This window comes from Camelus ferus, chromosome 34 (genome assembly GCF_009834535.1).
Source record: "Camelus ferus isolate YT-003-E chromosome 34, BCGSAC_Cfer_1.0, whole genome shotgun sequence".
In the NCBI taxonomy this organism is placed as follows: Eukaryota; Metazoa; Chordata; class Mammalia; order Artiodactyla; family Camelidae; genus Camelus; species Camelus ferus.
Window position 1 is genome coordinate 4,097,992 of NC_045729.1, and position 144,179 is coordinate 4,242,170.

General features: G+C 40.4%; 2 protein-coding genes across 9 annotated transcripts in view; both read right to left on the bottom strand.

Annotated features, from left to right (window-relative positions):
- Nucleotides 1-3,722: 3,722 nt before the first annotated feature.
- Nucleotides 3,723-86,181, bottom strand: STK38L (serine/threonine kinase 38 like). Of its 2 annotated transcripts, none has more exons than XM_032473262.1 (15): nucleotides 86,063-86,181; nucleotides 66,069-66,165; nucleotides 25,212-25,356; nucleotides 23,648-23,699; nucleotides 19,417-19,539; nucleotides 19,091-19,174; nucleotides 16,268-16,391; nucleotides 14,222-14,376; nucleotides 13,751-13,853; nucleotides 13,504-13,565; nucleotides 11,554-11,671; nucleotides 11,017-11,140; nucleotides 9,942-10,037; nucleotides 7,551-7,642; nucleotides 3,723-7,446 (listed from the first exon to the last, which is right to left on the bottom strand). In XM_032473262.1, the coding sequence occupies exons 3-15, from the start codon at nucleotides 25,343-25,345 to the stop codon at nucleotides 7,319-7,321; spliced, it is 1,395 nt and encodes a 464-aa protein (XP_032329153.1). In that variant the 5' UTR covers nucleotides 25,346-25,356; nucleotides 66,069-66,165; nucleotides 86,063-86,181; the 3' UTR covers nucleotides 3,723-7,318. The 2 variants fall into 2 exon arrangements, with proteins under 2 accessions (XP_032329153.1, XP_032329152.1); XM_032473261.1 differs by lacking the exon at nucleotides 86,063-86,181 and adding an exon at nucleotides 71,250-71,398.
- An 8,283-nt stretch (nucleotides 86,182-94,464) lies between these two features.
- The window catches only part of MED21 (mediator complex subunit 21), a 77,309-nt gene continuing 27,594 nt past the window's right edge, over nucleotides 94,465-144,179 (bottom strand). For 4 of the 7 annotated variants that reach the window (XR_001367357.2, XR_004317053.1, XR_004317055.1 and 1 more), the window contains 2 exons: nucleotides 100,834-100,978; nucleotides 94,465-100,723 (listed from right to left, as the gene is read on the bottom strand). The gene's annotated coding sequence lies outside the window, so the exon portion shown is untranslated. Of the gene's footprint in view, nucleotides 100,724-100,833; nucleotides 100,979-101,470; nucleotides 101,574-144,179 lie in introns of all 7 variants that reach the window. The other 3 variants (XR_004317057.1, XR_004317056.1, XR_004317054.1) reach the window with 3 other exon arrangements.

The window sequence follows — 144,179 nt, forward strand, 5'->3', positions numbered from 1 at the left end:
CCTTACAAACATTTTCCTCTTTGTCATCTCATGTGAGCCTCCCAACAACTTTGTGAGGTGGTTGAACACTTACAATTCTTCTCAGTAGGCAAACAGCGGTTCAGAGATGAGTCTTTTGTCCACGATCTCTCCGTAGACGGCAGGAGCCAGATGGTAAAAGTCAGATCTCCTTCTTAGGAGTTCATCCGTGGTGTTGTTACACGCTTGCAGGTCGGTCATCGCAGTCCTCGTTTCTTAGGAACGATGATTCACTGCCACCAGAAGCCTGAAAGCAAGAGAGAGGAACCCAGAACCTACATAAGATAGCAGGAAATGTAAGGCACAAGGAGAAGTTAGACCCACAAGATTCCTTGGGGGCAAATCACTCTCATAGTTTAGTATGTATTCCCCCGATTGTTCAAGTTTAATTCTACTTGGTACTTCTTTACATTCTGGAGCTTTATTTCCTAAGACATGATTTTTTTTTTTTAAGAGTAGTTCTATTTATTATACCTCATAGGATAAGGTAGAGTCGCATAATATCTTGACAGATAGATAGTAAAGTAATTGCTCATTTCCAACTATTGGTCTTTTCGTTTTTCTCCTTGGGCAAAGTATAAGCAAATGCTTTGAAACATAACTTGCGGAGTGCATGGTATAGTTCCTTGGGGTCAGTGTGGTTTCCTTGCCAAAAGCCCAGGAATGGCTTTGCTCTTCACGAAGCATCACTGATCTTGGGGGAACTTGGTTTGTTCAGCAGTTTGCTTCACTGCCAAGTACTCAGGCGAGAGCAGTACTGGCTTTAGGAACCACTGCCTTGCACACCATCAATTCCACTTCTTGTCAACCTCCTGTGGGGACTGTAACAATGTAATTTAGGTTGGGGTTTCCTTGAAGGTCACTTAGACATTTCAGTTGGTTCAGGACAAAAAAAAAAAAAAAATCGACCTGCTTCAGAGGGTAGTTAAATTGAAGATACCATTTCAGTGATGCATAAAAGTAAGTAACAACTACCCATTAACTAGCTCCTAAGTGACTGAGGAAAATAATTAAATTACTAATATTTAAAACTACACTTTCTTCCTCAACACTCCCCCTCCCAACCCCAGCAGTCTATGGAGGGTGAACACTGGGTAAGATTCCTGGATGTGCGGAGCAGGCTGATGAGTAGGGGTGCAGTTAGGAGAAAGGGGTGGGGGGCCAATGTGTTTAGAGGGATAGATGGCCTATATAGTGTATTTCTGGAACGGGAAGGATCAGCTTGGGCTTGCCTGTAGACAGGAGAAGCAGAGAAGGTAACTGCAGGAGGGTGTACTCAGGAGAGAGAGGGAAGGAGGTGGTGGCAGCTGCCACAGGGAGTGGAAATTTGAGAGCTTTTAAAAGGGTATTTGGGGAGCTTCACTGTGTAACAGAAACTCAGTTACATTAGTTCCCCGGAAAATGACAACTTTACAAAATCTGCATTCCTTTTCAATAATTTTGGAGTTGCTTTGTTATTAAAAGTGAAAACATTTTGAAATTGGCCTTTAATGGAACGTAGGGCTGGCTGCCCACAAAATGCAGTTATTTAATTCATTTATTCATAAATGTTTATAGAGCACCTACACTGTGCCCAGCACGGCTGTCAGCACTGGCTTCCTTACATCACGTCCTGGGCATCCATTACTTCATTCATATAGACATTCTCACGACAATCGATGAAGCAGGTATATTTCAATCTAGAAGAGCCCAGTGTCCTTTGTCCTTTAGCTCAGTAGTTCCCCAAGTTGGATGTGCATGAGACTGTGCTTAAGTTCAGACCCATCCCAGAAATTCTGACTTACTAGGTCTGGGGCAAGACACACTAAATCCTAATTTCAAATAAGCACCCTAGTTGATTTTTGAAACAGTTGCTCTGAGTACTCTACAGGAAATATTGCTTCAACTTGTCAAAAATGAATTTTTCTTAAGCCTAGGTTGTTGCAGGGGATAAGTTGTGTATCTGTGTGTGTGTGTATTTCCACAAGCCAGAGGACAGAAGTAGCAATAAATTAAAATTGCAAGAAAAATTCAGGGAGAACAAAACTTAGGGCAAGATGGAATAGTTGTGCAGGCATCTCTTCATCTATGGAGTCATTGCCCTGGTCAATGGGCCAAGCGCCCATTATTTGTATAATGTCCAGAGACCCACTCTTACTCCTGGTTCTCTGAAGGGCAAGAAACCTGGGACCCCAGCGGCTGAGCCATGGTCTAGCACAGTGGTACTCAGTACTCCTGTTCTGGATAGGTCAAGAAAGATGTTTATGGACCAGCTTTCAGTTCACACATAGGCAATGGCAGAAACAACAAAAAAATCCAGGTGCAGTGGCTTCAGGTAAGAACCATTGCTATAAACCTGTGTGGCACCCTTTTAATAATTATCTCGGAGGTAACTCCAATTTGCTTCTGGTATCAGGTGCCCACGGGCTTTAGGCGAGCAGCAGCCTAGTACCAGGGAGGGAATCCTGATTAGTTTTAAACCAATCACCAGACCAGGTACTGTTGTAGGAATGGATGGATGACATAATCATGGCCAACAGAATGTGGGGGTTAACTTTACTTAGAATACTCCTGAGGGAGATTTTCCTTGCTCTTAAAAAAAAGAGGATGAACAACCAGTAGTTCCCCTTTTCTGTTGCATGAGGATTTGATCTTCAGAGCCCGTGGCCATCTCATCCCTCTGAGAAAACAAGACCAAGGACAAAGCCAACACTTGGAGGATGACAAAGCAGAAAAGTGCAAAGAACCGATGTTCTTGATGATGTTTTTGAGATGCTTAACTGACTCCTCTGGAAGGTTCCCATCTTGTGTCTTAGTGTTACTCATTTTCCTTATTGGTGAAGCTATTTTTACTCGCATCTTCTGATACTTTTTTTGGGGGGGAGTGGCAGTCAAAAGCACCCAAAGTGACAACTCTGTCACTAGCTTCCCATGTATTTTTCTGAGGTCTAGAAGCACATGAGGTAATTTGTCAATGAAACCTGCTCTATGATTTGGAGGAGTGGAAGGAGCACCGGACGTGGGTTCAAGAGCAATTTACTACCCGTACTGGGTAAGTCATGCTCAGCCTCGTGTGCATCACCTGTGAAATAAGTGATTCTGCTTATTTCAAAGAGTGGTAGTAAAAACCAAAATGAATAATGTAAGTGAAAGCATTTGTATATAAATGTAAGTTTTTTAATCACAAGATGCTTTTGGAAGATGACTGTCCAAGTTTGCTCCAAGGTCCAAATGTTGAGATTCAGTGTTTTCACCACCTTGTCTTGGCAACGGCATTCCTGATGTGACCTCAGTCAGGGAGCGGTGGGGAGCTCGTCTCGGGCGAGCAGGACTCCAGCTGGCTCCCGCTGAGCTCAGTAGGAAGAGACCCATGATGAGCCATCAGTGTCTTCCACAGGACAAGATGCCAGGGTACCTGAGCCCCGGGGACTTACATCACTAACTTCCACCTATTCTGAGGCCTTTTCAACTTAACTTTGAAGCATTTTCTCTTTCAGTTCTGCCTACTAATTGGTTTCAGCCTCATGTGCGAATTGTATATAAACCCATACAACTGTCCTGATTGTTTAAACATAACACAATTGAAATGAAATATTTATTTTGTTCTTGATGTGATCTTTCAGTGTGAAAGTTGGGTACATTTACAAAACCGCCTTTCTTGAATTTTGGATAACACCTATCTGAAAACTTTGAAGATAAAACCAAAAAAACCTCACCAACAGAAATATTATAAACATAGTTTTTATTCTTTTCTTACCTTCAATGAAAAAGGCCTCATGCCACCAAAACATTTTTTTGAAACTCAGTAACTGAACACAGAACTCCATAGCCTGATGGTTATTTTTCCAGACAACTGCTGAATAATTTATATTGCTTTTTAAAAAATAACTAAGATCTATTTTTATTACTTCAGTCCTTTTTAAAGCAGCAATATCTGCCTCACATTTTGTCCATAAAAATCTAAAATATCTTCAGTAGTCCCAAGTGTCTTGTATTTATATTTGTTCCAAGTGTGTTTCATTAAAATTTTCCAGAAATAAGTGCACTTCTACAGAGAACAGTAAAATTTAGATAAAGACAAGAGGAAATAATCATGGTTGTAGCAAAACAGTTACTTTGAACGTTCTGAATCTTAGCAATTCCAAGAGAGAACGTGCTTATTACCCAGGGACCTCTCTAAGGATTAAATCCCAATTCATTTGTTTGTAGATCACTGAAAGATGGATACGTATTTCTCCTACCAGAAGATACGGAATGATTGATTGTCTAAAGGTTTTCTACAATAAAACGCCAAAAATAAATGTACTTAAAAATATTTTAAGATTTACAGATTTACACAAAGATACGCAGGTGTTTAAAAAACAGAAAAAGTATGCCATTATAGAAATAAACGAGACCCTATCTTAAGCCTTAGCAACCAAAGACAGTTTTGAATATTCCACACGTGTTATTTTCCATTCAACTTATAGCTTATTAAATCAGCTATATGTTCCATTCAGAAAAGGTTGATGTATAAGAAATCCCCTATTTTCAGGCAGCATGCTGCTTCAACAAATTTAAAGATTTAAAGCTATGTTAATAAGAAAAGAATAAAAGAAAAATAACATAACTTGCTTTAATACAAAGGTTTTTTTTAATAAAAAAGTCAAAATCTACATTAAATCAGGAAATCAATAAATCTGAATTATACAAGCTTTCTATATACTTAGAAAAACCAAAAACACACAGTTTATAACAAAACTCTTTAATTCAAAATAGAGTCTAATTTAAAGAAAACGTCATTATGCTCAGTTGATTGGATAGGGTTTTGTCATTTAAATTAAATGGTTCACCTGAAGTACAGGAAGTATATTATAGAGAAAATTCAGTCTCAGGGGTGTTCTGCAAATTATCTAGCTAATTTGCATCATGAATCAAATTCTCAGCTTCCAAAGGGCAGACACGGTCCTTAATTGCTTTTAGATAGGCACTTAAGAAATGCTTTTGATGAGGAGGAAACCCCAAAGATTATGAATCACTCTGTTAACTCCAGGGAAAGATGAGACTCCAGACAAAGCAAACTTTCCATAACTGCCCTTCCATTGCCAAGCAACCATAACTATCCCCACGTTCTTCTTATTAATAAGAATAAGGAGATGGAAATAAAAAATGCTCTATTCTTATTCAATTAAAAGGTAAACCTAGCTAATTCAGCTCCTTTATATCAATCTCTCTCTAACTTGAATTAATGAAAATTTTTTTATACTAGAATAGTTACCATATTAGATGTTGCAATATGCTCGTAACTTAACCCATTCACTATCACACTAGCAAAACAGTCTTTTTTTTTTTTTTTTAAAGGTGGGGAATGAGAAAATCTCATAAAATAGAGCAGGTTTTTTAAAGATTTTAAAGATTTTTAAAAATTAGAGGCAGTTATAGTAAGAAAACCCAGAGTTAGTCAAATTGAGATAACCCCAGAATTATCATAGTTCTCTCTCCTAGATATGCAGCCACATGATCCAAACAAGAAAAATGGAGATGAGCTATTAGATGAACACATAATAAGTATCAAACAAACACTAGGGAGGGAGAGGAGGGAGGAGGAGGGCAGAGGGGAAGGGAAGGGAGAAAGGGAAGGATTGGAAGGGGAGAATGGGGCGGGGGCAACAAAACCTCAGGATGGCCTTACCGCAACCCTGTGGTGCTCCCTAGCAAGCAGCAACATTTATAAAAGCTTTTGTAGATTTGCATAATGATCCTATGCAATTCTTCCCCATTAAGAACATCTGTACAAATAAATGATCATTTTACATTTGGATCACAGACCATTCGTAATGGCTATAATTGTATCTTTAAAAAAAAAATTCTATCTTTAAAAAAAAAAAATGTTAGTAGACAAACATTAGGCCATTTTTTGATCAAGTGTTACTCCTCCACTAGTATTGATGAAACCAAAACCTCAGAGAGTCATTTTAAAATTAAAATGGTGAGCTAGAAAAGACTATTTTTTAGGGAAATATCCCCAAAATTTGATGCTGACATCATCTCCCTATCCTCTAATCATGACCCCCGGGGCCTGCATGTACTTCCTTAATTCCATTTACATTAACTACAGCGATGTAGCTAAACGCGAACTCTATTGCCCTTGAATGCGCAGGCCTCCATCAAAGGTCGGCCACGTCTGAAGACCGCGTTCGCACAGCACAGTGAGACTCTCCTCACTTGTGAACATCCACTCTGTTCAGGATCTTTGGTACATTTGGAGCATAGGAAAATAATGGCACAATAATACAAGTGCTATCAAAGGAAAGGTTTTCTTCGAAAGAAATCAAAGTTAACCAGCCATGATATGTAACAACTTTCTAGAAAAACCAAAGTAAATAGCTCTTTGTTCTCTACAAGTCCATTTACATGATCAGAAGTTTGACATTTAAAAAAATAGCTTAATAAAAATACGCTAGTTCTACAGGCAGCCTTCGTGGTCATTTCTTAAATTCAACTCACCAGAATCAAATTAAAATAATGCCATGTCCTCTGGTTAAAAAAGAAGTCCTTTTGTCACAAGAAAAGCAACTTTACACTTTATATAATACAGTACATTTCCCTATGAGTATACAACTACGTATATAAAGTCGTCAGTATTTCTGAATGCAAAGTGAATATATTAGTGGAGTGCTTGAGTGAAGGTGTCAAACTTCCTCCTTCTTATAAACTTGTCACTCCCTACTGTGGAGCTTGTGGAATAACATGATGATAAACTCTATTTTTTAAATAACCAGTGTATTTCCATTTTAAAACTTCTTAAAACCATTACAGAAATTGTCTTCATACATATTCTACAGGTGTCCCAACCCACAGGGCAAGTGTTCTAATACCAACTATGGAAGATGGCTTTTGTTTTATTGATTATCTAGACCCATAAGATTTGCAGTATAACAGCAATACTGCAGGGTTACCTACAGGTGAGCCTACGCCGCTTTAAATGATATGTTTCTCCTGAATTGATTAGAGGTGTTACAGTACAAAGCCACAGCACGCACAGGCAGAATGGACCCTACTACGCATGTAGGCAGTGCGGTTAGAAAGGGATGTACGCTTCTTTTATTCCAGTACCTTCATATAATAAAGTTAACAAAAATAATAAAATATTAAAAAAAAAAAAAAGCCAGCTGGCACTGCCAACCAATTCCTGTAGTAGTCTTAGAAATCCTAGTCCTGCAGAATTTCCCCTTGTAGTCAGAAGCACCGCCGTCAACTCAGTGTCTTGTCATCTACGCCAAGCAAGCCTGGTGATGCAGCTACCTGAGTTCTCTTGGTTGTGCGCGAAGGTGACCTGCATTCATAATTTCCCAGCTTTCATGTAGGTGGGGATAGAGCCACGCTGAGTCAACCCTTCAAACCTTTTGTAGGTATAATTGAGAAAAACCCAGTCTTTAGATTTGTAGTCCGGTTCTGTGCTGTTTGGCACTAGAGAGAGAGAAATGAACCCAGAGCAAAGGAATTTCATTAGTGAAAATGCCATCCTCTTCAGAGACTTTCAACCGTGTTAATCGTGTTGTACGTGGTCTTACCTGGTTGTAAAATATCAGATTCAGGAAAGTCATCAAAATTTGATGTGTCATCAATGCTTTTGATTTCTATAGGGATCGCTGCTGGCCTTTCCCTGGAAAGAGGGATTGAGTAAAAATGGTCAATTTTCTTGAGTTCGATTTTCCAAAACATAATTTCACGTGTAAATTCTGCATGCTGTTCTCTAGATATGAGAGGAGCCAAGGAAATTTATTGTAGATTGGAAAATACCTGTAGTTAAGTGGGATTTCAGAGTTAGGTCTAACTTTTTATTAAAATATTATCATTTACTTGGAACTTTTATTTCTTTGTACCAAGATTTTCTCATGCTGTTTTTTTTTTAAGTGAAAAAACAACAATCAATGAAGGGAAAAGTAGAACAGAAGAGATTTCATTTAAAAAAATGTATCATTATATAAAGTACCCTAGATATTGTGGGGACTGGACCCTAACTAGTTAATTCAGGTATAGAATTCTTCTAGTAGAGGATCTGTAAGTCAAAAGTCATTTGGGAAAACACGGGGCTCAGAGGGTGAAGGGACTACACATTTGCGATGAAATCTGAATCCAAAAATTTCTTAATCATATAAATTTTAAGGGAATTAGGGGCATTAGGTTCGAAAATAAGCCATGAAAATGCCTTCTTATCATGCTAAAAATAGTTAAAAGGTATCAATTTTTATTGCTTCTGTCTTTCCAACAAGTACTTATTGGATCTTTGAAGTGATAAGTTTATAAAATTATGCAAAATCAAGCATATATTTTCCCCCAAGTTACTCTAACCTATTTATATTTAATGTCCTAACTTAATAGATTTACATCAATTTAGTGAAAAGAAGCATAAACCCTGGTGCCCTGAGATCTAATCTCTTGTCATTAACTAGCAGAGTGACCTTTGTATGAGGGCACAGTGACCGTCCCCTCCTACAAAACCAGCAGGCTGGACCAGTGATCTCTAAGCATCCTTCCAACTGTAACAAGGCGGGAATCACAGTTCCGCTCAATGAGATGATGTCTGGACGGTATAATACAGTGTAGCAGCTAAGAGTCAGGACACCAGAATCAAACTGCCTGGGTCCAGCTCTAGTTAGTAGTTCTAGCTAGGTCATTCACTGGCTGAGACACTGGAGGCAAATTCCTTCTCTGTGACTTAGTTTCCTCATTTGTAACGTAGGGGTAATAACAGTACCTACTTTACAAGGTTTATTATGAGGTTAAGAAAAGTACAGAAAGTACTCAGAACAGTACTGGACACACAGTAAATCCTCCCCCTGCTCCCCAACAAGTGGTTATAATCAGACAGGATGCCTGGCACACTGCGGGAACTCCGGCAAAGATCTCCAGTGAAGTGACATGCCAGCTGTCTTGAAAGTGAGAAGGGGCGGGCTAGGTGGGGCAGAGGCAGGAACGGGGACACAGAGGAGATTTCCGTCACAGCGAATAGCAAGTGACAAAGCTCTGGGGCGGGAGAAGTGGGAAAGACCACACAAGATGCTCCTTGTACAGATGAGGCAAGAGCCACGCCCCACAGTCCCAAAATGCATTTAAGGATCCTTAGTTTTATTCTAAGAGGAAATGACCGATTAGATTTGTTCCTAAACCACTGCTCTGTGGAGAAGAGACCAAGACTATTGGAGGTAGTTTGGCTGCAAACGGAATCAAGGCCCGTGCTCACAACTAACTATAAGCAAAGTCTTAAAAGTTACTTGCATACTTAAGGGGGAGGGTGTAGTTCAGTGTTAGAGTGCGTGCCTAGCATGCATGAGGCCCTGGGTTCAATCCCCAGTACTGCCATTAAAAATGAATAAATAAATAAAAGTTACTTGCATTATTTAACTTTTTCCACAATGTTTAAAAGAGGGATTGTACACTCTTACAAATTAACAACGGAGACACCGTATGGTGTATTAGAGACAAAACTGAAGGGTTATAGTGTGAAATGTAAATATATCATTGTTGTGCTAACAGCCTTTATCATGTAACCCTGAATAGCGCAACCTGAACAGGTGCACAGACCTCTGGGGGAGAGATGGAAATGAGAGGTGTCTTGATTGTGGTGCATACATATACCAAAATTCATCAAACTGTGTATCTGCAATATGTGTAGTTTACTGTACACACATGACACCACGATAAAGTTGTTTAAAAAAATAAAAAATAAACAGGTGCATCATATGTGCTTTTTCCATAAAGTGGACATGAGATAAACTGAGCTATTTAGCTACAGTCACTATGCTCAGTCATTTATCTAATACAGAAAACACTGGCTTAATAACGTTATCACAGTGTTACTTCTTATATTTAATCTAGCAGAATCAGAGACAAATTTAATCACTAAGTCTAGTAAAAAAGCTTTCACTCAGACCTCTCCCGCTCAAAGCCTAAAAACATACCTGATGTGCCCCCAGTCTACACCCTCAAAAAAAGCATGCCCTTTTATTTCTTCTACTCCACTATTTCCAATTCTGTTTTCAGAATCAATACAAAACCTAGAAAATGGAAACAGAGAAATCATCATATGCCAATTATGTCTAAAGTACTCTTTGCATTATTTCAAATATTTTTTTACATTATTATATTTAAGTCTGTTTATGGTGGGAAAAGAACAGAAATCATCTTTAATTGCACTACTTAGACACAACTTCTTTGAAGCCATTTCCTTCTAGTCTTTCATTATAAGTTCAAAAATATTGTATTGATACAGTAATTACCATTTTAGTACTGTTTTTTTTCCACTTAATATACTGAGAACATGTCCCAAAGTCATTAAATATTTTTCTATTACTTCATTTCCTAAAATTTACACATGGAAACACCGTATTTAACCAGTCCACAATTGGTGAACATTAAGATGGTTTTCAATTTTTCATGAGTAAAAACAGTATCAAGATAACATATTGTATCTGTCTTTACACATATCTGATTATCTGCATAATCAAAATTCCTAGAAGTAGAATTACTGGGTCAAAGGTCATATATAGTTTAAAGATTTTTTTTTTTAAGAATATGCTGCTACTTGGCTGTTCCCATAGGTTGTTCCAATTTATATTTCTTCTAGCCATCTCACAACAGTACCAAAACACATCATCTTAGTTGAGAAAACAAATGGAATATTGCTTAGAGAAGGTTTTATATATGGACTTTTGTGATATGAACTACTACTAACAATTTATTTTCTCTTTCTCTTTAGGGGATAAAGTCACTGCATTCCAACAGGAGTGATCTTTGAAATAATATAAGACCTCTCCCCTCTTCTTAACTCTTACTTTTTTTTCTGCATACTCCCTTTTAAGAGGCTAAATTTTTTTTTTTTAAAACAAAACACCTTTTCTTTATTGACCCTTCTGATTTACAGATCAGTGACAGTCCTTCTCCTCCCACCACCAAGCTGAAATACGCAACCTAGTCTTCTTGGCACCTGTGAAGTTTTAAGATACAACAAACTCTTCTAGGGATTTAACCACTAACCTAAGAATTAAGTCCTTGGCTTTCTCAGATATAGGCACCTCTGGAGGAAATACCAGAGTTTCTTTCCAGTTCATCACTTTCCTATATGTTTCTTGAGGTGTTTCAGAGCAGAAGGGTGGATATCCTACGTATCAGAGAAAACAAAAGTTTCATTAGCTTTTATGATCAAATATGTTTTATCTACTATATATGGCCCTGAGTGCTCTACTAAGCAATAAAAAATACCACCAGTCATCAATGTATAATAAAATCGGTAATGAAGTCAATAAAATAAAGGATTTAAAGCACCGCCCCCTTTTTACCCAAAAGGCCATGCAGATACTTCTGATACGTGGGAGTTTAGTTAAATACCCCCTTCCTGAAGCACGGTCCCTAGAGAAGTTGTTGATATTTATCATCGTGTATTTAACTCTGGGGGAGGTCAGAACTCACTTTCAAGAGTTCAGATATTTTAGCCCATAATACCTACAATATGATCAATCAGCAGCACCCAGGGAATGTGCACAGTATGCACACAAATGAATTGATAAAACACACCTATTAGCATCTCGTACATAATTACTCCCAAAGACCACCAGTCACACAATTTGTTGTAACCAGTCTGCATGAAGACTTCTGGAGCGATGTAATCCGGTGTCCCAACGGTGGAATATGCCTGCAAAGGAACAGCTCGTCAGATCAGTGTTCTCAGTCTTTCTTTTTTGAAAGATCACAGTGTGACTCTACCGGAAAAACCAACATATACAGAAGCTAACCTTTTCTTTAATATTTGTGTTGCTTACCGTGTATAAGGCTTGGTGATAGGAACTGAGTCAGATAATCCATCGTTTAAGACATGATTTCTGTCCCCTAAAGAGCTCAACTAAGTTATTTACATATTTAGGCCTAAATCCATTCCAAAAATAAATAAACAAAGAGGTTGCACCCAGTAGGCCTGGCTTCCCCACTCACAACTAATGTGTTCTCAGGCCAAGTTATTCAACCCTTCTGAACCCCAGCTTCTGCCAACATAAAACTGGAATAATAATACCGGGTGGATATGGGGATGAAATAAGCAAAGGAATATGTCTGTAAACTATAACCTACAACATAACATCAGGTATTTTCATTATAAACTTATTTCCAGGGCACTGCTTATCCATTAGAAAGCAATGCAGTTTATCATTCTTAATTCATATAAAATCTTATAAAAACTTTCTTTAAGGCAATAGTTTTCAACTAAAGGTAGTACTCGAGAGGCCACTTGAAAATGTGTGACAGCAGATTTTGTGACTTCAGTGACCTGGGGGAGGACATGCCTGGCATTCAGTGGTCAGGGGACACAGGTTCTAAAGGACTTTCCTGCCCCAAATACCAAGAGTACCTCTATTTCTCCACTGGGAAACACTGATGTAAGTCATAGCGATGGTCATGAGAATAGTAAGACCTGTACATGAGCGATCAGCTGTGAATATTCTGTGATAGGGGCACAGAAAATTCCCACCACGGTTCTAAGCAGTATTCAGTTTTCCCTTTACAGGTACGAAATACTGCGATCCTTTTCTCAATTGTAAAATCTGATCTAAAAGTGACACATTTAAAAGTAGAAGGAAGACTCTGTCGTTACTGCATTGCTCAAAATATTTTCAAAACACTTTTAAAGACCCTGAAATGTTTTGCAAGCACAAGACGTTTGCAACTGCTTGGGCGAGTGAGAGAGTGAGCTCAGTAATGCAAAGGTCATTTTCTTTGCTTTGAGAGGATATCAGGCCACTGCCTTTGGCCTATTTACCTTCCTGAGGGAATGCTGAGTGAGTTTCAGTTTCCCTTCATCGCTTGGTCGGATTTAACAAATATTTAGAATGCTGATAGGTATGGTACGTTGTACAAGAAGTTAGGAAATTAAAGTCAAAAAGCACACGGCTAACCCTGACAATGTTCACGGACCTAGTGAACAGGATAAAAGGAAAGAGGAAAAGGGGCAAACAATTCTAGTACGTGCTAAGTAATGGAGGAGAAATCGTGTGGGGTTAAAAATAGTGTTGCTCCACATGAAAGGAGTCATTAAGTTTATCTGCGGTCAAGTCTGCTTTTCCAACTTCACTTTATCTGTTTTACTGTAACACTGTTACCACGCCAAACTTTCTGTCTGTCTATGAAGAAGTTCTCAGAAACACGCAACCACATTACGTATGCTGGTTGGTATTCGTTGTATCAGGACAGGTGTGGAAAATGGAGCCGCAGAAATCACAAGGCGTTTACTACAATCACACTCAGCTCGGTGAGTTTTACAGAAAGTGCTAATTACTAAGTGCTAAAAATCGCATTTTCCTTTACAGGCCAGGAAATGTACAGAGAAACTAAGAAAACTGCATGACCCCTGAGCAAGCTCTAACATTGCTATGAAGTAAGAACTAACCATTCTGAAGATCCCAATTATCAAGCAAAGACCAAATGAGATTTGAGGACCAAGGCACAAAGTTCTCTCTTCAAAACGTGGCTACTCACCAGTTGTCTCCTGTTCTTTTTCCACGTTTCTGCTTTCCTCTTTGAGTTCATGTTCTGGAATGCTAATTTCAACAAGACAGAAGAACTGTAATCACGAGGGAACAACTCTCCCCAAAAAAACAAATTCACACAGATGCACTGAAAATACAGTGGTTTAAGGGGTGAGGAGAGAGAGACAAGCTTCAGTTCCCAACGGTCCTGAATTAAACCAGCCGCACCACCTCCACTCGATAAAAATCAAACTTACAGAAGTCACTTGGGGGGTTGTGTGTAAGATTTCTGTAGAATTCAGTCCTATGAGCTTTCTTTAATCCCGTGCACAAACCAAAATCAGATAATTTCACATGACCCTAGAAAAACAACAACAAAAAACACTCAAATAAAATCAATACATTATGTTGACTTTGAGACAAAGTCTTATAATAAACTCTTCTAAATGCAATTATTGTAAAAATGCTTAGTTTAGAATTCATACAGGTGAAATGCAGATTAACTATCTGATGATGATGATTTTAAGAGGCAGACAACGGAAGACAAAGACAGCCAGTTTTCCCTTGACGCCATGTCACCTCAGAGTCCTCTCCTGTTGTGTCACTTTATGAAATAACGTAGGTGAGCAATGAGAGAAGCAGCAGTTGCCCGTTTCCAATCACAAAGTCAGCCCTATTACTGCATAAAATAATCAGCAACCTAACAGTTCACCGGCTTCTTCACGTGCCTTGGCATCCAACAAGAGGTTGTCTGGTTTAATGTCCCGATGGATGAAACCCAGCTGGTGGATCGCATCTATTGCCAGCACAGTCTCTGAGATGTAGAACTGTGTCTCCTCCTCCGTCAGAGTGTCCTTCTTCATTAGCAACGTCATCATGTCACCTAAGTAAAGGAAAACAGGCACCAGGGATAAGAAGTGCCTCATGGGGGGGGGGGAGGGGAAACACCTCGGAAAGATGTCTTTGTAATACACAACATTTGCCTGATTTTTGCATTTTATGATCCACCCAGTGTACTCTCAACCATCTCTAGGGCTAAATGTAGTTTTCTCTACTTTTTTTTTTTTCTTTTTCTTTTTCAAATGGAGGTACTGGGAATTGAACCCAGTACCTCGTGCATGCTTAGCATGCGCTCTACCAACTGAGCTATACTCCCACCCACTCTAGGGCCAAATTTTAAAAAGTGTTGTTGCATAGCAAAAGCTTTTCATGACATTTAATGATTTTTTTGGGGGGGGATGGGGGCGGTATTTAGGTTTGTTTGTTTGTTTGTTTATTTATTTACTTATTTTTGGAGGAGGTACTGGGGATTGAACCCAGGACCGCATGCACTCTACCACTTGAGCTATACCCTCCCCCTGTTGAAAGATTTTCATGTAGAAACTATGTGAAATCAAATCAGAACAGAGCTGGTGATGATGTCATATGTACCACTCAACATCCAGAATAAGTTGCTGAAGAAAACACATCAAGCTGTGAAAATGAATCAGTGTAAGCACACCTGGAAATGGGATATATTCTTTCAAATTCAAGTTCCAAAAAAAAAAAAACACTCAGAGCTCTTGGGGCCAGCAAAAATAGGCCATTGTCCCACTAAAAGGGTCACCTCTAGACATTCTTTTATTTTCAAGAAATTCTGTTCTTTTAAAGGGGCAAAGAATATACACTGGTGGACTTAACAACTCAGAACTGACAACTATTAATATTTTTCCATGATGCTTCAAGTCTTTAAAGACAAACCCCATGCAGAGTCTCTGCCCTGCTCTCCCATCCTGGGCCAGTTCCCTTTTTGCTGAGCAGCCATTATCACGGATTTGCTTTGGTGTGTATCCTTCCAGCTTAGTTTTGAAATATGTTTTCATACACGTGTATTAATCTGCAAATTTACGGCCTTTTGTATGTTTTTAAAAATCACATAAGTGACATCAACTATATATATACATAATTCCACAGCTTGCGTTATTATTCTTGTTTCTGAGGTCTTACTGTTGAAACAGATAAAGCTCCTGACTTTTCACTCTGTTAAAACATCTCATCACGTAATTATGCCACACTTTATTTATCCATTCTTCTGCTGATGGACATTTATCTTGCATTGGGTTTTTTTACCATCACGACACTGCTGCCATGAGCATCCTTTTACAGGCCGCCCGTGCGCCTGCGGGGGAGACTCCCCGGGGAACACAGCGGGCTGGGCTGCCGGGCTGCAGGACACACGCATTTTCAGCTTCACTTGGTGTCTATGAACTGCTCTCCATGAGAGCTGGGGATTCCGTTGCATGGATAAGAGGCCGGCTCCCCCCACAGCCTCATCAGACTTACTGTTTTTACTAGTCAGTTGGGTAAGAAGTGGAATCACTCCTGTTTTAATTTGCATTTCCCTGAATGCGGGTGAAGCTGAACATTTTCCTATATATTTGTAGACAAGTCAGAGTTTCTCTTCTGTTCACAGCCTACCATGTGCCCACTGGGTTGTCTGTCTTCTTCCTAAGTGACTCGTTATTCTTAACTCTAAACTTAGATAACAATCTTAATAATTATATACAGTAAAGACAGAATGGTAATATTTAAAATGTACCAACTTTATCGTTTCTTCATAAATAATCTGATTTGTGGTCAAAACTAGCATTATTATGCGAGCAACTATCAGAAAACCATGATTGACTGTAAAGCCTCAGAGCCAGGAATATAAAAGTGCACCTAATCAATACAATTATAATTGCATACAAGTATGTGCCTGTATTAGCCTGTCACTGCTGTCATATTTGATTTACCTCCAGGGAGAAATTCCATGATCAGATATAGGTTCCTCTTATCTTGAAAACTGTAAAACATCTTCACCACCCAGGCACCATCTGCTTCTACCAAAATATCTCTCTCTGCTCGGATATGGGCCACCTGGATGAATGTATTTTGAAATAAGAATTGTAACACATTATACAGTTTTCAAGCTTACTTCTTAACAATTATCAGTCCAGTTCCTTAACAGTCATAGAGGAAAGTGGGAGTTTTAGAAAAGATCTGAAACCTATATGCATGTTCGTATCCTCATTAAATATGGAATTCAGGAAATAGTTTATTTTAGCTGATAGCTTTAGGCTGGCAAGTTGGAACCACAGGAGGTATATTAGGGAAGCTGAGGCCTTCGAGGTAGAACAATGATTAGTCTGAAAAACCCTCTAACCAGGATCTCCACCTCGCCAAGGATCTTGGCTTTGTCATATAAACTTAGGGCCTTGGTCTGACTTTTAAATGTTAAAATTAGTAACCAATATCCTATAGATTAGTACAACAAAGTCAGGGTCCTCAGCAAACTATTTTTAACTGTTACTAGTCCAACAAAGGGCCTGACTTGGTCTTTAGCCATTAAGTTGTTTGTTTAAGAAATAAAAACATATATAATAATTCTATATTATTTTGTCATGATATAAACCGTTATAATATCTATGAACATGATCTACAGCAAATTATTGTACAATTTTTGGGAGTTTTGCTACTGACTTTTGTCAGACACATATTTACTAGAGCAACTATTACGTGAACACTTTGTAGACTGAAAAAATGAAAATTCAATGGTGACAAAAGCAGATTAATTTATATGGGGCGGGGGGGAAGCAACCAAAGTGTAAGACAGACTTGATGCTGGGCTCCAGGGAGATTTCTCCTGCAAAATATTCTAGATCAGGGCTGTCCAACAGAAATAGAACGCAAGCCCCGTACGTCATTTTAAGTATGTCATTTCATGCAAAAGGTAAAAAAGAAATGGGTGAAATTATTTTTAATACAGTTTCTGTGACCCCCATAGATCCAATCCAAAATGTTATCATTTCAATATGGAATCAATATAAAAATTATTGAGATGTTTTACATTTTTTTTTCCCACCAAGTCTTCAAAATTTGGTGGATATTTTCCATTCACAGCGTATCTCCATTCAGACCAGCTACGCTGAAGCGCCCAGTAGCCACGTGTGGCTGGTAATTGAAGATGCAGCTGGAACTAACTGCTGCCTTTTGTCCTTCCTCTAAAACCCCACCCGGGACTAATCCTGTATGGCTCAGTTAGAAGATTCCTGAGTCTTCCCACTGCATTCAGAGTAAGACCCGCACTCCACTTCTCGGCCTTCGGAGCTCTGTGAGATCTGGTCCCTGCTTCCCTCTCCCACTGAGTTCCAGCCACAGTGGCTTCCTCCTCTTCTCTGAGCACGCCAAGGTTCTTCCTGCCTCAGGTCCTCTGCATCTGCTCCCCGGATCTTTATTCTACTGGATGGTTAGATGTCACTCTCATTACTCAGTCCCTCATCGAATACGCCCTTCTCAAAGAACCTTCCCTCATCTAATTCTTCCTCCTAAAGCCAGGTCACCTGCATCACTTTATCCTTTTGTAAAATTCTTCTTCATAGTACTTGTCAATCATGACTATTTGAAGCAGCTGTCTGCCCATTTTCCACATGACTATAAATGAACAAGAATCAGGCTTGTCCTGGGAATCACTGTATTCCCAGAACCGTATCTGACATATCACAGGTACCTGATAAATACTTGTTGAATGAAGGGAGTAGAAATAAAGTAAAACAATGCAGTGAAAATTCAAGCGGGCCATATTTAAATAAAAATCAACATCATGCTACCGTAGTAACAAGTAAGCATTAAGTGGGACTAAAAGACTAAGCAAATAAAGCACCAGGTCCAGAGCGGTGCCCTCTCCCTCTTTACCCCACTGTTGAGTCCTTCATGAGCACATGTATTCAGCTGAGGCTTCTAAGGGCGTCCATCCAGACTGGAAAGGCAGGTGAGCACATAAAATAACACTATGGATGTTTTCAGATTTATGGCCATTCCATAAGCTGTATTAAGTTACAGGAGATACAGAGAGAGCCCAGAAGTATGAAACTGGAGTGGTTACAGATTTTGGAAGTAAGTAAACTCAGCAAATTCTCAGGAGCCTGGTTTGCTTACTGGATGTGTGACAGGATTAGGAGGGCTGAGAATGCATCTTTATTTTCACTCAAGTCAGAAAAGTAGGTATTTTCTTACGGACTGAATGTTTGTGACCCCCCTAAGGTTCCTATGGCGATGCCCCAACCTGCAGTGTGAATGAATGAATCCGGACACAGGGCCTCCAAGGAAGCAATCAAGGTTAATTAAGTGAGTCCGTAAGAGGGCGGTTCAGTGTCCTTGTAAGAAGAGAACCCAGGGGGCTCCCCCTCCGCCTCCCCCTGGGCACACACCGAGGAAAGGCTCTCTGGGACTCAGTGAGAAGACAGCCATCTGGAGCCAGGACAGAGCTCTCACCAGAAACCAAACCCTGCCCTGATCTTGGACTCCAGCCTCCAGAGCTGTGAGAAAGTAAGTTCCTGCTGTTTAAGCCCCCAGTCTGCGGTGTACTGTCATGGCAGCCCGAACAGATGTCTAAATTAGATTATCAGTTTGGGAGCAATTTTAACTGCAAGAATTGAGAAACAATGAAACAGGCTACCAAAAAAAAAAAAAAAAAGCATGGATTCTAACTAAGATGTGTCCGTTTTTTTTAAAAACCCTAATGCGTAACGTTTCCTCTCACACCGTCAGTTTGGTCACCTGTGTTAGAGAACTCGTACCTGCTCTTTTTCAAGCATGTCAGCTTTTCTCAGTATCTTCATTGCATAGATATGGCCTGTGTCTTTCTTCTGGACCAACCGCACCTGGAATGTAAAACTTAGTATCATCAATGTCAAGCAGCCACTCCTGCTTATTTAGGAGTGAAAGGTAGGCTCCTGTAATTTGCCATGGCTGGTATTTTCGAAATTCTACTAAAATTAAGCTATTTTAATACACATTTTAATACATTATACTGCTTTAACACAGATTAAACTATTTTAATACATCTTGTAAAGTGTGGCAAGATGGACACTGTTGGCAGCGGCAACTTAGGGAGGACGCGCACCTCTCCGAATGCTCCTCTTCCTATAACCTTCAGAGACTCAAAGTCATCCAGGCCCAGCCTGGTCCTCTTGAGCCTTAAGAACTCTGTTTCCTTGCGAGCATGTTGTGATCGGCGTAGCTTTTTCTATTAAAAAAAGGACAGTTTAAAAGGATGACTTTAAAATCGGACTGTTTCAAAGGAAGCCTATAGTATTAAAAGATGAGACACAGTATAATGGGGGTAAGGCATCTTAAATATTAGTGCTATAACTTGTTGGCCAAAGCTGAATGTTTATTCAGCCTGGAAAAAAAGAAAACCATCCAAAGATTTTTAAAATGTTTTAACAACTGATAAATCTTTATTCTTGGGTGGACTCCATTAAATATCTCATCTTAACTACTTCACATATTCTTTCATCTATACACTAACTTAATTCAAAAATAAAAATTAAACTTTAGAAAGTGCTAATAGTATTCTGATATTGATTTTACTCTAAGAAATCTATTTTGCTTCAATTCCCTAATTTCCAAGGTTGCCCTGTCATAACTACTGAGACTTATGACACCATAATAACACAAAAGCAGTATTTCTATACAGATTTATTTATGGTAGAATTTATTCTTGGACAAATTTTTTAATAAACTGCTTGAGACCTGGCACACAACTTCCTTGAAAATATAAAATTGTGACAAAAAATAATTACACAAGAATTCTTTAAAATATTCAAGAATTTCATAAGTCATTCTCCAAAGATCACATTATTATTAATTATCATTAATAAGAAACATCATGAACTGCCTGAAGCTTACACTCAGAATGGGCATTTATTTAATTGTTCTAAACCTCACTTCTCCCCTTACCTAACAAAATTCTGGTTTTTTGACATAGGATTATGTCAAACTACCTCTGCCTAGTAGAGGTCACATAGAATAGGTAACAAACAAAATCAGTGAAAAAAATTAAACTCCAGTTCATCTTCAGCTGAACCCTATCAAGCTCCCAGCGGTCCAGGTCTGAGGAGGAGACAAGTCTTAAACGGCTGAAACAGCTCAGAACCATTACTCCTAAATGCAGCTCAAGGTGTAACCACTGATTAGTCCCTTCCTAGCCCTGTGTACATCTGTTTTCAAAAGAGTAAGGTGAACTATTAATTAGAAATATGCAACTATGTAACACCCACGCAATGGGATTCTGATACTTCTGACAAAGTTAATCCAAGAGGATAAAAGTTAAGAAATTATGTCTAAACATCTTTAAATAGCTAAATGGAGTCACACACTCAGGCACATCAGTGGTAGAAACAGCAAAGATATTTTTGTTTAAAAATGCCTTTGGAATAATGTTGAAAAATGAATTACTAGTAAAATGAAAGAATCGCTCAAAAATGTAGCTTGTTTTAAACTGACTATAATAAAAAAGGCCACGTGGTGGCACTGTAGTACCGTCTTTCAAAGCAGTAAAGACCTTTAAAAAGTTACATAAATGATTAAATATGGGCATTTTGAAAGGCATTCTGGATTTCCAACTTTATGGATTATAAAACAGAGTACAGTTGAATGGATACTCAGAAACTTGTCTAATCTGAATGGAAAAGAAGATCTCATCACACAGTTTCATAAATTATGCTCAAAATCAACAGACAAGAGAGGCAAGCAAAAAAAAAAAGTTCGTTACTATCTGACAGGTTGTGTAATGCAGCAAGTGAACAACGTTCACGGAGTTTGAGGACAGCTACTTAATGGCCAAGAGGAAAATCACAGGTTATGGAATATTTAATCCCACAAAAAACAGAAATCACTTACGTTACTGCTACCTTACTTAAAAAACAAAAACAGAAACAAAAACAAAAACAAAAAAACTATATTCCATGATATTAAAGCCCATGTTGTGGTCCAGAGGAAGCTGAAGCCAGTTCACATTAAAAAAAAAAATCAATGATAAAAAGCATGTTGGTATATCTGCTCCCGACTTGTGAAGATTAAGTCGCCTTGAAAAATAAATAACATTTTGGTGGTAATCGCATTCTTTCCCCTCCAAAGACAACAACAAAAACCTGGGGACAGGCTTAACATTACATGGCTCTCTTGCAGCTTAAATTTGCCCACTTTGGTTTTCCATTACAGTAAATAATATTCTGCGTTTGGGATTTTTAAGTGAGATGAAACTAGACATACATTGTTTTCTTTTTTTCCCCTCATTCCTTTTCAAATGGGCATTCTGCAAACTCTCCATCTGCAGGGTGCTCAGCTTTTGTAACAGACAGTGGGCACAGAAGTTTTAGGACATGAAAGGGGTCAGCTCACAACTTCATCTCTGTCCGGATGCTTTTCACAGCCACATTACATATGGTTGGGTTTTCACAAGTAACTTTCACAGATTTCACAAATAACTTTCTGTTACCGGATGAATTAAGGATGAATATATTGTTATAAAACAATTTTACACTGAAAAGACTCACCCCACATAAAGATAGTTTCACCGAACTGTACACTGAATTGAGAGAGGATGTCTGTTTTATAGAACACGAAAGAGTCTAGGATCCAGCATGGGGCCTTACAATACGCGTTTGTGGAATTCAAATATCTCTACTGAAAATTTCAGGTGTTTTATAAATGGTTATTATGGGCCACGGAGCATTTTTAACGGTAAAAATCACCTTACATTTTCTGTAAGTTATTAGGAGGGTTAAAGAAAACAGCTGGAGATGAACTCAGTACTTCCTGGCATGGACACCAGGTGTTTGCCAGCTGGAAGCTCCAAGCTGCGTCCGACTCACAGACGCATGTGATTTGGCCAAGTTGTTTTTAAAACACTCTAATGACCTGTCAATATTTTAAAAAGCAGGTGATTTCATAAAAGCCCAGATTTCCCTTGGCCTCCCTTGGCCCACAGGGCGGCCCCTCTGGGTGGGCGGGACGCAGCTTCGTGACCAGTCCAGACCTGCCACGGCCCCAGTCACCCGGTGATGGGGATGCGGTGGCGATGATCAGGCTGGCGCTCTTGTCTTCTCTCAGCAAAGTGAAGAGCTGAGATAAATTTATCAAAAGATAAACTGTGATGAGCAAATACTTTACAACAAGGCAAAAAAAAAAATTCCATTTCTTTGTGGAGGTGAAAAAACATTCTCATGAGTTGACTATGCAAGGTATGTTAGATCAAAAGAGTATAACCTAAGATGTCACTACGAAACCAAGCTGGCCGGCTTCTCCCATTTACGTCACCTGCTCAGCCCTTGGGCATCTGTTTTTGTAGAGTTCATTATTAAAGTTCAATATCCTGCATAGATTCCTTATTTGGTAGATACCTCTTAGTGATAATGTAAATTCTACCTATTTCTTTAAGATTCAAATCAATTGTTAACTCCTCCTTGAAACCTTTTCTGATCCTCTGAATTAGGCGGGGAAAAAAATCTCTGTATTTTCAAAGTTCACCACATTCCATCACATATACATAGTTTTACCTGCGCGCGCGCACACACACACACACACACACACACACACACACAAGTAAAGTCTCCTTCTAGTCTGTGAGCTCCTCATGTCGAGATGCAGCGAAGCTGCAGGTGAAACTCACAGCACTTTAAGCTACTAGGTTAGTGACGCTGGACTAAAGAACTGGGGGGTTTTAAGAAATATTTAGGAAAAACTTTTAAGATTTGGCAATTGATTCATTCTTTTTGGAGCCCTTCTCACTCCTCACACCTAGAATATTGTAGATACTGTTCACTGAATATATGTTCTTGAGGGAGGGTATAGCTCAGTGGTAGAGCGCATGCTCAGTGTGCACGAGGTCCTGGGTTCAATTCCCAGGACTTCTATTAAAAAGTATATGTATTTTTTTTTCTTGGAATTTAAAAAAAGCTGCCTACTTTCAAAGATAGCCATCATAGCAAAAAAGTAAGGAGCCCACATTCAAATAGGAAATCCATGTTACCTAAGTTATAAAATTATCTTACACCAATAAGTGAAAAAGTCACGGGTTGCTTTTGTATTGCGGTTACAGTTTTTCCCCCTTTACTGAGATATAACTGACATACAATATTGTGTAAGTTTAAAATGTACAATGTGATGATTTAACACATGTATATATTATGGAATGATTACAACAATAAGGTTAGTTAACACGTCCATTACCTCACATTACTACTGGGTTTTTTTTGTAGTGAGAGCATTTAAAATTTACTCTCTCAGCAATTTGCAAGTGTAGAACACAGTATTGTTAATCCAGGCACAGTAATTACAGTTTACGTTACCTCTTCATCTGCTAATCCTTCTTCTTCCATAGCCACTTCTAATTTCTTCTGCCTTTTCAAAAGAAAAAATAATTTAAATTTTAAATATGTTTCTAAGTATTCCCATTTAAGAAATGTACATGTTGTATCTGTATTATCTCTAAGAACAATTTAATCCTTACTTACTTTCCTCCAAACTGATGATCTACTGCAGAAAAATATTTTAATTCTATTTTTAAAACACATAAGACATTATCATTATTGTTGATTTTTTTTGTAGAGTCATTTTTTGTTGAGATTTATCCATATATTTACATCTAGACCTCCTGATTGTGATCACCTTCCTTCTGCTTAAGTTGAAACTTTTGGAATTTCTGCTGATGGCGAACTCTTAGTTTATCTTGCCTCTCTGTTCCATTTTTCTCCTCTCTTCCTTTAGAAACTCTGATCAAAAATACGTTGGTTCTCCTCACTCTTCTCCACGCTTCTGAGCTCTCGTTCGTATTTCCTTACTCTAAGTTGACTCTGGAGCAGCTGGTTCAGTTTCATTTTCTAATTCTAATTCTCTCCTCAGCCCTGTCTAGTCTGCACTTAGACCTGCCCCTAAATTATGCCCAAAACCTGATTCTTCCCCTCGAGTCCTAGTTCACAAAGTTGGACTGGTAGTCGCCATGCTGCTACTGTCTTTCTCACTCGGTTCTCCTCTCTCTAGCTGTCATATCCTGATGTGAGCCTCCTTTCCACCAGCCTGGTCTACACTAGCCTTCCCTGTTTCTAACCCCTCCTCCCACAACCCATTCTGTACATCACAACTAAAAGAGTCTTCCAGAGAAACACCAGTGATCATTTAAATCTTCTGTTCAAAAGTCTTCAAGGCTCTTTACTACCAGAGAATAGCTCCATTAACCAAGCACCCCTGGCTCTCAAGAAATGGAAAATCCAGCCTGAGCTAAACTGGACAGCACCTGACCCAGCACTGAAGCTGGCTTCTTCTGTCTCCATGATCCTTCCTCCTGCTCCTTGACCTCTTCCTTCTCCCTTTGGAGTCCTGTTTAAATCTCACCACCACTTATGAAGCCTTCCCAGTTGCCTTAGTCAAAAACACTCTCTCCCTGCTGTGCCCTTAGCAAAGGATTCACTTTTCACTCTTTCGTGTAATATTTATGTGCGTGATCTCCCTGACTGTAAGCGTCCGGAAGGGCAAAATAACATGTCATTCATTTTTTTTTTTAATTCTCCCATTCCCAGTGATAAACACACAACACTGTAACTGTTTTTGGATTAAAGGCAGTCATTCACAAAGCATCCTGCTAAAAGAAAACATAAAGATATATCATAATTTCATGGTTAGAAACATTTTACTTAACACATCAACTGACATGTGGTATCAGTATATGGGTGCACAGAATGAGATGCTATTTTGTGAATATAAAGCAACTAACTAGGCACACTGTCAGCATAGGAAGCTTAAAAACAGCGTATCAGGATGCGTAATATTTATGTTATTAATGGGCATGTTTATTCCCCACTTGCAGCATAATATCTTCTTCAACTACACAAAAATTCTGACCAGCCTTTGCTATACCTGGTCTCTCTCTCTTCATGCTGTAAAATTAGGTTGCTGTAAAAATTCTCCAGCGTGAGCTTGGCCACAGTCACCCTTTCCCGGGTATGGTTGCTCATAGGAAAGGTGGTTGTGGTCCCTGCCGTCATTGCCATAGTAACAGAACCTAGAACAACAGACACACAAGTTACTCAGTAGAAAAAAAATCTTCCTATTCCTTTTAACAAACTCTAGAAATGGCTTAAGTTCTACCAGGCAAAACTGTACCCTAACAGTTAAGATACCTGAGTCGTTAACGTTGTAAGTGATATAATGTAAATATATTGTAAATATACATAAATATACATTTACATAATGTAAATGCTATAGTAAAGAAAGAGAAAGATGCACAACGCCCCCAAACAGAAATTAGCTTTGTGCTGGCGAAACCAGGGGCAACTTACAGCAAAGAAGCACCGGTGGCAGGCCGCACACAATACGGATACAATTATATACAAAATATCATATTCAACAAGCATTCAAAACAAGAAAAGTTCGATCTATTTTGTGGTTGTTTTATTGATTGCTAAACAAAATCCATAAAAGCTTGCTAACACTTGTGTCCTCAATAAACAGAAGTCTCCTAAGAGTTAATGAAGTTCAGTCGAAAGTAGTGGCTTCTACCATATAAAGTCTATAAATCCTGATGTGTTACATCAAACATGCACACAAGCATCAGCCTAAAGCAATTCTTATGGGTATACATTTTGGGGACAAAGTACTTTTAGAGGCAAGCCCCCTTTGGATGGAGCCCACGATGCCCTATTTCATCCTGTATCCTATGTCATTCCAAACAGCACTATGACAAGGTCTAGCATACCACTCCAGATGGTAAGGTCCATTTCATTTTCAAATGAAACTCAAATGCCTACAGGAACGAGGCAGGAAACACAAAAGTATGAATCAAGCCAGGTGACAACAGGGAAGCTTGATGGCTTTACCTGGACAGTGTTTGTCTACTTAAAGCCATCCAAGTGTCAAATTTTTTAAAACCCACTGGGCCAGCCAAACAAAATACTGGTTTAAAGAAGATAATGTGGACCATTAGACGAGATAAGGAATGTAGTAAGATGACTACTCCAGAGGGGGGCAGACTGAATTCTGGTGGAAGCTATTGATGGGCACTGACCCTAACAGACTTGCTTAGCACAGTCTGCAACTGGGCCAAAAAAAAAAAAAAAAAAAAAAAAAAGAACCTAGAATGGTTGCATACATTAAAGTGATTTTTGCTTCTCTGGATGGAGAACATAACAGACCATCCTAGAGAAGATGCAGCCTAGCAGGGTGACCATCCAATGTTGCATTCTCAGCTGAAAAGAGTCCCCCCAGATCTGCCATTTACTCTCCAACACCCACCTCTCCTTAATTACAGAAAGACTCAGACCCCTGGATGTGGGCCTGAACTGGACTAGACTCCAGGGATAATGGAATGAACCAAAGATCTCTCTTGTTCTTCACATCAAACAAGCCAAAAACAGGTGGAAAGTAAACAATTTAACGATGGCAAACTCCCAGCTGCACTGTTGCCACTTTACTGGGTTTATACCTCCACTTCCTGCTTGAGCCTCATTATGCCTAAAAGTGCATCTATTACTTTCACATCATAAACTTGTTCCTCTGCTGGCTACTCTAAATCTTTTTGTAGCAAGAAGCTGATCAACTTACTTGTTTAAAATTGTTCATGGCATGGATAGCAAGTCAAATTAACTTAGCAAGATAAGACCAACTCACACACCCAGACTGCTGGTACACACCAGGAACTTTATGATCGTTTATTTCATCAATTTCTCCTTTTTTTTTTTTCCCTGAAGATCAAGGACGGTGACACTCCCAGGTATGAATGCATTTCATCCTCACAACAGCCCGGCAAGGAAAGGAACTGAAGCTCAGAATAGTCACCCAGCTGTGAGCTGCGGGGTCCCACCCCACCCAAGTGCTATCTCCAACGTGCCTTTCGGCGTTATCTGCTGCCCTCCCTCACCACTCACTCTTCTCCAACATACTTGGCTCTCTCGTGCCTCCGAGCCCTCACATGACCCCTCCTGCCCTGTCATGTCCTACACTGGATTTGCAGGACTCCTGCCGATCCTTTACAGCCCAATTTAGCTGAAATCTTACAGTGGCGACTTCTCTGACATTCCCCATCGGATGAGACGTCAATCTACCAGAAGAGACCAAATCGCATTCATTCAAGTGTGTTCTCTAACTTTTGTAACAATATATCCCAGGAGCTGGTGCTGATCACACCATCTGCCCATCCCACTAAACTCGGAGCACCTCTGGGCAGGAACTTCTGATTCATCTTCAAGTGTTCACCCTGACAGCACCATATTGGACACACAGTAGGCATTCATGAATGAATGAGTCAACCTATCAAATGGGGGGTGGGGTGGGAGGAGAGTTGAAAGCATTGGCAAAAATGGCCTACAAAAGTTAGCCACTGTGGAAAAAGAAATATACTGAAACTTGGAGTCAGAAATTTAGAGATCTAATCCAGACCCTGCCGCTAACTGATCACATGGGCTTTGTCAGATCACCAGAACACTCTGAACTCAAGTCACTTTCCCCCAAGACAAAGATTATATTTGCTCTGCCTAGTTCACAGGCCGAGTCTAAGGTCATCTAACACAAATATAAGACATTTTTTCATGCACCTAGTTTAATTTTTTAGTATGTTAAATGCTTTAATAATAACGAGTGTTCTTTTTTAAACAATAATACAATTAAGCTCAAGAATTATCCTGGCCAAGTGGTTTCTCAGCACCAAGCTGTTGGTTTGGTACGCTATCGAAGTACGCTATACTGCCACGCCTCGTTCGGAAACCTCAGAATCACCGAGTTCGTGTTCTGTGTTTCAGGATCAGATGCAGAATAAGTCAAAGAAAGGAAAAGAAGAAAAGGGATGGTATATGGCAAACATCCCAAATCATGTTTGCTAATTGGCATTTGGGGATTTGATGGGAAGGTGGGAGCTGGGGAGGATGGACTGGAAGTTGAAGAATTCAAATCAATGCAGGAAATCCATGTTATACAAAGTTTCCTACTGCAAGACTTCCCAGCATCGTTTAATATGTTAATATATATCCTAAACTCTCAAAAGGGGGATGGGTATACAATTTGCCTAAGCCGCCTCCTTTAGGCACATCAAATCTAAGTTCATATAGGTAATGATCTTCAAACACTAGTAAAAAAAAAAAAGTGCCTGCTACTTTTTTTCAATATGGCGAGGGGGGAGCTTAGAAACTCTAACAGAGAGCAGGACCTAGGGATTTTAGAATGCTTTCTGATTTGTCCAGAGTATCTTTAGCTGACAGAGAATTTTCAAGTTGGTCTGCCAACTTCCAGGAGGAAAAAGGTCAAGACCCAACTAGAGTTGTCCAAGGTCTACATTTTCCTTTCAAAAAGCAAACGGTGAAAAAACTAACAAACAAAACCTTTTAAAATGCCTCTTGAAAGAAGCACAAAGAACTTACACATCAGTAATGCTTGTAGAAGTCAGAAAGAAAGATGAATGATGAACTGAGGGTGTGGCCTTGGAAGGCAGCTGACAGGCTGCCAAGAAGCCCTGCAGAACAGGCTGCTCTGCTCCATCTGCCAAGGAGCAAGGTCTGGCCTTCAGCTGCCAGTGTCCCAGGGCAATCCAATTCTGGAAGCCACGTTATCCTCACAAAATCCACGAGAGACTGACAGACAACACATAATGGCAATTTACTGATTTACACAGTAAGAAACTGAGGAACCTGAAACAGATACTTGCGTCTTCTGGCAAATGCATTCTGTTCTTGCAGGCGGAGCAGGATGTCAAGACTTAAGAAGATTGCTTGGTGGGCATGGAACCAAAACAAGAGAGCCGTTATTCAATTTAACTGTTTACTGGCATAGGATAAGGTGGAATCTTTAAAAAAATAATAATAAAAAAAAAGACTGATTGCTATCTTGCCTGGGACATCTCTGCCCACTGGAAAGTGGCTGGAGGAGTGGCCAATATTAAGCCTGGCTGCTGACTGGGCTTTACAGATGATGCAAAATTGGGGGGGGGGGGGCTAGCAGTGGGCAGAAATGTTACTGAGCAAAGCTTTGGGAGAAATTTTTATGAAACATAAAAACAATGTTAGGGAGTTGAAAACACTTGCAAACAATGGAAATGGTCTGCATTCACAGTACAGAAATCAATATGCAGTTGTTTTAGATAAAAATGTATGAATCTGGGTAGGGTATGGTCTTTATAAAAGAGGGGTAAACAGAAGATCAGGTTTCTACCCTATAAAGATGTAATGAGTTTATAACTCTGAAATCCAGAAGTCAGTATCAAGTAATGAAAAACAACTTCCAAACACTATGTAATTTAACCATGATCACTGGCTGTTCCTTCTATTCTCGTTACACATACATGCAAGTATGTCCACCTTGTTGAAAAACCACATCAGAGGAAAACCTCTGTCTTACTTATCTTTGGAATGAAGGTATCGCGCACATGGCAAAGTGCTGAGCACACAACAGGCATCCAGCAAATGATGGGGAGTAACCGACCTCAAATTTAATGGACTGTAAATTACATGTGTTTCGTATCTCATAATTTCCTTTGGATTGAAAAACCACAGAATCATTTAGTGTTATGTTAACCTTCAAAGAGACAAATCCTGCTTGAGAAATACAACTTGCAGAAAAAGCCGAAACTCTCACCCCTTAGTCTTGATTAAATAATATCTTTTAGAAATTAGCCCAAAAGAAAAAAAAAAAAACAAGAAAAAGTTACTGCTCTGTAATCAGACAAAAATAGGCTCTATAAAATTCAAATGAAACAAAACTGAGAACAGAAGTGACCAAATTATGACAGAGAATGATCTGGAAGATTGGCACTTATTATAATGGCAAATTTACTCCTTTAATGGATTTCACACTGTTCTTTGTCTTTTATTAAAGCCCTTTCTTTCGCTAGAAAAAGAACAGGATACAATTTGCAAGTCTAGAATTCCTGGACTGATAAAAACAACACGAGGTGCCCTTGAATTTCCTGTTCACGTGTTTTCTCCAGCCTCCCCTATTCATTAATGGAGACACTACCAAGAGTAGACTCCAGCATTCTTTCGTCTGTCAAGCCTGGGGAAAGGAGATAACAAATCTGGCACTCAGGCCATCTATAAATAGATGTGGTGTCTGCAACCATTTACCATCAAACTTCCAAAATAGGAAAACAGAGCCGCTTTACCTGACTCGTAAAACACACTATTTAACCAGTGATTTCACCTTAGTCTGCACATACTGCACTTCAGAGGAAAGCGTATCCTTAATGCCTTCAGCATCAAAGTTTCCTTAAATGCAACCACAGTGCCCTAGGCTACACCAGGTCCTCAGGTTGGACACAGTCTCTGCTGAGTCCCTGATGATAACAGGGCAGCCACAGCCTCTTTCCTCTCTGCGGCACAATCCGAAAGAGCAAGAAATTCATAATCAGGTGACACTTCAAGTCCCAGCACGAACTTTTACCAGCTGTATTATTTCCAACCAACATGCCTGCAGATACACACTGTCAGCACTGCACAGAGCACTGAGAGCTCGAAGGTGGATCAAACACAGTCTCTGCCCTTAGGGAGTTCACATCCTACAGGGACACAAAGAAGGGAAAAATCAGTTCTCCCAGGAAAAGTGTCATCAGAGATTTCAGAGAGGAGGAGACGCCTGGGCTGAATCCTGTTGGGGGGAGCGGTGGTGGGGTGAGTTCACAAGTTAGATGGATAGAGCAGAGCAGGAAGAAGTCTAAGAGCACGAAATAAACTGACACACGAATACAGAGAATGGCGTGGTGAAACAGCCAAAGATGAGGGTGGAAGGGCAGCTAGGGATCATACAGTTCCTCTTTCGCCATGCTAAGTGAAAAATCCTCCTGAGTATGAATGGGAGTCATTCAAGGCTTTTAATTAAGTGGAGAACTAGCAGCCAATAAAGAACTTTTACTGCGTGATCACCCAAGTACCAAAACTCTTCTAAAAAGCTTATGTTTTAATGCATGTAGTCCTCCCAGCCACCCCTGCAATTCTGACTGGCACTTCAGTTAGACGATGCCAGGACAGGGAGGAAGGCAAAAGGGCTGGGCGGAGATTAGACCGGAGGAGAGCACATCACGTTACCGGGGCTCAGCCAATAACAGCAGGGCTGCAAACTGGTGGCCTGCAGCCATATTTTGTTTGGCTTGTACCATGACTTAGAAATTGGAAAATTTCACATAAAAATCCAGACTTCTGGTTCCCCCTGAAAAATCCAATCTATCACACATGAGCACACATTCCTGCCTGGAAACAGAGGGCATCCTTGCCAGAGAAGCAGTCGACCCCTTGCAATCCTGCATCTAGCCAGAGTCCCCTTCCCTCAGGCCCAGCGCCCTGCACTGGTCTTACTACCTGCCTGCTCCCCATAAGCATTTGAGATTACAATCCTTGGTTAAGTACAGGGTAATGAGGGCCCAGTGTAAGACAGTAGCAGATGAGATTAAAAGAAGGGCTCAGATACTCAGCTGAAAAGACTGAAATCTATAATTACCTCTGGGTTTCAGAAAAGAAGTTCAAGGCTGATCCTGTCTAGTTATTTCACCAGACACGGGAGCCACGTCTCTAAAATGGATATAATTCTTGGGGAGGGATGGAAATGTTAGTTATCTTGATTGTGGTAGTGATTTCATTGGTGTAGACATCTATCAAAATTCATCAAATTGTAAATGTGAAATGTGTAGTTTACTGTACAGGAACCATACTACAATAAAGGTGTTTAAAAATAAAAATTAAAAATAAACAAAAATAAAACTAAAATAAGCAAAATAAAATGAAATGCAATAGATATAACCCATGCCAACCCTCAGAGCGGATGTGATGCCCCCAGGATGGCAGCGCACAGTGGCCTAGACACGCACGAGCTGTGTGACTTCAAGCAAGTTACTTAAACTTTCTGTGCTTCAGTTTTCTGTTGACTAAAATAAAGATAATAAAGATAATGATGGCCAACTTGTGTACATGCTTATTATGTTAATACAAGACTTATACGAATTATAAAAGTTAGTATTTCTAAAGGACTTCATGCCTAGCACAGAGAAATGGCATGTAAGTGTTTGGTAAATCAATACATAAATGAAAAAATATTTTTAAAACATTTCGTGGCTCACATTCAATGCACGAAAATGATTAGTTTTCTTCCCTTTCTTACCTAATTGTCCTGCCCGTTCTTTTTGCCTTGTTCCAAACTGCCTAGTAAGTTAGTTTGGAAATCTCTTCTCCACTGGATATTCCCTATGTCTTGTAGTCTTAAAACCTACTTGATTTGAAAATTTAGATTGCTTTTATGGAGAGAGAAGGGAAATGTATCAGAAAGTACTTATCAGGGTTTTTAAAATTTTTTTGAATTTTTATTTTTTTGAGTTTTTTCTAATTGTCTTTTGTTTTGGGGAGAGGTAATTAGGTTTGTTTATTTATTTTGGTGGAGGTACTGGGGATTGAACCTAGGACCTTGTGCATGCTAGGCATGTGCTCCACCACTGAGCTATACCCTCCCCCAACTTACTAGTTTTCTAAACAGAAAGGCTTGAAGTTAAAAGAAAAAAGAAAACTTTCAGTAGAAGTCTTACTAGAAGTCAGCGGTGATTTGGGGGGTATGACCCAGACAGGAGAAAGTGTTCCAAAGAACTAACCTCTCCTCTCCCAAGATGGAGTAATTCTCACGAGGCAACAGACATCCAATCTATTTATAATCCATTTACTGGGTTTCGTGCCAAGAGCTTTTGTTTTTGTTTTTAATTAGTTAACGTGCTGTGTGCCCTGTTCTCTAGTCCAGGGGAGCGAATTCATAGACAGACAGCTGTCCTCGCCGTCCGTGTGTCAGGAGCCTGGTGGTGATGGCACAGTTGTGCTGAGGCCAACGTTACTGTTTCTATTTTCAAAACTGTTTTAAAAAGAGACATTTTTCTCTGCTGATCAAATTACAGTTCAAAGGTTGAGCTCCCTAAAGCTTATCTGGCTACAGTAATTCTGTTCATAGCAGACTACTTAAGTATGTTGGTCCAAATAATTACCAAAAACCCTCTGCACGTTATTTTTCAAATTTGCAATGAGAAGGGAAAGTGTTTATGAAGCAAATGTAAACAATTAAACTAAGAGTTAAATTTGTAGTAATTTTATCTAAAAACTGGGCTGTTTACAGATCTTAGTGTTTAAGTACAGAAGTAACCCATTTTTCTCAAAAATATTTGGAAAGAAGCCACCCACTCTTAAATATACTTACATGATTATTTTTTTCTATTGCTCTGTCTCTGTCCAGTAATGGATTAGATTTTGCCTGCAAAAGTTGCTCAGCTGAATCTACCAAGTCACAGTTAAATTAAAAAAAACAAAAGCAAAAAACCAACTACCTCAGCTGAAATGCCGAACAACTTGAGATACTTGTAATTTAGCACCAGAACGGGGGGTGGGGAGAAACTTTTAGACAGTAGCAGGATCCCTAAAAGAGTTTTAAATCAATTTCTATTAATTAGTACACACGTAAGCACACACAGGAACATACTCGCCTTTATTAGACTAAAAGAGAAAAAAAATCACAATTTACAAGGCAGGAAGTGGGGGGCCACAGGGAGGTGGGGGAATGAGGGAGGACCAGAGTGAGGACTTCGAAGCTATTGGCAATGGAGAACTCCTCAGAGCTAAAACAAAACTGACAAGGGGAAAAAAAAAGAAAAACAAGAACTAATAGATTATGAACATAGAGATATACCTTTATTTTATTAATAATTTATTTATATAGAATTCATATATGGAGAAGTCATAGAATTTACAGACATGAATTTAGTAGCCTAAAGAAGTTCTTGGAGAGCGAGAGACTGTGAGAGGGAGAGATGACAGCGATTTGGAGAATTCTGGGCTACGAGATTTAAGCTGTGGCTCTGAATTGGGAAATGGAGGAGCAGGATGAACAAAGAAGGTACCAGGATACTTATGCACCCAAAGGAACTAGCCCACCCTTTGCCCTGTCAGTCATGTTCCCATCAACTTTCTTTCTTTTTTTTTTCAATTGTATTTATTGGGGGTGGGGGTAATTAGGTTTATTTATTTATTTAATGGAGGTACTGGGGATTGAACCCAGGACCTCGTGCATACTAAGCATGTGCTCTACAGCTGAGCTATACCCTCCCCCATCCCCATCTACTTTCAATGCCCAACAACATGAGTTTTCTATACCTTTCACTTCAATTATAAAGAATATGGATCAGTGAAAATAAGACAAACGATTTTTTAAATAAAGGGTTCAATGTAAAGTTTAAAATTTATGCTTTAAAAAGGTTAATTTTAAAGATACACATTTAGAAATGGAAAAATAATCCTGCTCACAAAAGTAGCAAGGAAGAAGAGACAGGGCTCAACATTCATAAAATGCCTAAGGATAATCTCGATCCAAAAAAACCAAAGTGTTGCCCTTTTTATGAAGAAATCTAATCACAGACTGTGGAAGGAACAGAAGAATCATTCAAGTAATGTGTTGGAACAATTGGTTATCCATTTGGGAAAAAAAGCAAGTCACATGTTCATTTCACTCCAAAAGGCAAAATAAATTTTAAATGGTTCAAAAGGGGGAACATAAAAACTATATTTAAAAAAAAAGGAAAAGAAAGAAAAAGAAAGGGAAGAGAAAGGAAAGGAAGGAAAGGAACAGGGGAAAAATTAAACTTCAAAAGATTACAAGAAAATGAGATGAATAACTTAAACGAAAATAAGATGAATGACTTAAAAATAAGATGAATAACTTAAAGGAGAAGGGTCTTAAAAGGCAATCATACTGAAAACAGCACTAGGTATCATTACACAAAAATTTGGAATATACACATACGGATGTCAAACAAGATGAAAAGACAGTACTTTAAAGGAAAACCTCAAAATAACAGTGTATTTAAAAGTATATTTTAAACCTTTGTGTTAAAAATACCTTATACCTATGTTAAAAATAACAAATTATATTTCTTAAAATATACATAAAGTTCATAACACAGCTTTCGAACATTCAAGCTGTAAAGGGACAATAAAACCCTAATAATAAATGGATAATACTGATTGCCAAATATATGAGTAGCTAACAAATTTATGAAAACTGTCCAATTTTACCAGTAAATCAAAGACAGAAAAACTTTAAAATAATGCAATATACTCCCTACATGAAAGTAGCCACAATTTTGTGGAAAACCTTCTTGGTGGGGTCCAGCCGACCATCGGACACTTTTATACACATCATCTGTGCTCATGTGTATGTTTTTTCTAGCTTTATTGAGATATAACTGACATTATAAGATTGTGAAACCTTAAGATGTACAACAGAATGATTTGATATATGTATATATTGTGAAGTGATTATCATAATATAGTTAACATATTCATAACCCCATATAGTTACAATTTTTGTGTGTCTACTGAGAACTTTTACAATCTATTCTCTTAGCAACTTGAAAGTATATAATACTTTCAAATACTTTCAACTTTCAAATAACAGTATAATACTGTTAAATATAGTCACCAGATTACATCCCGAGAACTTACTCATCTTAAAACTGGAAGTTTGTACACTGTGACCACCTTCACCTATTCCCCCTCCTCATTCTACCCTCACCTCCGGCACAATAAAACCACCAATCTGCTCTTTGCTTCTATGCGTTCCTCTGCCCATTTTGTAACTGGGTTGTTATTTTGCTACTGAGTTGTATGAGTTTCTTGTATATTTAGGATATTAACCCCTAGTTCTGGGCTTTTCTTTGTTGAGAGATTTTTGATTACTGATTCAATCTCCTTGTTCATTATTGGTCTGTTCAGATTCTCCGTTTCTTTGGGATTCAGCCTTAGTGGGCTATATGTTTCTAGGAATTTACTCCTAGGCTGTCCAATTTGTTGGCATGTAATTGTTCATAGTGGTCTCTTATGATCCTTTGTATTACTGTGGCATCAGAATAACATCTCCCCTTTCACTTACATTATTTATGAGTCCTCGCTTTTTTATTTTCTTGGTTAGTCTAGCTAAAGATTTCTCAATTTTGTTTTTTCAAAGAATCAACTTAGTTTTGTTAATCTTTTGTATGGCTTACCTATTCTCTATTTCATTCACTTCTGTTCTGATCTTTATTATTTCCTTTCTTCTACTAAGTTTAGGCTTAGTTTGTTCTTTTTCTAGTCCCTGTAGGTGTATAAAGTTAGGTTGTTGACTTGAAAGCTTTCTTTTTCCTTAAGGTATGCTTTGCTTTTATCACTGTAAACTTCCTTCTTAGAAGCTTTTGCTGCATCCCATAAGTTTTGGTATGTTTCATTTTCAGTTATTTCACATTTTAAAAATTTCTCTTTTGATTTCTTCTTTGACCCACTGGTTGTTCAGGACTGTGTTATTCAGTTTCATGTTTCTGTAAATTTTCTAGCCTTCCTCCTGTTACTGATTTCTAGTTTCATACCAGTGTGGGCAGACAAGATACTCGATATAATTTTTTTTTTTAATTTGTTGAGACTTGTCTTGTGGCCTAACACACGATCTCTCTTAGAAAATGTTCCTGTACACCTGAGACGAATGTGCATTCTGCTGCTACTGGAATGGAATGTTCTGTTTTTGTCTGTTAGATCTAGTTGGTCTAATTCAAATCTGTTGGTTCCTTATTGATCCTCTGTCGGAATGATCTATCCTTTATTGAAACGGGTATTAAAGTCCTCAACTATTATTGTATGGCTGTTCATTTCCCCTTTTCATTGTTAGTATTTGCTCTATTTGGTGCTCTGATGTTGGGTGAATAATTATTTACAATTATTCCATCTTCTTGATGGATTGACCCCTTTATCATTATATAATGACCTTCTTGTCACTTTTGACCATTTTTAGCTTAAAGTCTATTTTGTCTGATGTAAGTATAGCTCCCCCTGCTTTCTTTTGGTTACTAGTTGCTTGAAATGACTTTTTCCTTCCCTTCACTCTCAGTCTATGTATATCCTTAAAGCTAAAGTCTCCTGTAGGCAGCACATTATTGGATCTTGTTTTTTTTTAATCCATTCAGCCACTTTATGTCTTTTGATCTGAGAATTTAATCCATTTACTGCCATTTTGTTGTTTTCTGACTATTCTGTAGACCCTTTGTTCTTTTCTTCCTCTCCTGCTGTCTTGTTTTATGAATGATGACTTTTTGTGGCAGTATGCTTTGATTTCTGTATCATTATCTTTTGTGTACCTACCATAGAAGGTTTTTCCTGTGTGACTACCATGAGGCTTATATAAAACATCCTACCTTAAGCTGAGAACAACTTAACTTCAATAGCATATGGAAACCTTATACTTATACTCCTCCTCCCCTTTATAAGTTATTGGTATTACAGTTTATATCTTTTTAATATTGCATGTCCAATAACAAATTATTGTAATTCTGGTTATTTTTAATACATTTGCTTTTTAACTTTTAAACTAGAGTTATGAATTATATATCATCATTTCAATTTTAAAGACTCTGACTTATCTACCATTACCAGTAAGTTTTACACATTCATGTGTTTTTATGATGTTATTAAAAGCATCCTTATATTTCTGCTTGAAAAATATCCTTCAGGATTTCTTCTAAGTTAGGTGTAGGGGTAATAAAACCCCTCAGCTTTTGTCTGTTTGGGGAAATCTTTTTCTCTCCTTCATTTATGAAAAACAGCTTTATTGGGTATAGCATTCTTGGTTGAAAGCTTTTTCTTTCAATATTTTGAATATTATCATCCCACTCATAATCTTATGCAGCCTTCCTTGTACATAAGAAGTCAATTTTCTCTTGCTGCTTTCAAAACTCTCTTTTTCTTTGAATTTTGATAACGTAATTGTAATGTGTTTCAGTAGAGTCCTTTTTGGGTTCAACCTATTTGGAATCCACTGGGCTCCTTGAATCTGGATGTCCATTTCTTTCCCCACATTTGGAGAGTTTTCAGCAATTCCTTTCTCCTTCTCTTCTCCTTCTAGGATTTCAAATATTTGCATCTCTTAATTGTGGCCCATAAGTCTGTAGGTTTACTTTGCTCTTTTTCCTTCTTCTTTTTGCAACTCTGACTAAATAATTTCAGTGACCTATCTTATAGTTCATTCATTCTTTTTATGCTTGGTCAAGTTTGTTTTTGAAATCTCAACTGAATTTTTCAGTTCAGTCATTGTATTTTTCAGATCTAAGATTTCTGTCTGGGTTGTTTATTTGTTTGTTGATAGTTTCTATTTCTCTGCTGAACTTGCCCTTCTGTTCATGCAGTTTTTTCCTAATTTCATCTAGCTGTCTGTCCGTGTGTTCTTATAGTTCACTGAACTTCTTTAAGAGGATTATTATAAATTCTTTGTCAGACAGTTCCTAGATCTCCATTGCTTTAGGGTCAGTTGTCAGAGATTTAATAACTCCCTTTGGTACTGCCATGTTTACCTGATCCTTTGTGTTCCTTGATTTCTCGTGTTGGTATCTGCGCATTAAGGGAAATGGTCTCCCCCTCCAGTCTTTGTAGGTTTGCTTTGCTGGGGGAAGACATTCACCAGTCAGTTCAGCTTGGGATACTGGACAGGTGAGCTGGTGGTGTCTGCGGGCAGGCAGAGCTTGCTACTGGGGTTTCTAACTGGGTGAGGCCACTGCCCATGTTCTGAAGTAAGTGGGGGTGCTGTTATTGGGTGAGCCTGCTGGCTGAGCTCCAAATTCAAGCAGGGCTGCTAGGAGAGCCCCCTACCTGGGTGGGGCCACTAGCTCAGTTCTGTAATCACCTCTGGTAGGATGAGGTAGGGGGCTGTGTTCCCTGGCAAGGTGGTGCTGCTGGTCAGACTCCATAAACAGGCAGGGCTATGGCCTAGGCGCTGCAATTGCTCCTGGCTGGGTGGGGTCTCAGGTAGTGCTTCCTGACCAGATGGTGCTCCTGGCTAGACTCCATATTGAGGTGGGGCCCCTGGCTGGGCTTCACAATTAAGGCGGCTGCTGGCTGGGCCCTACTGTTGGGTGAGGTCACTGGCCAGATTTGCTGTTTAGGAGGGGCTGCATCCTGAAGCTGGGTGGGTCACGGACGGTACTCTACAGATGGCCAGGGTTGCTGTCCGGGCTCCTTCAACAGGTGGGGCTGCAGGTTATGCTCTGAGATTGGTGGATCACTGGCTGGGCTCCCCACCTGGGCAAGGCTGCATGCTGTAATCAGCAACTGGGCAGGATCACAGACGGGGCCCTGCTGCAGAGCAGCAGGGTGGCTCCATAGCTGGGCAGGATCGCAGACTGGGCTCCATGGCTGTCCAGAGTCACTGTTCAGGCCACTTAACAAGGCTGCCGGCTTGGCTTCCTGCCCAAGCAGGGCTGCAGGATGGGCTCTGTGGCCACAGGCTCTCTGGCCAGGCCTCCTGGTCAGACAGGATGGAGGATACACTCAGCCATCAGGCAGGACTGGGAATGCACTTCCCCGCCTGGGTCGGACCACAGAGTGGGCTCCATGGCCAGTCTGCTCATTGGCTAGAGACCCAAATCAGGCAGAGCTGCTAGCTGAGCTCCCTGGCCAGACAGGGCCACCAGCCTGGTTCTGCAGTTGGACAGAGCCAGCGGCTGGCATCTCTGCTCAGGCATCACTGTAAGCAGGAGTGTGGTCTGCCAAGATCTGAGCGCTGGTTGCTGGGAACCCCACCCTACTTCTCCGTCTCTAGTGTCTCCCAGTGGCTGAGTCCTGCAGATTTTCCCAGCGAACCCTGTAAGGTAAGACCCTGGAAGGCTTCCTGGGAAGTGTCCCATCACACTGGGGAAGCTGGAAGTCCACCTTGGGCTCTTCTTCCCACTGGAAAAATCACAGACTCGGGGGGGCTCTCTTGCTGTGGCGCAGTGCTGGTCTAGGGAAGCAGCAACACGTTGGAGGGTAGCTGCTCCTTTTATCCTTCCAACTGTGTCCTTCTCGGTCTCCACAGTCCAGCCTCAACCCTGGGTTCTGGGATCTTCACAGTGGGTGTCAATTGCCAGTTGGCCTTCTTGCGAGGGCAACTGAAGTCAGGAGTGGCCTATGTCACCATCTTGATGGTAGCATTCCCTGTGCTTATGTTAACTGGTAGGGATGTAATCCGTCTCTGGTAGAAAATATGGCAATTTGTATCAATAAGTTTAAAGTTTAAAATCTTTTGACATAAATAATTCCACCTTCAGGAATCTATGCTAAGAAAATAATCAAAATTATAGCAAAGATTTATAGAGTTTTTTTAATCAAAGCATTATTTAAAATAGCAGATAGATAAATTTAAAATAGCAAACATTTAAAAGTAAGTGAAATGACTGGGATGATAGCATGAAATATTATAGAAATAACACCGAAGAAAAATTTCCCCCCCAAATTAAGAGCATGAGAAATAATGTTAAATAAATAGGATACAAAGTTCTATCTTCAGGTAAAATATGAACTCCACCATATGGGGGGGAAGGGGTAAATTATGGTGAAATACGGTGTGAAATTACGGATGATTTAAATATTGTCCTTTATCATTTTTTGAATTTTCTCATTTTTCCATAATGGGAAAACAATCATTTTTATAACAAGAAAAAAAGTATTTAAGAGTGTGTGAGGGTGTGGGTAGGAATAGTAAGAGGAAACCAAATTTCACTCCTCAGCCCACAGAGGTGGTTTCTAAGTACCTCTGTACTTGACTTTTCCCCCTAGGAACCAAATTCTTAGTTGTGGTTTACTGGAAGATTATGAAGAACAGCAAAAAGAGTCTGAAGTCACAGAATAAAACTAAAGGCAAACCACAAGACTAATGGGAATTCTGGAAAGTTCTTCAGTCCTACTTTACACTTCTTTTTAGGGAAACTTTTTTTAGTGGCTTATATTTGTGCATATTTACAAGGGCTCAAATTGTCACTCTCCCCTCAAATAGCTTTTCTACTGATGACTCAAAAAGCCCATATCAAAATCAGAAAGCAAGGCAGCAGAAATCTTAGCTAAATTAACTTCAAGTCTTATTTAAGGGGAGGGCGTTACTCCCCGAAAATCCTAAGAGGGATGAAAGGAATGCTCTAGTTTAATGAACATCCCCACTCCCTTCTACTCCTTCTTGGCCTGGCTTAGAGGATGTAATAATGCCTGATTCAAAACACCCGTACAACCCCAAATGCCTATTTTGTGCTAAAAGGTGAAGGTTTGGTGTGACCCGGAACAAGTAATGAATGCGCGAGGCAGGAAGACGATGAGGGGTGAGACGAGGTGTGACCTGCGGGTGAAACAAAGGGGAGGAGCGAGCTTTGGGAAGCAGCCTGAACACAGAAATCCCTCAGCAGCCCAGTTATAAAAAGCTTGGTCATCTCTGCACTCTGAGTTTAATATACTTTCCAAAATGACTCTAATTAAAAATATAAACTCGTATTTTAATTTTCCTATTCTTTCAGAATATTCAAAGCTTCTGCATCACTGAATAGCTTCAGGAGAGGCTCATGTAGATTCCTCCATAGTATCAATTTCTTTTATATTTCTTAAGTTTAATTTTAAAATTGCCATGTTGCTTTTTGTGTGCTTTTCTTTTCTAAATGAAAAGAGATCAGACCAAGTTAACAGCACAAGAGCCATAAACAGGAGTCCTTTTCAAGGGAAAAGATTGCATTAGACTCAAACTAAAACATATCACCATGCTTACAATTTTAAGACGTAAGTAGCTATGAGTTACTTTTAGTTATTCTGAGTGACTTAAACTTTCCCAAGAGACTTTTTGACCATTGCAAGTGACCACCGAAAACTGCTCCCAGCGAAAAGCAGACATACCACGTGACTCAGCAAACCTAGTGTGTGTAACACACGGATTACCTAACTTCTGCACCTGTGAGAAAATCCAGGTGGTGTCCACCTCATTAAGACATCAGAGAACCAAAAACTTCACGGTAGAAAAAAAAATCTGGGGTGCTAGTGACCTTTATAATAAATTAATACCTGAAACAGCTTATTATCTAAGTATTAAACAGGGCCATTCCATTTTATTGACCTGTAATCTTTAGAACACAATTCTGGTTTGTTTGGAAGACAAATATAGGAGGGGAAAAAATGCCTAAAATGGAATAAAAAGTAAATAGTATAGTTTCTGTCATCAAGGATATCCTGTAATTCAAGTGAGTATACTGGCAAACCCTTCCCTAAGCCAGCTTACGAGTCCAATTCTGCTCAGCATTTTTCTAGACTCCACTGAAGGTCTATGGTCACAAATTTAGTTCACGAACAGGCAAGATGGTTAGAAATCACAGAACCTGAAAACAGAAACTATTACCTAGTCCATCTCCCTCATTTTACAGACGTGAAGCCCACAGTCACTTGGATACCTGCTGGAAAAGCCTGGACTAGATAGAACAGGCCACTCAACCTTCAAGCGGAGCTCCCGACCCAGCTGGAGAAGTCCCCGGGCGGCGCTGGCTCTGGGTCACTGGGTGAAGCGTGTCAGGACACCTGCAGGGAAGCGGCCCATCAGAGCGCCGACAGCCAGGGCAGTGCCGGCTACAGTGGTACCTACAGGCTCTGACACCGTGCCCGTGTCTACCACTGAGTGACTGCTTCCTATCTTATGATTATGGGTCTGTGGATCAAATAACTGGTTTCTGCCTGCTTTTCAGATGACAGAAGAATGACATTTTTTACCCCTAACTTCCTAGAAACTAAAATACTGTGACAAAGCTTCTTGAAGGCCACAAGGACTGCGATTACATAAGTTAGTCACCATTGAGTGATGCAGATTCAGCTTGGGACCCTACCGCTACCTATAATTACTTCCTTATAAAATTATGCTCCCAAGTGTGGTTCTCAAAAGCATACGTACTGTCCTGTGTGCTCCTTGTCCAAGACACCTGAGTGTGAGGGTAAGCCTACGTGTACAAATATTCAGGTCTCTGCAATTTGCCATAGGAGATCTGTAACAGATGAAATAAGGTTTCTACATATAAAAATGCACTTTTCCCCCAAACTGGAAATATCTTTTTTTTTCTGTTTATGAAAGTAAAATATCTTTTATGTAAAAATGTGAAAATACCCAGAAGTACATAAATTGCAAAGCTTTCAGGGACCTCACAATCCTACCTCCCATAATATCTAGTTTTAACTCTTAGGTGATCACCTGGAGCTAAGACTGCCTGGATTAAATTCTGGCTCAGCCACTTATGAACTGTAAGACCTCTCAGGGTGTCAGTGTCCTTATCTACAAAACAGAGGTAATGACAGCACATGAGAATTATTAACCAGTGTTGACAAAGTACTTTACAAAGTGTAGGTATTGTTCCAAGCACTGACGACATATTAACCAATTTTAATAAAGTAGTTGATTGTTCTGTGTGAAAGCACTTAGCTGTGTGCCTGAGATTTAGTCGAGTGCTCTCTGGAAAGCAACTAATCAGTGTCCTTACTGTTACCAGGGTCATCACTTGTCACCATGGTAGCCACTGCGATGGGCCAGACAGTGCGGTGTGCATCACCTCCACCTTCACACCAACCATGTGAGGTAGGTACTAGTTCCGCATTTTACAAATGAGAAACAGATTCAGAGAGGTTAAGTTACTTGCCAGAGGCCTCTCAACTACAAAAGAGCAGAGCCGGGATTTCAACCCCGTCTGACTCCAGAGCTATTGTCCTATTGTTCCAACACCATGCCTACCCTGTATGACCAGACGCAGTGAAACAAAGCTGAAGCCAAAAATAAATCCGTAACTTCCGAGAGACAACTCAGAAGAATGACTGGTCTTTTCTTACGTGATCACCTTATTTATTCTCGATAAACCTAAAATTGCTGTATTAATTCCTAGTTTTAAAGAAACTTAAAAGGACTGACTTGCCCATTCTTCTACCAGCAACAAGGCTGTGTTAACCTTCCTCCCACTCAATCTGCCCTCTTGCCCGAACAGCTCTATAAGCTGTTTAAAGGGTTTTATAATCTTGTTGGGAAACTTTGCTGTCCTCATTTACTTGACTAAATAGGGGGGAGGTATCCGAATGCTCTGCTGTATGAGCGGGAGGATTAACCAACATTGAGAGGCAGCTAGAAATCTTGGCAAAGATACCATCATTAGGGTTGAAGTCCAGGTTGAAGCTACATCTAGATGGGTTCTCAGGAGCCCTGACATAACCTCAGGAGGCCAGAAAGGCCTCCTGCTGGTGAAAAGGAGTCCTTCTTATCTGCTTGGCAGCCCTACAATCAGAGTTCTCACAGCTAACCTAAATCCCTCCCTCTGAAATTCAAACCCATTTCCTTTTCTCATATTCCCCACAAAAAGGAAGAACTTCACTGCAGTAAGGAACTTGCTCAAATTCTCACAGCAAATGAGAAAAAGGCAGCTGGAATCCGTGCTGATTTTCTTTGATCCTCTTCATTGCATAATCAAAAGTCTTAAATTTTCAGTCCTTTTTGCTAAAGGAAGAATTGCTTGTCTCTCTCAAGAAAACTGTGAAACTGGCTTGAAAAGAAAGTTGCTTTATTTATAAATCTTCACAACTAGCACCAATCTGAGAATTTTAAAAAAACAAAAGCCCTTCATGGTGCTTTTAAAGGTCTTTATTAACAAAAGTGAAACCTTACGTAACTTGTATCAAACACTTGTGTGTCAGGGGTAGCGCTAAACATTTAGCATGTGTGACGTTCTTTCATCTTCATGACAGTTCCACGAAGTCGATGCTTCCCACACTTACAAATGAGGAAACTGAGGCTGAGTTAAGCTGCCACCCTAGACATACACGTAGTAAGCAGAAGCGGGTCTGCCTCAGACCAGAGTCTAAGCTCACGGCCCCGTCCGCTACATCATCGCTCACCTGACCTTTATCTGTAAGTGGGTAAGCCTCCGCTGGTACAGCACTTTGCTCCTGAGAGCACCAGGTTCTTCTTGATACGTTTTATCTTCCTCATGACTGTCTATTGTGCAAATATAACAAACCCCAAGGGGTCACCAAATGAAAGAGAGTCATACTTAAGAATGTGACAAACATCTTATAAAACTACGGGAAAAAAAAAAATGTGTACCAAGACTTAGGAGCCTGATTTGAGCAACTATAGAAATTTTGTACTAGGTAACCACCTGGTAGAGGTCCACTTTGAAATCCTACTCAGTTCTACCGATCTCTTTCTCATTTATTCTCATACCTAACCCAAACTATTTTCAGAACAGTAAAATACATTTTAACATCCAGTTGGGCCTCTCCCCTTTTTCCTTTGTTTCCCCCACAAATTTTCAGACACTTTCATCCGGAGTTTATTTTCTGCTTGTAAAGTTCAATTAAAAATACTGTTGGGATTTTGTTTGGGTATCAATATTTTGAAGAGGAAAAAGGCATGGGTTAAAGAAATCCAGCCTCAACCTCAGGATTAAAATTACCTACTTGATTTCAGTTCCTTGGCCAAGGTATTTCTGCCACCTGGGAAACAAATATCCAAACTGAATATTAACAAAACAAAGGTTAAGGTTTTTTTTAAAAGTCCCTTCTAAGAAGCTGCATCCCAACTTACAGCATCTGTTATTGATCACAGAAAACAAAATGAGATATTCTATACCCCCATCAGGCGGTGTCTGCAGGACAGTTAGGGCTTCAGGATGACCAAAAGTAGAGAAATAGGGGAAAGCAGCTAAGCTAATAGTTCCACAGGTTCTGCGTAAGCCTAATCAAATAACTGGCATCATAGCACCTGTAGGACACCAGACACTTTGCTCGCAGGAAGAGACCCAAATAGTAGGAGAGATGATGTGGGCGCTTAAACTCCTATAATCTTTTGAAAAAAGCAAGACTAACCCACAAAACCAATTAGTGCAAGTGACCTATAAGCCTGGGCGGGCCTTTCTGATACAAGCAGGGAGAGATCAGAGTGAGTGCTCAAGAAAAACTAACACATGGGGGAGGCTCGGCTCTAGCTTAACAGAACGTGGTAACCACATTCAACGCCAGCTATTTAGAAGCCCATGTGAAGAGAAACAGTGATGCTCTCAACTTGGTTTATACATCACGACTGAGCCAAACTTCCAGCACCCTGATAAAAGGGTGGAGATCCTATAAGCAAGCATCTCTCACTGTTCTTACAGCAGCTACTCCAGATGACATGCGGATGACTGTGGTTGACACTAGATTAACCCAATGGGAAATCCCCCAATACTGGGTGGCTGCAGGGCTATTCAATCCCAGAACCTGATCCTCCTCCCCCATACTCAACCTCAAGAGTCCCCATGCCTTAGGACTGGCATCCACAAAAACACCACCCAGTTTCCTGACATCATGGAAATTTACTAGTTCACTCAGAAGACCTAGTATGTGGGCTCATCTATTTGTGGAAAGAGGTAGTCTTTCCAAAAGTACTGAGTCAGAAATTTTTACCAGCACTAGATCTGTTTAAAAGGAAAAAAAAAATCTTTTTTTTTTTTTAGTTGAATAAACAGGATGAGCACTGTATCTCCTTCCAAGGAGAAAAAAAAAAAGCTAAACATAGCTGGGAAAACTAGTTGGGAGGAATTGGGGTGGAAATTTTCAAAAATTTAAATCATATGCAAACTCTACAGTTATTAATTCTAAAAGCATTATTAGATAATGCAAAGACAGACATCTCAGTGACTTCTTTACCAACCTGACATGTCCGTAAGCATCACTTAGGAAGGGTATGTTCTCTGAAAATGAGCAGAAACCTTACCTCTAAGTTTTAAAGCAATTTCACTAAAATCAGGAAGTTAAAACAATTTAACCATCTGAGGTTCCTTCCCAGTCCTATTACACTGTTTGTACTTTTTAAAGGTAATTATTAGTCCTCTAAATTAGGCAGAGAACCTGGCAGGATGTGAAGAGCTTTCACAGACAAGCCTCAGAACTCAATTTCTAATGAGACATACTGTAAATCATAAAACATCACTTCATATCCTATAGCTTTTATTAAGTGAAATTGGGGTAATTTGGTGGGTTGCACATTTTTAGAAGTGAAATAAACACTCTATATAGTTCCCTACATACTTCAAGAGTTCTGAAGGTCAACTGGAAAAGGTAAAATTGCTTTCTAAAAGGCAAAACACTACTCAGGGTACAGTTATACATGTACTGGAACAATGGAACTTCTAAATCAAAGATAAGGGTTATTTCTGGGGAGGAAGAGGAGGGAGGACTTTTTAAAAAGGCATCTCAAACTCTATCTATATGATGTGGCATGTATACACAATGGAATACTACTTGGCCATAAAAAAGAATGAAATAATGCCATTTGCAGCAACATGGATGGACCTAGAGATTATCATACTAAGTGAAGTAAGCCAGAAAAAGAAAGACAAATATATATCACTAATATGTGGAATCTTAAAAAATGACACAAATGAACTTATTTACAAAACAGAGACTCACAGACACAGAAAACAAACTATGGAAACAGGGGGGTGGTTTGGTGGTGGGAAGGGATAAATTGGGAGTTCAGGATTTGCCTGTACTAACTACTATATATAAAACAGATAAACAACAAGGTCCTACTGTACAGCACAGGGAACTATATTCAATATCTTATAATAACCTATAATGAAAAGGAGTATGAAAAGGAACACACATATATGTATAACTGAATCACTATGCTGTACACCAGAAACTAACACAACATGGTAAATCAACTGTATTTCAATTAAAAAAAAACACTATCTGTAATGTTTTCCTACTGTAATAAAATCTGAGGCAAACATAGCAAAAAGTTACAATCTGTGCAGCAGACACATAAATGTTTCTTACATTTTTCTCTGTAACTTTATAATGATTCATAATAAAAATGTCAACTATAAGTTTCTAATGTAATGTTGAGAAAATAAAAATGACAAGGATTCCAAGAACTTTTAAAGGATTCTTATAGATCAATTTTTTAAAAACTATTTAACTCTACATATAAACAGAGTATCTTGCTTTCCACTATTTTCCTTGTTAATGTCATCACCATCTCTTTTCTTCCTTACATCGCTATCTGACAGTTTAAATGAAAAAGCACAACTCTCTCCAGGGCATGTGGGCAAAGGCAGCTCAGGGAGATGGGCTCAGTGGACCTGTGGTCCTGGGAACAGCGGGGGGGTGGCGGGGCACTGAGACAGAAGAGCACCACCCACGGGGGAGGCCACCAGATTTCTGGAGCCAAGTCTTCAGTGAGGCTTCATTATTTTGTTTGAAGCATCATGACTTCCCAGAATACCAGAGAGAGCTGTATTTAAAAGATTAAAAACATATCCCATACATACTAAAATATTCCCAGATGAAGTAATACAACATTAAGAATTTGCTGCAAAATCATATGGAGGGAGTGGGTGTGCATATAGATGAAATAAGACTGATCATGATGTGTGTAATCATTTAAGCTGGTGACAGTACATGGGAACATACTATACTCTATTTACTTCTGTGTATATTTAAATTTTTCCATAATAAGGCTTTTCAAAAAAAGTCCCCAAACTAAAATAAACTGTTTAACTGCCATTATTGGAAATCTGATCATTCTACTCCCAAGCCACAACTTTATAAAATGTTAATATCACCCCAAATGTTACTGACAATTATAACAATATATAATTAATAATAATTAACTGAACAATAATTATGTGCCAGGTGATAGGCTTAACACTGTATATATATTATCTCCTTCGATTCTGGTGCTCACACTAACCCAAAGAAGTCGTACATAAAGTTACTGCCATTTTTCAGTAGAAAAAAATGGGGCTTGGAGATGTATCTTATCTGATACTATATAAGCAAAACAAGCCTGTCTGACTCAGTAGCCCAGAACTCCTCACCACTCTGCAGGACCGTCTCTCCCAAACCATGTCAGGTAGGTGGGCAGGTACTATATTTAAGGATTAAAAAAAAAAACCCTGAAGCTCAGACTGTTGACAAGACTTACCTAAGGTCACACATTTAGAAAGAAAGCCAGCATCAGGCTCCTGGTTCAGAGCCTCAACCTCTCTACCTCTGATAGTGGATCTCTTCCAAGAAACAAGTCATAACCACCCCACAGGAATCAGCCAAGTATAAATTCCCCACCCTGTTTAAAAAAAAGAAAATCAAACACAAATGGCTTTGTCAACATAGCATAAAGGTCATGAGGTTCTTTAAAAAAAAGAAAAAGCCAGTAAGATTTCTTTTTGACACATCAAGGCCACGCAAATCATAAAAGGAGCTAATTTAAAAAATAATACTTTTCAGATTTCTAATTGTGCATTTATTTTTGCCTTCCCAATATTTATCTATGTGCTTCTTTTGCAGACCATATTCAATTGTCAGAGTTTTCAGTACTTATCAGAGATTTGGGAAAAGGTTAAAGAGCAATTTTCTGTCCCAACCCATACAGAAAACAAGGTATACAATTAACTCTCACAGAATGTACTGCCAAATAGCAAGCAGGTGCACTATTTCTCCGATGCACTTGTGCTGGGGTTGGGGTGGGGGATGAAAGGGGTCAGAAAGAAATATTACAAATAAACCACACACACACACACACACAACCCACACTTGGGTGGCTCATTTCTTCTAAGTGACTTACATCTCATAAGGCATTTGGCTGTTGACAAGATGATCCTGTCCTTGAATACAAGGAAGTTGCGCCCAGTCTCACAAAGCACAGATTCCATCACCCCAAACAGAAGTCTGGACTTCCCTCCAGGACAAATATGGAATTCAATCTGGGTGATGCCTTGAATGTGGCTAATTAATTTGCAGTCCTTCATTGTGACCATACAAGGGAGGGAAAAGAGCTACTTTCCTAGTCCTTCCTTGAGGGGGAAGCAACAGAGAAAAAAGCATCATATTTAAATCTCATAGCAAAGTTTTAAAACTTTTCCATTAAGATACACACCCTAGCTGAGTCATCAGTACAAAACCCTACAGTGGCTTAACCTCAATACTAACTACCTTTCCTATACGTGGTCGTTCCAACTCTGCTAATTTACTCAAAACAGAATGGGTAAGAAGCTGTCATTTGTTCCATTCTTTACACTTAGTCATTTAACCTTATGATTTTTAGAGTAAATGCATTGGCCTTAATTCACTTAAGTGCTTAATCTACAGCTGAATGAATAAAGAAACCACAACTGAGTGAAAATTAAATCTGAAAACAGCCAATAGCCAAAGCAGTAATAGCAACATAAAGAAAATCCCTTCACAAACCAATGAGAATGTTTTAAATCCAAAACAAAGATTATGCAGGGGGAGGGGGTGTGGATTCTCTTAACCTAAAGTCAATGAGTGTATGAAAATGAATATATGTATGTACATGCATGACTGGGACATTGTGCTGTACACCAGAAATTGACATTGTAACTGACTGTACTTCAGTAAAAAAATAAAATGAAATAAAGTCAAGGAGTGGACACTTTTCAAATAAGTTTACCTGTTTCCCAAATAGTTGTGTAAGATTTCCCTACTAAATCTTTTAGGAGGGCTGCATCCAAGCTCTAAAATCAGTTGGAGACCTCTGTGGTACTTTTAAAACCATTTTCCACTGATTACTCTCCAAACATTTGAATATGGCATACGGGGGACTGAATTAAAGGCTACGGATTTCCTGAAATCGTTCACAGGCCACTGTCCACTCACAAAGATCCAAAGCTGTTCGCAGTGGAAGCCTGACACATCAAGCAACTCCAAGTCCAGGCTCTGCTCCTTCTTGATCCCGTCTACCACGCTTTCATCACCACATTAAAAAACAATACAAAGTTTTAGGTAAATTCTTCTTTTAAAACGAAAAACGAAGTAATACTTTTTCAGATACCAAGCTGATAACCATCTTAGGAATCCACTTCTAAGACTGCAGTTAGACTCCCTGAGTCTGAATCCCTAGTTCCACTCTTGCTAGCTATGTGATCTTCAAGAAGCTAGTTCGCCTGTCAGAGCCTTGGTTTTCTCACTGACCAAAGAGATTCTTGTCAGTTACACATGTAATGCATTCAGAACAGTACCTGACACATGGTAAGTGGTCAATTTGAAGAAACTATTATTATCATTATCATTGGTACTTATCATCACTGTTGCTAATTTGATAACCTGTTAACATGTCCCTTTTGCCATCCTTCCAATATATGGAAGAACCTATCCAGAGGTAATGAGATCTCTGAACTACTAGTGAGCTAAAGAAAATAATATATTAACATTTTGGTCAGCAACTTGCACATTCCAAAGAACTGAAGTCTGTGATCTAACATTACAAGGACTCAACAACTCAACTATAATAACGGTTTAGGATCCATTTGACTCTCTTACGGGCAACTGTTAGAGATTTCAGGCAGTCGTAAGTTATGGGCATTAAACTTTTGAAATCATGACACCAAAAACGTTTTGCCTTCAAAATAATCACAATACATTTGGAGAGGCATATGCATCTATAGCTAGGCTACAACACAGAAAACAAAACTACAGTAATTTGAACAGAAAATTATATAGGTTAATTTTTCCTGGGGTTAAAAAAAAAAGCAGCAGCAGCAACAAAAAATGATACTGAAGGTAGAAAAATTATAGGTTATGAAATATAACATTTGCACTACGAATTTTCCATGGTTATGAATATGTGAATCAAGATTTTATATAAAACTTAATTTATACATATTAAAATACTAAGGTAGAGAAAACACATTAGCATCATAGAATGAAAAATAAGCAAACTAGCTTAAAATATTTGCAACACAAGAAAACAAAGAACTAAATACAATGGTAATACAGTATTGATAGCTATTCTTACATAGTTCTTACTATGTATCAGGGACCGTGGCAAACAATATACATTGTTAATACATGAAGAATGCCTATGAATAAGAAAAACACAAGCAATAAACATTTTAAATGAGCAAAAATCCCACATAAGACACAAATGGTCCATACACATAATGAAAGGTGCTCAACCACAGCTCAAATCGGGGAAATGAAAACTAAAGTACTGACAAGGGATCAGTTCACACCCTAGACGGGCAGACACTTGAAAGGCTGTCTGCATCTAGTTTGACTGAGGAAGTAGAACAACGAGAATTCGTCCACTGCTGGTGAAGGTCTGTACTGGTATAACTGCTCTGGAGAACAGCTGGCTATTACTCAGCAAAAATGAGCACCCAATGAGCAAGCAATCCCACTCCCAGGTATATACAGTAAAGACACTCTTGCATGTGGGGAACAGGGGGCAGTGCCTAACAGCAGTCACTGGATATTGTTTCTACAGACAAAAACAAAAATATGGAACAAATGACCATCAATAGAAGTACAGTAACGAAAAAATACTCTGGTATATTTATCTAACTGAAAACTACACAACACTGAAAATGAACAAGATACCACTACATGGATGAATCTCGGAAACGCAAAGTTGAAAAAAAAAAGAAGCAAGTCATAGAAGAATACGCACTGTATGTTTCCATTTATAAAGAGTTCAACAACAAGCAATCCTAAAAAATAATATTAACTCATGTGTTCCTCGGTGATGAAACTATAAGTAAAGACAAGGAGGTGCCTGGGCAGTTACCACCAGGAGGAGGAAGGGCATCGAGGGAGCTTCTGGGATGTTGGTCAAGCTCTGTTCTTAAACTCTCTGGAAGATACGGTGTTGTCTGTTTCATTATTTTTCCTTACTCTGTACAGATACATTTTATATTCTAAGATGGGGCACAAAATTCAAAACTTTAAAAAACAATTTAAAATGTATTCTTTTCAATGCCTTGCTGGCAAGTCTACATAATGACTCTATCACTGAAACAACGTATACATTGGAAACTAGTAACTATCTTAGGATAAAGAATATAAGAAAATCTTAAATGCTGCAACAGAAACAAAGTCCTGTAACTCTAAAATTGAACCATACTAATTCACAAGCAGAGAAACAACACAATAATGACCCAAAGTATCATTTGTCCATGTATGTTCTACAAAACATTTTTGTCTTAGACGTCTGAGGGAAAACCGGTGGTTGGAGTGTCATAAATTTGAGGACAAATGAGTTAAACAAGTAAGACTCCTAAAGGAGAAGCAGAATATCCCAAACTCCTTGACTCTGGAATCTTTCAACATGGTAAATTACATAGTGAGTCTCTGAAGACTTGTGCTTCCTATAACACAAATTGGGAAACAGTTTATAACACAGAGGCTATGCTAGAAAGAATATTGCCCAAAGACAGGTTGAGAGCAGGAGAGACACCAGTACAAGGTACTCAGATACCTAATCTTCAGTAGCTGATCTGTCCAAGCCAAACCCTGGGCCACTGGGATTAAAACCCATAACCAAATACAACCCTTTAGTAACTAAGTGAACAGTCATTTGATGTGCTTGTGGAGATGGCTTTATGTGATTTCCTTGGGGCAAAACACAATATAGGCATAAAGTCCAACAGAAAAGATGTACATGGAATATGAAGAAATATTTCTACAGCCCTGAGGGTCACAGTAGACTAACAAACAGAGGGTTTTATATGAATTAGGTAGAGTTCAATAGAAGCCTCCAGCACAAAAATCTGCTTCAAATCAGACCTCGCAGTTAAAAGGTTTTTCCACTAGGCTTCCCCTAATAAAATTAGAAATTCTCTAGTTGTCACTGAAGTTTTCCCTAGGTACCACAAACCTGTGAAGTGGATCTGAAACTTCTTCATCATGTGTGTTTATTATCAAAGGAAAATAAGATGGTAAGGCTCTTCAAAAGAAAATATAAACACTGCACATTTAGTTTTTTAAATTTTATGATTAGACCACTAATGCACACACTTCTCTTGGAAACTAACTTCTGGGTGGCAGTGAAACGCTACCTTTTTAAGGAAAATGTTGTCAGATATACTGCCTTTGTATCTCAAATATGTTAAAATATAATTGGAAAAGAATCGCACATCTTGTCTTTTTAGGACAGCACAGGGATCCAGACTGGAAAACATGGTCCTGCAACAGGTTTCTGTCAAGTGAAGGTAACAGACTGGCTTCTGCAGAGGGCTCTTGACGAAGAGGCATCATTACCTGGTGATTTACCCCAACCCAGGCCCAATCAGTCACCTTACAGATTCAGAAATTTGATTTTATGGGCATCAACAAGGTTATCTCCATCTTTTAGAAGCAAACAAAAATTAATTAAGCTTCAACAGAAGTTAGAATATAAACCTATTAACACAGAATGACAAATACAACCGTGACTGAAGGAGAAAGGCCTGCTCATGGCCATACATGGCCAATAATCTCATTACAGCCAGATTCATACTGACAGTCAAATCATGATCAGACAGTTCCTGAGTATGCATGGAATCAGAATTAAGGAAGTAAGAGGAATTGAGTGTTACATGGCCGTCTTTCATCCTGTCAATAATTGTTCTTTTTAATTAAGCAACTATTATGTGCAGGCATTCCTCTAGGTCCTAGGGTACAGAGGTCTCTGCTTTCAGACAGCTACATATTTAAGTAACAGCTGAAGAGTTTGTATTTCACAGTTTAACTATAATATTATTAATAAGAGCAAAAATTTTTGGAAGCAATCTGAATGTTCAATGATAAAGTTGTGATTAAATAATGATAAATCCAAATGATGAAGAAAATGCATTTTTTTTTAAGAACAGAACTTTTAAGCAGTAATTCACGACATGGAAAAATTATCATGATACAATGTTAAATGAAAAAAGCAAGCTACAAAAGCATATATAGTGTATGATCATACACACACACATACACGTATCACACATATAACACACATCTGCATATATTTCTTATCCCTTTATATGCATAAGAGACTAGAAAGTCACCAAAGTACTGTTAATAATGATCTTTTTTTCCTCGATACCTTTTCAAATTTTCTGATTTCCTGAAATAGCATTACCTTTTGTCTTCAGTGCCCTTTGTCATTGAAGAAAAAATTACTTTTAAATTAATTTCAATCATCACAAATACTGGCATCACTTCGGATTTATCTGTAAGAAGCTATCCATGAATGCCAGACCCTGACTCTGTCTCCGAACTCTCAAGAGAGAGAGGCCACCTTTCCTCGTGCCTTTAGGCACCACTCTGCAAGGATGAGCCATACACCTGAGTGACACACCTTCTGATTTTTCCATCCTACCGGCAGGCTCATATTTCTAGCTGTCATTTCAACTTAAACACCTCACGGATAACTCGTATTTAATTATGTCTGAAAGTAAACACCTAACTTTTCCCGTGCAGCCAATCTTCCAGTAATCCTATTTCTATCCTGGCAGTAACCTTCCTCCCCATCAGAAAGCTTGGAAAGCAGTCTGAATTCTCCCTTTCCCACCTCTCCATTTCCCACTTTAAGTACATTAATAAAATCTGTCAAAACCTCCCTCCCATCCCGCCTTACTCGCTCTGCTCACTTCCATCACCACACAGCCCAGGCCCTGCCTGCGCGGTCAGTGACATCACTGTAGCAGTCTTCAGGTGGGTCTGCCTCACGCCATTCTCCTCATCTTGAAGTCACTGCTCCTGATATAAACCTCAAATGAAGTCATTCCTAGGCTCACAAACGTCTGAAGCCTCCTTCTTTCTTCCACTCCAATCTAAACTTCTTTTCCTGGTTTTTATTAAACCCCGTAATTTGGCTCCACCCTAACTACATAACTTTATTTTCCATTATTTGCCAGTCTCATCCCTCATCAACCCACAGACATGCCATAATCAACTTTACTGTCAAGTTCTGGAAGAGCTAAACATAAAAACGGCCCTTCCTCTCCCCTCTACTTGGATTTAAAGAATGTGGTGAATTCCCCTCTTCTATAAAGCTTTTCTTAATTTCTCCAACCTCATTTAGGCTTCACTTTTCAGAACTTGTCATGTGTGTGTGTACCCAAGTTCTCCATCCATTCATCCCATCGATGGACACTAAGGCTGTTTCCATGCCCTGGCTAGTGTAAATAATGCTGCTGTGAACATGGGGGGTGCAGATATCTTTTCAAGTTAGTGTTTTTGTTTCCTTTGACTATATTCCTAGAAGGCACTGTGTAATTTTGAGTCACTGATTAAGTGGACTTTAAGCATAAAATGGAAGAAGAGGTAGAAAAAGTCTAGGTATTACTGTAAATATAAAAGAAGCTGGACAAGCTCTAAAAAAAAAAGACAATAATGAGAATGGTCTAGCAAGTTATTTGTTTGCAGAAAAACAAATAGGAAGGGTGTTAGCAACAATACGGTCTTAGGTCCCCACAAACCCACACAGAGAATATAGGTATTAAAGAAAGAAAGAAAATTGACATTTTAAAAATAATGATACCACTAAGCATCACTGAGATTTGACGGGATGGGACTCAGAACTGGGGAACTGAACAATGATAAAAAAGTAGAAGCTTAAAGAACTGTTGATCTGGAATATTTTAGAGACTGAAGCTGACATGGAAATAACTTGAGCTGTAATGGGGACTTCAACTTTTGGAATATCTGCTAGAACTCTCCCACAGCTAAAACTCAAGGCATCTGAAAAATGCCTTGTTTAGTCTTCCATCTCTCAGATAGGGAAAGAAACATTCAGGATATGAATGGAACCACTGGGAAGAAATTAGCTGAATAAATGGAAATAATTAACTGGGAAACCTGGGACTAATTACGAGGTTTGTTACAATGGGTAGGAATGGGAACATGAGACATAATTAGGGAACACAGATTTCAGAAAGTTCAGAGGGAAGAAAAGTGAAACCGGCCTGAGGCTCTAAAAGGGAAGATGCACTGGACGTTTTAGGAAGTTCTCAAGAGTACAGCTCTAGTTACACTAGCCTTGATTAATTAACCCAACAAATATTTACTGAGCAACCACTGTGGGCCAGGACCTGTCCTTGGCACTAAGGGCACAGGCGACACAAAATACCTGCCCTTACGGGGCCTGAGTCCGAGTTAGGAAGGGAATAGCAGCAGGGGCTGGGAGGGGCATTAGCATTTTAAATAAGGTCATTAGGAAAGGTTCCACCGGGAAGAAAATTGTAATAAGGTGAAAAAGTGATTTCAGAACCGGGGGGAAAGGGGCACCACACAGGCAACAGTCGATGCAAAGACCCTGAGGCAGGCAGGTGTAAGCGACAGTGAGGGAATTGGCACGGCAAGAACACAGTGGGTGGGGGGAGCGGTAAGGCACAAAGAGCTCAGCGTTACGAGGTGCCAGACTGCACAGGGCTTCTGGAGACCGCGAGGATTCTGGGTGACTCCTGATTACACACACAAGAACTTCCACTTATTGGGCTCTGCTATGTTAAATGCCTGTGTGAAATACCTTTATTTTACGAAGTTCTCTGAGGAAAATAAAAAAGAAGCAGAAAACATAAATATTGCCCTGGAGACAGTGTCCGTGTTAAACTCTGTTGAAAGTAAATTATAAACTGCAAATGAATTTTTAAAAATAACAAGGGAAAATGTTCCATATCGATACAGGACTTGATCGAATACCAGGTTTAAACGTCTGGGTTTTAGTGTAAATAATTCCTAAAGTTACATCACTAGAAGGATTCAGGAAAGAAGTTCTGAAAGAGAATTAAAGAAAGAAAATGAGTCAGAAAAACACAGGGAAAAGGAAGGTATAACCAAACGATATCATCCCTACTCATTCTAGTCACACAGGAAAATGTAAAACTTGAAATGATTTAGTATTAAAAAAAAAAAAGGAGTTCTGGTTATAACCTGCAACGGATACTAACAACAGAAAAAAGGGGAAGATTCTGAAAAGACAAGCCACACAAAGAGCTCTCCTGATGAACTTAGATTCAAAAAAAACACACAGATAAAAAGGTAGGAGGCACACAGAACACGGGCACCTACAAAACACACTCAGAATGACAGCAGGAGGCAAAATGCCCACAGTGAGCCGCCCCTAAGAAACCATTAAGGGGCTTCTGTCTGGAAGAGAAAATTATGTCTGGAAGAGAAAATTTACAACAGGCCTGGGTACGCTGGCTAATGGTGTAGTTAATACATGGCAGGAAAAAAGGAACCACCTCCATTCCTCTTTTGCTTTTTAAAAATCTCACACTTGAATACCACCTTACAGTTTACATCTTTCTATTTTTACAGCATCCTCGAAAGGCAGATGCAACCCCCTACGTTAAGGAGAACTCTCCATCCAGTGCACGTTCCCCACTCGAGCTCAGCCTCGTTCCTGAGAAGGACGTATGAAGGCAGAGACCCGGGATGAGGGAGGGGAAGCCCCCAGACAGGGGAGGCCACAGGACAGCCGCCCCAGCGCCCTGCAGATCTTCTGACTTGGCCAGCTCACCAGCTCGCGTGTCAGGGGCCTGCATGGGAACTCTGTCAAATGTTACAGTACACTTTGATGAAAGACAGAGCCCAGAGAGCTTTGCTGAAAGACAGGAGACTAGCTGCCCATCATTTCAAAATGAGGAAAGAGCATGAACATTACAAAAGAACATGGACATTACGAAATACAAACGGCTGTGTTTATCATCCAGCCTGAGGAAAATTCTAGAACTGACCATAAAGCAGATGGCTTCTGACCAGAGCCAGGTGATCACTGAAAATCAGCACAGGGCGAGGAGTGGGTTACAGCTCAGTGACAAAGCATGTGCTTAGCACGCACAAGGTCCTGGGTTCAATTCCCAGTATTTACATTTTTAAAAAAAGAAAGAAAAGAAAAAGAAAAGTTAAAAGATAAAAAAATTTTTTTTTAAATCAGCACAGATTTAGGGGGAGCAAGTCTTGCCCAGTAACTTTATTTCTTTTCTTGGCAAATCTACAAGACAATCTATGTGACTCTTTGAAAGGTATTTAACAAGCTCCACTCTCCAATTCTTTTTAGGGGAATAAGGGACAAAGATGAAGAAAAATGGGCTGAGTAGTAGATGTGTTTATAATTGAATAAGCAACAAAAATCCAGAATGCTCATAAGTAAGTTCTGTAAAACTCACTCGGCTTAGGCAGTTATATTACTAATGAGCCAGATAAAGCTTTCGACAACATCCTTATCAAAACATGAGGATGAACGGAACCTACAGAATAATCAAAGGTGGGACAGCAGGGTCAGAATCCAAGCCAATTTTTATAGAGTATTAACTTTAACAAATGAAATTTAATAGAGAGGAGGTATAAATTACATTTGGATGCAAATATGATCAAATGCTAAGTATAAATTGTGATAAATTGTTATATACACAAAGAATAACTAAAGATTTTTGTTGAATAAAAACTTGACACAAATTAAGTGTGGAATGGCTGCCCCGCAAATTTACATGATCTTAACCTTAGGCTGAGTTAATAGACATTGGTTAGTAACAGGTAAAGTGAATGCCGTGCTCCGTGGCGTATCAGTCAGCCTCCTCCCCGGAGGAGTTTTCAACAGTCGGCAATGCCCTACAGTCAGCACAGAGGGACAAAGTAAAAGGTCCTCACAATTTGAAAATTAAGTTACTCTCTGGGAGTCATAACAGGGTGAACCAAATGGATCAGAAATGAGCTATCAACATAAGTCATTCCAAGCAAATGTGTAATTGAAAATATTTGGGAACACCCAAACCCAATCACAAGTGAGCAGGGTGTACTCTCTGGGAGGCAGGATCAGAATGTGCATTAAGAAAGCTGAAGCCTTGTCAACTGTGTTTCCTTCCGGCTAAAGAAAAGACTGTGTTAACAGAAGAGCATTCCATTAACCTAGAGAGGAAAAAGCAGGAGTTTAACAAGCAAGATTTTGCCTGCGTTCCCCTAACACTGTCCGGGATGGAAAAGTCTGACCACATCCCGGGCAGGGCTGGGCAGGGGCATCCTTAGATAAAAGAGGTTCTGTCAGCTATCATGCTTGGTGACATGCCCCATTAAGATGACCCGTTATGGTCAGAATGACCGCTTCCCATGCAAACTGCCCTTCTGGGGTGACAGTGCACCGACCAAATGACGTAAGTTTCCATTCTACTCACAGTTACATTAACAAATTCATTAGCTGACATTCTTGTTTCTATGTCAGTCTCCTGGTCACTTGCTAAATGTAAGTCAATTCCATAATCCTGATTATTTCTGGACACTCATACACACAAATTCACATTTGTGGACCTGGGAAAGTAAGGTCTATACCTTAAATATAATGATCTACATCCAGGTACTACACGCCTGTGAAGTCCTGCCTCTCTTTATGACAACTGTATTTTACCTAAAACTGAACCACACGTTTTAAGAGAAAAAACTAACAAAATATAACACATATGGAGGAGAGTGGCCAGGAAGGTAAAAAGTCTGGAATCTGAGGTGTCAACAAATAAAATGAACATACTTAGCCCGAAACAGAGAAGATAGAAGATAACTGTCTTCAAATATCACTTTTGTGGTGACACGAAATTCTCTAATTCTGTGATGAGAACCCGCTGAAAGCTGCATAAGGACGAACTTTCCAATTAACACTGTCCCCACGTCTGGCACATGGTAAAAGCTCAACAAGTCCTGGCACGTGGTGAACGTTTACAATGTTAGTATGGCTGTGTTTTAAGATAAAAAAAGAAATGTCATGAAAGAGCTACGAACAAGATGCTGTGGGAAAGCAAAGGAGGCGCAAACAACTCTGAACAAAAGAAGCCGTCCAGGAGAGCATCCCTGAGAGCAGAGATGCCTAAGCCGAGGACTGAAGAAAGCACAGGACTTACCCAGGAAGAGTGTGGGAAAGGGCATTCCAGAAAGCAGCTGGTAAGACCCTAGGTCAGAGAATGCCAGCGGTTCAGTACAGCTGCAAAGGTGAGTAGAGGGAGCCATGAAAGATAAGGCTAGAGAAGCAAATGGGCACTACTTCTTAAAAGGACTCAGACTCACATGCCAAGCTAAGGAGTCTGGAGGAGGCTGTGGGGAATCACTGGAAATTTTAACTGCGGGAGTTATATAATCAGATTTATGTTTTAGGAGAAACCTCTTGGCAACCACGTGGAAGACGGGCGGATTGGAAGAGGGCAAGACTGATGCAGAAAGATGGCTGTGTCAGTAATTTGGAGTCCACGTGAAGATTCTCACACTGTAGACAGAGCAAAGATGGAAGGAATTCAAGAGGTGGTAAGGAGGACTTAACAAAGCCCGGGATGTGAGTGACCATCAAGCAGGAGCCGTCAAGGATGATTCCCAGGTTTAAGGCTTGGGCAACCAAATAGAGAATAACGTCATGCACTGGAGGAAGGAAGGAGCGTGAGAAAGATTTGGAGAAGGGGGAAGATACTCCCCTTGAATCCGAGTTACTTGTGGAACACGTCCAGGTGGTGATAGCTAGGAAAGAGATGGACAGTGGAGTCTCAAGGTCAGAAGGGGGGTCAGATGTGGAAGTCATTATCACAGAGTTGTCACCAAAGAAGACATGAGAGCACATGAGATGGTCCAGACGCCAGGGTGCGTGGCGTGAGAAGAGGACTGGAAACAGCAAGGGCTCAAAGACCAGTCAGCTCTCCTGCGATCTGTTAAGTTCCTTATCTTTAGGCAAGGAACTAAAATATTTAGGCGAAGACTAAACTCCCACTTCTCAGGGCCTAGAGGGAATTCACAGATCAGGGGGCGTTCACAGTAGAGAACTGGCCTATTTGACCTCCACAGCTTCTTTCAACTCTGCAAATGACTCACAGACGTTCATTCAATCCAGTTATTTCCCACAATCTGAGAAATAATTTATTATCATCATTACAGAAAAACTAAAATCATACCTGTTTTTATTCCAATGATGAAAAAACATTTTGAAGAACTAACGTGTCTTCCTGTTCGATACTGTTGCTTCGGAGAGGGAATGAGTGCTTGGTTGACCTGGACAGGATGCACAGGCTCTAGATCTAATTCTTCATCCTATTTTTCCCTCTGTGGGTCTGGCCACACGGCTGGTATGAGAATGCAGTTTTCACCCAAACACGTGTGCCTGCTTATTCCTTCCTTCCTTTTCTGTCACCTTCTGTCTGACGGGGACTACACATAACCTACAGTTTAAAGTCCTTAAACGTTTTACTACACATCAGAAACGCAGCCATAATTTTCACTACTATTTAAAGTTGTCTTGGTTTCTGTTTCCCTTTCTGCTCAGTTCTACAAACAGAGAGAGAGAGGTACACACATTTTTAAAAATTAAATCCAGAAATATCTGATTAAAACAAACCGTCATTTTTAGACAGGACTACAGGCAGCTCAACTTAACCTTAAAATACGGCACCGGCCCCACCAAGGGGCACCTGGAACAGGTGTTAGAGGCACTTGACCTCTTTTAACCATACGCACGTCCTGTCCCCAGCCTTCCGCCCTCCACAAGGCTTCTTCTCCTCCTGTTCTTGTCTTTCATTTTCCTCCTGGCACTGCCCATAAACTTTTATTACCACTGATGGCGTTAAAGCTAACACAGCTGCCAACTCTCCTGCCTCGAAATACAAGGGATATAAATCTAATTGGGGCATCTACAATATACTTTTTGGTTGCCCTTAGAAAACAACTATAGTCTGTGTCAGTGGCCCAATTCGCAGGACAGAAGTAACAAAGGACTATAGAAAGTAAGTCCTTGTGAAAAGGAACCTAGACTGCTGCTCAGCTCTAGCTCTCATGTGGAGCAAGGTTCAGAATCACAACTTGCAGATGGGGGCTCCTGAACGACTGAAAAGGGTGGACGCGGGGCAAACTAGAGACAATGACACCATATGAAGTTTAGAGTCATGCTGTTATTAAAACATAATAAGCACTAGAGTAAAGAAGATTGGGGTAAAAAAATCAAGGCTAGATCCATAATAAAAGGACTTCAGCCCTAGATATTACAATTCCGGGAAAGTTTCAGGGGTGCCATAAAACTTTATGGGAAAGGTGAATAATTACGTTCCAACCACAATCCCCTCCCTCAAGCCAAGTGCTCTTGAAGCTACGCTTTGATGCTGCATTCTCCTTACACAGCCACCCTCGCTGCTCCAGGCATTCACCCAAGAAAGGGGTTTTAGTGGGTTTCTTTCTCTCTCTCTAGCTAATGGTAACATTCCCTTTTCTGTCTAATTTCACAGAATGGAAGCAAGAGATAGTTTATCGCTGGCAGCAAACTTGCAGGCTGAGTGGGAAACACAGCAGGGGCGCTGCCCCGAGGCTGGAAGGGGCAACAGATACACTTCCTTACAAAAGCTCAGAGCGCTAAAGCTGATGAAAAGTAAGTATGAGAAAACGTGGCAAATAAAATGTTATTGCATTAGGACAAACCCATTTATCCTTTCCAGCCTCCTGTCCCGACACTAAAATAACTCAGGTTCGTATGGCTCCCTGAACTGTCACTTACGTTCTATGTCATAATGTCTTCCTGCTGCTTGCTGGCCTGAAAAACTCCTACTCACCCTTCAAGTCTAAGCTCAAACACTACCACCTCCCTGGAAAGCTGCTTTGATTCTCCCCAATAGATGCTCCCCTTCCGCAGGTGCTCCCTCAGTGCTCCTCCGTTACAGCAGCTCCGTGCCATCGCAGTGATTTCTAAACCTGTGAGCAGCTCTGTAGTTGCCTGCCTGCCTGCTTGCCTGCCTGCCTTCTGGGGCGGTACCACGTCTCTCCATCACTGCATCTCCTGGTGCACGACCTGTACCACATAGGTACTTCAGAGTCAAAGAACTCCCGACGTCTCAACATGAAGAGGCAACACCCATCCATCCAAGCCTCTCTGTCCCAGTCCACCTGGTTTAGAACTTCGTTATCGATCTGCTAGATTAAAGTAGCCTCTTCGTTGGTCTTCTCACTTCTGCTCCCTCTTCCCTTGAGTCCATTCCATATGCACCACTGACACTGAACTCTTACTAAAGCACAATTTTAACTGTACCGGGCTGAGCAGTTGATGATGCAGAGAATGAAAAGCTGAAAAACACCTGTTCTCTAAACTGAACGGGCTCAAATCCAATAGGGCGGAGAAAGAAGTAAATAATTAACATATAATTTCTCAGGTGTTGCAGAGATATTTCCAACTCACGCTAATCTCTCTCTGCCTGGAGTGTCCTTCACTCATAAATGGTCGATTCCTATTTCACCTTAATATAGGAAGCCTCCCTAATCTCTCCAGCCAGCAGTCTTTCCTTCCTCTGCTCCCACCGTGCCCTGTTACTTGCTTACTACTTTCTGCTTGAATTATAGTTATTTGCACCCATACATTATGTCTCTTCCCGGATTGAATCTTTCTAAGTAAAAGCGCAATACATTTTACTCGTCTCTCTCTTGCCATGGTACCTAACACAGTTGCCCAGAAAATAGCTGATAAATATTGAACTGGGATGCTTAATCTCATTAAAATATTCTGAGTCTGTGATTCCTTTCGGATTTGCTAGTAATAAGAGTATCAGTGGGTCAAATACATACAATTCAGAAGACTGAAATTTTTCCACTCTGGCCACAAAAACAGAAAGTCTATTCTGTTTGGCGAGATTAATAGTGGACATATGGAGAATAACCTTAACCAGATTTGAAAGATGTGCCCAAATGAAATGGATCTCTATTGTAAAAACACAACAAAGGCAACTCCCTAGTGTTAAAAAGCAGGCAACCAGCCCCTGCTGACGAATACAGAAAAGATACGAAGGGTAAACATGGCGTGGTGTTTCCATAATGGGGACTAGTCAATGGGCAAGTGCTTAACAAGTGAAAAGGTCCACAGCTCAGTAAAAACGAAATGGCATAAAACAAGATACTGGCACAAGATATTTTTAAAATGGATCCTTAAATAAACTCTCTGGTCCCTCAAATAACACAACTTTCTAGAGGTGAATACTTGTAGCTTATCCATTCTTTAAAGTTTACAACCGACTTCCTTCAACAGGGCTAATGTAAGACATCTCATCAAGCCCTTGTTAGAACCCCCAATTCTTTCATTTCACGTTTGAAATAATACCTCTCCTCTCTCCAGCCCATTCCTTCATTATAATTAGTTTAGTTAAATGCAACAGTTTCGTGCAGAATGAGGTAGACGGCAATCTAACTACCATTCACCTCAATCACAAGAACTGAGGACTTAAAACATTATATGATTTAAAAATGCAGAACTAAAGTTCCAACTTCTCAATTTGGCCAAAAAGGAAGCTCAAAACTACAACATGTTTTAAGAAAACAGTGTGCTGCCATGATATATACACCTGCTCCTAACTGGCTCGAGTAAAGTCAGAACATTTGATCACATCATTTGTTTTGGCATTAAGACTACTCAGGGCAAGACTACTACTCAGATATCAGCTTAGCAAACTGCCTGTGGCAGCTTTTAATCTAAAGACCCGAATTTAAGTTTGCTTTGAGGAATAAGTGAGAAATGTGTAAAAATGCCTTACAAAGCTCTAAAGCACAGTACAAATATAAGGTTGTTACCAGTATTATTTTTACAGTAGCTGTCTCCAAGAGCAAGTCCCCTCTACAGGAAATCTGAATAGAGCTGAAATGTTTCTGTACACTTTTTCCAAGAGAATTTGTGATTTACAGCAAAACTGTAAATAATTCCTAAAAAAGGAGGGGAAAGAGGGAAGATAGAAAATTCAGGCTGGACTAGAAGAAGGAGGTAAATTAAATAGCAAAGGAGAAGTTTTGTAATAAAATTAAGCAATATAAGAGAAAGGAAACCCAGACCTCAGGGACCAGTTTCCAACTCAGCCACTTAACCCAGAGCGGCCCTAGGCCCTTCACTTTACTAGGCTCCAGTTTCCTCATTTGTAAGCAGAGATGATAACTCAGAGGGTTGCCGTGGGGATTAAATGAGATATTTATATAAAGTACTTAGCACTGTATCTGGTAGATAGTAAGTGTTAAGTAAACGATTACTGTTGCTGATAACGTTATTATTAGACCTGTACCCTGATCGGTGACATTCAGGAAGAAAAAGGAGCCAAGAACATGTCAGCTGGGAAGGTGATGTACAGAGAGCTGAGGCTACACACCACTGTGTGGCGGGACAGTGTTTGAGAAATACAGATTACACAGAGCATTTTTCATAATAAACTCACACATCACTTACCGTGTCTCCTGCACCGCTGAAGAATCTAGAGAAGCGTAGCCAGAATCTCCAAGTCATAAAAGCAGAAGTGCAATGACTGTATGGACAGAGAGCAGGACTGGGAAGAAAAAAAAAAAAAGGCACTTATTGATGTGTACAGAAGCTTCTCTGATTCCAAACTTTCAATTTTCTAAATTTGCATAGACAGAATGAAAGTGAGGCTGTACAGCAAAGATGGAACAACTCTGCTTGCCCAAAATCGATGGTATTAGCAATCAGGCATAGTCCTTTAAGTCTCTGCCATCTTGTTCTGTATTCTGGGGAAGTAGTTGTACCTGTGGTTGATTTTGAGGTGTTAACCATTATTAACTCCAACATACTCGGTAACTGCAAAAGCAGTAAGTGTTCCAAAATTAGGACGAAGGGGAATAGAATCCCCACTGGAATGAGACAAGAGAGACGGCAAGTAACTGTAAAAGGTGAAAAAACAACAGATGCTACCTTTGCGCACAGGATCAGCGGCTTACATACCATGTAAACAGGTGAAAAGTCTACACCCCTGGAATCAGTAAGAATCAGCAAAGGACAAGGGAAACAGGAAGCCTTCCATATGTGTGGCCAGGGAATCTGCATCGGTTTGGGTTGTCAACTGGTCTGGTGTTAGTTCAGGGAAAAGCAAGGTGCTTCTTTAAGAATTGAAAAGCTGAGCATAATACAGGTACTATTATCATAAGCCACAGACAAACTGCAAAAGTTTGAGGCCTTTTTGATTTTACACAACATCAGTGTGAATGAGTGGCTCACCATCTGCCCTGTAACTGCTAAGGTCTTAGGGCGGCTACCTGTCTCAGCAGATTTTCAACGGAGACAAACACTAGCCTATAATGGGAAAAGGTGCCCCCCCAAATCTATCAGCAAGGAGGTGAGAGGATGCTTGGTTTCCCTTTGACTTTTCCCAGCTCACACTCCTTTTTACTGAGAATAGCCTTTCAAAACAAAACCTGTACTTAGAGGAATATGTAACTTTTTTTTTTAAATAACAAAGCACAGTGGACTTAAAAGCATCTCCCTGAAATTATGGGCTGATCATCCTGAAAATTTTGTCAATCAGGGGTCGTAAATGGAAATAATGTACCATCACTATTGATTTAAGCTGAGTGGAAAAAATACCTTTTTTAAAAACGTGTTTTGCCATTTTTATCTCATGGTAATGAAATGTAAATACATGGGCTCTAAATCCTGGCTTCAGTTCTGCTACCTTTCCCATTAGGCTTTAAGCTGATCAAGGTTTTCTAGGACCTGTGCCACTCACAGAAGACGACACTTACTAAATTCATTCACAAAGACTGTTTCTCTGCAGCTCTACCTAAAGCCACGAGGTAGGTCCACCAGGGTCTGCGTCTTGCTAGGCAGGTAAGGACAGACAGTACCCCATCCACTGCCTAGACAAACCTGAGTTTATTGTGATTTCAGTACTTAGATAACCAATAACAAAAGTGTCCTATTCCTAAAACTTCATGGACAAACTGAGCAGGACCATTCATTCAACAAAGAAGCATTTACTAAGTAGGCTTCTACCGGACCCAGTGCATTTCTACAGCACCTTTCATTTCACAGTCCCAAAGAGCTTCCAAAGTTGCCCAAACATAAAGTATCAGTGACTGGACTTCTCTCACTTTATACACATACAACACTCTAGCCAAAACACTCATTCAGCCATTATAAATTTAGCTGCTTATGGACATAAAAACTAAAAGGGCTGAGACTGAAATCCAATCATTAACTAAATTCCAACCTCACAATTCAATCCAAAAAATATCCAGTGCCAAGTGGTTTAAAAAAAAAAATTACAAGCCAAAATATACCATGATTCAAACATTCCATTAGGTAAAGGAGTTAATATAGTTATAACTTCTTACTTCTAAATCCTTATGGGTACGGTGCTAGATAATAAATCAAATTTCTCAGAAGTCCCACTCAATGATTACATTTAACTTGCACCAAAAGCAACTTCCAAAAATGAAATATCTAAAATGCCAAAAATAAATTATTAACCTGGGTTTTCATTATTTTGAAGCTCTTTCTAGAAAATAGAGCCCTACATTTAGGTGCCAGAGGAATATATTTTCTCACATCACATCTTTGAAACTACAGACTTGACAAAGACCATCAGAGGTGGAACAGAAAATAAGGAGAGTGGTGAAGCACAGAGACAGGTATAGTAAGGCAAAATGCCTGGGCGGGAATCCTCGCTTTACCACTTTCTAGGTACCTCAGTTACCCTGTCTGCCAAATGGGAATAAAAACACCTCCTCCATACAACTGTTGTAAGGATCAAACCCAGGTAAATCAGTACTGTAAGGGTTTAGCAGCAAGCAGCATTACATAAAGTGGCTGCTTATTTTAATTACCACATGACTAAATCATACACAAATGCCTTTCCTTGCTGAAAGCCTTCCTTAATTGGTCTGGCAGAATTTAATCCCTCCCTCCTTGGCTTCTCCACAAAATGCACTGTGTATTTTAGTTATCTGGGTATATTTCCCTCCATTAGCTTTTATCTCCTTGAGGATAGAGACCACAGCTCATCTGAGTATACCTGGCAGCAAATACTGTTCATGGCTGCCCTTCAGCTCCTTCTCTCTAAAGGTTCTGAATAATAATGCCCTGTCAATTAGCAAAACTTTACCTGCAGACAGGAGCTTTATGTAATCAGTGCGCTGAAGCACTGGGCATACCTTGCTAAATAGTCTCTGAAGACTGGAACATTTGGGGGGTGGAGGGGAGGAAAAGAAGGATTCACTTATTATTTTTAAACTACTGACTGAGGTTATCTTTTTAAATTACTATTTTTTAATTTCTTATGCTTTAAAAGCTTACTTCCATTATTTCATTCAAAAAGTCTATGGTGCTTTTAATATAAAAATACAGTAGCATAATTTCTGCATATGTTAAGTCTACCTAATCATAACTTGCCCATCTGCTGATTTTAATGTAATCTTGGGGGTGCTAGAGGACAATATGCTTGCTTGATTGACCCTCCACTGTTTATGTAAAATAAAATCATTTTAACATTACATTGAGATGCAAATCTTTCCAGCTCTGATTTGTGCCCTCTTTTCTCACTCAAAAAAGTGCCACACACATGCAAAAAAACCCTTCCAGCTTATCTCAGATCACTGGCAAAACACTTTTTAAAGTGTTATTCAACTTTACTAACATAATGATGTTGCCCTTACTTTGAAAGGACAGAACTTTTCTGAAAACAAATGGCTGAATTGACTCCATGGCTTTGTTACCACTTTCTACAAAGTACAATTTTTCCTTTTTTTTTTTTTTTAAATAGTGTCCTACCTTTTGAAATTAATGTTTTCAGCGTAAAACTGCTGAGGACATCTTTTTATTTGCACCAAGATCCCTGGTCTCTATTCTTTGATTTATTTTAAAACAAACTCAAAAACAAAAGGCTCAAAAAGAATTGCACCCATTTAATGTAGTTTTTCTAAGTCTAATTTTTTTTTCATTTCCCAGTGGCAGGGCCTTTCAAAGGAGCACATTAACACACCCAGTTTGTTTCTCATTCTAAACATATCCCAACCAAATGGGAAACGTTATCAGCCATCTTAACAAGGAGAGTACCACAGAGATAGACCAGATCGAAACAAAATAAATTTTTAATCCATTGTATTTATCCATTGATCTCATTGTGTCCATCCTTTGAGATGAAGGTTCTTTACATAAAAGTACTTTGATGAACCTAGGCAATGAACAAATGTCATCATAATTTAACATCCTATTTTGGACTAATTTCTCTCCCCTCAAAGTCACAAGAGTGACCAATTCACATACAATACCTCTCAGGGGTAGAGAGTATAATAAACTTAATTGTTTTATATATCCTGAGGCATACAAAGAAAGGCCAAACACAAAGAGGTTTACAGTATCTTATATACATCTACGATTGAGACAAAGAACTTTCAAAGATCTGCCCTGGATAAGCAAAACTGGGCTTAAACAATAGACCCTCCCTTAAAGTAGGGAGACCGGACAAGTTTAAGCCCCCACTCCACTCAGTCCCTAAAAGACAAAATCTCACTTCCATCTTACAGCCAGGAGGCATACATTAAAAACACATAAAGTTGTTTCCTCAAATTTTAGTAGTAGTAAAGTTAATACTCGGGCCACCTTTTCCAAGCAACTGGCTTCTGTCAAAACTTATCACAAGTTGCGTGAAATGTACAAGAGCGTTGCTTCTGCGTTTCATCAAGTGAGGAACGACATCACACTTTCTGGACGAGCCAACTGCTCCAGCACCACCAGCTCTCCCTGCCCCACTCCCCATTTTTTTTTTTTTAATATCTTTCCTCCAAACTTACAACCCGAAAAGCGATTCCACAAAACAAACGCGGCATCAGTAAACGGAGGGTCACTGGTTTTGAAAAATAAAGTTTGCTCCTTTCCTATTAACCTGACAACTTTTTAAAGGTGAAATGTGTCTTACTCAATCGGGCACAAGCTTTCCTATTCCCATACGGAACAACCGACCACTCGTTTGTCCCCGGAGGCAAAGGTGGGAAAAAAGGGAGTGGGGTGGGGGGAAAGATGTTGAAAAGAAGGGTCCAGGGTTCCCGTGGTGGGGGCAGGTTTGGAGACCGGTTTTGAACATTCCGTGGCTTCAGGGAGCTGGGCGGCTTTACTGTGTCTATCTGAGAAATGTTTAGCAATCTGACGCATCAGTTTTTAGGAATGGTACACAAACAGCCCCCACAATTTCAGAGCCATGCCCAGAATCCTCCCCCTCGGCGGCATCGGCTGGAGGGCACGGGACGGGAGAGCAGGGGACACGGGAGAGGATCCGCGACGTTTGTTATTGTTTATGAAGCCCAGCCAGAACCCGGAGCGCGGCGCTCGGGGGCCGAGGGGTGGAAGGGGAAAGAAGCCGGGAAGGACAAAGATGCCTCCTCGGGCTCGAGGCCACCTCTCCGGACACCCGGGGCCAGCATCAGCCCGCGGAACAAGAGGGCCAAGGCCGCCGCCGGAGCTTCCCCGGAGACATTTCCAGCCCCGAAATTAGCCCGGCTTTCCCTGGACACCCGAAGGCACGTAAGCTCTCCTCCCGCTCCCGCTCGCGGAGTTGGCGCTGGCGCGGCCAGCCACGGCCCCGGCTCCCGCCGCCGCGGAACGCCGCATCCGCGCACTCACCTGCCTCCGGTCGCGCCCGCGGCCGGCTCAGCCTCCACACGGACCGCAGCCGGCCCGGCGCCCGTCCGCTCCCTTCTGCCCGCTCCGCCCTCGCCCCGCCCCCGGGAGGTGGGACCGGCCGCCGCGCCGGAATCTCGGGGCGGCCCTCCTGAACTCTCGCGAGCCCTCCCTCCTCGGCTTCTCGGTGGCTGGGCCGGTCCGACTCGGCCCTGACGTCATACGCACCACAGCCGGAAGTAGCCTTCTGTCGTCAACGCCGGCCCCCCCCAGCCCCACCCACTTGTGCCTAGTGAGTTCCTGATTGGCCCGGGCGGCGTTGCGCCGGGAGGCACCGCGCCCCTCCCTTCGCAGCCTCACCCCACTCCCTATTCTCTGCCCAAAGCTAATTCAGGCTGCTCTTTAGTGTTGCCACTTTAGGCACGTGTCCTTAATGTCGTCAGAGTTTTTCTTGATACTTCACTATGCAGTGTGAATGTTAGAAGTGGAAGGGGCTTAGGGATCACTACAATTATTTTTTTGAAACATTTTGCAGAGTAGGAAAATGTGGTCAACAAAATGGATTGGCTGACCAAGTTGCTTAGTTAGTAGCTGTGGGATCTAGAAGCCACCAGGTTCCTTGACATTTTTGCTTTTCACCCTAACTCGACTCTAGAGACTTGAGAGGGATTCACATTTGGAAAAGCTACAAAAAACAAACAAACAAACAAAAACAAAACAAAAAAAACTCTGCGGCATACATGAAAAACTTGCCTGACTTATCTTGGAAAACCTAAAATAACTGACAATACTGGGCACTTATTTAGGATTAGAGAACTATGAGGAAAATCACCTCCCTGTAGTACGGCTTTTGGAATTTGATGCATTTGACTGGGGAGAAAACTTACTGGGCAGGTTGAATAAGAGAATCATTCCCAATTATTGTTGACAAATTTATCTTCTGTCTGAATATTGGAGATTTTATAAAATCCCTTTAACTTTTAGACTATTAAGACAATACACAAAGTTGGTACTGTGCTTGCAGAAAATGTAATTCAGAGATGCCAACCATTATCTTTAGTTTCACCAAGAGCAGGTGACACATGACAAAGACTTAGGGAAGAATCATAACATCACTTCTCTTTTTACAATCTCTGCTTTCTCATACATAGCTTGATAGCAGAAAAATCACTGTGTAGTCTGGAAATTAGTGTATTCTTGGGGAAATCAGTTCCTCCTGTAGCATATGGTCATTTTGAGGCTCAAATGACAATTGGCATACATGAGCTCTGGAGGTTGTAATTGTGGTCAGACATGTCTGACAGAGGCCTGTATGCCTCCCTCCCACCAACACACGTACTCATTCAAAATAGCTTATAGTGTATTCTATAGCAAATTTATATTTTCAAATGTGCCATGTTATTTTTATGAGTAATATGGACTAATTTAGGGTATCAGACTAGGATAACATGGGGCAGGCTAAAGCTTTGACTTCCAGCTCCTAAGTTGAAGCCATTCTAAACACATTTTCCTAGGTTGTTGAAGGTACCTGAAATGAATCAAATTAGAGCTCTGTGCCCTTTTGGAAGTTTGGTGGAATCTATGGACCCTTTTTCAGAATAGTGTTTTTAAATGCATAAAATAAACTACCTAGGTCTATAAAGGAAATTGATTTTGTTAATATACAATTACTAAAATACTAAAAAGTGAGTTTTTGATATAGTTCTGTGGTAGGCAGCTTCTAATATGATGCCAGTAATATTCACCTTCCAGTATTCCTGTCTTGCACAACCCCCTCCTTTTGAGTGTGGGCTGGACCTAGTGACTTGGTTTTGAAAAAGAGAACATGGCTAAAATGATGGGATGTCACTTCCACGATTAGATTACAAAAGACTCTGGCTTCCGTCTTGCCCATCCTCTCTTCCTGCATTCCTTACTCACTCTGATGGAAGCCAGCTGCTGTGCTGTGCCCTGTCTTATGGAGAAGCCCACGTGGTAAGAAACGGAGCAAGGTCTCCAGTCAACAGCCACCAAGGAATTGAGGCATTTAGTCCAGCAACCCATGAGGAACTGAATCCTGCCCACAACTGTCTGGAAGCAGATTCTCTCCCAGTGGAACCTCCCTCGAGATGATTGCAGACCCAGCTGACACCTTGATTGCAGCCTGGTTGGTGAAGGACCCTGAGCTAAGCCTTGCCAGATTCCTGACCCCTGGCTCCTTCTCTCATAGCCAAGACTTTCAAAGGGGCTCTTGCCCAGACTGGCTAAATGCAATGGAGTTTGTTTGTTTGAAAAGAAAGGCTCTTTTCTACAAGCTTCAGGGGACTTTCATTGGACCATTTAATCAAACACAAGACAATCCGTTCAGAACTCTCACCAGACTGCCTTCTGCAAAACACTTTATAAACCTGGAAACAATGACTTCTAATTGATGCATGCTTTGACTTTTAACTGGCTCGATTAAACTGCAAACTATCACCTAGAGTTGAAAGCATTCCAGGGTTTAGGCTATTTTTTCCCCAAAGTTAAAAAGCACTTACGTAAATCAGAAACCTGAAGAAAAGCATTAAGGAAAAGTGAAAAATATATTATGTCTATCTGTCCCTTTGCACTATATTTATTGCTCTGCAAAGTATAACAAAGAACCACATGAGACTTATATTCCAAAGACCTGGTTCTGTTACTACTGTATGACCTTGCACAGATGAATAAAGTTCTGTGAAGTCCTATTTCCTCATCTGTAAGATGGGTGAATATCAACACAATAGTTGCAGTAGCTGCAAAGTTGAAATGATTATGTATGCTGAAACATTTGTGAAACATAAAACACCATCGCTGTAATGGAAAGAATACTGAAGACAGAAAAACATCTCAATTTGCATAATAGCTACCTTTTAGAATTAAATTAAATTAAATTAAAAAGGGATAATATAAATTAAACACCTAGTATAGGACTCAGAATATATTCACACTCAATTCAAGATAGCTGTTACTATCACTATTACTAATAATTAGTGATATAACAAAAACACATGTTTCAGAATGGAACCCTTTTCCTTTTTTTTTTTTTTTGGTCAACTGCAAGTTAAATTGATTCTCAGCATCCACAGAAAATTTTTGGTGCTATTTACATCCATGAAGAGAGAAAAAGTCCCTGTCACATCTTTCCTGCTTTGATTCTTATCTGCTCCCTATTAATTTTTACAAATTCTTGATATGAACAGAAATACAGTGGATTTTCTATGTCAAATAGAAAACATAATGCATAGTGCATAAGTCAGACAAGGCTAAGTAATGCTGTGGACAATCACAGAATTTTAGTGGCTTAAAATGGTGAGGAATAATTTATTGCTAGGGTTCTATGTCCTTTGCAGGTCAGCAATGAGGCTTGCTCATCAGGGCCACTCAAGGGTCCAGACAATGGAGCAGCTATATCACCTTGAACATTGCGAATCTTCATGCCAGAGGAAAAGACAAGATTGGAGGGTCTCAGTATGACTTCTGCTCACAACTCATTGACCAGAAGTTGTCGAATGGCCCCATACAAATAAAAGAAAGCTAAGAGATGCAGTCTTCTGGTGTTTCAGGAAGGAGAGAAACCAGGAATGTTTGGAAATAGTACTGATGACCATTACATATTGTATATGTGAAAAATACTGTCCAAATGCTAGATGTTACATGATTCCCTTTCTCCACCTCTTAAAGAAAAATTGATGGTAACCTCTTTACAAAAGAAAAATGCAAGACACTATATAGTATTTTGTAATAATATATGCTATATTTGATATGGTTTAACATTTTAAAATATCAAATTAAAACAGAAAAAAAAAAAACTTCTATTTGGTGTCTTCAGTCTCCTAAAAGTAATGTTCACTGACATTGGAAATTCACTAACATTATATTAACATTAAATTTTAAAAAGACTTTCTTTTTAAAACTAAAAAGTGTTTTTTTTTCCTTAAATCTCATTCACCTTTCCCATTCCTAATCTTAGGACTAAGTCCAGAAATTTTATTTTCTCAAGTAAGAAAAAGAATACTCCTCCGAGACAGTTTTCCTCACAATAGTGGAATTCAACTCATAAAACAAGACATTCATGGTTAAGAAAAGGTAAAATAATTGGAATACATTCTAGGAAATTAGTATAGTCACTTATTTGTAGAATGTCTATTCATATTTTGTGAATCTAGTACTTATAATTATTATACCATTAAAAAGCAATCACTTTCCAGTTTTAAAAGAAAATTTAATGGTGACACTCCTATTTTTAACTATAAGTTGTGTGTGTTTAGTTTGGTTTTTGGATCTGCACCAGAGTTCCTATACTTTATTTGGTTCCTCTTCTATAATTTATTAGCCCATTTAATACAGAATATATTTTTTAAAGGTGATTTCTTATAAGTGATTATGACTCTGCTTTAAAATTTATTTGAATTGTTATAATGAATTCTTTAGAGATGATGTCAGGTCTCAGAAAATCTATGAACTAAGAGGGGTTAGAAAGGTTTCTTGCTTACACCTCCCATCTTTTTGGGGTGGGTATGTCTTTTCTTTTCTCACAGCCTCCGTATTCAGTGACTCTAAGGGCAGGTCCTACTCCTCAACTACTATTTTCTACTTTCAATCTACTTTCCTTATTTTTTATTTCTATTTTTTAGTTGTTCACGTTCCTGGGACCAGAGGAACAAGCAAGATGGAGAATGTCTCCAACTCACACCCTCAATGTAGATGTCCCTCCAGTACTGTGGTCTGAGCCTGGAGGAAAGGTTGGCCATCTGGGCAATCATCTTCCATGGTTTGAAGTAAACTGCCCATGCTCAGAGGTGATGGACAAGACAGATCAAACAGTCAAGAGGGCAGAGGGTCCCAACTGTGTCACACTATACAATGGAAGGAAGACCACATCTGAGGACCACATTTGGGGTCCAAATTTGGACTAGAAGCTGAATCCTTAGTCTTGTGGTCTTGGTTACTTAGACTCTCTAAACCTCAATTTTCTCATTCATAATTGGGAACATTTAGGAACTTCTCACTATTAGAGGATAATTGTTACCAGAAAAAAAAAAGTAAATATCAGAGGGAAGGCCAATATTTTATAGTGAATACAGAAAAAAAATTTATTCTAGATGTATTTTACCACAATAGAGATAATCAGAAAAAAATATGAGGTTCCAACCACAGCCATGCAATACTTAGATTGAGCAAAAGGCTGAATCACACTAGGGATTTTTTAAAACATAATTTTTCTGAGACAATTGTACAATATTATGGGTTCACATCCCTCAGTTTTCATTTAACATTACACCACATCACAATCATGTAGAAAGTTGCATTTAAAAGATATGTCTTCTGAAATCTTTTGATGTTCACATTTTTCTATTTTAACCCATTGTTTGCAACAGTTTCCACTTTGTGAAAACAGTTGAAACAATTGAACTTCCTTCTCAGTTATCTCTTCCCATGAGAGCCAGTCGACTTAAGGGCAAATTCCTAGAAGTGGGGCGAAGGGAACGCGCATTTTACATTGCCCACACCAATTGCCAAACTACCATCCAGAGGTTGCACAAATTTCCACTGTTACCAGGAAGCAGCACAACAAAATTCCCATTCCCCCACGTGCTTGTTCACAGCGGGCTTGGTCCGCAGTTTTATCTTGCCAAAGAAAGAGAGCCTGAGACCTTGGCACGCTATTAGAGAGAAACCCTAGTGTTAAGCAGAAGGGAAGTTCACGAGGAGACTCATTTTGTCATAGGTCAGTTTGGTTAGTAATTATTTTCATGTTTGGGTGACTTTTGTTCCCTCAAACAACCTTATCACAACAAGGACTCGGGGAATGAGTGCCTGGATAAGGCGGATCCCCTCCCTCCAACTGACTGGGTTGTGAAAACTAAATGAAACAAGGTACATAAAATGACAGCCACCTTATAGGCACTCAGTCTGAGTTCCTCTTCTTCCTTTCAGTTCTGGAGCTAAGGTTGGGAACAAGACTGTGTAAGGAAGTAAGTCACAAATCCTGTGGTTTGTATGAACACAGAGGATTCAGGTAGGGTCTGGGGCAGGCAAGGTCACTACTAGTGTCGTTTGCTGCTATGTTGATAATTTCTCTTCACTAAATAATTTTATAAATCTAGAGGTAGGGATGGGGGGTGGCCGAGGGAGAAGTTACTGGACCCGCCTCTCACTCGGCCACACTCTCCAGCCTCCCTGGGCGTCGGGTTGTTTTCAGAGGCTTAGTCTCATGTGTTTTATGCTGATTTCGTTTCCTGGAGGAAGTAACCCAAATCAAGGCTTTCAAAAAATTGATCTTTTTCTTTTTTCTGATTAAGTTGCACAGGCCTCTTGTGGACAAGGTTAAGGAGATTTATCTTCACTTAATAGCAATTGGAAGCTATTGGAGGGATTTAGGCAGAGAGGTGACATGTCAGGTTTGCATTTAAAAAATATTCTGATGCCTCAATGGAGAACTGGTCTTGTAAGTATTAAGTTGTATATTGTAAACTGTATGGGGCAAGAATGCACCATGGTAAGCAGAAATGAACGTCTGGTCTACTTGTAGATGTGTGCCACCAGGGCTGAATGGTGCAAATATGATCAGATATGATAAATTGGAATAAATTAACATCAGATAATTCATCATAGTCATCAAGTAAATTTCTGTTTGGCTTCTCATGTAGATTTTCATATAGATTAAGAGTGTGTCAGTTAGCCAATAGAAATCTTCATTTTGCTAGGCAATTACACTTCTCATTGTAAATTGCTGTGTGTCCTTTTCTGAATTAGATTACTCTTATTCTGTACTAGTTTTTCTGAGTAGGATCACCTCTGACAAAGTTACACTTCTGACTATGCAAAGCTAAGGATCAAGCTTGATCCTAAGCAACAAATTCTCTTGTTGACACATTGGTGTGGTTGTTCTCTGATTATCACTGTCTATGATAGACTCTCACTGGGGTAAAATTCTTATAAGAGGTTTTATATGCAAAGTTATTTTAATAACTTTAATATGCTTGGAATGGGCCTGTTTTAACGCTTGTAATGATTAGTAAACTCATATATGTAATATGGCCCAGTTGGAGGTCAGGCTCCCTGGAGGAAAAGACCCTAAAACTCTCAGATTAAAGATCAGGAGATTTTCTGGGGCGTGATCTCTGGAACCACTCAGGTGACTGAGAGATGGCAGCTGGGTTAGGTAGAGGAAGAAGGTGGACTCAGATGCAGATGCAACAGGTCTTCCTACAGGAAGCTCTGGCATGATTTTTCTGAGTTATCCCAGTTGAGACAAGGGTCCAGGCCTTTTTATGCCAACCTCAATCAGCTGTTGAATGTGGGAGAGGCAGCTCACGAGGCTGAGGGAAAAACAAGAGGGACTTGGCTGTGGGCTTTCAGAAGCCAACATTCCCAGCAGCTGTGGATCTGGGTGGTGCCCCACATCATCCACTACCAGCCCACTGAAGTGGTCCTACACTTCATCCTTGGTCCCAGGCTCGTTATGTTGTATGTACCCATAAAACACTGCCCTTTAAAAATGTCCCATTTTGCCTCCTGATATGATATACTGAGGTCACATTACTTCTGTATTACCCTGCACACCCTCAATTTAATCATGAAGAACATCAGACAAACCAAAAGTAAGAGATAACACACAGAATAACTGCCCTGTACTCTTCAAAATACAACTGTCATGAAGAAAAGACAGACTGAGAAATTGTTCTTGATTTTTAAGAACTAAAGAGATAAGACAGCTAAACACAACATTTAATCCCCAACTAGATCTCTGACCAGAATTTTATTCTCATTTGCTATAAAGGACATTACTGGGACAGTTGATGAAGATGTGTATAAGACCGCTAAATTAGATAAAGTTAATGTACATTTTCTGATTTTGATAATCATTCTGTGTAAGAGAATATCCTTGTTCCTAAGAAATACACACAGGAATATTTAAGTATAAAATGGTAAAATGTTCCATTTGAACAATACCATTTATTTTTATCTCAAATATTTCCAATTTTGCCCTCAAAAAAAAAAAAACTACTCTATCTATCAATGGAGAACATGACATTTTCAGTAACTAAGACTAATTACATCTCACAGAAATATGTTTACCTAGAATGCATACAAGAAGAATAGATCCCACTTTCTAAAAGGGCCTTTTCTGAACAGTTTTTTTTTTTTATTACAAAAGCCAGGAGGCTTTATTTATTTCAGACGTGTGCAACTACCTCCTTCCTGCCCGTGTGTTTTGTTCCTTAGGTCCAATGGCCTTATATCATTTACCTTCCCTCTTTGATATTTTTTTAAAGAACAATTTGTTCATTTTTAAGAACTAGTTCCATATTATGTAAATATTGTTAGTGAACCTCTGTGGGAATTACAGTTTTTAAATAATGGTAAAATAATTTCTCTGTGTTCAGTCAATAAGGTGCCTGCTGAGTCCTCCTGAATAAAATAAGAATAATATTGTTGTAACCCTTTACAGGTTACTTAGTACTGTTATCAAAGGATCCCAAAGCAATTTACCAGTATTAATTAAGCAACTGAACATTCCTGTAAACACACTGCTTATTATTATCATCGCTTGAAAGATGATTCAACTAAAGAAAAATTAGAAGGAGATAGATAGATAGGTAGATAGATAGACAGATGCATATATAATATGTATACATAGATAATGTATATATCTAAGTTCGGGGTAAGGGTATAGTTCAAATGGTAGAGCGCACGATTAATATGCACCAGGTCCTGTGTTCAATCCCCAGTACCTCCTCTAAAAATAAATAAACCTAATTACCTATCCCTTGCCAAAATAAAATAAATAATACAATAAAATAAAAATAAATAAGTTGAATTAATGTATATATCTAAGTTCTTATATGGAGTATAAAATTAATAGAAAACGACATTTACCACACAGACCTAATACCCTTTATTTACTTGTTTTTATAACTCTAATGTATACCTTTATATATATGATGACAACTCACCCCAGTTTGCCAGGGACTGTCTTAGTTCTAGCCCTGAAAATCCTGGGCCCTAGAAATTTCCTCAGTACCAGGCAAAGCAGAAAAATTGGTACACTCTAAGTAGAACTTTAGCTTTTTTTCCCCCAAGGTAAATCAATGAAAATTGACTATAAAAATCAGGGAGCCCACTAGTTACTAAATTATGGTCTGGTCATGTGGTCCTATGAAGTTAAATTCTCACTTTGTTCTATTATAAAAGTCAACTTACGTATGGGCTTTTGCATTCTCCACCAAATATTTTAACTTGACATTTTTTGAGGAAGTGTCTATACAAATAGTGGTACAGAACAGAATTGCACTGTTGCTCCTAGCCTCTTGTGAGCCCAGTCTTAAACTTCATAGCACCGAGAACAGAAGTTGTTAAAGTTCAAAGGCTTGAAACTTCATAATAGAAAGGTTGACTAGGAAAAACATAAAATCAAAAAACACATCAACAGAACTCTCAGAGATGTGAGGAATAACAGACTTTGGCAAAACAGAAGGGAGAAATATGTTAATGAATGGCTTCCTCCAATAACATTGGATCTTGACCCTAGCACCACCACCACCACCATCATCATCCCACTAAAATTTAGTACTGTATAGATTTTCAAATTATTCATATTTTATATATAAAGACAGATGAGGCTAAAAGGTGACTAAATGAGTAAAACAGCTATTGTGTATAGCCATGTGTATGGCTATTGTGTACAGCAATTAAATTACCTTTAATTCGTATGTTGTAACTATTCCTTAAAAATGAAAACTAAGTGAAACAAAAAGGAAGCAATCAGTCCCTCCTTTAGACTCTGTTTGTATCCTGTACGCATTTTATCATAGCATTTGCAACATTCCAAGCTCCCAGAGTGAGTATTGATATACAATAAACATCAATAAGTATTTTTTGAAGAAAAGACTGAGAGAAAGAAAAGCATTCAGGCAAGTGAAAAATAGTCTACTGGAAATTCGCTCTTCTGAACACACAGGTGCTCACTAGACAATGTGGAAGACATTGTTCTAAATTGGGGGGAGGGGAGTGAGGACAAAGAAATGTAAGATTATGCCTTCTGCCACTAACAAGATTAAAATTATGCTAGGGAAGCTAAGATTAAAAGTTTAAAAATGCCTTGTGTTCAGTACAAAAGTACAAAGCTCCACATAAGTAAAGGTCAAATGAATGATAAGGACAGTAAACTTGCAGGAGACTACAAGATCACTGTGACCCAGATTAGAGCAGGTGAGGTCTTAGCTTAGATTCACCCTTTCTGAGAGCCTTTGCCTGATGACCTAAGATTGGGTTAGATGTTCCTCTGTGTCATCACTTTCATAGTAGGAGGTATTGAAACTGCCTTTTCTTCTCTGTTTCTGCCACTAGGCACAAATGTCCTTGAAGGTAGAAACTCTATTTCATTCGCCACCACATCTCCAATGATTGCCATTAAGCCTGGCAGATAAAAGGCCATAAAGAAATCCTTTTTGAAAGACTGACTGAGTAAATGAGTGAATTAAAAAAAATATCTTTTGCCTGAATCTTAAAAAGTTTGGAGAAATTAAAGGATTGGACATTCGGGGACAGGTTGGCCAATGGGGGCCAAGGTGCAGAAGCAGAAACAAACATGTTTACAAAACAGTGACTAGGCTAGAGGTTCCAGGAAGGAGAATTACAAACACAAAGTTTAGAAAGTAGGTTGGGTTTGAACACCAGAGTAAGGATTTTTAACTTGATGTTCTAGGCAAAAGGAAGGCAATGAAGTTTTGGATTAAGAGATGATAAAATCAAAGAAATTTTTCAGGGAGTTTAGTCTAGTGGTGAGGAGTGGGATGGATTAGTTGAATGAGGGAGGGGAAGATGCAGAGACCAGTTAAAAAGCCAGGGCAGTGGTCCAAGCCAAAAAGGCAAGAACTTGGGGGTGGCTTTGAAAAGAAAAAGCAAAGACAGACAAGAGAGAAATTTTATTTGTTTGTGACCCTATGGTAAAACAGAGATATTCAGGAGACATGTTGCAGAAATAGTCTTTATGGTAGACTGGCTATGGTTAAGGGCAGGGAAAGAAGTAAAGAATTATACTACATTACCATGTGGCTATGGCAGCTAGTCTTGAAGATGCTTCCAAACCATTGCAGCCCTCCCTGTACATTCAAGCTGCTTCTCCCATCAAGAGAGGTAGAGTGTATGACCTCTCCCCTGGAACCTGGCTGTGCATGGATGGCTTCCACCAGTAGAATGCGGAGGAAGTGATGTTCTGGGACATCTAAACTCAGGCATTAGGAAGGCTTAGCAGCTCACTTCCTCCCTCCTGGAGCTCTAAGCCCATCAGGTAAGAAGTCTAGGATTCCCTGCTGAAGAGAGACAGGCCATGGGGATACGATGACACCAGGAAAATCATCAAAGCACCAGACATCCAGTCCCAGCTGCAGCTCTCACTGCAATCTGACTGCAACTGCCTGAAAGACTACAAGTGAGAATCGTACAGCTACCCAACTAAGCCATCCAAGTCAACGGATTTGTTTTGTTTTGTTTTTGCTAAATCTGGCAGTCTTACCATTAGCCACAATGTGGAGGATTCTTTCCTAAGAGAAGACCATGGGCAGCCAGTGTGGGTGTCAGGCTTCCCCGGTGTTTCCCTTTGCATTCAGGAATTTGGAGGGACTGGCGTAACAGCTGGCATCCAAGGTGAAGTCAGCCCCCCAGCAAATCCCACCCAGATGCACAGTTAAACTTTCACTTGTCTCATTCTTAAATATGAAGAGATAACCAAGCATCTGATGAAGGCCTACAACGTTAAAGAGAAAGATCAAGATAAATAAATACAAAAAAGTGGCCCTAGAGAAAACAGCTAATTCAGGGAATAGGATAGAACCTTTAAAAAATGCTAATAAAATCCTCAGAAAAATTGAGCTGATGTGTTCCTCAAACATGAATGAGATGCAATAAAAAGAAAAGAAAAGTCAGAGAACAAACCTCATCCTTGGAATTTGAAAATACAGCTGCCAAAATTGCTTTAAAACTTAGGAGATTTGGCAAATATAGAATAAAAAAAACATTAAGGTAAAAAATAGGAAAGTTAAGAAATGGGAGATCATTCCAGAAAGTCTCAACTGACTAAAAAGCATTTCAGAAAGAAAGAAGAAACAAACAAACAACTAAATGGAAAAACAGACTGTCTTCATATTGCAAAAGCCCTTTGATTGCAAAATGGGATGAGTGGGGGTGGGGGGAACACAAAGAAGAAACTCTGGAACATAACTGGGAATGTATAAAGATAAAATCCTAAAAGCTTCTGGAAAGAAATTTCACACACACACACACACACACACACACAGGTCTGTCATCAAAGGAATGAGCAGCAGGCATGCCTCTGACTTCTCCTTAGTGGTAGTGCTGTCAAAATTCTAAGAGAAAACGAGTTTCAGTCTAGAATTCTATGTCCAGCCAAACTATCAATTATGTTGAAGACTAAATACAGACTTTTCAAATATGTAAGAATCTGGAAATTTTACTCCCAATGCATCCTTAGAAAGTATCTGAATACAGTTTCCAGCAACATGGAAATAGAAATCCACAAAATCAATCCAGGAGAGCGATGACAGGATGTCCCAGGATGGCACCTATTTAGCAAATTTAGGAGAGAAACTTCCTTCATTTATCCAGCAAATACTTTTTGTGTACCTACTATGTGCTAAGCACTCTCACAGGTGCTGGGAAGTCATTAGTGATCAAGAAAATCATCATAATGCTTACATTCCAACCAGGGAGACAAAACAGAAGTAAACTAATGTGCATATAACTAATTGTAGACAGTGATCAGTGCTACAACAAAAAATGAAGCAGGGGAAGGAGAGATATGCTAGTTCAGGCAGGTGGACAAGGAAAGCCTCTGTGAGGGGTGGCACTTGAAATGAGGCTTGAATGAAATGAGGAGCTGGGTCCCAGGAAACTCTGGGAAAAAGATATTTCAGGAAGGAGAAACAGCAAGTGCAAGGGCCCTGAGGCAGAAATGAGCTTTGTGTATTTGAAGAGGAGGAAGAAGGCAACTGTAGCCAGAATAAGGGGTGAGGAGGCACACAAAGAATGGTAGGAGATGAAGTGAGAGAAACAAGCAGGGGCCCAACCAGGAGGGTTTCTCTGCCCTGTTAACTGCGCCGATATGTCATTGATAAATGATAAGGGTTTTGAGCAAAAGAATGAAGTGAGCAGGACAATGGAGGAATATAGAAAAAGGAGAATTTCATGGGCATAACTTTATGATTGAAATAATGGAAAATATTAAGGATCAAGGCCAAGAATAGAAAGAAAAAAATGGAAGGTAATTTGAAATTCTAGCCGGGAAATACAAGAAAATAAGGGTAATCATAGCACATTACTACCTCTCCACTGAAAGATATTTAACCCAACACAAAAATGTAAATACTTGTTATTGACTTTCCATTTTTAGGATGGAACTGAAGGAAGCATTAAACAGAGGAAGCAGACCAGCACAGTAGTTGTAAGCATGGCTTCTAAAAGCAGATACCTGAATTCAGATCCTCTGTTCTTCAGTTTCCTTTCCTGTAAAATGTGGATAATAAAAGTACCTCATACAGCTGTAAGGACTAAATAAGTCAATATTTGTAAGGTAGATAGAACAGTTTTTGTGCACATGAAAAGACACTCAACATCACTAATTATTAAAGAAATGCAAGTCCAAACTACAATGAGGTAACACCTCACACTGGTCAGAATGGCCATCATCAAAAAGTCTACAAATAATAAATGCTGGTGAGGGTGTGGAGATAAAGGAACCCCCCTATGCTGTTGGTGGAAATGTAAATTGGTGCAGCCACTGTGGAGAACAATACAGAGGTCCCTTAAAAAACTAAAAATAGAGATATACTATGATCCAGCCATCCCACTCTTGGGCATCTATCTGGAGAAAACCCTAACTTGAAAAGATACATGTGCCCCAATGTTCACAGCAGCACTATTTACAATAACCAAAACATGGAAGTTACCTAAATGTCCATCAACAGATGACTGGATAAAGAGGTTGTGATATATATAAATATAAATATAAATATACAATGGTATATTACTCAGTCATAAAAAAGAATGGAACAATGCCATTTGCAGCAACATGGATGAACCTAGAGATCATTATACTAAGTGAAGTAAGTCAGACAGAGAAAGATAAATATCATATGTATCTCTCATATGTGGAATCTAAAAAAATGACACAAATGAACATATTTAAAAAACAGAAGTAGACTCAAACATAGAAAACAAATTTATAATTACCAAAGGGGAAAAGAGGGTGGAGGGATAAATTAGGAGTTTGCAATTAACATATATTACACACTGCTATATATAAAATAGATAACCAACAATGTCCTACTGTAGAGCACAGGGAACTATACTCCATATCTTGTAATAACCTGTAATGGAAAAGAATCTAAAAAAAGAATATATATATTATATATGTATAACTGAATCACTATGCTGTACACCAGAAACTAACACAACAATGTAAATCAACTATACTTCAATATAAAAAATAAATGAGAAGTAGGAACAGTATTTGCACATGGTTGTCACTAAGTTAGTGGTTCCTTAAATTATACAGCAGGGTATGATTAGAGGGTAATAGAAAAGTGCTCCATCCGAATTTCTCTCTCCGACAGGTATGAAATTCCATTATCAGAAATTTTGTCAAAGGCTTTACAATCTTCTAATTATTTATTTTTAAACTTTTTTTTAAATGAAGGTACCCAAGACCTCATGCACACTAAGCATGCGCTCTGCCACTGAGCTATGTCCTCCCCTCACTTTACCAACTTTTAGAGTCCCCTGTGAAGTACCTTCTCTCGAGAGGAATGACATCTTAAATTCTCATCTGCTGCAAACTCGTTTGAATTCATCAAATCGTTTCCAGCCTTGGTCCCCATCTGAGCGCAAAGGCAGCATGGTAGGCAACTGAGAGAGGGAGAGGGGCCCATTTGCCAGGAGAGCAAACAGTGGGAGGGGAGAGGACAGATCAAAAGGCAACGACCTTGGAGAACTCCAAGACAAACAACCTCCCAACGTGGCCAAGAGCCAGGCTTTAACCAAGAGTCCTGGCTCCTGTTTCCCCATGGCCAGATCCGTCTGTGTCACGCTGACATGTTTGAACCAAGACAGACCTGGGAATGAGTTCCCGGTTTGGCCCAGGCTCAGGTTATTTATTAACAGACTGAAAAACCATGTTATTTCTGGGGCTGCCATCGAGTCAAACCCAGGGGACACTTTCTTCACAGTTATTTTTGTCCAAGTCTCACTGGCCTCCGTGGTGGACTTGATCCCAAAGGATGGTCCCTGAACCAGTTCAGCCTCAAGGGCTTGGGAGGGGCTGTTTGTTCAGGCAAGAAACGGCTCCCAGAAACCCGATCCGCCTTTGGGAGTGGCTGCCTTGGGAGACCTTTCAATCCCCTCAGACAGGGACCTCTGGCTGGCCAAGTTTCCCTACTATTTCCACAAGAACTGTCTGCATTTGAGTGGAAAGAACACATGTACGAGTTAGGACTTGCCCTTTTTCAAAATGAAAGTTTCTGAACCAAAGACCATCTGCTTTGGGAGTCGATGAAATCTGAAATGAAAACCTCTTCAGGTTTGCAGGTTTCACTTGGAGAGAAATATGATACAGGAGGTGCTGGCTTAACCAGTCACCATCTGCACCTGCATTTAAAGTATAGGAATCATCAAATGCTAAAGCTGGAATAGACTTGACATTATCTGGTTGCCCTCCCTTCTTTTTTATAAACGAGGAAGCTAAGATATAAAGAAGTCACTGAGGGCAACTGAGATTAAACTTGGGTGTGTTGACTTCCAGGGTAAGAATTCACCTCATCAGAAACCATCCGTAAACTGGAGGGGACAGGAACTATACTCTATGAGGTCTGGTGAAAACACTGTATTTTCTTTGTATGATACAATTATCTACAAAAATGCAAAAATAACTTCAAATGCTGTAAAATGTTTCATAGTTCTCAGATGGTTTAAAACATTTTAAAGTCTATAAAAATTTCAAGTCATCTACATCTCACAGACACCTGTAACCTGTGGCATGTCCACTGAGAAACATAACAAATCAGCTCATCTTAGGAGTCGGTAAAGCCCTCTGAAGTGGAAGTAATTAATGAAAAAGTATGACGTATATCCTTTTTTTTTCTTTAACCAGCTTTTATGTTAACTGCACATGTAGGCATATATAAACACACATGCAGAAAATTTCCCCCAAGACTTCTTCACAGATCCAGAGTGTACGAAGAGATGGGTTTCTGACATCAGCCATGTATGCTAGTGATGGTAAGATCATTGTAACAAAAAGAACTAACACTTAAGTGGACAAAGAAGTGAATTTTTCTCATAGGGAGTAGTGTCAATGCAGACAGTCCAGGCTGACCTGGCAGGTCTTCTCCTTGAAGTCATTTAGGTTCCTTCCAAGTTGTTGTTCCACCATCTCCTAGAACACTGCCATCATGTGCATGATCGAAGCAGGGTTGGCATCAGGTATGGGTTCTGGCTAGCATGTAAGGGGAAGAGGGCATGAAGGTTGCAGGTCCCAGATCTGAAAGTGGCATCCATCACCTCTGTTCACTTGGCGTTGTTGGGAATTTAGACGTGTTGTCATCGCAAGGCAGGCTGGGAAATTTAGTCCGCCTGGGCGGCCAGTTCTATTACTCTGGGAGGACGGCAGCTTCTACCACAGCTTACCTCTCTGGCCATCCAAATGTCTGCATGCTCCCTTCTTTGAGGTATCTCCTTTGCAGCCCCACTCCCTCCCGAAAGGCCAGACTTAGATATCTGGGTGAGACCAAAAGAAACTTGGGAGCTGGGGGCTGGTAATGGCCAAGCCAGGCCAGTCTAGCCCAGCGTGGCCACTGTATTGTGGGCCCAGGGTTTCTGGACCCAGAGCACCAAGGAGCTAGAGACATAAAGCAAAGACGGGAGAGAACAGGATAGTTTGGGAGCAAACAGGTATAAATCAGACACATAGGATGCTGCTCAGCTAAGCGTGAGTCCATCACCCTGAGACTTAACACAGTCTGTCTATAGCCTAGGTTATAATGACTGGGACATTATGCTATAAGCCAGAAATTGACACATTACAACTGACTATATTTCAATTAAAAAAATAAAAATATAGTCTAGGCCATAAAGCATATCCACTCTGAAATATGGCTGATATCAGGCTGATAAAATGAGCACATGGAGAAACACAAAGAGACTGAATGCTTAAAAGGGTAGAGACAGGGATGGAGTGGGGAATGCAGGATGTCAGGGGAGAAAGCAAACTCTCCTCAGTAGGGCAGTGGCAAGAGAAACTAGCCCCTGCCCTGCAACACTTTTATCCCTCTCTCACTGACTCTTCATTTACACTCTTACAAATGAACTTTATTCTTTAGAGCAGTTTTAGGTTCACAGCAAAACTGAGTGGAGGTACAGAGAGTTCCTACATACTTCCTGTCCCCTCATAAGCACAACCCCCACTACTTTCAACATCCAGAACCAGAATGGTACATTCGTTACATGGACAAACTTATACAGACACACAATTATCACCTAAAGTCTATTGTTTACATTAGGGTTCACTCTTGGTGTTGTACACATTCTTTGGGATTAAAAAAAAAAAGTATGATGAATGTAATCCACCATTAAAGTACCACACAAAATAATTTCACTGCCCTAAAATTCCTCCATTCTGCCTATTCATCTACCCCTACCTGGTAACACCTGGCAACCACGGATCTTTTTCCATGTCCAGAATGTCATACAGTAGGAATCCTATAGTATGTAGCCTTCTCAGGTTGGCTTCTTGGTAATATGCATTTAAGGTTTCTCCACATCTTTTTTGGCTTAATAGACTCTTTCTTTTTAGTGATAAATAATATTCCATTGTCTGGAGGTACCACAGTTTATTTATCCATTCACCTAGTGAAGGACATTTTGGTTGCTTCCTTCCCTAAGGATATATGATGTTGAGCATTCTTTCATATGCTTATTTGCCATCTATATATCTTCCTTGGTGACGTGTCTGTTTAAGTCTTTCACTGATTTTTTTGTTCAGATTGTTAATTTTTTACTGTTGAGTTTTTCTTATTGTTGAGCTCTTTGTATATTTTGTATAAGTCCCTTATCGAATGTGTCTTTTGCAAATATTTTCTCCCATCTTGTGTCTTCTCATTCTCTTGATAGTGCCTTTCACAGAGCAGAAGTTTTTTTATTTTAATGAAATCTATCTTATCAATTATTTCTTTCATGGAAAATGCCTTTAGTATTGTATTTAAAAGTTATTTCCACACCCAAGATCACCTAGACTGCCTCCTATGTGATCTTGTAGGAGTTTTATAGTTTTGTATTTTACAATTAGTTCTATGAACCACTTTGAGTTAATTTTTTTGAAGGATGTAAGGTCTTTGTCTAGATTCATTTTTTGCATGTGATTGTCCAGTTGTTCCAGCACCATCTGTTGAAAAAGTTATCTTTCCTCCATCGTATTGTCTTTGTCTTTTTGTCAAAGTAAGTTGCTGGAATTTTTATTGAGATTGCCTTAAATCTATAGATCAAGTTGGGAAGAAATGACATCTTGACAAGATTGGGTCTTCTATCCATGAACATGGAGTAACTCTTCATTTATTTATTTCTTCTTTGATTTATTTCATCAGTTTTGTAGTTTTCCTCATATAGACCTTATATTTTTTTCCTAAGATTTATAGCCAAATATTTCTTTTGGGGGCTACTTATGGAAATGATTTTGTGTATTTTATTTCAAATTTTACTTGTTCATTGACGGCATAGGAAAGTGACTGATTTTTGTCTATTAAGCTTATATCCAACAACCTTGCTATAAGAGCTTATTAGTTCCAGAGGATTTTTTCATCTATTCTTTCAGATTTTCTATATAGGCAGCTTATGTTCTTTTAAGGTTTGTTATACCTGTGTTTTGTTTCAGTTACATCCAGTGGAGAAGCAGAGCTGGGGGAAGGGCAGATAGTTTTCCCTCTGGGTTCCCAGACTGAAGTGAGCAGAGCTGCAATTCAGATCAAGTTTGTGGTCAAGGCACTTGGAAGGACTAGTGAAAGGATGAGACAGTAGGTGATTAAGGTAATTTCTTCACCAATTTTTCAAATCTTTTGTCTGATTTTTGTCTGATTGTTCCCCCAAGTGTTTCCTTTACCCAAATAGCCAGGGATGGCTGGAGATGCCACCTTGTTCTCAGGACCTGGTACGATGCTTCCAGAGTTTCTAGTGTGCAATTGGCTGGTCTTCAAGTTCTCTCTTTTGCAACCCTGGTTACCCAGCTGGTCTTCAGAGAGGTACATCCTCAATGGAGCAACCTCAGAACTTTCAAAAAAAGATACCTTTGCTGCGTTATCCTACTCCTCTGTCCCAAACTCCTGGAAGTCCTGGGCTAAGTCAAGTGGTCCCTACAGGCAAATATTCTACAAATGTTTGTTCAATGTTGATTTGGTCATGATATGGATCAACTTTTTTAAAATCAACAAAAAATGTATTTAGAAACATATTTATCACTAATTTACTTCCACTAACTGAAGAAGAGGAAATGTTCTAAAAAAAAAAATTTCAACAGTCAGTTCCCATTTTTCAGAAGCTCTCTTCTCTTTTGAGTTTTGCTCATTTGTAATTTTATGAACCAGAAAACATTTTGAGAGGCATATGAAAGGGTGGGGAAAACAAACCACTCACTCTCAAGAAACAGTTTTAGGCTGCACACTAATTGATTCAGGAGTCTCCGCTGACCCCTAGTGCACAAGTGCATCTCAAAAATGTCCAGATGAGATGAGCTGCTGCTAATAAAGTGTGCTGTTTTCATTTCCCTTTGAGGAAGGACAGTGTCTCCCTCAGTGAGACTGGAACCAATTTTCATTTCCTTAGCGACATAAGGAATTGACAGAAAAATCAGAGTTAAAGGATACTGCTTTCCAGCTCATTCCAGCGAAATATTGGCTCTGATTTGTTTTTGCCAGTGTTAATTTTAAGATCCTTTTAAAAATCACCCCTCCCCTCATCCACTTCTTTCCACAGCGGCCCACTAGCCTTCCTCTTTAATATGGCTCGAAATTTTGGTCCCACCTAGTCCAGTCACATGGTTTCTTTCTAAAATACTCCTCCTTGACTTACTGACTTGATGTTGACAACTTACTTTTGCATAATTTAACTACCTCCCCTTTAGACTTCTCTTAACTTTCACTTCTGAGGATAGAAAAAAAGTGAAGGTGTTAGAGGCTCACTACGTAATCGGCTACGGAGTACATGGACCTGACAGCCAGGACTTGTGCTTGGCCTGGTGTATGGGCGGAGTAACCCTAACTGTTCTTCACGCATCGCAATCCCCACCTTTACTCACACGAGTGTGATGATCTGATGGGGACGCTCGTCTTTAGTCGGGAGGGGATGGGGTATGAAAAGAAGAGATAAGATTGATTCATACTGTAATTCTACACTGACCCATTGCAGCAAATATCAACTATAATTCAATTCAAAATTCCACATTCCGTAAATATATTTGGCAATATTGTTCTGGAAGGTAATTTGGAAATATGTATCAAAATCTTAAGAGTATATTAGTCAAAAGACAGAAAGGTGGTTCAAATTATTTTAAGCCAAAAGGGGAACTTATTAGGTCAACTAATTGGAATAGTCTAGGGGAGCATCTTGCTTCTGGCGTGGCTGGAACCAGGAACTAGAAAGATGTCATTAGAAATCTCCCTTCTGCAGAAAACCTAAATAAGCAATTCTCCGGTGAAGACATACAAATGGACAATAGGCACATGAAAAGGTGCTCAATGTTACTACTTGTTAGAGAAATGCAAATCCAAACCACAACGAGGTATCTCTTCACACCAGTCGGAATGGCTGTCATTGAAGAGTTCACAAACAACAAGCGCTGGCTAGAGTGTGGTGCTGCACTGTTGGTGGGAGTGAAGTTTGATGCAGCCGTTATGGAAAACAGTATGGAGATTCCTCAAAAAGCTAAAAATAGACTTGCCATATGATCCAGCAATCCCACTCCTGGGCATATAGCTGGAGGGAACTCTAATTCGAAAAGATACAGGCACCCCAATGTTCATAGCCGCACTATTACAATAGCCAAGACATGGAAGCAACCTAAATGTCCATCGACAGATGACTGGATAAAAAAGTTGTGGTATATTTATACAATGGAATACTAGCCAGCCATAAAAAAATTTTTAAATGCCATTTGCAGCAACATGGATGGAACTGGGGATCGTCATTCTAAGTGAAGTAAGCCAGAAAGAGACAGAAAAATACAACATGAGATCATTCATATGTGGAACCAAAAAAAAGAAGAAGAAGAAGAAGAAGACCCAAATGAACTCATCTACAAAACAGAAACAGACTCACAGACACAGTAAACACACTTATGTTTACCGGGGGTGGGGGGAGGAATGGGGAAGGAAGGGATAAATTGGAAGTTCGAGATTTGTAAATATTAACTACTTTCTATAAAATAGATAAACAGCAAGTTTATACTGTATAGCACAGGGAACTATATTCAATATCTTAGTTACCTATAATGAAAAAGAATATGAAAACAAATATATGTATGTATATGTATGACTGAAACATTCTGCTGTACAGCAGAAATTGACACAACATTGTAAACTTATTACACTTCGATAAATAAAGAGAAAGAAATTCTCCCTTCTCTCTCCATCTCCCAGCTCTGCTTTCTTCTGTGTTAACCCCATTGTCAGTTCCAATCTTAAATGGTCCTTGGTGCCCATCAGAAGAAAAGATGTTTTTTATCCAAGTATCATTATCAGACTTAAGAAAAATTCTGTCTTATTGGCCCTGCTTAGATCATAGACCACTCCCTGTGCCTGGAATGGTAGGAAACAGAACACTCTGATTAATCCCAGCCATGTGACAAAAAATTCCACCAGGTAGGGGAGAAGCAATTCCTAGATGGCAGTGCATAAGTGGAGTATGAGGTCAGTTCTACCATCTGAAAAATGGAAGGAATTCTGGGCAGGCAGAAACAAGGGACATCTATTTCCAATGCTCATCTTCTTCTACATGTTTACCCTTAGGAACTAATCAGAGGTGTGAGAGAGTTCCACGGTGATTCACCCCAGAATGATTTATAATAATGCAAAACCAAAAAGAATGGAAATATTCAATAACAAGGGGTTAGTGGAATAAATTATGGTACATGTATTCAGTGTAACACTATGCCACCTTTGAAAAGTGTGTTGCTGAAGAAAAAAGCGTTTATGGTATGTTGTTAAGCATAACAATAGTGTGCAGTGTCCCAATTTATCCACATTTTTACACATGTACACACTTTATCTATAAAAATATCTTGTGTAAACATTTTTGAAAGACTCAAAGAATAGATAATGTTGATTACTTCTAGTTGGTGAAATTAGGAGTAATTTTAATCATTCTTGGACTTTTCTCCATTTTCTACAGTCAGTATGTATCTTTTCTAATTCAAAATATTATTTAAAAAATTTAATTCCTCACTACCAATGTAAAACTGATCACGGTTATTTCTCTCGTGAAAGCAGGATCTGAAATGGAGACCATAATCACTGGTAAAGAGCAAACTCTGGTTAGACTTTAAGGAAACTAATTTGGAGAATAAATTATTCACCCATTTTCTAAGATTAGCTAAGACCCAGATGTATTCTCCATTATGTCACATTTCCATATTTTGAGGTTTTTTGTATGCCCACTGCTAAATCTTTCAGAATTAATCAACCAGCCAGATCTATGCTCAAAGCACAGGTCCTCAGAGCTGCGCAGAGAGAGGCTCAAGGTAGTCTTTCTAATCTTCACGATTACTCTTGAATGTGTCTGCAGAAAGCGAAATGCATTTTGTACTTCTAGAGACCAGGACTTTTTCTCCATAGTATCAGAAATATTCAGATTAGAGGAAACTACTGCAGCAAAACAGAGAGAAATGAACATCCTAAATAAATAAACCTTAGCTCTTAAATCACTTACTTCACTCGTTTCAATGTTTCCTGGAAAATTCCCTCCTTGAATGAGACTCTGCACCATCCAAAGAGCCTCTGGATTACCCGACTGCAGGAGAGAGGATTGAATCATTGGTCTCTCCCCAGTTTACCAACAAAATATCAATGAGCCAAATCTTTACAAGCCCCAAAAGAAAAACCTTAATTATGCCAATGACTTTTAGAGAAGCACAACATTAAGAGGCAGGACAGAAAGCAACATTCATGTTCATTTATTTCTATCATTACTCATGTTCATCATTTCACCTAGAAGCCAGCCCATCTCTGTTTGAATAACCCACCATCAGAGGCAGTCTGATGCCACGGGTGGGTGCTCTTAATGGAAAGGACATTTCTGTGTCTTGACACCCTTCCACCATGGGACACAACGACTTGCACAAGTTTGTTCAACATACAGTCCCCTTTATCTGGCAAAATTGTTCTTGTCTCTCAGGTAGGAACTTTAAGTGTATCTGATACAACAGTTGCCTATACTATACCCTTTCTTCTTCCTTATTAACAAAACTCCAAATGTCTTTGGGATGGCAATATGTACAGCTTAAAACCTCCTTTTCCCAGGGCAGCATACCTGGGGATGTCCCACTCAAATCCCCTTGCTTCAGGAAGGGATTTGCTTCCCGTTTCAAAGCATGTGGTTAGCTGACAATCTCCAGTTATTAGCTGAGATCATGCCCTCCTCAGGACAGTCCCCGGCCAATGACTAAGCAAGATGGTAGTACAGAGGCAGAGCCATTTCTACCCAACGCAGGGTTCCTCTCGCGAGCAGTCCTTGCTCTGGACCTGCAGCCGGGCTGGCAGAGATTTTGTCAAGTCTGCATCAAGGAATGCTGGCTCCCCCTGCCCAATACAGCGTCCTGCTCTTTTCACAGGTGTTATTCCCCTAAGCCTTTTTCACTCCTCACTGTCTCCGCATCTGCTTCCTGAAGAACACAACCGGCAACACCCAGCTTCCTTTGTGGCTTTGGGCAGCCACACGACACAGTTCTGGCCAGTGAGGTGTAAGCGGAAGTTGCAAGCTGGGAGTCTAGAAAAGCACTGGAAACAGAAGCAGTCTCAACTGAGATGCACGTTTTGGTCTTCACATTTTCCCTTCTTTTTGCCTGGGATACAGATGTGTTTTGAAGGGTGGGAGGTAAAAAACACAAGGTCTAAAACCACATACTGAGGATGGCAGGGTGGAAACCTGAAACAGCCTGGTCCTGGAAAGAATTGTGAAGGGATCATACTAGCCTTGGACTGTGTACCTTTCTTATTTTGTGTCACAAATAACCCCCTTACTTCTTTAAGACTTGATGTGGAAGGCATTACAGTGGAATGTAAATCTAGTTAATTCATAGGACATAGGAAAATGTTCTTGGTATGGAGCATGTTGTTAAGCAAAACCTGTAGGTTATAGAATATGTACAGAGCATGGTCCTAATTATTTGTGTGTACATACATGCTCACATATGTGTAACTTTTATATACACATTTTTACACATATACACACTTTATCCATATAAAGCTAAAACATGTGCTTAAGAAGAGGAGGTGCATGGTGATATCCACCTATCGAAATGATAGGGGGTCACCAGTTAAACATCAGTTTATCCTTGCCTTCTCCGGTAATTGTTTAACTCATGGGGAATAAAACAATCAGCATGTGAAATATTTCATGTGCAAGACGGAAAGCAAATGTTTATCAATTGTGTAATACCCGTACTGATTTACCCAGGAAACTGCAAAGCCAAATGCTGCATATAATACAAGCCAAGCAACTCTTTTCCTAGTAAAGTAAGAGAATTGCAGATTTCTACCATGGCATCATCTGGGAGTTCCCAATGACAAGGCAGGACACCCAACCTTTAAATTTCTTTTTTTTTTTTTTTTTACCTTTTGTTTATTTATTTTAATTTTGAGGGGGTCATTAGGTCTATTTATTTATTTATTAGTAATTTTTTTAATGGCTGTACTAGGGATTGAACCTAGGACCTCATGCATACTAAGCCTATGCTCTACCACTTGAACTATACCCTCCCCACAAACTTTAAATTTCTGAATAACGAAAACCAGGCTGCTACCCAGGCATGAGGTAGTAGAAAGGGTTTTGCACCAGAAATCAGAAAATCTGAATTGCAGACCTAGTGCGCTGAATGGCTGCATCTGTGAAGGTGGGCATATGGTTTGTCTTACCTTTCTCACTGGGTGTTGTGGAAATCAAGTGAGATAATTACTGTAATATGATACACAAATATAAGTTAATAGTAACAACAGTAACAACCACCAAGACTCTGTCTGCCAGACACTGCTCTACATCGTTTTTTCATTTTAACTCATTTAATCCTCACAACAACCCAACATTATGCAATGTGACTATGAGACCCAGAAAACTAGGACCTCGAATATCCTCAGGGCCATTCTGTGTTTTATGCGTGGCCACCCTAACGTATTTATTGTGAAGCAAACATGTTTCACTGGTATTTTCATATGTTAATGAGTAACAGGAAATTTAAAAAATGTGTTTAATTATGATCACATTAAACACTGAGACACTTGTACATCTTTGTGCTTCTAATTATTCTTTTTAGGGGAGAGGCGGAGGCAATTAAGTTCACTTCTTTATTTTTAGAGGAGGTACTGGGGATTGAACCCAGGATCTTGTGTAGGCTAAGCATGCACTCTACCACTTGAGCTATATCTTCCCCCCTTAATATTTTTTAAGAAAAGAAGACATACGGATCAAGGAAACTGTTGAAGAGGGAGGGACGTCCTTTCACCCTTTTCTCGGGTGTCTGCCTTCTCCCAGAGCAGAGGGAAAGGCACTGCACTTCTGTCCTCTCTCGCTTCACGCCTTTCTTGGCTGCTCCTCAGAGGAGTGACTGAGGCGACTGGTCAGAGCCGGGGACATTCGTTGGACTGGTTTCCCTGGTGGGTAGACCTGTTTTAAAGGCTAAAGGTCGGTGCTCGTGACTGTCCTGTTCTGTTCACGTCCAAACCCAAGTCTGACGTCACTTCCTGTCGGAGTGGCAAGTGCAGGTGGGCGGGGCCCGGGGCCCAGGTTTTGAAGAGAAACTGGGTTCCCTGCGTTTGTGTGCCGTCTGGGTAAACGGCCTAACAGCAGGCGCTGTTCTGAAGGCCCGGCTTGTGTTTCACAGCCGCGAGCCTGGAAATGCAGGTACAAGGTCAACTGATCAATGTGCAAAGGAGGAAACCCCAGGGCAGGCTCGGCCAGACTCAAAATTCAGCCTCCAACACTGCGGCTTATCGCGGCCTTGCATTCTTGGGGGACGGCCTGGATTAGGAGAGCAGCCTGTATCCTTCTCATTCGCCTAGTGCTCTTTTCACGTGTGTTCCTAGAAGAGAAGAGGGCTGGTGGCACCTTAATCCCCTAAAAGAAATCCAAACTGTAACTTAAGAAACCTTATCTCTTTTCCTGGGTGGAACTATATATTCTTCTCCTATGTCTCCAGGTTGTGGCACAGGAATTGACCTAGAGTAGTGGCTTTAAAAATGTTTCCTGGATGAATTAATAGATTTTGTTTTTGTTTTTTTAAGTGGAGTGTGAAAAAAAAAAAGTTAGGTAAAACAAGTTTCCAGAAAGATGAGAAGGTAAACTTAGACTGGGTCAAGGAGGATCTCGGCATTCACAGAGCCAAGCCAAAGTACTCAGAACTAAAGAAAGCCTGCACGTAGGAGCCAACAGAAGTATCCATACTGAAAGGCCAGAGCCAGAACACAAGCGCAGACATCTTTAGGCAGCAGCTGGAGTTAAAATTAGCTGCCGACAGGTGGGCTGCTCTGCTGCAAAGCCCCCAACAAGCAGGTCTTGAAATATTGACTATCTGACTCCCCACAGTTAAAACATCTTCAAAAAAAAAAAAAAAAAGTAATATTAAAAAACAAACAATCTTCAGATGTTCAATCAAGGTCCTTGTCAGTACCATGTAATTTACATGTCAAAGGGGAGCAAACTAGTAGATGATACAGCCAGTCCCCTAAAAAGAAAGTTTAACGGATTAATTAAATCTTATCGAAATAACACATGTGCATTTAAAACAAATAGTAAACAAACAAACAAAGGCTTACAATGAGAAACAGCAGTTCCCACTTCACCAATCCCCTATACCTGTCATAAGAGGTGACTCTTTCCTTTTTAACCTATTTCTTCTGGTGTATTTCTAAATAAAATGCTTAAATCGCTATTTCTTGACTAATCTTAGAAATCTACTAACTTCTTTTCATGGAGGATAAAATTGGAACTCTACCTTTCCTAGTCTCATTCATTCCATAGAGTTAGGTCACAATATCTGAGGATTAAATCAATAATATTATCACAACTATGCAATTGTTATTTACTATTGAAATAAATAGTGGGTTTTTTTTTTTTTTGGTTTTCTCTTTCTATTTTCCCCACAGTTAACCACTGCCTCATTTGTTCATGTGCTTAAATTTCCAGTGTTATAATCCTTATTTTTTTTTTTTTATCAATTTGTTGTTCTTGTAGCAATGGTTGTTTTCCAAATGCCAGACACATCAGCTTATTCAACTGAATTTATTTTTCCCTCAAGCCCTCCACTCTGGACCCCCCAATCCCAGCTGCAATCCTGACTGGTTTTGAGGCACAGGATGACATCCAGGGACTTTATTTTGTCATTTTCTTACGTTGGATCCTCTATTCTTAGATCTCCTCTCTCAGTTATATTGAGTTGACAACTTTATAGTTTTTCTAAGTATCAGCATTTATTTTTCTGCTTTGTAGTCCTCTTTATCAAATTTAGGACAGGATGCCATTAAACTATTCTAAAAATGACACATACTAGTGTTTAGGAGAAATAACAGTGCCATCAAACTAACCGGCAGGCAGTACCACCGTGACAATCCTTCATCCTTCAGACATTATTCAGTGTCCGGAACGTAAAGCGTTACAGAGCCATGCACAGAAAGTACTGCCAGGGTTGTGCTCAGGTGTCTGTGGGCTCTAGATAAGCTACTCATTTGATGATTCTTCAAACCAGTATCTTAAAAACATTCCCTTAACTTGTGTGTACGTGTGATTAAGGGATCAACTGATTTTCTGCAAATTGAATCTGTATGCTTTTCCTTCCTGTCTCTAACCCTGATGCCGGCCGTATACTCACCCTCTTTTTTAAGCTTCCCCCAACAGAACTCCATGTAACGATAATGTTAGTGATTCCAGTACATTTTTTTCCCCTGAAAATTCCACTGAAGAACAGTGAAGAGCTTTTCACCAAAGGAAAAAAACAGGAAGGGAGGAAAGGAGTCTATTAGCTTTATCTCTTCTTTCAGTCTCTATACCTGGCTTGAAACCACTCTTTCTCCCCCCAGCCTGAAGCTGGAGCTGCCCCTGCCTGCTTGCGCTCTCTCCTCCCCTCCCAAACTCTGTCTTACACCAAACATTTCTGCTCTGCCCCAGCGCCTTGTTCCAAACTTGCACAACAGCCATTTGTTACTACTTGCCCCTGTCTTCCCATGTATCAAAGGCTCTTGGATGGATCCTCCAGTTAATGTGGATCCCTTTTCCTTACAAGTCAGGAAAGGATGATTAATCATAAATAAATTTGCCTCTGGCATGTTCATATTCAAAGTAATGGATTATTAAATGCATTAAAATAACAGTTGGCCTAACTTCAACTTCCCTATTTACATAAGGAGGTGCACGTAAAAAATCTGGGTTTAGCAGCATCAAATTTCCAGCTGTGCCAGGGTTGGGGACACGCTTTGTGCCACTTACAGATTCCTGCCTGGGCAGCTGGCTGACGGATCTAACAGTGAGAGTGGGTTGGTTGAGAGTGGAATCAAGGAAATCAAGACCCACAGAGTCTTCCAGAGAAAGGCAAGCCAAAAAGAGCCCTGGGGGTGGGACCTGGGTGCATAAAGCAGCATAACATCCAGTCTTTGGTTCTCTGGACTTTGATGGAGAACCGTGGCACTTTTAGTTATAAATTAATCACTGTAATCACAGTGCTTTCTCCACAGCACTGTTAGGACAACTACGTAAGCTGAGACACAAGAGACATTTAGAGCCCTGCCTGGCATATCATAAGCCCTCATTTGCTAGTAGAAACACTGGCTACGGCTTTGTTCTCTGACCTGTGCGGTTGAGGCTAGTTAACCTGTTTTTCATCCCCTGGAAGCCAGGCCTGGTTTCAGTAAAGGAAAAGAGAAGTCAGCACGTCGCTCAAGGAAGCCTTGAGTCAAAATTGATCTGACTTCCTGGTCCCTCTAGGAGGAAGCCTCTGCCATCCACTCCATTTTCCACAGGAGTTAAATTTCCTTGCTCGGAATTATGACCTTTTTGACCAGGTCTTTGATGCCTCTTGCTTGAATTCTCTGACGCCAGTCACTTGTCCATATGGGTCTTTGCTAATTATCTGCAGCTCTGTCCTTGGATCCACTGTATTTCTTCTTCACTCCTTGGGTAGAGATGGTTGCTTTGACAGTGGTTCTGACCTTTCGCTAATAGCACATGAACACAGTGTTTGAATTAGTATTGAGTTCAATTACATAAAATAGAAAACTAAAACAACTAGTGTACACAAGTAAGAAATTTGGGCTTTTTTTCTCACGTAAGATAAATCCAGGCTGTCGAGTTGCTCTGTAATGTCATCAGTGTTCACCAGTCTCCCTTCTCAGCCTGTAATCCCGTCTATAGTGGTGGATTCCACCCTCAGGGTTGCCTCCTGATTACCAGACAGCTGCTGTACGTTATCACTGCAAACAGAAAGAAAGAGGAAGAGAAAAGAAGTGTGTGCTTGCCTGGTAAATCAATCCCCTTTTAAGAACTTCCATAGACGGGAAGAGGATACAGCTCAGTGGTAAAGTGCATACTTTAGCATGCACAAGGTCCTGGGTTCAGTCCCCAGTACCGCCATAAAAATGAGAAATTAAAAATAAACAAATTACAAACCTAATTACCACCCCTGCAGAAAAGGGTTTTTTTTAAGAAGAACTTCCGGAATGCTCCACCCAATGGCTTGTGACATCTCACTGACCACCCCTATCTGCAAGACAGGTTGGCAAATATATTTCTCAGGATTGCCAGATAAAAGATTGCATGGGGCATTCTTATACTAAGAAATTATTCAGTTTATCTGAAATACAAAATTAACGGAGAGTCCTATGTTTTTAATTTGTTGGGCTGGCAAACTTAGTATTTTTATGTGACAGGATGCACTGTCATACCCAGCAACATGGGGCATTTACCTGGAAGGTGAGCAGTCCACTGGCGGCCCCTGCCACGGCCAGCCTTGTTTCCTTCTGTTGCTTTATCTTCCAATTTTTAACTCCCTGTTTCCTCTCCCTGTCCCTAGAGTAATTAGCCAGTCTTAGTTTTCACTAGAGTTTCTCATCAAGTACAATTCCAATATTAAAATGCCTTTATTTTTAGCAGCACAATAAACTCCATCGTATATTGGAGGTTTCCCTTGAGAGGTGAACAGAGGGACAGGCGCTTAGCTCATAACTGAATTCTAATGTAACTTGTCACGTTAAATGTGTAACTTAAATCTTTGGGTCCTCCTCCCTATGTAAAATGTCTTCTCTCTCTGCTTTTATAGTACTTCATTAACTTTAAAGTAACAAGTATAGAAATAAAAGTGATGATGTAATTATTTTAAAAGAAGAGCAGAGGGGAAGTTGAGGAAGATGTGGGGAAGCGAGCTGTTTCACCATCATTGTAATAGGATGCCAATAAACCATGCTTAACACTGATAAATTATAAATTGTTAAATGTATAGATTATTTTTAAATGTTCCTTTTGGATTTGGGTGGAGTGGGGCAGGAAGCTATTGCCTTTTTTAAAAAAAATTTTTGGGGGGGAGGTAATTAGGTTTTAATTAATTTATATATTTTTAATGGAGGTACTAAGGATTGAACCCAGGACCTCGTGCATGCTTAAGTGTGTGCTCTACCACCGAGCTGTACCCTCCCACCATTGCCTTTCAGTATAAATTACTGTGTATTGTTAGACTTTTTAAAAATCCTGTGATTGAATTTTTTCCCAGGAAATTAAAATATGAAGAGGAGAGCACTAACTATGCATGGAATTTTATCTTCTTGGAATAAACAGGATGGCGTAGCAAGAGAGCTGTTACAATTAATCAGTAATAGTGACCAACAGAGTGGACCCTAGTAATCAATGAACAGGCGAAGGTTGTGTTTGGTGCCCCCAAACCACTACATTTTTCTTTTTTACAGACTTCTTTCCTTTCTGTCCACCTGAGAGCTACTATTTTCATTCTTCAGACACTTCTCACCTGCAAGGATCAGAAATTTATTTACTCCACTGTAAATTACCAAAGAAGCTTGAAGTATTACTTTCTTTGTGGATATTTCGATTGAAAAGATAGGGAGCTTTCACAATCAAGGAACAAAACTGGATAGAACTCTGGGTCTCAGTTGCTAGAGAAAAACTCTCTGGGGTAGCAGGTTTCCCTAGAACTCCTGAAATCGGGGTAAGGAAGTGGTTAGTTAAGGTTTACTTGTTGGTAAGTTGGTCACATTACGAATCATTTATTTGCTGTAGAACTTTGGGTGATATGATTATCCTCAGGAATTAAGATCATTTCTCCAACTTAACTTTACAGTGAAAAACAAAAACAAAAACAAACACCAGTCTTGGGCAGAGTAGATAAGCCTCTAATTCAGAGCTCTGTTTTAAATCAGGCCATTGCAACACAACTGTAGATTTAACAGGGGCTGCTCTGAAATGGATCCCTTTGTGACAACTATAAGGTATAGTATATATAGAATTGCTCCAGCTTAAACACTCTGCTACAGTATAGGCAGCTGTAATGTGATTTTTAAAATCTCTTTATGTTGGTAGAATAGAAGAAATACCTTGTTCCTTTTTAGTTTTATAGATTTAAAAATTGAAGTAATTTTATGTTGTTTTTGCTCATTCCAAGATAATCCACATTCATGGTAAAAAGTAAAATAGCACAGAAGTATACATAATATACTGTGGCGGGTTGTGTTTTCCAAAGGAGGTTGCACAGTATATAGTGCAGCCCACACTCTCTTCTCTAATGAGATGCTGACACTTTTCCATCAAGAGGTGGAGTCTCGAACTCACAGAAACAGAGAACAGATCAGAAGGTTTCGCCAGGGCTGGGATTGGGGAATGAGGGGAATGGGTGAAGGTGGTCAAAAGGCACAAACTTCCAGTTACAAGATGCATAAGTTATGGGGATGTGATGTACAACATGGTGATTCTAGTTAACAAAACTGCGTTGAATATTTGAAAGTTGCTAAAAGTAGATTTTAAAAGTTCTCACCACACACACACACAAAATTGTAACCGTGTGAGGAAGATGGATGTGTTACTTATTGTGGTAATCGTTTTGCAACATATACACATACAAAATCACTACATCGTATACCTTAAACTAATACAATGTTGTATGTCAATTTTATTTCATTAAAGCTGGAGGGGGAAGAAAGGTAGGGGTCTAGATTCCTCCCCTTGGACCTGAGCAGACCTTTGTAGCTGCCTTTGACCAGGAGAACGTGGCAGGAGTAACCTCGAAGGCTAGGTCATAAATGGTAACAGCGCTTCTGCCTGCTTCTCGCTCGCTCTTGGCATCAAAGAATGACTTGGAAGCTACCCACATCTCAGCCCGACCCATTTCAGGCTGGGTGGGCGTGAAGCTCATGACACTAACTCAGTTGGGCTTAGACACAGGGTATGGGGAGTCCCTGCAACGGAGGGCCGGCAAGAACAGAAAGTAAGCCAGAATGGTTGGAGACTGGCTTCTTTGGTCTGGACAGAGGCCGTGGAAAGACTTGGCTAACGAAAAGGTCAGTCAGGTGGCCCAAAGTTCAACGTCTGAAGGGCAAACCCAGCTCGGATATCACGACCGCATGAGCAAAGATGGGGCCAGTGTAATTTGGAAGTCAGTTGGGACATTGGTCAATTATCTGGATATCTGCCCAGGTACAGCAGACTTAATACCCACAAGCAGAGAGTTTTGGGTGCAGGATCCAGCTCCTGGAAGGAAAGGCTGGAAGGTGATGGTCTGGGCAGCAAGGTCCTAGCCCTAAAGAGGCATGTGAGTACCAGTCAGGGAAACTCAGGAGGAGAAACTAGACAAAGTTGAAAGTCGATTAAAGACAACGTAAACGTAAGGCATGGCAAATGCCATCGTGAAGGAAACTCAGTGGGGCATGACTGTGGGAGTCCAGGGCTGGTGCCACCAGATTCAGGGACCCAGGAGCATGACTTTATTCCAGGCCACCTTGGTGAGGCCACCGCTGCTGAGCTAGGTCCTGAGGGTGATGAGTCCTAGAGTGGGCAAAGACAGAAGACCAGCGGGAGCTCATAAAAACATATCGGACTTTCCTCCTCAGCATCCTGGTTCCCTCCTAGTGTCCTCTCGCCCCTGTTCATCTTCTTACATAACTCCTCCTGCCTACAGTCCCTCTCCCTCTTTCCAGGTAAGCTGATCCTATACCTGCTGGCTTTTCAAAGCCAAGAATATTTGGTCCACTCCATTTCACGTCATATTCTGGTTGTCTGCTTACAGATCCCCTCCACTGTGCTGGATTTGGGACTGTGCGTTTTGCATTTTCACGTCTCTCCACAGTGCACAACACAGTGCTGGTAGGTTCTTTTTATTAGATGCTCATAACTTTTCCCCTTTCTTTTAGTTCAAATGTCAGCAAACTACAGCATGTGGGCTAAATTCAGCCCACTACCTGTTCTTGCAAATAAAGTTTTATTGGGACACAGCCACATTCATCAGTTATATATTGCCTGTGGCTGCTTTTGCTCTAAAACGACCATGTTAGTTCATTGTGACAGAAATCTTACAGCCTACAAAGCCAGAAATATTTATTATCTGGCCATCTACAAAAAAAGGCTTACCAATCCTTGTTCATTTTTTGTAAGGAAAGAGATGTGCCCTTGGGCTTATTCCATTAAACCACTCACTGCTTTCCTTCTTGCCTTAAAAATCTACAAGCATTAGAATTGTGCGGTATTTTGAGGAATATTCATCATTAAATAGAATCTCAGTTCAGGAAGTATCAGGTGTCCATTAAGGGCCCTGTAGTAAATTCATGTGCAACCAAAATATCTAAAAAGTGTCTGGTTATCATTAAAGAATAATGACCTGACATTTTAGATTTGTAGATAATTTTCTCTGAACCTGGATAATATGAACCTGCCACATGTTCTCCTCCCCAACTGGAGTTAATCTCTCCTCCCCCAGTGCCTTCAGAACACGTCATTCTCTCTGTTATGGCATCTATTTCAGTTGGCTTTGCATTCATTTCTTTTCATGACCGTACTTCCAGACGAGGGCTATAAGCACCCTGTGGTGAAGAACGCTTTCGTCCAACCCCATAGCCTCCACAGTTTTCCCAAAACAGGTATTGCTAAATGGTGATTGAATGAATGAATGTCATTAAGGCAAATGTGAAAAATACATTTACGATACATTGATCTTATGACACCACAGGCAAACCCTCAGCAGGGTTCTTCGTACTACACTTCACGCAGGCACATTTTCAATCCTGTTTATTCCGCTAATATCCCTGTTTAATTTGCTCACACATGTGTATAGGAAAGAAGTCATGCCTACTATACAATGCCTACTATACAATGGCACTCTGTTGTTAAAAACAACAACAACAGCAAGACAGAACAATTCTCTTGAAAAAGTAAATGCCTTGCCTGAGGCCATTTTCTCAGGAAACTAACATTATTGTGAGCCAGAACACCCCTCTGGACTTCACTTCCTTAACTCTTTCCTTCACTATCAAACTTCAGCAGGTAAGGAATCCCATTTAGCCATCCAAGTGATGCGTGATCAGAAGCCTGAAGTGATGTTTATATTCCAGGCTCGGTGGACGCTAACTAGGGAAACAAGGCATCCCTAGGGAACTTCACTTGCCTAAGTAGAGCTCTTGGTTGCAAGGTGATAGAAACACAGCTTGAATTTAAGAGAAGGGGATGGGGGCAGGGGTTGCTCGTTCGCAAAATCCAAGAAAGAGGTGAACATCCAAATGATGGAGAAAATTGGGAGGCAGCAGAGCATCTGAAACAATGGGAACCAGAGACTGGAAAGCTGCCAGAACTCTCTCCTTCTCCATTTGGAATCTGCTTCACTCCACATGCTCCCTCATTCTCGGTGTAGATCAGTCTTCTCTACCAGGAGGAAATCTAACCATACATAGTTCTTTTTTTTTTTTTCTTTCAAATCTTGCAGCTTTATTCCTAGAGAGGGGCAATGTCTCAATTTTAATTAGAAAAATCCCAAGGAAAACCTTTGGGTCCACCTTGGAGCAAACCTAATAGGAGATGTCATATAAGAAAATAACACTTGACATAGCCATGAAGGGAGAGAAGAGAGAGGATGGAGGAGAGACAGTTCCTAGGAGAAGGGAGCTGGAAAGGTATTGGGTTAACAATTCCATAGATACTCTTTGCTTTTTTTTTTTTTTTTTTTTTTTTTGAGGGCATGGGCTGTTCTTTTTACAAACAAATTCCTAAGCTTCTGGAAAGACAAAAACGGATGAGTGAAGGGCCATACGCTGGACAGTTGGCCTCAGAGAACAGACTTTGATGACAGTAGCACAGGGAGCCCTCAGCGAAAGACAGGGACAGGTGAAATGTCTATTTCACTGTAGTCAGTGACAACAGGCTTCCCATCCAAGGGCATTGAGAGGAGCTGACAAGCAGCACCTAACATGTGTAGCATCTGAAATGGAACCTACTGGGAGGGGTCTGGTCTGCTTTCCTAATGCAGAAGATCGTAAACTCCAGACCGCTTTATGGTTTCTCCAAGCCCTGCCCCAGGACTGCAGCCAGCCCACGCAGTACCTTTGTGCAGATTAGAAAGGCAAACCTTCGTCGCGACTGACCCAGCCCACCTCCCTAGCACCCCGCCAGGACTCCTTGTTGGGTGTTAAAGTTTGGCCTCCCGTACCCTTCAGCCAGGCCCCTTGGGCAGGGTCCACCTGCACAAGCATCTATGGCACCCCTGGCCCAGCCAGAGGGAGGTGACGTAGGTGGGCCGCCCCTTCTGCAAAAGCAAGGACTCTCCATGTCAGTGGAAGTAAGTCTCGGTGGTCGCTTGGTTGGTGACGGAAGACAGTAGCGGGAATGGCAACGATGGCTGAACTCAAAGGACTCTAGGGATGGACAGTCCATCCTTGGGTGCCGGAGCCAGAGGGACATCCCTGGCAGTGGAGAGGCCAGCAGCAAACTCCACTGGCTGAGCGACGGCGGAAGCAGCCCTAGCTTCTGAGGCTCCTGGAGTGATTCCAGGAGCAACAGTGACCACGGTCCACGCACGGCTTTCTCTCCCAATTAAAAACAGGGTTGGTTTTTTTAAATCAAGAACTTAACATAGCAGAATGCCTTGGTAGAGATGAAACTTTTTTGCCTCCTGTATTTTTACCTTTGAAACATTAAAAATAACTCCCCTTCGACGGGGATGACTGTGTGAGGATTTAAGGAAAAAGTAACTACTTGGAAAAAGTAACGTGAGGATTTAGAGATGCCGTTTTTATAAGGTTGTATTCAGAGTCATACGGTAGCCACTCTTTGAAGAGAAGCCACACCCCATTGTCCCCAAAGAGGGAGGAATCAGCCCATCTAAGGCGGGTACCCAAAAGAGAGGCAGCAGCACGTTGGAGGTCCTGACCACCAGGATCCTGGGCGATCAAGGGACATTTCTGCTGCAAGCGGGCATCATGCCCGAGCCCAAAGCAATGGCCAGCATAGTGGAACCACCGTCAGCACCGCAGTCCAGGGAACTGGTGCCCAGGCAGTCTGCCATGGTGCTGTTAGATCCTCGTTTATTTTTGTCCTTTGAAGGAGCCGCCCATGAATGTTCCAGTCACTGCATGAGTCAGAGTCCTGTTCCCCATGAGCTGCTGCAATGCTGCCGTCATTCCAGCCTCTCCCCCCACTTCCTGGACTCCATCTGAGACACCGCTCACCAAGACTGCAAGAATGAGGGGCTGGGCTGGGTGTCCTCTGACGCCAGCATAGAGCCACAGGGGACAGGGACAGGGAAAGAACTGGGCACTAGTTATGCATGTAGGTAACAAAAAGTGACATTCAAACTGAAGAAAAGAACGGATCATTAAAAAATACTGGGCAAATTGAACAGGAATTAGGAGGGGAAATATTAGCTTACTACTTCACTGCATCTAAGGAAATACAGACAGGCCAAGATTTAATGGAAACATTTTCATTAAATGTTTAAAACATTTTAAACATTAAAAGTAATTTCAAAACAGGAAAAATAATGACAAATGATGTTGAGTACAAACAATTGGAAACTTCTGTGTGGCAAACACTTTAACATCACTTGTAAGTCTGAAAGACAAGTGACAAACTGAGGAAAGTAATAAGGATCATGCGAGGCAAAGGGTTACTATCCGTAATATTAGAAGAGCTCATACAAATCAAGAAAAATCAAAGCTTCAATAGGAAAAAAATGGACAAAAGCCACAAACAGATAACTGAAATGCAAATGGTCAATAAATACTAAAGTGTTCAACTTCACTAATATTCAAAGAAGCAAACTGAAACAGTAATGAGAAAACTTTCACCTATCGGATTGGCAAAAGTTTTTAATTGATCAAACTCACAAACTGACAGGCTTGAGGGAAACACATACTTCATGCTTTTCCTGTGGGCATGTAAAATAGCGCGACTCTTCCAGAGGGCAATGGTTTCAAAACATAAGATGTACGTACTCTTTGGTGCAACAATTCTGTGTACAGGACTTTAAAAAGATTATCATACACATGTGAAAAGATGTATTCAGAGTTTGTTTACAATTGAGAAAAATAAGAAACAACCTTAATGTTCCCCCGCAGGGGCTAGTTAGGCAATTGTGGTATAAGCATCCATGGACTACTATACAGCCCTTAAAAAGAATGGTGTAAATCTGTATCAACACAAAAAGATAACTTCAATTACTGATTCTTTGAGGCCCACGTCATTCAATCATATCAACCACTATCCTTCCTTATCAGCAGAGTTTTTGATAAATCTCCCCTTATTCATCATAGATTTTGGCACTTGGTTCATAGTCTTCCAAACCACTATCACCCAAGGTGACTTAAATATCTATGTGGACAAGTCATACCCCTTCTAGTCTCAGGAATTCTTGAATTCTTTATTTACAATAATATAGATGACACACTGTTGTCACCTGCTTGCATGGCCATGGTTTCTAAAATTACTAAATCAGTTGTTCTCTGTATTCACATCTCTTAGCCTCTCAACTAGCTTGCTCAGTTCTCATAATACATTTGTTTTTCTCTTGCTTCAGATCCTCTGGTCCACCCCTCTATTCATTGTAGACTTAATGATTGACCACTTCAGACATGCTCTTGCCAATATTTTGAACTTCTTTACCTCATTATTCTCACTGGACTTGCTGCGAAATCTCCTGCCCTTCGTGATGTGTATTATCTGTTTTGTTTTGTTTTTTCATACCCTGGCTACCAAGCAATGCCAGAGGATCACATCCTGGAAGGCAGGTATCACTCTTACTCGATATTCACTAATTTCAACCGGGTCCTAGTCTTGAGTTCGGTGCCCACAAAAGCAGAGCCTGAGGCAAAGATCCAAATGTAAATGGTTTACTTGGAAATAATCCCAAGTAGTAAAATAAAGGAGGGAGAGGGAAGAGGAGAGAAAGAGGGAGAAAAGGCTAGGAATCAGGAGAGAGAAATGAGGTGGGGGAGAGGAACCCGTACAGGGTGTGTCAATGAGCAGATGCCCCCTATGGGCAGCTGGAGGACCTCCAAGAGACCATGTAGAGCCCACCTTTGAACCATCCCTCATCCTCTCTGCCGTTGGTTGAGGACTGCTCCCAGGGGCATTAACTCCCTCTTATTCCAGGCTGCCTTGTGCACAGGTCCCACAAGCTCCTCACCAGAGGACACCCCCGGAAGTTGTAGGTGCTTGCAGTGGAAAGCCATCGGCATGTTTGCGCTGGAATTATGGGTGCCCAGGGGATGGTGGTGGACCACCTACCGCATATGCTGCAGCCTCGACGTGGCCCAGCATCCTTGCAGTGTTATCCTAGTCACTTTTGTCTCCCCTCCCTAAACCATTTCAAAATTCCTTCTTCACTTCAAACTTCTGATGCTCTTTGTTGTCCCTTCACTCTCAGCAGAGGACCTTGCCTCCTAGTTCACAGAGAAACAATGAAGTTCTCAGAAAGGAACTCATGAGATTTCTGCTAAGAATTCTAACACTCCATCTACATCGACACTCATCATGTCTCTCTTCTCTCTTCAATAAAATAGGCATGGCTCTTCCTATCCAAGGTCAGCATCTCTGCCTTTCTTGACCCTTCCTTCCATCTTCTTGGTGATGTTCCTCAACTGATTGCTTTTTCTCTCTCATGAGTCTTCAGCCTCTGTCTCCCTCGCCTCCTGTCTCCCACCTTAAACACATGAACAACCCTCCCTAGAATTCACCTCCCACTCCACCTGCTGCCTTATCTCCCTCCTCCTCATCACACCAGGTCTTTGAAAGAGCATCTTATCAACATGACCCCCAGTACCTCTCCTCCCAGTCACGTCTTCCTGTTCCACAGTAACCTCTCTCACTAGGGCCACAAATGGCCTCCTGGTGGCAAAAGTCAGAGGATGCCTGTCCTCGTCTCTCTAGCCCTCTCCGGAGCATTCGACTCTGCAGATTACTTTCACCCTGGGCTTCTGTGATATCTGATTCTTTTGGTTTTGCTCTTTTCTCTCTGGTCACACCCCTTTAGTGTCTTTATTCATCTCTTAAATGATGCCGTCCTCAGCTCTTCAGCGCTCTCCACCAGTGCTCTCACCCGCTTCCTCACCTCTAATTATCATGCTGAGAGGATAACTTCTAGATCGACAGAAGCAGCCCAGATTTCTCTGCTGAACTCCAGATCTCAATATGCATTTGCTTCAGGCACACACTCAAACCTGTCACATTGGCCAACTTACTAAACTTCTCTTAACCTTGATTCTTGGGTGTAAAATGAAAACGTGATACCTACCTCTTGTATCCTTTAAATTTTTTAAAATCTTGAAATAATTTTGGATTCACAGAAAGTTACAAAGACAATACAGAGAGGTCCCTACGCCCTTCACCCAGTTGCCCCCAGTGGTCACGTTCTACGTAACTATAGTACAATAGTAAAGCCAGGAAACTGACATTGGAACGTCGGGCGTGGCTCTACGCCGTATTACCACCTGTGCAGATTTGTGGAACAGCCACTGCAATCAACATACAGACCTGTCCCATCGCCACTAAGAGCTCCCTCAGCCGCATCTCTTTGTTTCTTTCTTTTTAAAATTTGCATCAGAGAGAAAGGACATATATATTATTTGGCTTCGTGTTTTCAGAGTCTTGTGTGGTGCTTTGCTCTTGGAAGGCACTGCTAAATGTCTGTGGAAGCAAGGATGGAAAAATGGAAGGGGATTCCATCCATGGAGACCAGGGACAGTTGCCTGGAATCTTGGACAGTCTATGATCCAGCTTAGCTCCAAGCCGGTGGCCAGGGAGCTGAGGATAGAGGCCACTCCCTAGGATTTACCTCCTATTTGAATAAGATGTTGGCAGACGCAGGAAGAGCCAGAGTGGTGAGGCTTACCTCACATTAATTCCAACAACCACAGCTCTGTCTGTAGAGGAGACGAAGGACGTTCTCAATCCAGTACCTTTTTTGGGAGTCTCTCACATCACACCACATGGCCAGTTACCCACTCCACCTATCTGATGTCTGCCTCACATCACCGGCACATCCTGTGGTTGCTGGGGGAATCTGGGAGACCATCCTGACCTCAGCTTGTCTGCTACTTAGCGACCATGCAGGGCGACAATTGTCTCAAGCCTCAAGGAAAGGGTTCAGTCCTAGGACATGATTTTAAATTTTCACTTAGTAGTAATTGCTCTTGATAGATAAGTAATATTTTTGTTTGCTCAGTAATGATGATAGTCAATAGGAGAACTCTGAAACTGGGAAGAGAGGAAAAGTGTAGAAGAAAACAGCTAAATAAACTACCTAGACAATTATACATGTGTTCATGGCTATACACACCCCACATAAAATGTGTGTGTGTGTGTGTGTGTGTGTGTGTGTTTATCACCAAATTACTATGCCTATTAGAAGGAGAAATAAGGGAGTATTTATCCAACATGATCCATGTTATTATAATAGGTTTTAATTGGAGCAAGAGTCAATTTGTGTTCCCTTAAATAGCACGGTTCAAGTCTCTGAAATGAGAAGCATGAGCTTGGAATCTTTGTGTCAGCAGTGAGCAGTTTGTGTTGTCTAGTCTGCAAGTCTCAAAGGGCAATTATTTGATTTCCAAGTCCTAAACTCATTTATCAGTGGGAGTTTATAAACTCAGTGCAGCAATTTGTGAGTTGATGTCATGAGTCCAGCAGGGTGGTTTGGAAATGGTCCGGAATTCATTGTCAGTGGAGGAAGTGAGACGCATGGAGTAAGGCAATACCTGGGTCCCTTCATCTGGGAAAACTGGGGGGGGGGGGTGGTTTCGAGGTACAGTGTGTCTTCTACATAAAGTGGAAGCCCCGCTGATCTCACGTCAGGGTGTGTTTGATTTTAAAGGCCTAGGTATACAGAGACCACACACAGAATGGATACGTTCAGGAGGACAGGGATCCTGTTTTATTCACTGGCATTTCTTCAGTGCTCAGAATAGTGCTTGGTGGATGGTGGGCTCTGGGAAAAGTCTTATTGAATGAATAGCCAATACTTACACTGCGTGCAAGGGAGGAGAAAACAAATCAATAGGTATGCAGTTATCAGCAAACCCAGGGCACTCTGGGTAACAATGTCACAACTCAGACTTAGCCACAAAGCCTGCTGGGTCACAGCACACTGAGAGAGAATTGAGAGCGAAACAAGGAGTCAGAAGAATCAGGACAGAGGGGACAACCAAGCCAGCTCTGGAAACCATCCATGGTTCGGGGCCAGCTTGGGCTGGGTTTGGGCAAGTCGGTCCAATCTGGGCCAGACAGCATGAGTCCCAGCGACAGGCTAGAATCCAAGCCAGGTGGATGGAGAACAGTCCAGTCCTGGCAGAACCTAGTCAGTGGCTGAAGATATGAGAGAAAGGATTTGATGTTATAGGAGAAGGACCTGGAAAGAGCTAAGAAGGGTGAGAGGACCCAAACACAGCCAAGAATTAGAGTGCAGGACTGCAGAACCGGAGATCAAGCCCAGACTTACTGGGTTGACCTGGTAGCTGACTGGGGAAGGCAGTTATCTGGTGGGTGGACATGGACGCCCAAGGTACCTAGCTTTCTAGGTCCGTCGCTGGCAAGTCTAATTCTAAGTGTTCACCAGCTGATGGGCAGGGGCTCGTATCACAGGCAGGGCTGAGCCTACAGGTAAAGGGAATCAGGTCAGCCCCTCACTGCTCCCGTGGTGCCCTTAACATGCTCTGGGTAGCATGCATCACTCTTGCAATTACTTCAGTGACTTTTGTTTCTTGCTGATCTTGCTGTTTATTATCGCTGTAGGCACAGCACCCATACTTGGCACATAGTAGGCCCCTAATATGAATACAAGAAAGAACCAGGGTCTCCCTAGGGAAGAGGCTTGGGAAAGTGGAGATGGACTCTGCCACTGAGCAGACTTACATCCCGGCAGTGTTTCTCACCCCCCCCACCTCCTCTGTCCGTGTGATGGTCGAGACTGGCACTGAGGGGAAGGATGGAGGCTGGTCATGACTCAACAAGGTGGCCCAGCCACACCGCCTCTTTTCAGCTGCAATTATATACTTTGCTTTTCAAATTTTCTTTTTTTTTTTTAATTCTCTTTTTTTAAACTATTTTTAGAGGGGAGGTAATTAGGTTTGTTTGTTTATTTATTTATTTATTTATTTATTTATTTATTTATTTATTTATTTTTTAGAGGAGGTACTGGGGATTTAACCCAGGACCTTGTGCATGCTAAGCACATGCTCTAACACTTGAGCTATACCCTTCTCCACAAATAATGTACTGAAAAATAATGTATTTTCATGCCAGCATTTTCTTCTACTTTACAGAAAAGAGCTAGAAAGACAGTCTGAGTTTCAAGGAGAGAAACGGTGAGGAGTAGAGACAGGAAAGAGGGAAAGGAAAGGAAGAAATGAAGACATCCTATTGCCACTTGTGCCGGGACCGGACTGGGGTTGCTGTTCACCCCACCTCCCGGGTACTGGCCCCGTTCTGCCCACTCCTGACTGCCACTCTCCAACAACACTGTGGTCGCAGCCTCAGGAGAGCATCCGAGAGACAGGGGGAGCCCTGTCCACCGCCTCCCAGCACAGCAGCCACCTCTGTGCTGAGCTCCTGCCCTCCAGTACCACATGTTCTGCTGTCCTGTGGTTGTTGGCCTTTTAGGACTTTTTTCTTTGTAGCATGAGCATCTCAATCAGTTTTAATTAAAAACACGTGTCAAGTGCCCACCATGAATCAAGTGCTGTTTTAAGTGGTGAAAATATATTGGTGAACGTGGAGCTTCTATTCTAGTGGCGTGGCAGATATATAGTAAACCAATATACAACACAGTAGCTAATACAGTGGCAGGTAATAATAAGCATTCTAAAGAAAATATCATCGAGAATGCTTTTTTATATAGGGTAGTAAGAAGAGGCCTCTGTGTGGAGATGGTATTTGACAAAGATCTGAATGGAGTGAGGATACAAATTGTGAGACTGTCTCTAGGGAAGAGTATTGTAAGCAAAGGAAATAGCATGTGCAAAGGTCCTGGGGCAGGCACATGCTTTTGGGGTGTTCTTGAGAGAGCAAGGAAATCCAGTGTGGCTCAAGAAGTGTGAGTAAGGAAAAATGGTAGGAAACAAGATCAGAGAAGTAGGCCAGAGCCAGATCACAGAGCCTTGTAGGCTGTAATTAGGACTTTGGATTTGTTTAAGATTAGTCATAAGCCCCCGGAGAGGGTTGAACAGTGAAGTGATGTTACCTGGCTTATCTATAGAAGGATGGCCAAGGTAAGAGTGAAAGCAAGGAGAGGTACTTTGGTAATTACCAAAGGTAATGCGGTAATTTCTTACAGCAGGAATAGGACACTAACATGACAGGGGGATGTGACAGGTATGGCGGCTACCGGGCGAGGAGCTGAGGGAGGTGGCACACTGTGAGATGCTCAGAGTCCCCGGACATCTCCAAGGGTGGGACAGGCAGTGTGACAGCTCAGGATGGATGTAATTTCTAACCAGCTCATGGAAGGCCGTGCTTCCACAAAGATCAGGAGCTGGTTTCCCGCTGTTAAATGGCGTGTTGAGTCAAAGCAACTCGTGCCGGGCTGACCGGGCCCTTTCTTCAAGGTTGAGGACTGACACTCCTGCACCAGGTGAGACTGGGTCCCAGGCTTTGGGGGCTAAGAAATGACACCTTGGCTCAGCACCCCACAGTGCCTTGTGTATAAAGGGCTCCAGTAAAATTTGTCCCTTGTTTTCTCCCCGACAGTGTGGCTCAAAAACAGGAAGCACAGATCCATGCTCACCCATATATGGTGCTAGCTCACAACTGGGACAAAGACTCTCTCATTCTAGATTTCTAAATAAAGCCCTAGAAAAAAATTGTCTTCAAACTTAAAGGATTAAAGAAAATAATCGCACATAGGGAGTGGCTCTGATTCTAAGGAAATTCACGCCATTTTTCACACGTATCCGGACTCATGAGCACTCCGCCCAGAGAAGTGACAAATGTCAACAAGGGCAATAACCAGTTAGCACTGTACCCGATTTATCACCGGCTCGGGGCTAACTGCAAACATACGCCAAGTAACTCCATTTTAATCTACCACTCTGTAACTAATTGAAATACCAACTCGCTACCATTTTTAACAAGACTGTCTAAATTTCCTGCAGTTGTTCCCTGTAAAGGCTGCTTGCCAAAACACGGGGAGTATCGCTGATTGGTTCCCAAGAGAAACATTATTCAGAGTGACATTATATCATTTCAGAATTCTCAGGTTTTTAGAGAGCTTCAAATACCCTTGGTCTGAATGACACTGAGTCAGAACTTAATGAGTTTTGGCACACAGTCATCAGAATTCACAGACTCAACACCAGATATGTCATTTTTATTATTAATTTTTTTCCTGATTGTTGAAAATAGCACATGTCATTGTAGAAAATTTAGGAATGCCTAAAAGTGCACGATAGAAAAATATAAATTAGCCATAATAGAACCACCTGAATATAGAGCTCTGAGCATCTTACTGTATTTTTAAATTTATTTTACTTCCAGACAATTTTTAAATGTTTACACACTAATGTGTGTGTTTTCTTTTTACAAAATACAGAACATTCTGAAAAACTACTTTTAAAAAACCCTAAAAATCCAAATTTTTACTGTATCATAAACATTCTTCCAAATCATTAAATATCTTGGAAAATCTGTGTTTACTGATTGTATCATGTGGATTTACCATACTTACTAATGATTTTACATTATTGGATTTTGGATTGTTTTTCCAAGGTTCAATAAAGAGTCTTGTACTTAAACGTTTGTGAAAACGTCTAATCATTTCACTAGCTAAATTCTTAGAATTACTGGGTCCGAGGATAGTGACTTTAAAGGTTCTGATACAGGAAGGTAATAACAGTTTGTATTTCCACCAAACTTTTACCCATTCTGAGCACTATCTTGTTTAAATCAAAAACTAAGACTCAAGAACAAACAGAAAGACTCCAATAGTCACAAATAGGCACACATCAGATCATGGGTAAATCTACCTTTCCAGCACAGACGACTGAAATTTCTGCCATCGAACTTCTAGTAGAGTTTCACATTTACAGGCCATTTTTAAAACGCAGTGTTTTCCTTCTTACTTCTTTCCTGGGTGTGTGTGTGTGTGTGTGTGTGTGTGTGTGTTTGTGTCTATAATATCTATGAGCATCTATAACATTCACAATCAGGGAAGCAAGTCCTAGGTTAAACACACAAGGCTATGACTTTAATTCAGTGGTTCTTCAGACAAAGGCTTGCTGGTGAATTCGTTCACCTACTTAGACACAACATTCAAAATAAAACATAATAGAACACAATCAGAATATTTGCTTTTCTTCTGTGTCAAATGGGATCCAAGGAAAGCAAGACTCTAATTTGTGTGTGTGTGTATGTTTGTCATTTTTGTTTGTTGAATTTACCAAAAAGAGTTTTAACAAGAAGAAAATAATGCACCAGCGTAGATAAAGAGGCACTGCCTTAGGGCTGCTTGAGTTTCTTTGGTCAAAATGGAGAAGAAAATGATCTTTTTCTATTAAAAATGTGTTAAAAACCCCCGAACGTTCCTTTGACCCCACATCCGCCCGTCTCTTCTACCATCTCTCTCCCTGTCTCCCCATCAGACTTTTGAAAGTCATCTACACCTGCCGGAAGCCTTCACTTCTTCAAAGCCCATAGTTGCATCATAGCTCTGTCCCAACCATTCCACTAAAACATGATTTGCAAGAGCAGTGATCAATGACCTTCTATTGAGAAATCCAGTGATTATTTTTCATTCTTATTTTAGTAGATCTTTCTGCTGAATGTAATGCCAGGAACTACTTCTTCCTTCTTAAAACTCTCAACCCTTGGCTTCGGTGACACCGTACATTCCCAGTGCTCCTTAAACCTGTCTAACCCTTTCTTCTCGGCCACCTTCCTAAGCTTCCCTTCCACCGTCCACTCCATAAGCCTGGATATGCTCCCACTTTCCCACTAGCTCTCTTCTCTTTTTGTTCTCTGTGTCCTCCCTAGCAGACCTCACACCCTTTCTCAGTTGTAACAGCTACCTGAACACCCAGTCGCCCAAACCCATACCTCCACCTAAGGCTTCAGACACACAAATCTAACTGTTCATCATACCCATTGCAATCCACCACCACAGACCCTGCAAGTAAACACGCCCCAAATTATTCCCCTCTTTCCGTGCTTCTCCATCATTCTCTGTTGTGGCATTACTTAAGGATCCAAGTTAGATCCAAGTGATACTTCCTTGATTGCTTTTGCACATTTCTCATTGAATTATAAAGCTGCAAAATATCAAGCGGCCCGCGGCACACTTCAAACATACAATCGCATTCCAAGAAACAGTCGTCTGACAACACAAAAATCATGGAAAAGCAACTCAAATCCTTTCAGGGTTCTTTCTAAGAACGCAGTTGAGGAGAATCCACACATAGCCAAGCTTCCTGAAGTGTACTTTCCAGGTCTATAAACGGACTTACACGGCTGACGTCTGACAGCTGCCGTCCGCTCTAGCTCTCTTTTTACTCCCACTGAAGTCAAATTTCTGCTGACATTTCTGCTTGGAGATTCATCGGCCCCTTCTCCCCTTTTATGACTTTTTGATATTATGAGATTAACCTCCTTGTTCTGGCTGTCTTGACCTTGTTTCTGCTTTGCCCCTTACCTCAATTCTACACACACACAAGTCCTGGGTCTGACCCAGGAAGCAAGGTTAGAGGGGGAAGATATTCAATATAATTTATAATTTAATCTCTTTCCTTCTCTCCTTTTAGCCCTTTCACATAATCAAACACGCTACCTATTCTAACAATACCATGTCCTAAATATCTCTTAAATCTGTCTTTTCCTCTCCAAAGTTCCTTCATCCAGACTCAGACTCTTACTACCGCTCATCTGGACCATCCAACCAGCCCCCAAGTGTCCTCCTTGCCTCCAGGACTACTGTCTTCAACTCCATCCCCCCGCAGCTGCCCAGAGCTCTGATGCAATGCTCTACCTCTGAGCCCCTCCCCCCAGCACCTGTACCTCCCTGGGTTCCCATTTGCTAGAGCTGTTACAGCAAAGAGTTCTCCCCTCTTCCAGGCCAAGTCCAATCATCTGGTGGTAACTTCTAGAGTCTTGTGCTGAGAAGGATTATTCTTATGAATAATATCTGTCACTGATACGGGAAGAAACAGTGACGGCCCCAGTTATGTGTATTTGACTTTTCTGATCGGCAGAACGGAACCCAAACTTCATCTTTGGGTACTCTCTCTCCTCCCTGTGCAATGAACAGCTTTAAATCCCCTCCCCCACCACTGTTTTTGGAATCTGTGCTTTTGCTAAGGAGCCAGCCCTAAGTGGAATGCCATCTGCCTCCCATACTCCCGCCTCCTGGCTAACTTTATCTCATCATTGGAGACTCAGGCCAGATCCACATCCCCTGGAAAATCTTTACTGACCCTCACAATCTTTACTGACTTCCCCAGTCAAGGCTGGGTGAAGTAGTCTTTCTCTGAACTCCAGGCTTCCCTGTATCATTGCACATTGCCTTTTAATGCATTGACCCCCATCCACTCCCACTAGGGTGTCAGCTACTTGAAAGTAGAAACTGTGTCTTATTCCACTTTGAACGGCTGTTTTAGTGCAATGACTGGCACAGGATAGGTCCTTGAAAAGGACTGACCAGTAAACAGATAAATGCAGGGATTCAAACTCTTTGTCACTCCCTGTCCCCTCAAAGGTGGCATCTATTTCTCCACCTCCTTGAATCTGGACATGCCTGCAACTGATTTGACTAATGGCATAAGGTCGAAATGACTCTATGCTAATTCCGGGCCGCACTTTTAAGAGGACTGGCAACTTCTAATTTTGTCCTCTTGCAGCCCAGCCACCAAGCTGTAAGGAAGCCCAAACAGCCACGCAAGGACCATGTGGATGACAACCATCCCCTTGGCTGGCAGCCTTAGCTAGCTACGTTCAGTGTCAACTTGCCAGTCATGTGAACGAACTCTCTTGAAAGTGGGTCCTTCATCCCCCTGGTAGCAATTGAGCCACCCAGACAACCTCAGATGGAACAAAGATGAGCTGTGCCTCCGAAGTCCTGACCAAATGGCAAAATCATAAACAAAGAGATGAGTGGTATCACTTTAAATTAAGCCACAGAATTTGGGGACGCTCTGATATACAACATCAGATAAAACAAGTGGTGTAGGTCCTATTGATTGAAATCAGTCTCTGACTGTGACTTGTCCTCCTTTGTAAATTGTTTTGCTTTCTTTCACTTAACTTCACACTTCGATTTTCCTTTGTTCAATTTCTGATAATATGCCTGGGTGATTAACTAGGATGATTTCTGAACATTATAAAATGCTGCAGAAAAATACACGTGTCTGAGGTATGTGGTTTCCCAGTTTTCAGTGACACGATAATCATTTTTCATTAGGAAGATATACTTTTTCAACAACTTGTTCAAAAACGTACCAGGGTGCCTTTTGGTGCAACAAACAGGAATTTATTAAAGAGAAATGTAAAAGCACACTCATGCGCAGATGCCTCTGACCCACACATCTTATCTGGATTAGGTGAAGACGGGCTGTTCTCTACCTCAGTGAATGGACTTCTTTATGAAAGGCAATCTGCCTCATGCACCCAGCCATGTCAACTAAAAGTGCTAACCATCTTACTTCTGTCTTTTTGAAGCACCCCAGCACACATAGCACTAAGAACTGATAAGATATTCCATGCTGTAAGACCCTACTAGGATAAAAACTTCCCTCTATTCAGAACTGCTTTTGAAATTCTGACCTACCAAAAAAAAAAAAAAAAAAAGAAGGAGGAGGAGGAGAGGGGGAGGGGGAGGAGAGAAAGAGGAAGAAGAGGAAGAAGAAGAAGTCCTGGACAATAGCAAATTCAACATCATATCAGGCCTGAATTGATTTTAATTATTTGCATCTATTTGCATCACTTGACAGCTTTCATGTGCCTGCTGTTGAACCAAGCATCCTTTTGCCTCAATGTCAAGATCTGTTTGGATGTCTCTAGGTCTACTCTTCACTTTAGGAGAAGGAGATTCTTTAGAATCTATTCGGCTCTATTCGTGAGTTTGCAGTAAACCATTGTTCCTAGTCTCCTCTTCATAGCCTATTGACATAAACGAGCCCCACCCCTTCTTGCTGTCTCCCCTCTTGGAGAGATGGAGAGTTTTTCTCTTGAGTGGAAATCATTCTAAGTTGAGAATTGACATGACTGTGCATTTGACAATGTTATTCATTCAGTCAGTCAATAAAAATTTTTTAGCACTTGCTATGTTTCAGACATTGTTCTGAGAACTTCAGATTTAGCCATGAAACAAAGAAACAAGGTCTGATCTCAAGAACCTTAAATTTCGGGGAGTGGGGAGTGAGTCAGTTAATTAAAAAAAAATGAATGAGCAAGATAATTGGGGGTATTGCTATGAAGAATATATAACCCAGTAAAGCTGTGTATCTGCTAGAGAGTGCCGGGGAGGTGGTGGGGTGATGGCCCCATAATGTGCTAGAGAGTGCTGGGGTGGGGTGGGGGGTTACTTCAGATCTGATGCCAAGGGAAGGTTCTCTGGGTAGGGGGCCTGCAAAGTAAGCCACGCCTCTCAGTCCCAGCCTGGTCTATCAAGGAAGGATTGAGAAAAATAAGTAGAGCTTCCCTATGTAATGTGCTAAAAGCCTTCTTCAGTGATACTGAGGATAGGAAACAGCCTTAGGGAGATGCTTTTGATGAGAACTGATTTTTCATTCTTTTCCCATTTCTTCTGGTTGAAGCTGGGAGAGAAGATGGCAGGATGCTGGATTTCGGGAAGCAGGCACAGCGTATTCGTTTCCTCCGACTGCCATCATCAATCCCCACCAACTAGGGGGAGCTTTAAACAGACATTTATGCTCTCACAGTTCTGGAGGCTAGAAGTCCAAAATCGAGTTGTCAGCAGGGCGATGTTCCTTCCGGAGACTCTGGGGAAGGACCCTTCTTGCATCTTCCTAGCTTCTGGTGGCTGCTAGCATCCTTGGTGTTCCTTGTCTTGGGACAGCGTAACTTTCATCTCTGCCTAAATCTTCACGTGGCCTTCTTCCCCATATCTCCACGGTGTCTCTTTTTATTAAAAAAATTTTAAGATCTTTAAATAAAAATTTCCCTCTTTTTATAAAGAGACCAGTCATCGGATTTAGGAGGACCTACTCTAACCCAATATGACCTCATGCTCACTTGATTACATCTGCAAAACCCTACTGCCAATAATGTCATATTCACACATTCTGGGTAGACGTGAATTTGGGGCTGGGGGGCACTCTTCAGCCCACAACAGTTAGCTCGAAATCTCATCAGTGGGAGGAAATATACCCCAGGAACCTGTCACCCAGAGACTAAAGAGGAAGGAAAAGTGTGGGGTCCTCCTGAGAGGCATGGTCTATAGAGTCTTGGAGCTACGTTACTTTGCTCTACAATTTTAACTGTGTTTCCAACATCATCAATCCCTTCTGTTATCCTCAAGAATTGGGTTAAATTTTTAAACCACTAAAGCCTTTTAGGAAGTGCTTCAGGAAATGGCTCCGAGAAGTTGCGTCCATGATTAAGCAAAGTGTGGGAGGAGACCACAGCCGCCCAGAGAGGCAGTTACCACATACTCAGCCGGGTTGATCTCAGAGGACAATGAAAACCAGGACTACCTGGGTGTTCTCAGAGAGGCTTGCAGACAAAATCTTTAATGATGCAGGCTTTATGCACCCATCCAACAGCATTCCTCAAATATCTGCTACATGCCAAGTATCTTGTTGGGGTTGGGGATAAAACGCTGAGCAACAGGAGGCTAATCCCTGCTCTTGAGAATTTCTTTGTGATCAAGGAGGGTGAGAATTTGAAGGGTGTTGTTGTTTGGATATAAAGAAAAATGTGACCCCAGGAAACTGAGTTGAGAACAAGACTGGCACTGATTAAAAAGTGGAATATGAAAACGAACATATGTATATATATATGCATGCCTGGGTCTCTATGCTGTACGCCAGAAGTTGACACATTGTAACTGACTACACTTCATTTTTTTTTTTTAAAGTGATGTGCAGCACAACAAATGTTTGTGGATTGCCTCCTGCATACCAGGCATTGTGCTTGGTACCGACATTCAGAAGCAGCATCCTCTTTACTCCCCCAATTTTAGTTTCTCCTTCCCAGTTCCATGGAATCTTTAGACACAGCCAATCTACAAGACATTTTTGTCCCCACTACCTCCCTAAAATCATTTTTTTGATTGGCGTGCTTTATTTGGAAATAGTCCCATAATAGTATCAAATACCAAACACTCAATCACTCAGCATTCCAGCCTGAAAAACCCAAATCAATGCCTCAGCGTCCCTCACCTTACCTTCTATTCAAACCCTATACCACAGAGCAAAGAGACACAGCACAGTGTCCGGGACAAAGCAGACATTCATTCACATTCACAACTACTCTGCACCAAGCACTGGGATGGGCGCTGACCAAATGTTCCTTTCCTTTTTCTTCCTAAATAAGTATCACAGATTTGCTTGCTGATCATAGCAAAGAGTTCAGCACAGAAGAAATAAAATTCTGATGAGTGATCTCACTTTAATTTAGCCAAAGAAAGAATCACTATAGTTCAAAATTTCAGAAAAGTTATGCCTACTCAGGATCTTACAAGAACTCATCTCCAGCTATTCTTTAATGTTGAATTTCCCTCCAGGCATAGTTCCTGTTACATAATCCTCCTGTCTTCTCTCTCTTCTTGCCTTCTCCTCTGATCCCCCATCAAAGAAAGGAGTCACTCACTATTAAGTTTGGTCAACCGCATACAATCTGTAATACTTTTGTCTAAATAAAAGTTAGGTGAGCAATTTACATAAGAGCTTCGAGAAATTAACGCCCAAGCTATCCATTGTGAACATACCTGATCTGACCTGCTCACTTTTCCTTTCTAATTATGATATTTTAGAGCAGAGAACATAGTGTGATGAAAGATCAGGGCTTTGGGGTCAGGTCTGGCTTTGATTTCCTACTCTTCATTTGCTGCCTGAGTGGACATTAAGTTCGCTGGTTTTTTTCAGCTGGAAATCAGTTACATTTTTGAGCTGTAGTGAGAACCAGAGACAAAGCTATGAAAACTGTCTGGCAAATGATAAGCATTTAATTCATGGAAACTATTACTATTATTCTAGTCATGGCCAGTAATCTACAGAATCTCTTGGATCTATTTATGGTCACTTCTGACATTCTACTTTTGCCTTTTTTATATTGGTTATGAATGTACTTGTAAAAATAAACATGGTGTCTTCCAAATGCAAAGGGGAGGGAAAAAAAAACGCAGTGAAGATTACAATGCACAAAACAGAGTGTACTGGAATTCAAGCTGTGAGATATTAAACAGAGTAACTACCGTGGGCTGTTGGTGAGGTCATAGCTTAAAATAATTTGGCAGAGCTAAACCAGACTAGCACAAACAAACTTCTGAGTTGGCACACAGAGCACAAGGTAGTTCTCCTTATGCCCAAATATAGAGGTTGACTCATGCAGTCTGGGTGAAACATCTGAGGAACAAAATGATATCATCCAAGGGGCAGGATGACATCATTCTGCAAATGTTTCTCGTCTGTCTGGGTTTTGGCCTGAGACTTAGGGGCTTCTCTTTCTCATGATTTCCATCAGTTGCTCTCAAACACTCCCCTCCTTGAGGGAGGCAACACCAGTTTTTGCCTATCTTTAAATTTCCTCTATGTTATAAATATTTTTCTACGTCTGGCACAGTATCTGGTTTCCATTCCGCTCCTTCTACTGAAACTTGTCTCAGAAGAGTAGCTAAAAATAGTCTAGTTGCCCAATCCAGTGGATTCTTTCTCATTTCCTTCCCACTGGAACTGTGTCCTGTGGTTGATACTGCAGATCAACTCCTCTCCCTCGCCCTTCTCTTTCTTTGCTTCCTTATACTTGTCCCATGATTCTCTTGACTCTGAAGTTCATGTCTTACGAGCCTCCTTCACCTGTTTCTCTTCCACGACTCACCCTTAGATGCTCTCCAGAGCTATCATTCTAGTCTCTTCTCTGGCCACAAGTCCCCTTGGCAAGCTTGTCTCCTAGCTTCCCTGATCTCAGCCACAGCTTCTGCAACAACCTTCTCCAAACCAAACCTGGTCAGGTCACTCCCCCAACGAAGAACCCTCCAATTTCACTGTTGGTTTCAGGATGAAGCTCACACACCCTGGGAAGACTCATTGACTCCTTCCTAACCTGGTCTTAGCAAATCTTCTGACCTTTGTCTCCCACCACGGAGTTTCTCTGCCTCTGCTCTGTTTCTCTACTCTGCCTCCAAAAGCCTTGCAGATCCTCTAAGATCCCACTCATGCTTCTTCTGCAAAGTCGACCTTAGCACCTTCCTCCCTGCCAGTCTGGTGGAATTAGTGGCTTTCTCACCACCTAACTTTTTGTTTTTGCATACTGCCAGTGTAACTCTTACCTTTTGCTACTGTCTGTTCGGCACTTACTTGTCTGCTCCTGTAGGCAGTGGTTCCTTGAGGGCAGAGCCATTTATTCCTTCTCTGTCTCATTGTTAGTCACACCATCCAGCACAGCGCCTTACAGCTAATTACATTCTCCATAAACACTTCTCCATTTGAACTGAATCTGTTGTTCAAAAATCAGTCTTTTATAATCAGGTTCAGTTGCTTTGCTGCTTGAAACAGAAGAGAGAGAGGAACAGAATCTTTGCCAGGCACTCGACGTCTGTGAGGCCATGTTAGGCTTCCTTGGCAAAACTCTATTCCACTCTCTCTAGATAATTAAACTGTGGGCAAAAGAAAAGTGTGTTCCATGCTTTTTCATGCATGACCAATTCCCAGGTCAGCTAAATTCCAACCCAGAATCATCAGAAAGCAGCAGCGTGTCTAATCTACTCTAACTTAATGAAGGGTCTCCTTTACTAAGTTGGCTAAGCCCTCCTGGGACACCAGGGTATCATTTAGTAAATTTCTTCTCCTAGGAGATGAAATAGGGCCTGGATATACGTTATAATAGGTACACGTAAGCTCTAATTTTGTTCAGCAAAATAAACGGTTACTTAAAATTAAGCCTGGAGCAGCTCAAATGTATCATGTAGCCAACCCAGACAGACAGAAAGCTCATGACAGTGGTTGTGAGAAGCACCTGTGTTTTCCGCTTTCCTCTACTCCAATCAGTCAAGATCGGCTTTGCCAATGATCTCCAAACAGGAATATCTCATGGAGTTCTTTAGCCCAGGATTTCAAAAAGGCAACAGAAAAAAAAATCAGTTGTGAATGACTGGACTTCCACTGCTTTAATAAGGATGCCTACAGTGTGTATGTTTCTATAAAATAATGGGTGACATACATTAACCAGTAGCATGTGTATGTCTGTATATCTTGTATAGATCATCTCATTTTCCTCACAATAACCCTACAAGGGGAACTATTATTGCCATTTTAGAGAAGAGGAAACTGAAAGTCAGAAGGTCAAGTAACTTCCCGGTGTTACAGAGCTACTGAGCAGTGAGCTAGGAATCAAAGACTGAACCTGACTCCAGGGAATTTAAGGGACGTAGAGATAATTTTGATGTCAGTTACTAGCACCCATTTACGAAGGGAATGACCACAACCCATAAGTAACATGGGTAAGGAGATGTGGCCGATTAGGTCTCAGACTTATCCATCAGACAATCAGGTCTCAAAGTGCACACGCCCTTCTTAAGGACTGAGTCTTTCTCCGGCACAGGTACAGAAGACATTATTTTTGAAGTCGAAAAGGGAGTGGGAAAGGGAGAGATGCTGAGGGAGTGAAAGTAGATGAATGCATATTTCCTGCTCAAACTTCAGCTGATAACGACGTGTGGATATGTGGAGGCTGTGCTCAAAATCCCTTAGGACCTTGGCAGCGGGCCAGCAGAAACCGTTCTGCCTTCGCCTGGATGGCTCCTCCACTGTCCGCGGGGAGCTCCGCAGCCCGGGCCCCAGGGGGCGCCAGTGCGCAAATGTCAAGCACTTCCAAGTAGTGGCTTCGTTTATACGGACATTTCTTTTGTCCACTGACATTTCTCTTTTACTTTGTCGGGTGTCTACTGGAAAAATACTCCCACATCACTTTTGAAGTGAAAGAGACAAGATATTAATTCCTTATGCGACTTATTCCATTCTCAGCAGAAACCTTGAAAATAGTGCTGTACCCTTCTGCTTCCAAGATAGGCTACCAGCAAGGATTCCTTTTCAATTGCCAGTTCTTATGCCCCTGGCGTGATCTGTCCGCTCCCGAGAAAGGTAGCTTCTTGCATTGTGTCTCCAAGAACAAATGTTTTCATCTCTCAAACAAATCACTTCAAGGCTCATTTAAAATAGAATTGCAATTGTTATTAAATGCAGTAATTGATGCATTGGATTAGCCAAGTTGCATTTTTTAAAAATCTTGGGTAGGTTACTAACAATCATTAACAAGAATGGTACAGCAAAATACAAAGCACTTGACAGCATGCTATCTTGCTGAGGGTGTGGAAAAACAGTCATTCCCATATATTGCTGGTAGGAGTAGCAACTGATGAAACTTTTCATAGACAGCAGTTGGCAATAACAGTTGAAATTACAAATGCATTTACAGGTGATTCATAGGTGATTCATTGTAGCATTGTTCAGTAACAGCAAAAGATTCCAGGTCTAACCATCCATCAATAGGGTCTATACAATGTGTACCTAAAAAGACTGAGAGAGCTCTGTTGGTGATATGGAAGGAAAGTAAACTGCACATGCGTGTGTGTACATGTGTGTTTGTACTGTGGTGTGCTGATAAATGTCCAACCCCCAGTTCCCCTAGTGTAGTTCCATGAATGTTGGTTGACAAGTAAGATGAAACCAGTGAAGATGTATTCTGGAGCTTCACTGGTTCACCCATGATGTGAGTGACTTCTTTGCCAAATCGGATAATAATTTCAAATACTGGAAGAACATTTCCTCAATTTTTATTATATTCACAATGACAAACATTTAGGTTTCATTTGGATTAACATGTCTACCTTCGTTTTCTTAAGTCTAGACAATCAATGAAACAAAAAATTAAGTCCTGATTTGTATGATTTGCTGATTTCTGTGGTGGAAATAGTCCCACTACGGCTAATTTCAAGCTACCAATGTGACATCACTGAATACAGAGTGGGAAGGGATGCACATACCCACATGAATATCATTATATAGAATTTACCCTATCCAGATACAGTAGATATAAATAACCTTATGATGCATATTTAATAGTAAAATTAGTAAGGTAATTAGGAAGCAATGAAATTTTAGTATTTATTATGTTATAATTTATTTAATTGTAAGTTTATTTAATTTATTTTAAAATCATAGCTCTGTTTAATAACCAGCACATAAAATTCCTGAAAATTTAACAATCAGCACTCATGAACTGGTATGAACTCGTGCCAGCATATGACCACATATACAATTAGATAGTGTCCCATCAGGAAACAGAAAACACACTTAAATGAAAATCCAAAGAAAATGTATTGAAGGGCGTGATCAAGGTTAAGGAAACACAAAGAGAGGCTGACAACTCTGTGAATATACTAAAAGCTATAGAATTTAAGTGGGTGTATTGTATGGTATGTGAATTATCTCTCGACGAAGCTATTTTTAAAAAAGAGAGAGATGCTAAAGTTCCCAGGGACTAGCGGTGGCAGGAAGTCACCACCATCTCTATGTCTTATGGGGAAGAGGATGGAACGGTGTTCCCAGAGCCTGTGTGAGATGAAGACCCCAAGAAGGTGCAGTTGTGGAGGGATCCAGCCACTGCTCCAACAGTAGCCGTGAAGCAGAGGAAGCTGGTGGTGGCGATGTGGAGTAACCCAACCTCGTTCTCTCCTGCCCTTCACTCCACTGATGACTCACACTGGCCAAACACAACTCTAAGTCAGCATAAGGCAAGTTGGGCGATGTTTGCATAGGGGTCAACTCACAAGAGCACAGAGCAGATCCATAAAATGTGGATAATGGATCGGAGTGCAAACACACACATGTGCGTAAGTATTTGCTAGTAAAGTATACACAGGAAATATTTCTGGAAGAAGCACAAGAAACTTGTTAATACTGGTTGGCTCCAGAAAAGGAGAAAAGTTGAAGGACATAAACTTGTTCACTCTGTAACATTTCGCAGCTTTTGAATGTTGAACCATTGGACTATATTACCTATTTCTAAAAATAAATAACATGTAAATTTAAATTTAAAAAATGAAAATAAATGTAAAAACAAGGAAGTTGGTGGTAGTCATCAAGGCTGTTCAAAAATAGCCTGATACTTTTCTCTTAAGCACATGGTAGGACTGTAATTCCCTGTCCCTGTTGAAGTTAGGTGTGGCTACATGACTTATTTGTAGAATAAAATGTGAGCAGAACTAACATGTGTCACATTCAGGCAGAAGGTTTAAGAGCCAGTGCATGTATTACCAGCCCCTCTTTTTCCTGCGTTGTGGATCATGAAGCATCATGGAACCTCTGTGAGCCAGAGTCCATGACTTGCAAGGAGTAGACACGCTCCCTCCCACCCCACCACAGTAACGTTGGACCTGTAGCGTGAATGGGAAATAACCTTTGTTGTTTCAAATTCCTGAGATTATGGGATTGCTTGTTACCACAGCATAAACTAGTCTATCCTTGCTGATTAAAAAATGGAACCAGACAACTCCTGGCATTATTCCCAAATAAAAAAATATGATTTTTTAAAGAATATTTACATTTAGCCTCTTTTATTAAAAACAATACACATATTTACTCCCATGGAAATATCACTGATTTTAATGATGGTATGAATACTGATTTAGGAATATTAATTCTAAGCTTAAATTTGGCAATTTATATCAAAAGTCTCAAAAATACTTATCTTTGGACCAAACAAGTCTACTTTTAGGAATTAATCCTTATGAAATAATCAGTAATAGTGGCTAAATTTTATTGAACAATTATTACGCATCAGACGCTATTCTAAGCACTTTGGACAAATTAATTTAGAATGCTGATAGCAGTCCTACGGTGTATGACATTATTATTATAACCTATTATTAGTACACTTTTACACAAGGACTCTGAGCTTGTGTAAATTTGAGCAACTTGTTAAAAATTCCATAACTAAGAGGTCGAGAAGCCAGGATTTAAATCAGTCAACCTGACTCCTCAGCTTGTGCGAAATTTCAAGCACTATGGTATACTGTCGCTTCTTTTCTTCTCTATTTCTTCTTTGACCTACAGACTTCTTAATTTCCAAATGTATGGTCTTTTCCTAGCAATCTCGTTTTTCCCAACTTTTCTAAAGAATAATTGACAGATATAGTCATATATATTTAAAGTGTATGATGTATGTATACACACACACACACACACGCACATAATGAAATAATTACAAATAATTACAAATAATTACATCTATCACCTCACATAGTTAACTCTGTGTGTATGTGGTGGGAATACTTAAGATCAACTCCAGCAACTTTCAAGTATACAATACCATATTATTAACTGTAGTCACCATGCTGCTCATTAGATATTCAAATTTTGGTTTTTTATAACTGAAAGTTTGTTTCCTTTGACCTACGTCCCCATTTTCCTCTCCCCTAACCCCTGGCAACCAGCATTCTATTTTCAGTTTCTATGAAACTGGCTTTTTAAAAAATATTCCACATGTAAGTGATACCACATCTACTGCTACTTTTTTTTTTAAGTAACAGTCTCTTTTTTTACATTGTTTTTGGAGGATAGGTAATTAGGTTCGTTTATTTATTTTTAATGGAGGTACTGAGGATTGAACCCCAGACCTCGTACACACTAAGCTCACGCTCTACCACTGAGCTATACCCTCCCCACCTACTGCTGCTTCTTAAATAGCTTTAAGGATGTAAAACACAGCACTGCTTTAGAATAACAGAGCTGGGAAATTAACGTCCAGAGGTGAGGCAGTGTTGACTTATTTCAGTTGCACTGTGTGATAGGATTCCATGCCACGCAGCCATTCCCTACAAAGCACAGAGGCACACGGAGAGATGAATGCAACATACAGAGTGAGAGCAGGTAAGCCTTGAAGGACAGAGGGCCGGCCAGTCCTCTTAAAAGGCACATCACTTTTTTTAAAAAAATCATTAAGTTGTCTTTGTAGACCCACACGATTTATATAGGGCTTAAAAACAATATTTGTACTGTTCGTTTGAATTCTCTGGATTTAAGTTGCATCATCAATAATGAAAAATTAAATATTTAGCTATTATCATTAACAGAGTCAGTAAGCGTGAATGGAAGGGGAAGACTTTCAAGACCATATAGAGAACGTGCATGGGAAGTAATAGGCTCTAGAGAATTCTGTTATCACGGCCTCTGCAGTGGGAGATTCGGTAAGCCTTAGCAAAAGAACAAGGAGGCAAGTTAAAATAGCAGAAGGCCAGCAGGGTTTCAGAACCAGACAAATGTGACTTTGAGTCAAGGCTCCGCCACCTACTAAGTGTATGACTTTGGGAAAGCGATTTAATCCCTCGCAACCTCAGTTTCCTTCTTTGTGAAACAAGGTGGATGACACTTTAACTAGGTTCTTGAGAGGCCTGCCAAGTACAGTCGTGCAGCCTGTGAACTGCACAAAGCTACCTAGCGGAGGAGGTGAGAAGGGGCTGCCGTCCCACCTGGGCCCAGATCCCTGGGCAGCACCCGCCACGCAGAGGTACCTAGTTCTAATGTGCACAAGGCCCCCTCTGGATACCTCAGGCCTGCCTGCTGCCAGGATTTAAGTGAGATCACATGTGTAAAGCACCTAGTAAGTTGTAATCAATGGTAGCTCCCGCTGTGTTCTGTTGCGGCCAGGTCCACCAGGTACTGAAAGCTTAAGCTAAAAACGGAAGTCAGAATCCAAGCCCAGCATGATAGGCATGGTCACACAGGAGGGGCATGTCTCTGACAGCACTGGGCTTCCCCTCGGTAGACTTTAAAGATCCCAAAGCTGGGACCTGTCTCACTCGCCTCCGGATGCTCCTGGTACCTGGTACCATTAATAAATGTTTGCTGAGTGATTGGTTGCATGAATGAATGGATGGGTCATTTTCCTTTTTTTTTTTTTTAAGCATCTTTGAAAATATTTGCTTGGAGCTCCTCTTGAGCATCGTCCTATACCTCGGTTTCTGTTTGCTGGTTCTCGGAGTTCCTGTAGTTTTGAGGCCACTTATAGAATAAATCTAGGTCGATGTTCAGAATAGGTTGCTTCCAGTGTCTTAAATTTAGAGAGAGAATCCTCAAATAGTGTGACCAAGCAAATGACGGTCCCACAGACTCTCCCCACTCGACCCTTTGTCATGTTTATCGTGTCATCATACTATGTCTATGCCTTTTGGCCCAGTGGTAGTGAAACTACACCACCCTTTTATATTGCACTGATCAAGCTTCAGTCTGATTTACTGAGAGTTATTCAGCTGACTTTTGTTGTCACTCCACTTTCTCGTAGACTACATACATAGAAAGAGTCTGATTCCTTTCATTAAGTTGACCGTACTGTGTGGTTGGTGAGGGCAGCTACGGGAAGACGGAGAAATTGCCCTCAGAGAGATGCTTCTGCGCCCGAACCCTCTCCTGGGCCTGTCTAGACTTATCCCCCTTCTCAACCGTGCAGTGGCGAATCCAGCCTCACTGGGGCATTGTTACTAGCACCGTGAAGTTCCAGAACAATTCTTGGGGGATAAAGACGGGTTGCTGTGAGATGTTATATGAAAGCCAAGTCTTTTCAATGGAGTAACTTCCACTAGCACCCAGCATAGTAATGTTTTCAGTTCAGCAAATTTAATTTTCCCAGAGTTACCTCTGACTTAGTGTATGTGGTCTGAACTAGCTCTGAAATATGAGATACAATGTCAGAAAATATGTTAAGCCTTACTCCTGCTGGTCATTTCTTCTGTCTGTGCTCCCTCCCCTGTTCCATTGCCTGCCTGAATTCCTCTCCTCCTCCGACCTCACGACTGACTGGGCTTATTAACGGGTCAGAATTAAATTTTACGCCCTGCGCTGGTAGTTTTAAGCATCACCGAGCACTCCAGGCCCTGTAACTCTCACAGCAAACAGGAGCTGCCGCAAACTTCCCCACCGAAGGGCGGCCTCAGAGAGGATCAGAAGGGCCTTTGTTCTTCCTCAGAACAGCTAATCTCTCTTGCTAAATTTGCCTTCCACGCAATTCCAAAGACTTCTGAAGAGTTCTGTTCTTGGAGCCTTTCTTTAGTTGCTCCGAAGATGTTTCATTGTCACAGTTAAGCCAGGTCTTTTGCTGGTTTTAGCTGCCTGCTTAGAGGCTGCTTTTAAGACAGTCTGTTTTTAAATTAATCTTTATAGTCACCAACTTTGATTGTAAACAAGTAGTATTATGACAACATATATGAGAACAGGGTTTCTTAGAATTAACTACATTAAAGCAAAGTTTGGGGCCACTTAAGAGAGCACATATCTATACACGTAGCTTAAAAATCTTTTCTCATTAAGTAAATTATATTAACTCAATTTATTTCACAGCAAAATGGTGAAAGGAAGGAGAAAAAAACCACATCTGCATAATAATTATGTGCTGGAAAACTGCATTATAAAATCACAAAAGGTTTGAAGAGAGGGTGATATGGATTTCTTCAGGTGATACGGATTTCTTTTGGTCTTAACAAAATATCTGATGCCTGGCATCCTGTTTCTGATCAAAGAAGCTCTAGTTTCCTTTCATTTCAAAGTGATTGAGCAAGACTCACTCCATTCCCAGAAACTTCTCCATGCTCAACTCACCATATTCTCTGAGATACCCTCATGCTGTCCAATTAACGTCTCAAATCCCACTTCCCAGGTAACCCAGAAAAAAAACAATAGAGTGAACCCTTGTAAGGGAATGGTTAAGAGCACAGACCCTAACGCTAAACTAACTCCACCACTTACCACCTGTGTAACACTGGGCAAGTTGGTTAAGCTCTCTGTGCCTTATTTTCCCATCTGTAAAATGGGGATAGTAACAGTATGTACCTCATAGAATGATTAGGAGGATTAAATGATTTTATCTTCCTGAAGTACTCAGAATGGTAGGTAGGATTAAATGATTTTATTCTCCTAAACTATTTAGAAGGGTAGGTAGTAAGAATTATATGCTGCTAAATAAAATTTTATCAAAGTCTAATCCTGACTTACTTTTTCTCTCCAAGATCAGGGGCATTTTTATCCCATAAATCCAGCAGAATAAATTGTTGGTAGTTTTTAATGTCTTTTATATAAATAACTTATCTAATAAGTATCTTTATCACCGATTATAAACAAACCAGGTGTCTAACAATAAACAAATGGTTAAAATATCAAGATAATATTTAATTTTTAAGTGAAATATAAACTTACTTTCAATATATTTAAATGAAAAAGCCAGGCATATAAAAATAATATGTATTGTGATACCATTTTTTAATTGAAATGATATATATCACATAAGAAGGCCATAAAAAGTCTGAAGAGACAGACACCGAAATGTTCACAGTGGTTATTTCTGAGTGATGAAATCATGGATGGTTTTTATTTTCTTCTTTTTCAAAATCTGGATATTCTAAATTATCTCCAAGGATATTAACTACTTATGAATAAAGGGAAACTAAAAATTAATGATAAAAATATGGTTTATGATTGTGGAAATTAACTTTCTCTCCATGGGAATCTCTAAGGAAAATGGAGAAATATTTTGAATTCCTCTAATTATATATAATGACAACTTCCATAAACCTCAAATTTAGTAAGATTTTTCTTATCCCATTGCCTTTAGATATCTTAAGACACTGAAAGGTATTTTAAACAATTTTGCCTTTATTAGCTTGGATATTTTACTCATTTGTTCATTTTTATCTTACTTTAGTTGTAGATAATTAGTTTAATGTTGGTTTATTTTATAAAACCAAAGTTTTAAAAACAACTCATTAGACTGAATTTGAAAACTGAAGTAGATATTCTGTGAATAAAATAATTTTAATTATGCTTCTTCCATTTAGCAAATAACAGAAATACAAAGGTTTTAGGTATTAATGACAAGGAAAGACAGAGGACGACTTGATTGGATAAATTTCCCAAGAGCTAGAGAGAAAAAATTAAATATACCATCTTGTCATTAGGGAGATTTTACTGGATTCCCTCTGATTTTGCCTTTCTCCAAGTGTGACTTTGTTTCTCCTCAAACTCAGTTATAGGTTTTTCCCAAACTCATCTATGAGCCTTGGGGTTCTTCCTTTTAAAGTGTTCAACAGATTCTTAAGTAAAATCGTTGTAAAAATGCCAACTGCTGCTTTTTTTCCTCCTTTCCTTTCAAAGCTACTATGTGGCTTATCTTCCTCTCTGACACTAAGAACCATAAACCTAAAAGCCACATGAGTCAGTACTCTAAGGAACTGATAAATCAATACATTTAAATTTGAGGAAAGTCAGTTGATTTTTGTTCTCCTACAAAACGGAGAACCCAATCCATTTCTGTCTCTCATTTAATCAGTTGTTAAACCCACTAATTCACACACTTTTTTAAGCCACTAAAAACATTTATTTCAACCTTGCTAACACTGTGCCACCATTTTCTCTAGCCATCTTACTTCTTTTGTCCCTAAGAGGAATTCCCCACGGATTGTAGAAAACTTTCCACCTTTGTTTTCCTTGAATATGTTCTCAGGTTTTGGGGGAAAAAAAAAAAGAAAAAAATGTTCTGAAAAGAAGATGACCCAGTTTTCCAGAGTGAATAAAAATGTTCTCCCCTCACGGTGGAAATCTTTTAGAACTTTTCCCCCTAAAGTTATAAGATGGTAGGAAAGGAGTATTTTTTTTTTATGTGGAAGTATTGAATAAAAGCTATAAAAGATGTCAAAAAAATCTTGACACCTACCAACCAGGAATCAGCAGAAAAAAATCCCTGAAAACTACAAAGAGGTTAAAAAAAATTTAAGGCAAAGCCTCTTCTCTTGTACTCTAACTTTTCTATTTACTAAAAGGTTCAATGAGTCTTTCTATTCCAGATCTTCCAGTATAAAGACCTTTTATTAACCCATGATACTAGGTTAGGAAAATATTTTACTCAAGAAAAGAGACAGCCTTTTTAAGCCATATTAAAAAAAGAATGCTATTTTAGAAAAACACTCAAATATAACTCAGAGTAGAAAGTATTAAACTCCTTTGATATACATAAGGAATTTATCAGATTTTTCTGGGAACTTGAGAGTTTTTCATATTCTTTCTGATATGCTGTATTGGCTCTTTATCTTCTTCTGCTAAATCTACAAGAAATATTTTAAAGATATTCTTTTACAGTTAACTCTAAATTTTTCCACTGCCCCCCTCCTCCCTGCCACACCCAGGAATCTATTCTGATTACTTACATTTACTGTTTCTCATTCATCCACTTATTTATTTATTCAACAAATACTAATTGAGCACTTAACTGTTCCAGGACCTGGGTTAGTTTCTGGGGATGCCATGGCAAGCATAGACACCTCCCCTGCTCTTATGGAGCTGAGCATCTAATGGGGCATTCAGATATTAATCAAAAAATCACAGTAATGGATGTATAACTATGACCTGATGTTCACGTTCTGAAAAACACACACACACACACACCATCTTAGAGCCCAAACAATAGGGACCTCACCCAGACCAGAGGGACAGCCAGGCTTCTCAGAGGAAACAAACAAATAACATATCAAGGACCAAATCTGGTTGGATCTATAACCCAGGATTTAATTTCTTTTCATGATGACACTGCAGTAAGCCAAACAAACAGCCTTTTTATTAATTCTGAAGATAAGTAGAATAAAATTGAATCTTGGCCCTTTCTCCACCAAAATTGTTCCTTCTCATCTGAGAGGAAATATTTATCATCACCCATCTAAGCACATACATTTTACAGGCACCACCCCCCACCCCACTCCCCCAGCTATTTCCATAAATTATCTAAGTGGGGAGAAAAGAGCGAAAAAAAATTCCCAGCAATTTTTCATCTTTTTGCTTCTCTGTCAAATGAATTACCCTTTTGACATGTTTTCTATATTAAAACAAAAGATGTTTCATGGATTCTTATCTCCAAAGATATTGCCATTGTAGATTCAAAACATAATCTTTTTTGCCCCTTTGGAAATCTGTAACTCTAGATCAAATTCCTCCTCACTTACATTTTTTTAAAACATTTTTTATTGATTTATAATCATTTTACAACCTCCTCACTTACATTTGATTGAATGGAATGCATTAGGTAATTTTTATTTTTATTTATTGCTTTATTATTCATCCTGAATCACTGTAAAGAAGGTATTTCTTATATCAAAGTATTCTTAAAACTCCAAATATATTTGGTAACTTTTCATTTGGTTGCTTTTATCTGTTTTTTTTTTTTTTAAGTTTATTCTTATTATAACAGAGAAAATAAAATTTTCAGTAGTAAAATAAAATTTACCAGCCGTGAGTCAGAGATAATCACCATTAAGATTTTGTTGCATACCTACATATATTTATATTTATATATAATTCATTGTATCTCCTCAGAATTTTCATGAGGTGGTTGAGTAAGCAAAAAATTTAAAAAAGCACTTCCCCCCTCAACTATAATTAATTATCCTTTTCCATGATCTTTTGTCAAATATTAAATTATGTAAACCTTCATTGAATAGCTGCTGTGTGCTTATCACAGAAATGGCATGATTCCTTTCTAAAGCTGCCACGTGAGTAATATTGCCACCAGGTTTTCAAAAATAAAGGTTTGTCTTCATTTCTGTTATGTCACTTTAATTATCTCTTGTCCTTATTTTAAATTCTCCTGGGTTTTCCCCGTTATCTCATAGATTTTATCTTTTCGCTATCAACACAGCATTTCAGTCTACAGAAATCAGTAGGAATCCTGATTTTATAATCTGTCACTTGAGCTAACCCTCCCATTTTTGTGTCATCAGCAAATTTGAAGATCATTTCTTCTAAGCCTTCACTTAAATTTTTTATTAAAAATGTCAAACCTACGGCTAGGAGGGCGAAAAGAGACAGGACAAGAACAAAGCAGCTCACTCCGTAACTCTAGTGAAAAGACAACGGCAGAGAAAGTAAGAAAGAGACCTATGGATGCGGCAACGACTTGCTCCAGATACATAGCAGGAAGTCCCGCTTAAAAGAAGAGAGGGAAGTGAGCCGACATTGCGTATCAGAAGTGGTACCCACGGTGAGAAAAGGTGTTAGAACGAGGAACTGATTTCAAACAAACCTGCACAAAGCTTTGATAGTGTACAAGGGCGGGCCGTATGTTTATATGACTGCAAAAAATCGCATGCTGATGTCATGTAAGTCGGCCTGGAACATTACAATAAAAATCCACGCTTTTCACAGCCACTTAGAAGACGGAAGGAAGATTTGATTGCTGATGTTAGACTCAGCAATGTGCACACTGGTCTACATGGCACCCGTGTGCAAATTAGAAAAAGGTGACCCTTCCCCAGGCGGACACAGCTTAGCGCTCGGGGAGGACAGCGCAGGTTAGGCTTTCCCTCTCACTCCTCACCTTGGCCAGGCGTCCCCTGTGCACTGATCAGAGTGGTTTGCAGGGACTCTCCAAACCACATCTCAGCTTTGCCAGCGGGCTCCTCGTTAGGCTCTGACAGTAGGGGGCGCTAGAGCGAGCCTGAAGGGATGGAGGAGGAGGAAGAAGGGACTTGCCCCTTCCTGTGACCCTCCTGTTTGCTATGTTTTGCCAGCAGCAGCACATGAACCCTTCTTCCCCAAAGCAGCAGTTAGATCCAGTTGGCAGTTTCCCAACACTTGCAGAACTAGTTGCAACGCGGCCCCTCAAAGACACCAGGCACTAGACCCTTCCTCATAGGTGGGTCCCTACTCACTGAGACACCTCCTCCAAACCCAGAAACACCAGCGCCCCCTGAGGAGCTACCCCCTCCTCAGAGGTCTGAGTGTCAGCTCCACAGGGCCCTTCCTCTAAGTTTCTACATTTTGGGGTGTGTGTGTGTGTGTGTGTGTGTGTGTGTGTGTGTGTGTGTGTGTGTGTGTGTGTGTGTGTGTGTGTGTGTGTGTGTGTGTGTGTGTGTGTGTGTGTGTGTGTGTGTGTGTGTGTGTGTGTGTGTGTGTGTGTGTTTATTTATTTAAATTTATTTAAATTGAAGTATAGTCGGTTTACAATGTTGTGTCAGTTTCTGGTGTACAGCATAATGCTTCAGTCATACATGAACGTGCATATATCCGTTTTCATATTCTTTTCCACCATAAGTTACTACAAGATATTGAACATAGTTCCCTGTGCTATACAGTATAAACTCGCTGTTTAACTATTTTATATGTAATAGTATACTCAAATCTCAAACTCCCAGTTTTTCCCTTCCCACCCACTTCCCCCGCTAGTAACCATAAGTTTCTTTTCTGTCTTTGAGTCTGTTTCTGTTTTATAAATAAGTTCATTTGTCTTTTTTTTTTTTTTTTTTTAGATTTCACATATGATTGATATACGGTATTTTTCTTTCTCTTTCTGGCTTACTTCACTTAGAATGACAATCTCCAGGTCCATCCATGTTGCTGCAAATAGCATTATCTTATTATTTTTATGGTAAATTTCTACGTTTTTAATAGTAACTCCAACTTCTTGACTTTGACCCCTCAGTCCTGAAGGCAAGTAAGTTTCCTGCAGTTGCTACCTCAGCAGTATGTTAGATTTCTCTTTATACCTATACGGTTACCAAATTGATAATTTTATACCCTGGTGACAGTTCATTAGATTGAAATCTCTTTCTTGAATAACTGTCATTTCTATCTCTTGACCAGACCCTGACTGGTACAAAGAAGAAGATGAAATACAGCAATGAATGGTCACAATCTACATATGTGGTATTTTCCAGACATCACTCTAACTGCCCTAACAGCCAAACTACTCAAGAAGGGGAAACTTTCCATCAGCCCCTTGAGGTGGGGATTATTGTCAGAATCAAAGCTGTGACACACCAAAAAACTGGATGGCCCAGTTGGAAGGCTGTCCTTAGGGAATCCTGGTTGGAGAGTGATAAATCCAGTCTAGGTCTTTCCAAAGGGGTTGTATTAATCATAGACAGGTTATTCTGCAAAAACTAACAACTCTCTGATTAGCAATGGCTTAGGACAATAAATCTTTACCCATCTTGGAGGTTTCCTGGCAGATGAGGATTTGCTGCAGCTCTGTTCCATGGCTCTGCTCCAAATATCTTCCACATCTGGGGACTGAGACCAACAAAAGGTGATGCTCCCTTCCTAGTTTCCCAGCAGAGGAAAGAGGGTAAGAGTGGAACCAGGCAACAGCTGCTAGGAGGAGGCACCTAAGTCACCTCCACTTGTGTCTGTTAATCAAAGTAAGTCATACGGTCAAACCCGCTATCAGTGAGGCAGTTTGGATAAAGGGTTAACAAAAATCCTTTCCATATTATGTAAGAATCTGACCTTTAGTTAACTCACTAACTCTGTTCCCCTGGAATCAGATTATTGTGTTAACAACATTCTTCAACAACACTGCTTATAATAAAAATGACCTCTGATTGGAAATTGTATTTGTACCGGGAGGAACTATCAATGCACTATAGGTTTTCGGTGGAGGCTGGGTGGCTTTTAGGGTCCCTGAGTGTGGCGGCTGTTTTCACTGGGCATGTCCTTATGGGGATGCTAGAGGCTTTGCCTCTGAAGTTGTTACAGGAGACACTGGCTCTCGTGGGGAACGAGTGGTTCCAGCACCTGCCCCAGAAGAATCCCACCTTTTTCCACTTGAGCTGTCCCTGGGCAGCTGTGTGATCTGGTGTCCTATAGAAGAGGAATACTTGACGCTGCCCTGCTGGCAAACTGTGGTTCCTGTCCTACGTTCTTCTGAGTGCCCAAGTGGTCGATGGTAGTTTCGTGCACCTGAATGCTGAGTTGAACCTAAGAATACCCCGTGGGGGGCACTGCAGGCAGAAATGTATATTCTCCCCCAGGGAAGCACAACAAGAGTGTATGCAGGCTCTTCTTACTGGCAGAGGAGAAAATAATTAGGAGCGGCAATAAACTGCATGGGAGATTCTCCTACAGGACCCTGGAACTTTTCAGCAAACAACAGACTGACAGAACTATTGATCTATAGAGGCAAAAGGAAAAGAAAATTAGGTTTGTGACTCAGAGCGATTTGTTGGAAGCTTGGATCTGTTGCTTACTGCTTGTAACTTGAGTAATTGAGTGTCAGAATCCTCACTTATGAATTGATTATCATTCTGGCCTTTTTACTAAAAAGAAAAAAAACCTGGAACACAATTAAGCAAAAAAAAAAAAAAAAAAAAAAAAGGAATTATTTGTTCCCGTAATTGTAAAGGGCAGGGATGGAGCTGTAATCTAATGGACTTGAGTCTCCAGGACTCTCTCTTTGTCCTTGTCTCCAATATTTTCAGCTCCTTGGCTTCATCCTCTCCCACTTCACGAAGGATTTTCTTTTTTCACATGACAGGGCTGCTGGCAGCTGTGGTTCACATTCTCACAAGGACTTCACATACGTCTTTTTCAATTAATGATGTATTTACAAATGTGACCAGATTCTCTCATATCTGACCTGTCTTAATTGAACTGAACATTCTTATTTAGGCTGACTGGCCTGCCATTTATAAACTGAAGAGAATTCTTCTTGCTAGAGAAGCTAGGGCAAAGGTAAAAACTGAGTAAATTGACTATTATAAAGTTCTGCATATGGCAGGGGCCACAATGATCATCTAGCTTATGAGTTCTGCCTTCGTCTAACCTTGTATCATTCTTTCCAGGATGCTGGCCCAGCCTTCTCTTGTTCTTGTTAAAACCATGCCTTAAGAGTCTTTCCATGTTTGAATTCTACACAGCCATAAAAAATAATAAAATAATGCCATTTACAGCAACATGGATGGACCTGGAGATCGTTATACTAAGGGAAGTAAGCCAAAAAGAGAAAGAAAAATACCATATGATATCATTTATATGTAGAATCTAAAAAAACAAAAAACAAAAAGGAAACAAACGAACTTATTTATAAAACAGAAACAGACTCATAGACATAGAAAACAAACTTATGGCTACCAGTAGGGGAAGGGGGTGGGAAGGGATAAACTGGGAGTTTGGAATTTGCAGATACTAACTACTATATATAAAATAGATAAACAATAAGGTCCTACTAGATAGCACAGGGAACTATATTCAGTACCTTGTAAAAGTCTAAAATGAAAAGGAATATGAAAAGGAATATATATGTATAACTAAATCAGTATGCTGTACACTAGAAATGAACACAACATTGTAAATCAACTATACTTTAATAAAAAGGTCTTTCCATTTTTATTAAAAATATTCACAGACTTATGCTTATTCCTGACTTTAACCTTTGCAGCCATCCTGGTGTGTTTAGACATCACTCCTACTGGTTTCCCTTTGGAATTTTCCACATTTGTGCAGTCAGATATTATTTTAGAACTTTCTCCTTTTTTCCCCCATTACATATGGTATTTCTCTGAATCTTTCCAAACGTAGTTTTCTAAACCAATCCATTCTGTTAGGATGCAATTATTTCATAGTAGTTTTTTCCCATATAATTGGTCTTCTTGACCTATCGGTTAGGAAAAAAATTAGAATATTGGGTCTCCCTTTGGCTTTCTCTACTTTCTAAGAATGTTTTGGTTAGAGTTCTTGGTTGTAAACAAAGAAAATACACCTAGTTCAGTTAAGGGGAAAAATAATTTTTGGAGGGGTTGAAAGTTGCACAATAGGCAAGAGGGCTGAATAAACAGACTCGGGCAGAAACATAGAAGGACAAAGCACAGCCAAGGTCCTGCCAAAAGAGCCATCTGTGAGGTGTGCCCTACTGGCACTGTCCCTGCTGGAGAGTCACAGCTGTGCCACTGGCATCTGCTCCCTCTGCACACTTACTCTTATGCCTCTGAACTCATGCTGTCTCTGGATAAAGTGACTGTGCTGATGTTACTAGAATTAACTACGAATTAACCAGAAAGATGATCATTCCTCTTCAATTTCCATGATGTCAGTCAGAGCTCTTCATTCCTTATTTCTCCCTTTGTGATTCTTCCCCCCAAAAAAGAGATGTTCGCATACTGGGCTACCAAAACAGTAAGTGACCATTAGAAAAATCTCCAAGAAATGTAAGATTTTGTCAGTGTCATTCCTTTAACATAACTAGTTTTCAGGACGTTGGTGTGTTTGAATTCTTACATTACCACTCTAACTTGTCCCTCTGTAGTTTTTTATAATTTATATGAGGAAAGCATGTTTTATAAAATCTACCTTCCTACGTCCTCATTATAATCCAACAACAATAGCATGTCTGTTTGTCCCTGTTTTCATCCTAATCTGGGGTCCTATGACATGTTAAAAACGTGTTCTCTGGGGGGAAATCTGTCATGTAAAATTGAGAAGCACTGCAAATGATATCTCTCTTTTGAAAATTTTCGAAGCCCAGTAGCATAGTAAAGGTTTGGGGAAATCTTGAAGTAAAGATATGGATTTAATTTTAACTCAGCTTTGACTATTCTTATTGGAGTATTTTTCTAGTTATTTGACTATTGGCCTTCGACTCTGCACTGTCTTAATTTTTGCATCTTGGAGGCTGGAAGCCTGAAAACGACATCTCCCAGACTCTCACCAGCTGGGTCTGGCACAGGAGGTCCTGGCAAGAGGTCAGAAAGCAGGAGGAGGAGAGGAGCCCTATTTTCCTCCCTGTGCTGTGGCTGGGGCAGCAGTGGTGGCAGAGGACAATTAGCCGCTCCAGCAGCAGCGGCGGCAAGTCGATCGGCAAGCACAGGACTGTAGCTTCCAGAAGCCTGAAGTCCCAGTGAGGACTGGGACCCCTGGCTTCCGGTGAAGTAGCAGCTGTGGCGGTCCCAAGCTCTAGAAGCCTCGGCAGCGCAGCGCTCCTGGGACCTGGGCGGCAAGCACCCCGTGCCCTTCCGGCAGCTTCCTGGAACTCCTGGTATCTGGGGAACATCCTTTCATCCCTTTACCCCTTCAGCCCTTAAACACTTCTGCAAACAGTTCTCTGCATTAGTGGCTAAAGGTTGGAAATACCTGAGCTGTTTCTATTGTTCTGACTACACACTGAAAAAATACTAACACCGTATTTTCCCCCCAGAAAACATAACATCTTTTATGACTGTTGTTTTGTGCATGGCAT

Excerpts from the sequence above, each read along its gene's own strand:
- STK38L (XM_032473262.1), bottom strand. The coding sequence starts at position 25,345 with ATGGCAATGACGGCAGGGACCACAACCACCTTTCCTATGAGCAACCAT. Across the intron at positions 11,141-11,553 it reads TATGTACGAGATGCTAATAG|GATATCCACCCTTCTGCTCT; the intron begins GTGTGTTTTATC and ends TCTGATACGTAG. Across the intron at positions 7,447-7,550 it reads ATCTGATATTTTACAACCAG|TGCCAAACAGCACAGAACCG; the intron begins GTAAGACCACGT and ends CTCTCTCTCTAG.